The sequence below is a fragment of the Eriocheir sinensis genome, chromosome 24 (genome assembly GCF_024679095.1).
Source record: "Eriocheir sinensis breed Jianghai 21 chromosome 24, ASM2467909v1, whole genome shotgun sequence".
Taxonomy (NCBI): domain Eukaryota; kingdom Metazoa; phylum Arthropoda; class Malacostraca; order Decapoda; family Varunidae; genus Eriocheir; species Eriocheir sinensis.
In genome coordinates, this window is record NC_066532.1 from 12,809,484 (window position 1) to 12,953,662 (window position 144,179).

A 144,179-nucleotide genomic window follows, 5' to 3' on the forward strand; every position below is an offset into this window, starting at 1 on the left:
TTTTTACAGTAAAGGAAGCAGCTCAAGGGCAAAAAAAAATAATAATGAGAAAAAAAGCCTGCTAATCAGTTCCCATATAAAAAAAATAAAAAAAGAGTTCAGAAGAGTGGCCAAGAGAGAGGTCACTTTCGGGAGAACTGTCACGATACTCTCATCCTGAAAGAGTTCAAGTCGTAGGCAGGAGGAAATAAAGACGAAGGAAGATTGTTCTAGAGTTTACCAGCGAAAGGGATGAAACAATGAAGATGCTGGTTAACTCTTGCACAAGGGATTTAGACAGTATAGGGATGAGCTAGAGTAGATAGTCGAGTGCAACGGGGCCGCGGGAGGGTGGAGGCATGCAGTTACCGAGTTCAGAAGAGCAATCATCATGAAGTTGTCAGTAGCGTTCCGAGTCCGAAATGGGGGGCTGATGGTAGATCACCTTTATCCTTGCCACCAGTGTGAGGAACGATTGATACTCTGAGAATCAAAGAAATGCAACCACCTTTAGGTACTTACTTCATCATGGAGGAGACTGACGCCAAATACATAAATATGCATCCAGTCACAAAATGAAAGGACATCATTGACAGTTACGAAGAAAAATATCAGGAAAAATCGAAGGATAGAACTCAGTAATTTCTAGAACTTGAATCCACGAGGTTCAGGGCAGGAATCGAACACCGTCAGGAATCTCCGAACTTTCTAACCAAGGAATGATTAATTCCAACTTTTACGGATTAGCAATTGACATTTTAGGGGTTTAGCATAGTTTAGCTTCGCGAGGTAAGAGAGCATGCATGTAAAGGCCAGGTAAGTACTGATATAATGAAGATAAGGTAAGTATACTCATAATGACAATCCTGATGCTAACCCAACAAAGTATGCTATGTCACAGTGCTGTAACAAAATTCTCTCTCTCTCTCTCTCTTGCACACTTCATCTGGGTGCCCTCACATGTTGGGCTGCCCCATAATGAAAAGGCAGACAGACTTGCTCGTGCTGCCTCTGATGATCTTTATGTACACCCAGGTGTTGAATACACCTATAATTATGTTAAGAGTAGACTTAAATCCCTTGTTAGTGAGTCTGTTACCAGTCAGCTTGCCTTGAGGTGTCAGGATGGTAGTCCCTCCAGCATTCACTATGCCCAGGTATCAAGTATCTGCACCCACACTTATGGTAGGCTTAGTGCATCCTATGATCTGGTGGTGATGCGGCTGAGGCTGGGCTACAGATATTACTGGGAGGTCAGTGGGGCTGACCCTGTACCTTGCCGCTTGTGTGCCAGACCAGGGGGTCACACGCTCAAACACTATGTCCTGCAATGTTCTGCTATTAGTGCATACCGCCCACAGGGCCACTGGGACCTGCCTGAGCTGGTGGCCTGGTTCATTAACAATAATGTTCTTTCAGCTGTGCTTAGTGAATATCCTGCATTTGCCTCTAGATTGTAGCTCATAATTATGTTCAGTCCCTTATGTCTGCTCCCTTGACTAAATCAAGGCCTTTATTTTTTTTTAGCACATGTCCCCTACCATTGTATCTTTTTAGTTTCCTGGTGCTACTTACACATGTATCCTTAGTTGTATAATCACACTCTGTACTGCCTGGGGTTGGGATGATATGCTCCTCCCTTCTCCTTTGTTGTTTACTTGAAACATCAAACAATAAACTATCAATCAATCAATCTCTCTCACTCTTCTTCTTCTTCTTCTTCTTCTTCTTCTTCTTCTTCTTCTTCTTCTTCTTCTCCTTTTCCTTCAGAGACACGCCAGTCCTCGTCGACCGACCGACTCTTTTAGGGTCATCCAGTGGAGCCGGTCTGTAGGCAACCAGCACCCTCTTCATGGGCCGCCCCCCAACAAAGGCCATTGGTCCCTCCGCGGAGATACAAAATCATTAAACAACTTTCCTTCTTCTTCTTCTTCTTCTTCTTCTTCTTCTTCTTCACTTTTCTTTCGGGTGGCCTCAAGAATACCTTTGACCGGCAGGATGGGCGGGACGTTTGGCAAGAGTGGGTCGTGGGTGTTGGACCACACTATGGACGACATTCCCTTGACCCCCTACAACGGAAACGTCAAGCATGGATCCATCATCACCGGGTTCGAGTGAGTAAGACCAAAGCGCGACAAAGGAACAGTTAAAAGAAAGAGTGAACGATATACTACATATTTAATCACCTTTGCTTTCCTTCTATCCCATCCCTGTACTACTGTTACAAGTTGGACAGATTGCCACCCGGTATCTGGTGTGGTATCTTGATTTGATCTTTGTCTTTCGTCAGAGATCCTCCTCCATATGCGGTAGATCATTTAGAGGAAGAAACGGAGGGGGAAAAGAGAAGCAGGAAACGGTCGCACTGGGTCGCATACACTACAATGTTCGTTATGTCTATCGGCTTCTCCATAGTCTTAACCGGTGTGTGGCCGTACCTACATGACGTAAGTGTGTGTGTGTGTGTGTGTGTGTGTGTGTGTGTGTGTGTGTGTGTGTGTGTGCTTGTGAGAGAGAGAGAGAGAGAGAGAGAGAGAGAGAGAGGGGGGGGGGGAGGACTTGTTTTCATCCATGCGTCCCTTGAGCCATGGTCCTTATGCTTCGCATCCCAAGATGGTGCACCTGTAAACACTTGCCTGCGCCCGGGCTGGGGCTGAACACCAGGCCCTCTCCAAGAAAGCCTACCGGCGAAACGGAAAATAAAAAAAATCATCTTCATTTCCATCCACCATTCTAATATTTTCATTTTATCCATCACAGCTCAACCCTAGCCTCCCAAAGGAGTCCATAAGCTTCGTGGTGGCGGCAAATCCCTTTGGACAGATGGTGGCTTCGCCCCTGCTCGGAATATGGGGGAACAAAGCCGGCAAAATCAGGTAGTGTAGCCATGATATATATATTTTATTCTATTCCACCTTTTTTCGATTTTTTCCTCTGCACATACCGACATAGCGTAGTGTAACTTTTTTCGGTTTAGGTCCATTGAACACGTCAAGAAATCTGAAAAAAAAAAAAATATTGTTATCAAATACCTTCTGCGCATGGTGGAAAATTTGAAGAAAGAGGTTATGAAATAATTTGGTCAAGAAAAAAAAATTGAGACAGTTTAACATTCTACTCCGTTCCAAAAAACATGTTTCATGCGACAATTTAACTTTTTTTTCCTCGGTGTTCCCTGCTTGGTCGTTCTGCTCCTGGTTGGTGTGCGTTGACAGAGGGGCGTGCCTCACCACCGTGTTTTTCTTCGCCTTTGGCAACATTATGTACTCCTTGCTCGCCCTCTTCGAGGACATGGGAGACATGGGGACTTACTACGCCATGATCATCGCCAGGTTCATCGTCGGAGTCAGTTCCGGTGAGGTCAAATCATTACTATTATTCCGTTGTAGAATATTGATATTGAATATTGAATACTATTTCATTTACTATCTTTCAGGTGTCTGACATTTTGGACGAGGCACCTGTAACCGGTACACCATATCAGCTAAAGCCCCGTTCACACTGTGCCGACTCTGGGCCACGACTACCCACGACTCTAGGTTACCCGAGGTCTTGGGTGTTGGTGTGAAAGGGTCGGGCATGTCTTGAAAGAGGTCTTGAGACTGTTGCTGAATGCTGCGCCGACGTCGTGACGGGAGTCTGGAGTCGTGAGGGTTAGCACGACATGCTGGCAACTAGTTGGTCGAATGTCCCAGACAGTCGGCAAGACATCAAGACCCCAATAAAACCTCCCTCCCCCTCTTCTTGGAGCGTGGGAACCAACTTGTCAAATGGAAAAGTCGCTGGGTTGTCGTGGCCCAGAGTCAGCACAGTGTGAATGGGGCTTAAGTGTCTCTAAAGTGTTCAGCAAAAAGGTCTGTGTTGCTCTTTGCAGCCAACGTGACGCTGTGCAGGTCCTACCTCGCCCAGTCCACCACCGTCAAGGAGCGAACAGCCGGCATCGCTATCATCTCCGCCGCACAAGCCCTTGGGTTCGTTGTTGGACCAGGTCAGTCACTGTCCGTAAAAGAGCTTGGACCATAACTGTGTAGAGCCCGTGAAATGTGTGTCTATTGTCACCAAAATTTTAAATAACTCTTAACTTCCTTGGACAGAGGGGTGACTTAGCTATTTTTCAACGCCAATTTGCAAAGAGAATTTGACATTGATGGGTATAGCAATGTAAGATGAATTATAGATAAAAACCCTCATAACGTAACTGATTATTCTGCAAGTAGGAATGAGCAGTATTGCAAGGGACCTGCGATATTATCGTCAACTTAGACTTAAAAAATAAAAATACCGCAGGCCCATTGCTATACTGTCCACATTCACTAGCAGAATTATCTTTATTTGCGTAATGAGGGTTTGTATCTTTAACCTGATAGAAATAGCATCATAATGTCCAAATATGTACAGTTCCGGATACAAGTGAAGACACAGATTTCAGTAACTTTCGTTCGCAGACATTATTGAGTTTTCTCCTTTATTTGATTCACAAGCAATAAGTATGTCAAATAGCTACTCATAACATTTTTTAGAGAGTAGAAGGAAACGTTGCTTCGTTGGGGATGAAATTTTTCACTTAATGTTAAAGCGACTGGCATGTAAATAATCTGACTTTGCTTTCTGACAATTACCAGTGCCGAATCTTTGCGCTATTTTCATTATTATGATATCAAACTCTTTTAATGAAATAGTAGTATAAAACCAGTATTCGACTTTAATACTTGCTTATAATTTTAACTCTTAAGATAAAATCATACCATTTGAGTGTGGGGGAAAATGGACGTAAATTTATGAAACGTTATCGATCAGTGTAGGGAGAACACCTTGCGATGATAGGCTACATATAGATCTTGCAATGGTTACATTATTAGCCTGATACTTAAATACATAAGAACATAGGAATATAAGAAGTCTGCAGAAGGCCAGTAGGGTTATGCGAGGAGACTCCTGTGCACCAAACACCACCTAACATCACTATCCATGCATATATCCAATCTTTTCTTAAATGTGTCTACCGTATTGGCACTCGCAACATGACTGCCAAGCCTTCCATTCATCCACCACTCTGTTGGTGAACCACTTCTTGCCAATGTCCTTGTTGAATCTGAATTTATCCAGTTTAAACCCATTACTACGTGTCCTACCCGTCTCACCATCAGGACCTTATTGATATCTCCTTTATCAGGCCCTTCATCCATTTATGAACCATATTTATTTATAAGACCAAGTCTCCTTGCACCCAACGCCTTTCTAGAGAATCCAAGTTTAATTATATAAGCCTTTCCTCATATGGCAAGTTTCTTAGCCCGTGAATCATCCTAATCATCCTCCTCTATACCGATTCTAACAATTTGATATTTATTCTATAGCAAGGTGACCAGAACTATACCGCATAATTGAGATGAGGTTTCACTAATGCTAAATATAGCTTGAGGATGATATCAGCGCTTCTGTTGCTCACGCTCCTTGAAATGAATCCTAGTACCCCGTTTGCACGATTTCTAGCCTGAATGCATTGTGCCCTTGGACGGAGATCAGAGCTCACTAAGACCCTTAAACCCTTCTCACACCTAGATCTGCTCAGAGGAGTGTCATTTAAGCAAAACATATGTGAAGGCTTATTTCTGACTATACTCAGAATATTGCATTTTCCGACACAACTCCATCTGCCACCTCCTCGCCCACTCATACAATCTGTCTAGTTCATCCTGGAGAACACTAGTGTCCTGATCCGACTCAATTACTCTGCCGATCTTTGTGTCATCTGCGAACTTACTGACTTTATTACTAATTCCTGTGTCTAAATCATTGATATATATATATATATATATATATATATATATATATATATATATATATATATATATATATATATATATATATATATATATATATATATATATATATATATATATATATATATATATATATATATATATATATATATATATATATATATATATATATATATATATATATATATATATATATATATATATATATATATATATATATATATATATATATATATATATATATATATATATATATATATATATATATATATATGTATATATATATATATATATATATATATATATATATATATATATATATATATATATATATATATATATATATATATATATATATATATATATATATATATATATACAGAACTCAATACTGACCCCTGTGGGACCCCACTCGTAACGCAGCCCCTGTCAGATTTTTTATCACTGATTTGCACTCTTTGACTCTTATTGCTAAGCCATGCCCTGATCCAATTCAAACCTTTCCCATACACTCCATGGACCTGTAATTTAAGCAACAGTAAGGAACTTTGTCGAAAACTTTACTAAAATCAAAATGTAATATGCCATAGTTTTCAACTCTATCTACCGCCTTAAATACTTTATTGTAGAAGGACAACAGATTTGTGAGGCACGACCTTTCGTGAACCGATGTGAGAGATACGACCCTTCGTGAGCCATGTTACGAGTCATGAATTAAGCTGTTTTTCTAGATGATCCCGAATGCTTCTGGCTATTATCGACTCTAGCATCTTACCTACAATCGATGTTAAGCTTTATGGACGATAATAATTAGAAGTAACTGACCTGTCTCCCTTTTTGAAAATCGGTGTCACATTAGCTACTTTCCATAGGCTAGGCACATAACCAGAATATATTGACATCATAAAGATATCGGTTAGTGGGACACTGAGAACCTCCTTGCATTCCTTCATAACTCGTGGAAATATTTTGTCAAGGCCTGGCGATTTATTTTGTGGATGGTGACGATTATATCCCTCAACTTGTCGCCCTTATATACCTGATCCCTCTCCGGAATTATTGTTAGATCCTCTTGTGCTAAGACTGGGAGGAAGTAGTTGTTCAACGCTGTACTCATATTTTCGCTATTTTCCAAAATTTCGCCTCTGTTTGCTTGCAGCGGTCCAATTATCTCCCTCGTTTTTTGTCCGATATATCTTAAAGAAGCCCTTGGGATTACTTTTCGCCTCTTTTGCTATAGTCTCATAGTTCCTTTTGCTACGCGGGTGTTTTTCTTTACCAATCTGGCTAGTTCAACATACCTACCCCTAAAGAGTGTTTCACCATTATTTATTTTCTTACAAATTCCCCTCTTTAAGCCTATCTCATGCTTTAGTCTACGGGTCATCCATTTCGGGTCATTGTTTTCCTTCCTAAGTGTTCGCTGAGGTATCTGCTGCCCATGCCCCTCTACTATTACTTTAACTAAATTAATATAGATTATTTCTACTTGGTTCTCCTGGAAATCAGATTCCAATCGACAGTTATGGCTCACATCTAGCCCTAAGGCTTTCCAATTTACTTCCATATCTTTTAACCGCTGTATCTCAAAAACTATTCATCACAGCTAAAAAAACAAAACCACCATTGAAAGGAGGAGGTCCAAATCTATAGGATTCGGTTATGTATGCCTCTCCTGCGAACGTACAGGCACGTTCAGGGGGTGCTGCCTGTGAGTGTGACTGGCGCTCGCAGCGAGCTTTTAGCACCACCAGCAAGTGACGCTAGTGATCGCTCTTTAACCTCTGTATCTCAAAAACTATTTATCACAGCTAAAAAACAACAAAAACATCATTGGAAAGAGGAGACCAAGATCTATAAGATTCGGATATGTAAGCCTCTCCTGCAAACGTACAGGCACGTTTAGGGGGTGTTGCCTGTGAAGACTCACAGAGCCCTGGGGTTCCTGCGTAGGAACCTTAGCAGGTGTAACACAAACATCAAAATTCTTGCATAAAGACACTCGTTCGGCCACACATAGAATATTGTGACACTGTCTGGGACCCACACACTAATAATAACATAAATAAATTAGAGGCCATACAAAACAAAGCTGCAAGATGGGCCAGACGTGATTACAGACACACCACATCAGTCACTTTGCTTAAACAAGACATAATACTAGACCCATTAGCAACACGAAGACAAATACACAGACAACAAATGCTATATAAGATCACAAACAAGTTAGTAGACATAAACAAAGACACTTATTTACACCCGACAACTACACGATCCGCTAGAGGCAGCCACAACCTTGAATACCACACATACCAGACTAACACTAGTATATTCAAATATTCATTCTTTCCTCGCAGCATCCAAGAGTGGAATCATCTCCCATCTCATGTAGTTAATAGTCCCACTCTTGACACATTTAGGAATAGGATCATCAATCATTATCTCCCTAATCCTGGTCCTTTACCATATTCCAGTACCTTTCCTCATCCTAACCCTTATCTTAATCCTGTCCTGGTCCCCTGAACCCGCGCATATCATGCCACGCGAGAGTGGCCCTCTGCGGGTGCCCTAAAATGAAATGAAATGAAGACTTACATCTGTGCGTGCGCGACGGTCAGCCATATTGAGGAATGAGGCAACTGACTAGATCTCATGAAGTCATGATAGGGTGCTGGCAGGGTAGTATTGCCAACTGCAAAATTTACAACTATTTGGTAAAAAAAAATCAGTCAGGTGATAGGTGAAGCTATACAAATATGCCGCTATTTTGGACAACAACATTCACCAGTTACTCTTCATGCTGGGTTCACACATTCACGATTTGTGGTCCACGATGGCCCCCCGGAGAGCAGGTGGTAAAACCGTGACCTCTGGCCACGATCTGACTGCCAGATTACCCATGTGGCGGCTGTACAACGGTGTACAAGGGTAGTACGCCGGAGCGAGAGCGACGTTCCCGGATCAGTCCCGATCCCACCCCGGAAGCCCTCCCGACCCACCTAAGACGGCCATGGAAAATGTCAATATATCACCACGGTTCCAGCCGGTAACCGTGAACCGACGACCACGATGAAGTTACGGAGTTGCCTAGGTACCTTCCCGGTGTTTCACGGACATCGGCGCCTAACCGTTGTAGCATCTTGGTATTTCTGCCGATGTATAAAAAGGGGGCATTGCCTTGAACTGGCACGTGTGTGTGTGTGTGTGTGTGTGTGAGATATCCTGAGTGTCATGTTTATCTTTCCATTGCCTCCTTCCAGGCATTCAGACACTCCTCATTTTCTTGGTGCCCGAGGAGGTGGATACCGGCATTTGGTGGCTCAAGTGGAACAAGTTCACTGCACCGGGTTGGGTGGCTGCTGCGCTGGGCTTCATTAATCTAGTGGTTCTCATGCCTTGCATCTTTACGGTAAGACCTTATTCAAAAATTAATTCTGTTTCGAATAGCAAACCACGTTTGTAAAATGTTCTAATGACATTTTCGCCTACAGGAATACAATATCGCAGAGAGGGAGAGGAAACTCTTAAATCAGAACGCGAAGGACGATGAGTTATTGAAGCTACCCAAGCCGGACACCTTAGGTATCATCGTAACCCTGTATGGCTTCTTCGTTACTGCCTTCGTCTACGTACTCCTAGAAACCCTCGCTGTGCCCTTCGTCAGCGATCAGTATGCGTGGGATGACGACAAAGCCATGTCGATAGTTGGCTTAGCCCTGATGGGGGCTGGAATACTCGCTACCTTCCTCTTTCCTCTCAGCGGCAAGTTGGGACGTATTTTTGACGAAAGATTGGTGCTATTGTTCCTCGGTTTCGTTCCGATACTCATTGGCACCTTCCTCTTCCTGCCATACCCAGGTCAAACAATACCAATGCAAAATTGCGAAAATACCACCACTAGCTTCACTGAAATAACTTCACCCTTCACAACCGTCTTGGACTCCTGGGACACCATTCCTACCAGCGAACCTACTTTCGATGAAATCCCCCTGTTCGACTATCTTTCCGTTTTTCGGCAATGGTCACCTTTGTCTGCCGTTGTGGAAGAGAGCGACGAAGACTGCTCTCCTGGCTGTCCTGATCGCCAGGACTGGTGTTACTCAGTGCCGCAGCTGCCACTCGCGCAGTTGAGTGTGGCTTTCATCATCGTCATGGCTGGTTATCCTATGGCACAGTCTATCGCCCAAGGCATCTTTTCCAAGATGCTGGGCCCCAAGCCACAGGGTTTATGGATGGGTGTCCTCACAGGTGTGGGTAGCCTATCCCGTATAACGGGTCCCATTTTTGTCTCCTTCATATACGCTAAATATGGTACATACGCATGTTTTGGTGGCTTATTAGCGATGATGATCATCGCGTTCATTGCACTTGTATTAATGTTCAAGCGTCTCGTACCCATGGAAATCCCCCAGTCTAGCACGCAGCACGCATATGATGGCCCGGCCGAAAAACTCTAACTCTGCAGTTACATACAAGAGCAGCAGCCCACAGGGATGCAGACAGTGCAGTCCGAGATGTGTCTTCCAAGAAGACACCGTGCCAAGGGAAGAACCACCACGCCGTCGTCCAATAAGTCGCACTGAGAAACCCTCTCATCCTTGCCCACTCATAATACATCATTATTGTGTCATTACCTCTAAAAGTACATCATGTGTCTTTCTGTCAATATGTTTGGTTACACTGAGTATATGAATGTGCTTTACTTATGTATGTGTGTAAGGTGTGTACATGTTTGTGCTATGCATGCGGTTCATCCCACTAACGTTATGTTACTTTAACCAAATTTGTCACAGCAACATTAATTAACAGGCATCGCCATCCAGCACCAATATTTGCATCGCAATGGAAAATTCTGCAACTAATTTGTTAAAAATTAATTAATAAATAATACAGAAGTTAGCCTTATATTTGAAATAACCCCTGAAATATTGATACTCTCTCTCTCTCTCTCTCTCTCTCTCTCTCTCTCTCTCTCTCTCTCTCTCTCTCTCTCTCTCTCTCTCTCTCTCTCTCTCTCTCTCTCTCTCTCTCTCTCTCTCTCTCTCTCTCTCTCTCTCTCTCTCTCTCTGTCTCTCTCTCTCTCTCTCTCTCTCTCTCTCTCTCTCTCTCGCTTTCGCCAGCAGGTACCCTCACGACGTGAGCAAGTGCTCATTATTGTCGATCTCTGGGTACTGCCAGGACCTCACACACCACACACCCCATCCCCCATGTTCAAGGGGGGACAGTAATCACTCCTAGTCAACGGAAAGAATCCGGCCTGAGTGGGGCTCGAACCGCCGCCTGTTTGGCCATGAAGCCTTGCAGCGCGGCGCTCTAACCCATTGAGCTACCGGAGCGGTGTGTGTGTGTGTGTGGGGGGGGGGGGGGGAGCCAAACTTTCCAGCTTTTTCTTCATCAACTGCAGCAATCGCGGTCTTCGCTCTAATTTCCATTTCGTGGAACACCTTCTCTCCTCCTCTAAACTTTCACCTTCTCTTCCTATAGGCAAAACACAGGTTTCTAAGGTTAATGGCAGTAACCTCTACTCTGTACCCTCCTTCTATATCTGTCCTAGATTTCAATCCAAAGCTGAATGTTGAATATACGTACGCAATAACATCATTTGCTCTCCTGCCCACGATCTTGATTCTTCAGAATTTTCCACCATGTGGCTAAGACTTAATTGTCATTCTATTACTAAATACATAGGTGTTATTTATTTCTCACCTAACTCTACTAACTATGTAAAATTCTATGATTTTGAACTCTAAAGTGGAGCACATCCTGACACACGCTCCGTTTGCTGAAATCTCCATCTTTAGAGATTTCAGTGTTCATCACCAGTTTTAGATTTTATCCTCTTTCAGTGACACCCTGGTGAACAAGCCAACAGCTTTGCTCTCCTCAGTGGTCTTAAGCAGTTGGTTCAGCATCCTACACGTATTCCTGACCGCCTTTGAGATACGACCAACATTCTAGACCTGTTCCAAACCTCTAATAATCCTTCATCATCAAACTGTTCTCTCCGTCGGGTTCCTCCGATCACAATTTTATTTCCGCATTCTGTTCTATCACTCCTGTACAACCTCTAAATGGAATTCTCTAGATTTAGATGTAGTCTCATATATATACACATAAGAGATGAAAGCGTGAGTCATTTGTAGCTTAGAGTTAAAGTCAAGTCAGAATTCAGCTGCGAGAAGAGTATAGTTAACATTCTGTCAAGGTGTTTAACTTTCCCCATCTGCCTCCACGGAATTTTCTCCCCTTACTGCCGCCCTTGCTGCCTCTCCCACCCACCCAGAGGCGTCAAAAAAAAAAAAAAAAAAAAGAGTTCATAGTGACGCCATGAGGCTCCAACTGCACCAGCTGAGGCTCCCATGATCCGAGTGTCTTGGCCAAAGATCAAGTCTTCAGTCGCAGTATTATATTTACCATAGAAATTAATTTGTAATCATGTAGTGATTTTCAGTGTTTCTAGCAACTTTTTCTGTCACTCCTTCAGTATTAAATTTTCTTGCAGTAACTTCTTATTGGGTGAAATTTAGTAAAAGTTATGCTGTTATTGATTATTGTAGATTTGTTATATTTTTATTGCAACTATTTTTCTTTATTTTCCAAAAAATAGGTGGATTTCACCTGGGGTTCGTGATAGCGTAACTCGGACATGCTATTTATAGGGTTTGTGTTCAAGGGCTAAACAACAACGGCATCTCCTGACGACGACGCAATAGCAGAACCCTTTCTGAGTAACATATTAAAATTTAACCTGTCATTTAGTAACTGTTCTCTGTAAAGATTTGAGCACCTAGATTTTGCAACTAATGCTCATCACCACAGGTTAACCGACACGAGCCGCCTTGCTGCTGCTGCTGCTGCTACATTCACAGTTTTCCTGCAACACACAGCATTAAATAAATTTAAACCCTCAGTTTCCCGTAATGTGAAGCACAAAACAACATATGTGTATAGAGTATTTCTTTACTGAGAATGGCTTAAATTATATTATCAAATCCCGAAGTATGTAACTCAACTCATGGGACACCCTATATATATATATATATATATATATATATATATATATATATATATATATATATATATATATATATATATATATATATATATATATATATATATATATATATATATATATATATATATATTATTTTGTGTTTTCATTACGGGAAACTGAGGGTTTAAATTTATTTAATGCTGTGTGTTGCAGGAAAACTGTGAACCATGTAACTACAACTTTTCTCTCTCCCGGCAATAGTGCTGAGAGATGGCACGGCCTTGGTCACCCCAGCCACCCCCGAGACCGGATAAGGTGATTATAGACTCGTAAATGCATATCCTGCTGCCTTGATGTTGAAACGTCACTGTGAACTTTTAGATATAGCGCCGGTAGGCTTTCTTCAGGAGCCTGGTGGTCGGGCCAAGCCCGTCATGGCGCAGGCAATTTTTATAATGGCGCCATTTATGCTTGGCTCATGCTGCTCCCCGGAACTCATTCTTGATTCACTTGGGCGGTTTCTTCTTGAGTCCGGGTTGATGGGTGGTCTTCAGGACAGCATGTGGGTAGTCTTAGGTCACTCGGCTGTGACTGAAAAATCCTAGGTGGTAGCAGGCGAATTCGAACCGACGTCGTCCATGACGCGGTGAATGCGAGGCCCGCACGCTAACCACTCAGCCACCACCTACCCTATTTTGTTCATAAACTACTGTTTTATGGACTTCTTGGCCGTCTGTAAAATATTCATTTTTGCATTTACTTTTAATATGACTCAAATAGATCGTTAAGTTGCCTCACCAGTGAAGACGTGGTCACAAGTGTGGCTATCACCTGTGGCGCTGTCCGGCCACCTGTCTCGGCCACGTAGCCCCAATCTTTAACTGCTTTCAATACTACATAGACGCTTCTCCAGACATCTTTATATAATAATATATACTGAATTATCCTAGAACATAATCCTTTCGTCTTATTCAGAGGGCTTTGTGAATGAGCCAATGAACGTTTCTGTAAAACGAATGCTCTAGGTCAGAGGTTCTCAAACTTTTTGACCTGCGACCGCTTCAACTCACTTCGAAAGACTTGCAGAACCCTCCCCCAAAGAAAGTATCCGAATATTATCTGACACACAAATGCTCTCTCTCTCTCTCTCTCTCTCTCTCTCTCTCTCTCTCTCTCTCTCTCTCTCTCTCTCTCTCTCTCTCTCTCTCTCTCTCTCTCTCTCTCTCTCTCTCTCTCTCTCTCTCTCTCTCTCTCTCTCTCTCTCTCTCTCTCTCTCTCTCTCTCTCTCTCTCTCTCTCTCTCAGAAGTGGAATTGGACCCCTAACAAACAGCGATGGTGCACTAGTGACTGACAGCCAACACGTTGCAAACCTATTAAACAATTACTTTTCCTCGGTGTTTAATACTAACAATCCTCCCACCATTACCACCAACACCAGTAATAATGTAAATCCCGAGCATGCATTGCCTAACTTTGAAATAACAACCGATGAAGTCCTTAAAGCCCTCAAATCACTTAAAACAAATAAAAGTCCTGGACCTGACAAAGTATATCTTACTCTGCTCAAAGAAACAAAAAGCGAAATAGTCTCCTCCCTCACAACCGTATTCAATATGTTCTTGCGACAAGGCATCGTCCCTTCGGATTGGAAAAAGGCTAACGTGACACCGATTTTTAAGAAAGGAGACAAAAAAATACCAGGTAATTACAGGCCCATTAGTCTAACTTCGGTTGTAGGTAAGCTATTTGAGAGCATAATTAGAGACAAAATTGAGATTTACCTCGAAAGCCACTCATTAATTGGGGACTCACAACACGGCTTCCGTAACAAAAGATATTGCCTATCAAACCTATTAACCTTTAATAACGACCTCTTCACGATTTATGACGTAACCAAATCACTGGACGTAGTCTATCTTGATTTCCAGAAAGCGTTTGATAAAGTCCCACGTCATAAATTACTTTACAAATTAAAGCAAATAGGTATTGACGGTCAAGTACACCAATGGATCGCGAATTGGTTGAGCAACAGACAACAAAGAGGGGTGATTGACGGATTTAACTCAGAGTGGGCGCCGGTCACTAGTGGCGACCCTCAGGGCTCGGTTCTTGGCCCAGTGCTCTTCATTATTTACATCAACGATGTGGATGTCGGACCCAATAATCGCATTAGTAAATTTGCAGACGACACAAAGATTGGTAACTCGGCTCACACTGACGAAGACAGGCAAAGCCTCCAAGAGGATTTGCACAAAATTTCAGCTTGGTCTGATGGATGGGAGATGCCCTCTAACGTAGACAAGTGCCAGGTCCTTCAAGTTGGAACAAGGAATAAGAAGTTCGATTACGAAATGCGCGGCGTTAAACTCAAAAGCGTTCAATCCGTTAAGGACTTGGGGGTCAAAATCGCGTCAAACCTCAAATTCTCACAGCAATTCATCGATGCAGCAATTAAAGCGAACAGAATGTTGGGCTTCATTAAAAGAAACTTTTTATTCAAGAATAAAGATGTAATACTTCCACTCTACAATAGTTTAGACAGACCCCACTTAGAATATGCGGTACAGTTTTGGTCTCCCCACCATGCAAAGGACATTGGTAAATCAGAAGGTGTTCAGCGTCGGGCAACAAAAATGATCCCTTCCTTGCACAACAAATCTTACGAAGAAAGGCTTTCCACCCTTAACATGTTCTCTCTTGAGAAACGTCGCTTCCGAGGAAAACTGATCGAATGTTTTAAAATACTTAATGGTTTCACGAATGTAGACAGATCAACATTGTTTATGATCGATGACACTTTGCGTACGAGGAACAATGGCATAAAACTCAAATGTAGACAAGTAAATTCAGACTGCACCAAATTTTTCTTCACTAACGTTGTAGCGCGAGAATGGAATAAGCTCCCACCATCAGTGGTCCAGTGTAACACGATTGACTCCTTCAAAAACAAGCTCGACCGTCACTTCCATCAACTTAATATCAACTAGAGTTGAAATGCATCGTTTTGGAGCCTTCTGATTAATGTAGAATCACTTAGGTTTAAGGACAGACTACCTAGTCTGGACCATGAGGTCTGTGTGGTCTGATTTTCTATGTAAATCTATGTAAATCTCTCTCTCTCTCTCTCTCTCTCTCTCTCTCTCTCTCTCTCTCTCTCTCTCTCTCTCTCTCTCTCTCTCTCTCTCTCTCTCTCTCTCTCTCTCACACACACACACACACACACACACACACACACACACACTGATAGCTCAGTCGATTAAAGCTCTGCGGTGCCAGGCTCCGCGGCCTGACGGACGAAGGTTTGAGCCCCGCTCAGGCCGGGTTACTGTCCTCCCTTGAGCAAGGGGGATGGGGTGTGTGATGTGTGGGGGTCCCAACACCACTCAGAGAGCTTGCTCTTGTCGGGACGGTAGAGTATTTCTTTACTGAGAATGCCTTAAATTATATTATCAAATCTGGAGATTGTTTGTCCAATTCGTGATCAAGCCATGGGTGAATTATTACACACCATGGAGAAGCCCTGCTCGCCCCGCGCACTTCACCAGTAAGTGAGGCCTGACAGTCAGTCCGGTGCCCCACCCAGGACTGGCAAAAGCCCGCTTGTCACACTGTGCTGTGTGGTCTTTCCATGCACGGAATTTGGATGGGTATTACACACATGTATTATATTATCTTTAACTTTAATGAAGACATATACACTAAGAAGTAAATTATAGATACTTAAAAAATAATATTTAAAACGGCCAAACAGGCGGCGCGCGGTTCGAGCCCCGCTCAGGCCGGATTCTTTCGGTTGACTAGGAGTGGTTACTGTCCCCAAGGCAAGTATAGAGAGGTATCGTCACTCTCATAGAACGTGAAAAACCAAATTTTGAAATGAGCTTTTTTATTAGGACCTCTCGGATGTTTTTTAGGTTATAAACTACTACAATAACATAAAATAAGATGTGGATTTTTTGTTATATACCCTATGAAGCAATTGTCGGTGAATAAAAAATATAAATAGAAATGTTCACGGCATCTCATCCTGGACGATGATTGGCTGGCGTCTCGATAAGCTCCGCCCCTTCCTCGAGCCTAATTAAGCCCCGCCCCATCCTCGTTGTCTGCCCAAACCGACGACTTCACACACCTCACTCCCACCCTGTTTCCTGACCCCAACATTCATTTTTACGAAAAACTGAGACCACCATCATCTTCCTGAGAAAATTCTGCATCACACTAGCATAAATTTGTAACAATAATGTAAAATTACACATACGAAAATCAGAGTTAAGTGAACTATGGAGTAAACATGTTCTTGCACTTATTTCCCTTCAACTCCTTAGTACTCAGCTGGTTTTCGTCGCATCACTTATATAAGCCCAGATCCTGAATCTGCATGCTTTTCCGCTTCTGATGGTTTAGGGTACGTCCCGAGGTAAAAATATGCATAGGGTCAAAAACGCCTCCAAACATAAGCCACGCCGTGACGGTGTTCATTAGCTTCGGCATTTGTTTACTCAAGTCAGACTCGCCGCTCACCTCACGCCCCATCTGTGTGTGAGCGGCGAGTCTGACTTGAGTAAACAAATGCCGAAGCGAATGAAAGCGTCACGGCTCGGCTTATGTTCGGAGGCGATTTTGACCCTATGTATATTTTTACCTCGGGAGATACCACACACCATCAGAAGCAGAAAAGCATGCAGATTCAGGATCTGCATGGGCTTATAAAAGTGATGCGACGAAAACCAGCTGAATACTAAGGAGTTGAAGTTGAAATAAGTGCAAGAACATGTTTACTCCATAGTTCACTTAACTCTGATTTTCGTATGTGTAATTTTACATTATTGTTACAAATTTATGCTAGTGTGATGCAGAATTTTCTCAAGAAGATGATGGTGGTCTTAGCTTTTCGTAAAAATGAATGTTGGGGTCAGGAAACAGGGTGGGAGTGAGGTGTGTGGAGTCGTCGGTTTGGGCAGACAACGAAGATGGGGCGGGGCCGAGCGTGAAGGCTATAGGAGTTGCCAACGAGTGATTTCCTCCCGCCTGCATGTATGACGGTATACCTTCTCTATACTTGCCATGGATGGGGCGGGGCCGAGCGTGAAGGCTATAGGAGTTGCCAACGAGTGATTTCCTCCCGCCTGTATGACGATACCTTCTCTATACTTGCCTTGGATGGGGCGGGGCCGAGCGTGAAGGCTATAGGAGTTGCCAACGAGTGATTTCCTCCCGCCTGTATGACGATACCTTCTCTATACTTGCCTTGGATGGGGCGGGGCCGAGCGTGAAGGCTATAGGAGTTGCCAACGAGTGATTTCCTCCCGCCTGTATGACGATACCTTCTCTATACTTGCCTTGGATGGGGCGGGGCCGTGAAGGCTATAGGAGTTGCCAACGAGTGATTTCCTCCCGCCTGTATGACGATACCTTCTCTATACTTGCCTTGGATGGGGCGGGGCCGAGCGTGAAGGCTATAGGAGTTGCCAACGAGTGATTTCCTCCCGCCTGTATGACGATACCTTCTCTATACTTGCCTTGGATGGGGCGGGGCCGAGCGTGAAGGCTATAGGAGTTGCCAACGAGCGATTTCCTCCCGCCTGTATGACGATACCTTCTCTATACTTGCCTTGCATATACCACCTCCTCCCCTAACAATTAGCTATAAATGTTTCTCACACTCAGTTAATTTTGTTGCTTGATCGCCTCAGTTTGCTTGGTACGTGTTATAAATTTTATTTATCTTCTTTCTACTTTATTACCATTAATCTTCTAATTTATTCCTTTTATCCTCCTAATTTATCCCCTTTATCCTCAACCATGCCATAAGGTGTCGGGTTTAACAATATGTATACCTCAAGTATTTAATTGTACTCCGGCTCTAACTAGTGCACATTCTTAGCAATAAAGACAACAGTACTATCACTATGAATAGTAATGATAGTAATAATAATGCTGATTGATAATAAAAATTGTGGCAAGAATAATGTGCAAGCATCTTCTGGCAACACTTGGGCAACGTCACGAAGGACACGTTTGTAAACACCTCGCCGCCGCCGCCGGGCCGAACGTCACGTCAGTTGTCAAGACTCCGCGATGAGGGCTGGGGAGGATGGCATTTTCCTGCTCCTTCTCTGCTTTACTTTATTGTTTGAGTTAAATTCGGCGTCACTTTATAATTCAACGGACGAAGTAGTGATACTAGACCACGGGAACTTTTCCTCTACGGTTCACGGCACGGACAATGCGTGGGTAGTGGAGTTCTACAACACCTGGTGCGGCCACTGCGTCCAGTTTGCCCCCATCTGGAAGCGGTTTGGCAAGGACGTTAAAGGTGAGGCTCAGGATAACTTGGAGCGGGATTCCGTGCGTGTTTGCACAGCTCCTCGACTAATGTTCCTGAGATGATTAATTGATTGATAGTTTATTGTTGCAAGTAAACAACTTAGGAGATGGACATATTTTCATATAGTAACAGGTTTTTTTTTTTTATACTATTTCACAGCACTTATTATACTGCTTCTTGACTAATGCTTCAGAGGTATTGGACAAATTTATTGTCATGTAATAATAGCTACCTAGGATTCATTCTAAGAAGTCCGCCACTCCAGCCCCCCCTACCCCACAAGACAAGCCTGGGGAACTGTGGGGAACCGGGGTTTGGGGGGGAAGCCAAAATCACTGAAAAATGGGCTTCCAAAATTTCCCAAGAAAAATCCCTCAATTAAGGAAAATGCCCTAGTCTCGAAAGTAAGTAAAGTCCCTAACTTTATAACCTAACAGCCCCCCTTGCCCCCCTGCTAACCAAGGCTGGGCCCCCCTCTGGACCCCCCCACATGTATGATGCGCCGGAATTTTTTTTCTTTTTTTTTTCTTTTTGGTGGGGGAGCATGTTTAAACTACTCCAACCGAACTTTACGACCTGCACGGGGGCCGAGGTTAGGTTATGTAAAGTTCAGTTACAGTAGTTTAAATACGCGGTAAAACTGAGGAACAACTACTTCTCCCCCTCCACCACCCCAGCCCCCCCTACTCCCCAAGACAAGCCTGGGGAACTGTGGGGAACCGGGGTTTGGGGGGGAAGCCAAAATCACTGAAAAATGGGCTTCCAAAATATCCCTAGAAAAATCCCTAAATTAGGGAAAATTCCCTGTTCTCGAAAGCAAGGAAAATCTCTACCGTATACTCTCACATGCGTGGGCTAATCGCTAACCAAGCATACCATCGCTAACCCCGCCAAAACAGCCCCGAGCCATGACTCAAGGTCATCCGGGACTCGGGCTGAACAGGCCCGGGCTATACCCAGCCCTCAGCACAGCAGCCGTTGGGCTGCGTGTACTAAAAAAAAATAACCACGCGTGGTGGACCTGATCTCACATGCGTGGACTAATTGCTAACCAAGCATATCATCGCTAACCAAGCGTACCATCGCTAACCAAGCATACCGTCGCTAACCAAGCGTACCATCGCTAACCAAGCATACTGTTGATAACCAAGCGTACTGTCGCTAACCAAACGTTTGTAGAAAAAATATATGAAGACCTAGTGATGTTTCATAAGGTAGGTAATGAATGCAAGCTATTTTGCAGCAGCGGCGTTAGCTCGATCAATCCCTTTAGGGAACTGTGGTTTTGGTGGTTGTTAGCTCGATTAATCCCTGTAGGGAACAGTGGTTTTGGTGGTAGAAGGCCAGATCACTGAAAAATGGGCTTTCAAAATGTCCCTACAAAAATCCCCCAAAATTGGGAAAAATCCCTAGTCTCTAAAGAAAGGAAATTCCCTAACGTATACTCTTGTAATCTATTCCAATATAACGTAGCAGCCGCCGCAGCGGGTCTGTTGACGAGTGTCGGGCGTGTAATTGGATGGTCAGCGTAGTTGAGCCCCCACCCCACCACCCCCGGCGACCCAATCCGTAGTCGAGCAACTCTTGGGAAATGTCATGTTTCATAATTACATATGGTACAATACTGACAGTTAACCCATCCACTTCTTGTAAGTTGATGCTAGATCATTTTTACCGAGTAGTTTAGGGTACAAAATAAAACAAATTTGTGACAGCTGTCATCCAGAACTGACGTTCCTGCTGTTAACTGACCCGGGAGTGACCTACTGACTGCTACGTATGACCCTGGCCTCCATTTTACTCAAACTCCACTTTAAGTATCGCGCATTGAACAATATCCGTTTGTTTTCTGATACGTGCTTGTCACACCATGTGACACGTGACACGCCCGTGTCTTTGTTGGACCCGGTATTGGGATAGTAATCGGTCCTTTTGTTAACCTACATGCACACCAATAAAGAGGTTAAATACTCAGTTAACACTTACCGAGAGGTAAAGTAGACTGATATTTTGAGGGAGTGAGTGTCGGGCCTTCCATCCATTATGGCGGCTTGAAAACAACTGGCTTCAGGAACCCGCCGTTAGGTGCCGCCACTGAAACACCCTCGCGTAGTAAAATTTTACGAATGTATTCCTTTAAAATTAGAAAATACAAATAGCTGCGGCATTAGTTGCTTTAATATATAGAAAAAAATAACGTAAAACTCTTAGAAGACCGTTTTTTTTGTCCGAAATCGTTATAATTCATGCGCGTTTTGGATATTACTGACTTAGGAACTAGTTTCTGTGGTGTAGTATAAGGCATCTAAGAGGCTCAGTCTGCCCACAGAGCCCTCGTGTCATACAGCAACACTGTACTTAGAAATTTTCAAGGCACCCCCACATAATCAAGCCGTTTATGCAGTAAATTGGTACGAACAGGAACTAAAACCTTCACAAATGTGAAACAAAAGAAGTATCCTATGCAGTACCCATGCTATTTTTTCGGTATATTAGAAGCAGTTGTTAGCTAGATTAACCAAATACGCTCCCCCACCAAAAAAAAAAGTGGTGGAAGGCAGCATTGAGGAGTTCGCAGCTTTCAAGGTTTGTGGTGGTCGCAGTGCCATTCTCATCTTTGAGCCTGGCCACCTCCTCATTGATAGTGGTTTTGCTCCTGCAGTAGGAGTAGGAAACCTTGGGATTGGTCTTTATTTCCTGTGCCAGTGTGCGCTCAAACTGCCTCTTTGCACCTTTGACAGCGGATGTTGCCTCGTTCCGTGCCTGGCAGTACTGCTCGTACCTAAGTCTTGTTTTTCTCCTCTTGTACCTTTCCCAGGCCTTCTCTTTCAACATGATTTTATGTTTGGCATTCTGGGTCATCCATTTGGGCTTCGTGTTCTTGCCTCTTGGGGTTGTAGGTCTCTTGGGGACACATTTTTCTACCACCTGGTTGTATTTGTCAGTGATTTTTTTCCACATTTCATTTACTGGTAGACCTTGAAGCTCATCATTCCAGTTAATGGTAGAGAGTTGATTGTTTGCCTCAGTGTAGTCTCCCTTGTGGAACATGTATTTGTACGTTATATTAGAGTCTATGTGGACGGTTCCTTCTAAGTAGAAATTAAAAGCTAGTAGCACATGGTCGCTTGTACCAATCGGTGACTTATATTGTAGGTTGTCTAATTCTAAGGGGCTTTTGGTTAAGATGAGATCAAGTAGGGAGGGACTGTCATTTCCTCGGGCTCGCGTGAATTCGTGGACGTGCTGGTGAAGGAAGGTGTCTTGGCATGTGTCGTAGAACTTAACCTGATCGCTGTCCCTTCCACCAGCATCAACATGATTTTTCCAATCATTGTCCTTATAGTTATAATCCCTTATAGTTATAAAGGTACAAGAGGAGAAAAACAAGACTTAGGTACGAGCAGTACTGCCAGGCACGGAACGAGGCAACATCCACTGTCAAAGGTGCAAAGAGGCAGTTTGAGCGCACACTGGCACAGGAAATAAAGACCAATCCCAAAGTTTGCTTGGGAGTCAGTTCCACCATTCGGGTTATAGCTGTATGTATGTTGTCGTTGTATGTACTTGCGTGGGGCCGCAGGTGGTCTGTACACACTCGCAAGCAGAACTTGCTGGTTTCCTACCATGAGTACACTTGCCGTAGCTTCTACCTCACTCCAAGCTTCATCCTCCAGAGGTGTTGACGTAAGGTCTTTCCGTACCAGAATGGCCACTCCTCCTCCTTCGGTCACTCTGTCCTCTCTATATACTATACAAGCATTGGTGTCAAAGATTTGTGACGACGACTTCTCAGGTTTAAGTTTAGTTTCAGTTAGAAATGAAATGTGGGAATCGTGTTCCTTAACTACTACATCTAGGAGACTCCTTTTACGTACATTATTTACACCGTCGATGTTAGTGTATGTATTACAGTAAACTCTCTCGTATCCGGGTTAATAGAGCCACGGGGAGGCCAGCCACAAGAAGTAAGCACAATTTACGGCCAGCCCGCACCTCCAGATTGGGCTGGCCCATGGGACTCCCAAACCCCTGCGGGCCCCTTTACTTGCCTGTCGGACCGAGGGCGGTACTTTTCTGCATTTCTTATTCTGCCCTCACTCCCGCAGGAGTGCTAGCGGACCCACACGCCTTCTCCACGGGGACGGAGCCTTACTCACCTAATCCAGTCTGGATTTAGGCAGTCATCTAGGGTTCACACTGTGTGTTTCATTTAATAGTCCTTTAACACTCCCACCATTTAAACCTGCACTGCCTTGACTCTCGTCACTTCGATATGGTCTGCAGCGCTCGACAAGAAAGTTTACTTGCCAGTTGTACTGCGAAGCACACAGCTTTCCTGAGAACCTTCGCACCAGGACGTCAATATCATTGCTACATGCAAGCTGGGGCGCACCTTACGGGTGTGGCATGCCGCCCGGTTAGAGCTTAAAGGCATTGCGCGGGCAATTTGAACGACTTTTGGTGGCGTGCAACAATTTTTTTTTATTTTTTGGAAAAAATATAATATTTTTTTAAAACTCGAATACGGGCGAGGTCAGATACGGTGCACCCGGATAACTGAGGGTTTACTGTATGTTGTTACCCAAAAAAGCATGAGGTGTCTTTTTACCCCAATGAGATCCAATGTTACCCCAATGAATATGAATTTTTTTTGTACCCCAGTGATCTCTTAAATCTACCTTACTGTTAATTGAGGTAAAAAGATGTCTTTTTTACCCAAATGATACTCCATTTTGCTTGTGTTCATTAAAGAAAAAAGACTTCTTTTATCTTTAAGATACCCCACGTTACAATGATGTTCATTGGGGTCAAATGTAGTCTTTTAATTTTAACCCCAATGATGCCCCACTGCCTTTTTATACCAATGTTCCATGAAATTACTAATTATTTAACAATAATATCGTGTTCATTCATTGTTTTGACTTTGCCAATACTCTAGTAAATGTCTTTTAACCCCCATGATCCCCTTCTATACCAGAATGTAGACATCTTTTTACCCCAGTAAGACCCCACAGTATGCCAATGTAGACGTCTTTTTACCCCAATGAGACCCAATGGACCATATTGGCTATACAGGCAGCGCCACACGTGGCCACTCAGTGAACTGTCAAAGCAGTACTTTCCATAGAACTCAAGTTATGTACTAGAGTGCGTCAGAGGCTTCCTCCAGGATACAAGGCCTTGGTGCCGCCACCGCTCCAAGCCAACGACTGCACACACTTTACTCCTACCCGATTTCCTGACTCTACTATTTGACATGGAGGAGAACTGAAATCGGGTAGGAGTGAAGTGTGTGCAATCATCGGCTTGGGGCGACAGCGGCATCATGGCCGTGTATCCCTGAGACAGCCTCAGACGCACTCTAGTCTATAACTTGAACTCTATGGAAAATATAGCTTAGAATTGAGTGGCCACATGTGGCGTTGCCTGTATAGCCAATACGGTCCATTATATGCCAGTGTAGAACTCTTATTTACCCCAATGAGACCCCACTGTACACCAATGTAGACATCTTTTTACAGTAAAACCTCACCATTTGTGCCCTCGCCATATGCGCAGCCTTAATTTGCGGCCATCATCCCACCATTTGCGCAGGTAGTCTTGCCACTTGTGCACCTTGCCGCTATGGTAACGGCGTCTCACTGGCAGCAAAATGGCGTCCGCTGATCTTGAGGACGTTTACTTGCTGTTCTGTCAGCAAAATAGCGTCCGCTGATCTTGAGGATGTTTACTAGCTGTTCTGGCAGCAAAATGGTGTCCGCTGATCTTGAGGACGTTTACTAGCTGTTCTGGCAGCAAAATGGTGTCCGCTGATCTTGAGGACGTTTACTAGCTGTTCTGGCAGCAAAATGGTGTCCGCTGATCTTGAGGACGTTTACTAGCTGTTCTGGCAGCAAAATAGCGTCCGCTGATCTTGAGGATGTTTACTAGCTGTTCTGGCAGCAAAATAGCGTCCGCTGATCTTGAGGACGTTTACTAGCTGTTCTGGCAGCAAAGTAGCGTCTGCTGATCTTGAGGATGTTTACTAGCTGTTCTGGCAGCAAAATGACGTCCGCTGATCTTGAGGATGTTTACTAGCTGTTCTGGCAGCAAAATGACGTCCGCTGATCTTGAGGATGTTTACTAGCTGTTCTGGCAGCAAAATGACGTCCGCTGATCTTGAGGATGTTTACTAGCTGTTCTGGCAGCAAAGTAGCGTCTGCTGATCTTGAGGATGTTTACTAGCTGTTCTGGCAGCAAAATAGCGTCCGCTGATCTTGAGGACGTTTACTAGCTGTTCTGTCAGCCAAATAGCGTCCGCTGATCTTGAGGACGTTTACTAGCTGTTCTGGCAGCAAAATGACGTCCGCTGATCTTGAGGACGTTTACTAGCTGTTCTGGCAGCAAAATGACGTCCGCTGATCTTGAGGACGTTTACTAGCTGTTCTGGCAGCAAAATGACGTCCGCTGATCTTGAGGACGTTTACTAGCTGTTCTGGCAGCAAAATGGCGTCCGCTGATCTTGAGGACGTTTACTAGCTGTTCTGGCAGCAAAATGACGTCCGCTGATCTTGAGGACGTTTACTAGCTGTTCTGGCAGCAAAATGACGTCCGCTGATCTTGAGGACGTTTACTAGCTGTTCTGGCAGCAAAATGGCGTCCGCTGATCTTGAGGACGTTTACTAGCTGTTCTGGCAGCCAAATAGCGTCCGCTGATCTTGAGGACGTTTACTAGCTGTTCTGGCAGCCAAATAGCGTCCGCTGATCTTGAGGACGTTTACTAGCTGTTCTGGCAGCAAAATAGCGTCCGCTGATCTTGAGGACGTTTACTAGCTGTTCTGGCAGCCAAATAGCGTCCGCTGATCTTGAGGACGTTTACTAGCTGTTCTGTCAGCAAAGTAGCGTCCGCTGATCTTGAGGATGTTTACTAGCTGTTCTGGCAGCAAAATAGCGTCCGCTGATCTTGAGGACGTTTACTAGCTGTTCTGGCAGCAAAATAGCGTCCGCTGATCTTGAGGATGTTTACTAGCTGTTCTGGCAGCAAAATAGCGTCTGCTGATCTTGAGGACGTTTACTAGCTGTTCTGGCAGCAAAATAGCGTCCGCTGATCTTGAGGACGTTTACTAGCTGTTCTGGCAGCAAAATAGCGTCCGCTGATCTTGAGGATGTTTACTAGCTGTTCTGGCAGCAAAATAGCGTCCGCTGATCTTGAGGACGTTTACTAGCTGTTCTGGCAGCAAAATAGCGTCTGCTGATCTTGAGGACGTTTACTAGCTGTTCTGGCAGCAAAATAGCATTCGCTGATTTTGAGGATGTTTACTAGCTGTTCTGGCAGCAAAATGGCATCCGCTGATTTTGAGGACGTTTACTAGCTGTTCTGGCAGCAAAATGGCATCCGCTGATCTTCTGAGGACGTTTACTAGCTGTTCTGGCAGCAAAATGGCGTCCACTGATCTTCTGAGGACGTTTACTAGCTGTTCTGGCAGCAAAATGGCATCCGCTGATCTTCTGAGGACGTTTACTCATAGCTGGGCACGATAACAGAAAACCTTATTCTCGATAACTGATAATGAAAAACCATATCGGTGATAACCGATATTCGTTAACTGGAGACACAAATACAGGCGATAACCGATACCCGATATAAATCCACAATTCCGATACTAGCTAGCGATAAGTCTGATAGGCGAAAGCGATACTATATTGATATTTTAGATAAAAAAACCTTGCTGAATTCAGATTTTCATTATCTGTATTTTAGAAAACTTACAAAACCTGAAAACCACACCTTTACACATACATATGGACGGTAATACTAGAAATGCCGGAACCGAGGTTGTGTTATTTGGCTTCCCCACCGTGAAAAGCTGGCGCTTTTGTTTACAAACACTGGTCTCTCTGCGCATGCTCAGACCAGCAAGTGATACTTGTACAGTCTCACAAAGCTTTTTAACCGTAATTAAGAGTTGCTGGAAGGCTGAATCAGACATACAGTACCACTACCACCATCCTCGCTGTTTCTAGAACGACACTCTGTACGAGTTGTATTTATATGTACAGTGTGTCCTTCTAGAAACAGCGAGGATGGTGGTACTGTATGTCTGATTCAGCTTTCCAGCAACTCTTAATGTGTGAAAAAGCTTTGTGAGACTGTACAGGTCTACGCTTACTGGTCTGGGCATGCGCAGTTCATGAGAGACCAGTGTTTGACAATGGGACACCAAATAACAAAACATCAGGCACCTTCAATACCATGGCATGCTCACAAATGGATATGGAATATCAAATTTAAGGCAGTGAATAATCATTTTTTGGGAAAATTAAATGATTTTTCTCTTTGATATATTGATTTTTGAGCAACATAAAAAAATAACCTAGTGTTTTAATGTTGATGATCTAAGTATGAAATCTCTTCACCAAAGATATTTCATACCCCGAAGTTTTTTCATACAACACTGGGCCACGCATGCGCAGCAGGGAGATAACGTTAGTGATTATCGCTAGTTTGGTTACAAAAGTAACGAAGATACCAATATATATTTAAATAAGTAGCGGATGACCGATAAGCCGATTTTGTTATCAGCGATAAAGTATCGCGATAACGCCCAGCTATGCATTTACTAGCTGTTTTGGCAGCAAAATAGCGTCTGTTGATCTTCTGAGGACGTTTACTAGCCTAAACCCTGGAAGAACCCGATGATGACCATAGCACAGGTGGAAGTGATTAAGAAGGTGGACAGTGGAAGGAAAAAGCGAGAGATTGGCCAGAAGTATGAAGTGTTTCCTGCCAGCAGACCTTTTTTTTTTTTTTTTTTTTTTCTTTTTTTCTGGTAGGGGGGTTTTGGTCCATGACCTCCCATATGTATTTTTCCCCATAGATTATTAAGTTCGCCATTTGTGCACCTTCGGACCGCCCACATGTGCACAAATGGTGAGGTTTGACTGTACTTCAATGAGACCCAATTATAGGCCAGTGTAGAAGTCTATTTATCCCAATGAGACCCCACTGTACACCAATGTAGACATCTTTTTACCTCAATGAGACCCAATTATAGGCCAGTGTTACCCCAATGAGACCACACTGTACACTAATGTAGACATCTTTTTACCTCAATGAGACCCTAATGTACACCAATGTAGATGTCTTTTTACCCCATTGAAACCCTATTGTATGCCAGTGTAGGCTAGATGTCATTTTACTATATTGATACCACACTGTATGCCATTGTAAGTGTCTTTTTACTCCAATGACACCCCACTGTATGCCAGTGTGGCAGTGTAGACTTCTTTTTATAACAATAATACCCTTGTGTATCCCACTGTAGATGGCTTGTTACCTATATCAATGATACATCATTGTACCCCACTGTTGATGTAGAGGCAGTAGATGAAAGGCTTAGAAAACAAATTTGTGACGCGAAGGTAGTAAGAGGAATGTTTCGATGGATCTGGTCATCTTGCAGTGCTGGCAAAGTTAAAGCTGAAAGAAAAGTGGGTGTTTGAAAAGAAAGGTGAAATAAAAAAAGGAAATACTGAAGATAGAAAAGTTACAAGAAAAAGAAAAAAAGATGAGTATAACTGTGAAATGGCAGAGGCCTTAAGTGAAAAATGGGAAAGTTTTTTTAACATTTAAAGAAATAATGGTAACTACAACAAAAAAAGTGTTTGGGATGAAAGTGGTGAGAGATGGAAAAAGAAAAGGAAATTCATGGTGGACAGAAGAGATAAGGAGGATAGTAAAAAGAAAAAAGGGAACTTTTAAGAAAACTCAAGAAAGAAATGTGGCTGAGCAAGTAAAAAGGGAAAGGAAAAAGAAATATAAATGCAAAATTAGATTAAAACAAGCAATTAAAGAAAGTAAGAAGAGAGTTGATGAAGACTTTGGAAAAAAGACTAAGTGAAAAATATAAAGGGAACAGGAAATCCTATTGGAAAGAAGTAAAAAACAAAATAAATGCAGAAAATATCTCCAAGTAAAATAAATGAAGTTATGGATGAGAATCAAAAGATGTTGAAAGACAGGGAAGCTGTGAAAGAGAGATGGAGAGAATATTTCAAAAACTTAATGAATTTTGAGGATGGACGTCCAGCAGCTGTAACAGCTGCAGTTTTGAGTAGAGGTAGAGGAGGAGTATATAAAGAAAGAAGTAAATCAGGCAATAAAAAGATTAAAAAATGGATAGGCAGCAGGAATTGATGGAATCACAGCAGAAATGTTGAAGTGTGGAGATGTAGTTGTTAAATGGATGGTCAAGATATGTGAAGTAGCATGGGAAGGGGGGGGGAGTGCCAGCAGACTGGACGAAAGTCATCATTGTCCCAGTTTACAAGGGGAAGGGCAGGAGAGGGGAATGTGGGAGCTATAGAGGTATAAGTCTCCTGAGTATACTCAGAAAGGTATATGGAAAAGTCATAATAGAGAGGGTGCAAAGACTTACAGAAGAGAAAATCAGTGAAGAGCAAGGAGGCTTCAGGAAGGGAAGGGGATGTGTGGATCAGATATTTTCCTTCAGGATGGTAGTAGAAAAAATAATAGCAAAAGGAAAGAAACTATACGCTGCCTTCATGGATTTGGAAAAAGCTTATGACAGAGTCGATTGGATTGCATTGTGGGATGTTTTAAAGATTTATGGTGTGGGAGGAAAACTGCTTAGTGCAATAAAGTCTTTCTATGAGGATGTATCTGCATGTTTCAAAATTACTGGAAAAACAAGTGAACATTTTGAGATAAAAGTGGGCTTAAGACAAGGGTGTGTCATGTCACCATGTCTATTCAATATTTATATGGATGGTGTTATTAGAGAAATGAAGGGCAAAGTTAGAGAAGTTGGAGTAAGAATGTTCGATGAGGGAAGGAAGTGGGTACTGAATTCAATACTGCTTGCTGATGACACGGTGCTCATTGCAGAAAATGAAAGTGACCTACAAAATTTGGTCAGTATTTTTGATAGTGTCTGTAACAGGAGAAAGCTGAAAGTAAATGTCAACAAAAGTAAAGTGATGGTTTGTGAGTGAAGTAGAAGTGAGGTTGTAGATTTTGTATGCCCATATAGAGTGGGAATTGAATGTGAAGCAAGCAGGCAGTTCCCCATATGGAATGTCTGTAACATTTAGTATTGATTAATTACATTTGGTTATACTAATGGTTAACTCTAATGGATGTAACATTTTGATGAACTATAAACTAATGTATGTAACATTTTAATGAACTATAAACAATTTATTATAATTTAAAAGTGGTTATTAAATTTCTCCAGACTGGGAGCACACTGTGAAGGTTGGGGTGCTGGACTGTGCAGAGGATGAAAATGTACCAATTTGCCGAGAACACGATATCATGGCATACCCCACTATAAGACTTTTTGCCGCATACGCTAGTAAGGTGAGTATTTTAGGGACTTCACTGTGTGCTGTTTCATAGAGAGAGAGAGAGAGAGAGAGAGAGAGAGAGAGAGAGAAACTGTTTATTGAAGCTATTAGATATTGCATATAAATTGTTTAACATTTTAGACAGAAGTGAAGAAAAATGCTTCAAAGCCTTCTTTTAATTATATTTTAAGGGGATAGTGTAACTTGCTGAGAAATTTTACTTCTCAGGGAGATACTGGCTCTGACATGCCCCACCTGACATCAGTGAGGGAACTGGAGGAGGCCACCATTAACTTCCTAGTGGAGAAACAGAAAGCAAACAATGGCTCCAAGTCCTGGGTAAATTTGCAACCATACAAGTAAGTAAGGAGCCTCACTTTTATGTATTTATCTATTTTTCTGTCTCTTCATAGGCCTACTTTTCAAACTGTGTTAGTAGGGGGCAGCACCATGCCATCCAGTCTCTTGGCATAACAGAGACAGAAATGCAATACCTCTCACTTGCTTTGCTTAACCCCTGAAGGACAGGTGACAGGTTTTTCTGGTCTGCCTTTCCTAGACTTAAATGAACTTGTCGTGGGGAATTTGTAACAGCGGTCCGCCTAGGCTAGTACGTACTCTACTCATCCCCTCAGTCACCACAGTTCACCACAGCAACACCAATGAGCCTAGAGATTTCTACTTTAATGCAGAGTAAAAGGAAAGGATGGATAAGTGTAATGCTATTAAAATAAAAGCTATTGGTCCTGGCAGAGCTGAAAAATTGATAATGGAAGATGAGCAATTTCCCAGAAATTATCGAAACATCCCCATCCTTTAGGGTTTGAAGGGCTGTGAGGTTAAGTACTACAATGTTTAATTCAAATAATTTCATATAAAACTGTAGTAGCTATGGAAGGATTGCTCCCCTGCTTTATTTCTTCTCATTGTCCTGACTGAGGAAGTATCTGCAGGCTTGAAAGCATGCAAGTGTCCCCTTTCAGCTTCTAAATAAAATAAGCATCATCAGCTGCTCTCGCTTGATGGATGGTGCCATGAGATATTATGTCAAACTTTGCTCTATGCAGTAGACCCTCTGCTTAACATGTTTCTTGTTAAGGAATTTTCTATGACCCAAAATGTAAATTTAGGACACATTTTCTATATAACACAGTTACCTGCCACATAAAGCAAATTAAATTAGGAGCATGATATAAAAAACACTCCTTGCAGTAGTGAGGCCAGTCATTTAAATAGAAACACAGAAACAACCAATGAAAATGTAGAATAAATACAATAACATGTGGAAGGCCACTGGCAAGCATATGTCTGCTCATTGGTTGATTATATTTTTTTATCCTGTAGACACACGGAGAATAATTTCCAGGAATAATCCAGAATTAGTTTTGAAATACCGTGATATTTTAAATTTGTGTGCACCTGATGCAACCCATAACATACTCACCTGAAACTAGCTTTCCGAGCACCCATGGGCGGACTTCATACTCTGTTTACACCTCTACAAACACACCACCACCTCACCCTTGCCACAATACTATACAGTGGAACCTCGATTCTCAAACTTGTTCCCCCATGAAGCTTCACTTCCTTCTGTTGACCAGTTTTCCCATGACACTTCCTTACAATTAAAATCTCCCATTATTAGAATCTTATCCTTCTCCTCCAGCAATCTCCTTAGGCAATCCAATTTGTCTTCCAGCTTCTTCTTGTACAATTCTTCTGTCCATTAATCCTTTCCTTGCTGAGCGCTCGCAACGAGACTATTCCCCCAGGCGCCCTCAGGCACTCCAGCGGGGGAAGGGGATCAGTTTTAACCGCTGTATCTCAAAAACTATTCATCGCAGCTACAAACCAAAAACACCATTGGAAAAAGGAGGCCAAGATCTATAAGATTCAGTTATGTAAGCCTCTCCTGTGAACGTACAGGCATGTTCTGGGGGTGCTTTTTGCTGTGAGTGCGACTGGCGCTCGCAACGAGCTTTTAGCACCACCAGCAAGTGACGCTAGTGCTCGCTCTTTTAACCTCTGTATCTCAAAAACTATTCATCACAGTAAAAAACACAAACACCATTGGAAAGAAGAGGCCAAGGTCTATAAGATTCGGTAATGTAAGCCTCTCCTGCGAATCCACAGGCACGTTCAGGGGATGTTGCCTGTGAAGACGTACATTTAGGCGTGCGCGACAGTCAGCCGTAAGGCAACTACTGAGTAGATCTCTTGATGATGGGGTGCTGGCAGGGCAATATTGCCAACTGCAAAATTTACAACTATTTGGTCAAAATATCAGTCAGGTGATAGGTGAAGCTATGCAAAAATGCTACTATATTGGACAACAACATCCACCGGTTGCTCGTCCGTAGACTTTCCGCACTAGGCCGACATGATTTTCCACCAAATTTTGTGGAAAACCCATTGAATTGGCAATGCTGTGGGTTGAGAAATAGTGTTGGAACACTCTCATACGTGGGAAATTTGAGTGTGACTGGAGCTCGCAGCGAGCGTTTAGCACCACCAGCAAGTTACGCTAATGCTCGCTGCAAGCGTTTAGCAATGAAAGGGTTAATTGGTTTTTGGAGGGACATACACCACTACGATATTTCTGCATCCTCCCCTTTGCAGTCTTATTCCCACACTCAAGACCTCCGCTTCCCCTTCGCCATAGGTGACACCCTCCACTGTCCATTCTTTTTTCAACAATAGCATCACTCCTCCTCCTTGTTTATTTTCTCTATTTCTCATCCATACATTATATTTACCATCCCCTAAGTTAAATGCATCTATACTACCAGTCAGTTTGGTTTCCATAATCCCCATAACATCTGGTTTTTCCTTACTCAGGTAATCTCCTATTTCCAACACACGATATTAACCTGTTCACATTAGTGTATGCCACCTTCAAGCTGTCTCCTCTTCCCTTCTGTACCACTTCCTTAGGTCCATGTCTGTCACTCTCCAGAAAAACTTCTTTTTTTCCTCTTCTGACCTTGCTTCATTCTTTTCATTGGCTTGATTCTTCAATTCTCTTATCGTGTTCCTTTCCTCCACACTTCTGTCCTTTCTTACCCAGACTTTTTTGTAGGTCTCTGTTCTTGCTAACTTCCATGACTTTCCCACCACTTCTTCTGCAGCAGCTTGAGACCTAAATCTAATTTTTACTGGTCGTTGGGCTCCTTCTTCATACTTTCCAAGCCTGAATACTTCTTCGATCTCTCCTACCAGCTCATGACCTTCTTCCTGAATTGCTTCAATTACTTGTTCCACTTCCTTCCTTTCTTTCTTTTCCCTTGTATGTTTAATCGGCATGTGCTCTTCATTAATGCCCACCACTACTACAGACTTCTTTTTTTCAACCGTGTCCCTCACTATTTCTGTTTTTTCTTTTATCACCTTGATCACTTTTTCAGTTATAGCTTCATCCTTAGCCTTGACTTGCTCCTCCACAATTTTCTTAAAGCTGACATTCTCCTTTTCTTGTTCCTCCTTCCAGACTTTATGCATTTCCTTTAATTCCTTGACTTTAACCTCTGTATCCTCTGCCTTCTTCTCATTCAATGTTACCTGCTTGTGCAGGTCATTGTATGCATTTTTCCATACATTTTTCTCCATCTTTAGGATGTCAATCTCTCTCCAACGTCCCCATTCTGTCCTTCATTTCCTTCATCTCTCTTTCCAAGTCAATAAGTCTCCTCAACATAATGCCTCAGTCTCTGTGCCTCTCCACGTCTTCCAAGAAACCTTCAAAATAATTGTCCCTTTTCCTGGTTACCGGTGTAAACAAACCCGGTGGTGGCGACGGCATTATTCAGTGTTATTTGCTGTTGTCAGCCTTCAATACTTCGGGACAGCACGATTACCACCTAGCACGGCTCCCACCTTAATTTCCACGTCTAGGGTTTAGTTCCCGCACAGCTTGATGACATTATGAAGACGCGTCAGGAGTTCAACTGTGTCCGTCTGCCATCTTGGTGTGTGTGTGTGTGTGTGTGTGTATGAGAGAGAGAGAGAGAGATTTACATAGATTTACATAGAAAATCAGACCACACAGACCCCATGGTCCAGACTTGGTGGTCTGTCCTTAAACCTAAGTGATTTTACATTAATCAGAAGACTCCAAAACGTTGCATTTCTACTCTAGTTGATATTAAGTTGAAGGAAGTGACGGTCGAGCTTATTTTTGAAGGAGTCAATCGTGTTACACTGGACCACTGACGGTGGAAGCTTATTCCATTCTCGCACTACAACGTTGGTGAAGAAAAATTTGGTGCAGTCTGAATTTACTTGTCTACATCTGAGTTTTACGCCATTGTTCCTCGTGCGCAAAGTGTCATCGATCATAAACAATGTTGATCTGTCTACATTCGTGAAACCATTAAGTATTTTAAAACATTCGATCAGTTTTCCTCGGAGGCGACGTTTCTCAAGAGAGAACATGTTAAGGGTAGAAAGCCTTTCTTCGTAGGATTTGTTGCGCAAGGAAGGGATCATTTTCGTTGCCTGACGCTGAACACCTTCTAATTTAGCAATATCCTTTGCATGGTGGGGAGACCAAAACTGTACCGCATATTCCAAGTGGGGTCTGACTAAACTGTTGTAGAGCGGGAGTATTACATCTTTATTCTTGAATACAAAGTTTCTTTTAATGAAGCCCAACATTCTGTTCGCTTTATTTGCTGCATCGATGCATTGCTGTGAGAATTTGAGGTTTGACGCGATTTTGACCCCCAAGTCTTTGACGCATTGAACGCTTTTGAGTTTAACGCGCATTTCGTATTCGAACTTCTTATTCCTCGTTCCAACTTGAAGGACCTGGCACTTGTCTACGTTAAAGGGCATCTCCCATCTATCCGACCAAGCTGAAATTTTGTGCAAATCCTCTTGAAGGCTTTGCCTGTCTTCGTCAGTGAGAACCGAGTTGCCAATCTTTGTGTCGTCTGCAAATTTACTAATGCAGTTATTGAGTCCAACATCCACGTCGTTGATGTAAATAATGAAGAGCACTGGGCCAAGGACCGAGCCCTGAGGGACGCCACTAGTGACAGGCGCCCACTCTGAGTTAAATCCGTCGATCACTACTCTTTGTTGTCTGTTGCTCAACCAATTCGCGATCCATTGGTTTACTTGACCGTCAATACCTATTTGCTTTAATTTGTAAAGTAATTTATGATGCTGGACTTTATCAAACGCTTTCTGGAAATCAAGATAGACTACGTCCAGTGATTTGGTTACGTCATAAATAGTGAAGAGGTCGTTATAAAAGGTTAATAGGTTTGATAGGCAGGATCTTTTGTTTCGGAAGCCATGTTGTGAGTCCCCAATCAATGAGTGGCTTTCAAGGTAATTCACAATTTTGTCTCTAATTATGCCCTCAAGTAGCTTACCTACAACCGAAGTTAGACTAATGGGCCTGTAATTACCTGGTACTTTTTTGTCTCCTTTCTTGAAAATCGGTGTCACGTTAGCCTTTTTCCAATCTGAAGGGACGATGCCTTGTCGCAAGGACATATTGAATACGGTTGTGAGGGAGGAGAGTATTTAGCTCTTTGTTTCTTTCAGCAGAGTTGGATATACTTTGTCAGGTCCAGGACTTTTATTTGATTTAAGTGAATGGAGAGCTTTAAGGACTTCATCGGTTGTTATTTCAAAATTAGGCAATGCATGCTCGAGATTTACAATAGTACTGGTGTTGGTGGTAGCGAGAGGAAGACTGTTAGTATTAAACACCGAGGAAAAGTAATTGTTTAAGAGGTTTGCAATGTGTTGGCTGTCAGTCACTAGTGCACCGTCGCTGTTTGTTAAAGGTCCAATACCACTTTTGATCGCCTTTCTGTTGTTTATGTAACTGAAGAAAGATTTCTGATTATTTTTACAGTTGGCTGCAATATTTTCTTCATATCTACGCTTTGCCTGACCTACTAGTCTTTTTACTCGCCTGGCATCATTATAAAGTCTAATGTTTTCGGGCGTGCTTTGTTCTTTCTTTAACCTGTAAAACAATTTTCTCTCATTGACTGATTGTTTAATTTCGCTATTAAACCACGGTGGGCTTTTATTAGTGTTAATTCGCTTCTCGCACAAGGGGACGAATGTGTTCTGCTGAGTGAGTAAGTGATTTTAAGGCTTAGCCAGGCTTCATCTACGTTGCCGTCATCTGATAGTTGTATTTCTGTTAGTTTTGTCGGATTTCTACGAAGTTAGCTCTTTTGAAATTGGGCACCTTTACTTTATTTTCAGTCACTGATGATTGAGCTTTAATGTCGACGCGCACTAATTTATGATCGCAAGAACCGAGGTGTTCTCCTACCGTGACACTACTGACTAGGTTATCTTGGGTTGTTATAACAAGGTCGAGTATATTATTTTGTCGAGTTGGCTCAGAAACCATTTGGCTTAGATAATTTTCTTCTAGAAATTCGATCATTCTATGTGACTCGCCTTCTGTACCTGACAGTGTCGCCCAGTCGATATGGGGGAGGTTAAAGTCTCCTAATATCAGTGAGTTGCTGTTATTAAGTGACTGCCTTAAGACGCTGTACATTTCAAGGTCGTCATCGAGTGATTGCCCGGGAGGTCTGTAGGTGACAGATATATTTAAGTTGACTTTGGCAATGTTTACTACACGCACAAATGTTCAACGTTACTGTTTCCGGTGTTTTGTCAGTGGGTTGCAAATAGCTTTTGACATAAAGGGCGACGCCACCGCCTCTACGGTTTACACGATCTTTGTTGAAGAGTCTGTAGCCATCTATGTTGTATTCGGAACTTAAATCAATATTTGTGGTGTCGATAAATGTTACGTTATAGCAATTATGTCAAAATTTTCTGTTAAAGCAAGACATCTCAGTTCATCAAATTTGTTTCTTAGGCTACGCGCATTGAAACTAAGGATTTTAAGTTATCTAGAGGCTTGGTAATAGAGGTGGTGGTACTTGCGGGATCACGGTTACGGGTTTGTTGTGATGCACGGCGTCTATTTACACGGGCGGGGTGGAGGGACGTGGCCGTGACTCGTTTTGTTCGGATGACACGCACTGCTTCGTTGAGGAGCCTTCCGAGTCTGGCTGCCCTGATGGGAGAAAGGTTCAATCCGTCAATGTGAAAGAGCTCATTTTGTCAATAGAAATTGTAACATGCTATTAGGAAATCCACGTCAAGCTCCCTACAAAGAGTCTGTAAGCGGTTTTTTAGTCTTAAGGACTTACTGAAAAGTCGCTCTCCGCCCAAGTCCGTGGTAGAACTCCTGAAATCAAAATGTTAGGGATTTAGTCTTATACTGCTGGATGAGCCTACGGTACTTCTCCAGGAGTTCCTCAGACCGGTCGTGGTGACGCTGCTCGTACCTGTGTGAATAACAAACAGTGAATCATTAGTAGCCTGGGGGGAGATCTCCTCAAGAGCAGCAGTTATGTCGTCGATCCCAGCACCAGGATAGCAATAGTTCCGTCTTCGACGAGGAACTCTGCCGCAGAACTCAACGACCTGCTGGCGAATCTTGGAGTCACCCACCAGGAAGGTGCTCTCCTGCTCGTCCTCCTCCTCCAGAATGGCAAACCTGTTGAAGCAATGAACAGGATAAATCGCTTGTCTGGCTGGCTTGGCTCCTCCATTCACGACGGTGAAGCCATCATGGTCGGTGCCACTAGCATCCTCCCGTTGCGTGGTGTTGTCCGCTGGTGTCGACGGTACCGCTGAGGGCAAGGGGGCGGTTGGAGAAGGGTTTGGCACCACAGCAACGTTAGCCTGGATGAATTCCTGCAAGGAGGCAACAGTGCGAGAAAGCTCTATTAGAGAGAGAGAGAGAGAGAGAGAGAGAGAGAGAGAGAGAGAGACATTAACAAGTTACAGCTTGACTCCACTGGCACTGACCAAAGTGCTTATCTCCCCCTCCTTGTATCTCGATCCCACCCATCTGTGTTTGTGTGTGTGTGTGTGTGTGAGAGAGAGAGAGATAGGCTGCTCTCTCTCTCTCTCTCTCTCTCATACACACACACACAAGGCCCATCTCCAGGAGAACGGCCTTTCAACATTTTACTCTAGGAAATCTGTGCGTTGCGCCAGTGAATCAGTGGGATATTTTCCATGATCTTACGTCTGTGTCCTTCCCTTCCCTCTCCTCCATTTCCCTCCACAAAATGCATTTACATGTGTTGGCAATATTTAGTTGACAATATATATCTGGTTGACAATATTTGAGTAATCTGGCCACAGGGCACAACATAAACCCATAAAAATGTTAAAAAAATATGAGGATTTCTGGGCCTGGAATGGATTATTATTATTAGTAGTAGTAGTAGTAGTATTTATTTATTTTATTTTTTATTTATTTATTTATTTATTTATTTATTTTTTTTACATTAATTTCAATGGGATAAATTACTTCCTAATTCGAACATCCTCAATTCGAACAGCCCAGATGAACCAATTAAGTTTGAATCACGAGGTACCACTGTATATACCACTCTATATACAGTGTTACTTCTCTTTTTATTTTCTATTAATATTTTCTTGGCAATTATTCCTCAGGACTTGCTGACTGCATGCCATCCTCACTCCATTCATACTATGCATGACTTTCCCAATATTACTCTTGCTACTCATGCTTGTCCTTATGCTGCCTAAATTCCTAATGCAAATGATAACCAGTATCTTCATTCTTTCTTTCCTTTCACTGGTAAACTGTGGAACAACCTTCCTTTGTCAATATTTCCTACTTCCAGTAACTTGAGTGATCATAAGTGGGAAAAGTATCAAGACACTTTTCCAACCAAATTAAACCTACTTTTTCAAATTTCTTCTCTTCCTGTCTCTGTATGTGGGAGCCATGCAGAGCAGGCTTTTTTATATAAGTTTTACCTGTGAGTTCCCTGCTATGCTGTAAAAAAAAAAATATTTGTCAGTGTTTGTACACCGTGAGAAACACACAGTTCCATCTTGCACACCATCCCATCTTCCATCATAATTTTGCTCTCTGGAATGTGTCACATTTTTCCCATGAATAGCTTGCTCCTTCAACCTTCTTCCTCTCATTATTTATGTTTTCCTTTGGATATAGTGTAAGATGTAATCATTTACCCCTTACAGTATTTGTGTATAAGCAGTCTTTTTTTATTTTTTTATTTTTTTATTTTTTTTAGGGGTGCTGCAGGAGCCTTGTTTGAACAAGGACCCAAAGGAGCTGAGTGGGCAGTAATGGTGGTGGACAAAGTCAGTTCCCATGCTGCAAGGGCAGTACTTCTGGACCTTGCTGGCTATCCATCAGTAAGTACTCAACAGCTCAGGAATTCTTTATTTGTACCCCTTTAAATTATTCAAGTGACTTTTTGGTCCATATTTGTTTGATACTCAACATACCCTGAGAAAATCATTGAGTTTGAGCACATGGAAAGGACAACATAGGAGAGCAATTTGAGCAGATAAGAAGAGGAAAATAGAACACTAGAAGTGTATGGGTCTGAAACGTAGAAGTGTAAGATTAAAAGGAAAACCAAGTGAAGTTCCCAGGGGGTCTGTGACAGAATGTATTCAATAGCATCTAGTCAGAGTCATTATGAATCATTATGTTCAAGGAGGTGTAGGACAAAGAGCTGAGTTGGTTACACTCTCCCCATCTACAAAAGGGAAGGACATGCCTTATCCTGTAGCAAATATCAAGGAGTGAGATTGCTGGAGCATGGAATGAATGGAAGGGGAGATTGAGGAAGCTTGTTACAATTGATGAATGTCAGTTTGAATTCCAGAAAGGAAAGTCAACAACAGATGCGATATTATTATGAGGCAACTACAGGAGAGATGTGCTGAGAAGAGTAGGCTTTTTCACTTTTTTGTTGATCTGAAGACGTTTGACTCAATCCCGAGAAAGGCCATTAGATGGGCATTAACCCCCAGGCTCTGGGTATTTTCTCATGTGCCTCCTGTGCCATACGGGCTATTTTAGTAGGCACCGAGCACTAAAATTATTTTTTATGAGGTCAATTACTTAAATACTATCACCCAGATCAGGTTTATTTTAGGCTCATTAGATTTGGCTTACCTTGAACTTGACCATGATTGATGTTGAAAACATTAACTTGAGTTTTAGTGGAGGCAGGAGAGGCAGGAATGTGGGTGAGGGGGCATTAGCTGTGTGTTTCTGAATATTTCTGGATATGCAGGTATTTCCAGATGCTGAAAAATACATTGATCAACAAAAATGTCCCATTTCAGTGTAGTACAGCTTGTTTAGTTACGTTTAGTAGTTCCTGAGATAAAAATGTTAAAATTTGCTGTGATGTATTTTTTCTCCATTGATTATTTTCACAAAACTTTTGTATCTCTCAATAGCTGTCATAGGGCTGGCTGATTGGAGGTCACCAACTGCTGAGATTCACCCTAAGAATAGTAGAAGCTCATATGACCCATTTTCACTACATTCACTGAAATGTTCCAGCAGGAAATGGCTTTTGTTGCACAGCTACACCCATAGCCATGGCCAAGGCTGCTGATGTATTATATAACTACACCATAGTCTAAGGGTGAAAGGGACCCTCCACCTGTTCCTCCTGAATGCGAACTTTTGGGGGGGCTCCTTTAAACGTTTTTTTGTATGCCTATTATTGTTATAATGTAATTTTTTTTTAAATCTTGAAGATTGATGAAATTTGGACAAATAGTTTTTACATCTTGATTCTATGCAACATTCCTCCTTTAATTTCAGTAATATGTCTTTGACTGCTGGCCCACAAAATATTTATACCCAATGCTACCATTTGACCATAAAACATTGGGACTGTGTATCATCATTTTTATGAAAAATAAAATGTACTCTAAGATTTATTTTTTTGCCTCGTTAGAGAAAATGAAATTATAAAATCACGACTAAAAGAGATATGGAAAATGTGTTATGGGCAAAAAATGTCATCTTTTCTTTAGCTTTCATATGATACCATCACTTTTATCATAGGTTAGAAACTAAGGGAGGAGTGTTGGAAACTAAGGGAGGAGTGTTGCTTCAAATACCAAAAACTAACATTTTGAGAAAACAGTTGTTTTCTCAGACACTGTCCTAGCGGGGGAGCACCACACAAGCTAAATGCTTTCATCAAGGGATGATACCATATCAGGAGCAGCGATATATTTTTCCTGAAATATCACAAAAATGAAGCAAACAAAAGCCTATATTGTGTGTAATGGTATAAACCAGTGGTTCCCAAACTGGGGGGCACGCTCCCCTGGGGGGGGCGTGATTCCATCTGCCAAAAATTGCCGTTTTCAAGAAATAAACACAAACACACACACACACAAACACACACACACACACACACACACACACACACACACACACACACACGCATAGACAGAGCCAAGACACCGAGAGAGGCACACACACCGGCATATAGCTCCCACTGATCAACTGATCGGCGCCGCTCCAACGGGGCCTAGAGTAGTGTTTACAAGAGACCTGGGTGATGTACACTGTGGTTGTCTCCTATTATTGAATGGTTGTAAGATGAGTGGGAGGGAGGATGATTTGGGGTGGAATACACCGAAGGGAAGAGGAGGTGGAGCATGAAGGAGGGTAAAACAGACCAATATGGAGATGCTGATGATGACAGTGATGATGGAATGTATGATTCTGCAACTTTTGGGGATTTGCGAGTAAAGAGTCGGCTATTTACAAGAGAATTTTGCTTATGGAGATGAAATTGGATAAGTGGATCAGAATAGTGGAAAGCCGAAATGAGGAGAAGGTGCTGAACAGAGAACGACAAAGGGACCTCAGATCTCGGGTTCGAAATTTAGAGGAGAGTGAAAAGAATCAGATTCGAGAAAATGAAGAGCTGAAGGAAAAATTGGCAAAATATGAAAAATCAATGAAGGAACGACTAGGAACGGCAAGAAAGGAAAATGAAAATCTGAAAGAAATAGTGAGCACAGCAGAACAAAGGGTCAGGGAGGAAGTGCTGGGGGGAATGAAGACCTGGAAGGTTGAAAATGAAAAAGCAAATATAGTCCCAAAAGAAGTGATTGAAGAGCAGCTGAAAGAAGACAAGGAAAATGTAGAGAAAGAGGTGGTTAACCCTTTTCATCCGTGACGCAGATGTCGGCGTCACAATACGGAAAGGGTCAAGAGGAAATGGAAGAGGATTAATCCTCTTCTAAACCTCTCAATCCTCCTCTAAATTCCTCTTAATCCTCTTCCATTTCCTCTTAAGAGGTTTAGAAGAGGATTAAGAAGTTTAGAAGAGGACTAACCCTTTCCGTATGGTGACACCGTCGGACGCCCGTCGGACGCCGATGTCGGCATTGCCGGAGTGAAGGGGCTTTGAAGAAAAACAAAGAATTAGTAAGAGATGTGTCAGATAAGAAGAAAAGTGTAGTAATATTTGGCATGAAGGAAAAGAACATAACATACAAACCTAAAAGGGAAAAGGAAGAACTGAAATTGGTAAAAGACTTACTTAAGAACTTAAGTGATGAGGAACTGCAAAATCTTGAGGAGGAGGTGGAGGAAATCTATAGTATGGGCCCCTACATAGAAGGAAAACTAGGCCAGTTAAATTGAGATTAAGAAGAAGGCAACAGAGGAAATATTGTACAGAACAACTAAGTTAAGGGAAATAGAAGGATGTAAGGAAATACAGTACCCTCTCGAGTTTCGCGATCCTCGAGTTTAGCGCTTAGTCCTAAATTCTTACTGTCACGACTTTCGCGCATTACCGCCACGAGTTTCGCTCTCCTTTGACATGTACGGGTCACGTCTACCTACCGTCAGCGTCATGCGTGCTGCTTTAAAAGGCGGTGTCCATCCACTGGGGCTATGGGCAACCGCAGTTGCCCATATGCCCAACTGGGAGTGAGTTGTTGGTTGTCCGTATGAATGGAAAACGGTTGTATGTACGTGGGTACCTCACGGCTGCATGTAAACAAACAGATGACGGCAGTGGCTAAGGAGTGAGGAGCAGTGGAAGATGGCACACCAAGAGACTCGTAAAATGGACTGGCAGAGCTGCTTTGCTTACTACTTGGGTAACAAGATAAGAGAACACCCCGTGCTGGGGAACCACAGTCCAAAAAACTTTTTTCTCAAGTCTATGAAAATTGTAGATCTCCCAGTGATGTTTTCCTCTTCTTCTTCTTTTGACCTGTAATGCATGGCAGCGACAGTGAAAAGTAACAGTGGAAAATAGCAAAAGGGCATAGAAAAGCAAAATCAGGGAAAGAAAAGAACAGAAAAACACCTAAGTTCAGGGTGAAGTGTATAAGTGCGCACTGTGAAGTAAATAAGGGCCGCTTTCACAGTCACTGTTTGTTTTGATCGTTACCAATGGTGGCGATCAACGCTATAGTTTTTCATGTGAAATTAGCCTATGGGGTAGTGGTGGCTGCAGAGGAAGCGAGAGGTGTTGAGAGTGTGTGGTAAGGTGCGGGGGGAGGCTAACCCCACAGCCGCCACGAGGTGCCGTTGTAAAGGCAATACCTCCGACACCATCACATCACATCACTACCCATCGGCCAGTTTCACGTGGAAATACTAGAGTGGCGATCGCCGCCATTGGTAACGATCAACACAAACAAAATGACTGTGAAAGCGGCCCTAAGTGCATGTTGTGAAGTATAAATGTGTGGAGAAGGAGGACCTAAGAAGCGATACAAAGCATTACAGGTCAAAAGAAGAAGGTCCACTGTACACTGGCCGGTGTTGCAAGAAATATCTCCCCGCTGAAATTAATCATTCTGCTGTCCACCACGCATGTGCACTGTGGGAATACACAGCATTAAAAGTATTAATTTGCCTGGATTTGTTCTTTTTTGTCCGCTTGTGATCTTTGTGAGCGGTGAGGGGAATATGAAAGCAGTAAGCAAGTTGAACCTCTCTGTGAGCTAATTTGCGATTGCGGCGGCAGTTTACGTTCACTAGGCATTGAAAAGTCAATCATGATGTTAGTGATTTGATGATTTATAACAGAAAGAGTTAGCAGATTATACCATAACACACAGAAAACTACCAGAAGATATAGGTTTGTCCAACTGTACCACGGGTCACCGCGAGCAACCACCCTTACATTAGCAGACGACACCACGTGGATCACAAGCGTGTATTCAGACCTGCCGGCCAATTGTAAGGCAGCCGCCTGCAACTGCGGCTTCAGAACGACCTCTTCTCACTTCCTATTTTCTGCCTATTACCAAGGTACATATTTTGATATAACAAGAGAGTAAAGTCGAAAAAAAATTGTGATAACAAGGGAGTCAAGTAAAAAAAAAAAGTAATTTTTTTCCACGGGCTGGAACCAATAAGCACTTTTTTATGTATTTCAGTACCTCGAGTTTCGCAATCCTCGAGTTTAGCGCTATACCTTCGGAATGAAGCAAGCGCGAAACTCGAGAGGGTACTGTATATATAAATATAAATTAAAATGAAGAAGACAGGAAGAAATGGAATGAACTTCTAGAAGAGGTAAAAGTAAGGAATAATGCACAATCTGAAGAGGAAAAAGAGGTATTTTTTTGGAGAGTTCTGGGAGATCGAGTCAAGAAATGGTACATAAGGGAAAAGCCAAAAGAGAGCAGAAGCTAGACGAGTGAAATTAATAAGGGATTAAGTGTGATGTATATGAATGTAGACGGGATAATATCTAGTAAGCTGGAATTACAAAACTACTTACAGGAAAAGGAGCCCAAGATAGTATGCTTAACAGAAACTAAACTAAATGAGGTCATCCAAATATTGTCTGATAATAACTACAATGTAAGGAGGAAAGATAGAAAGACAGAGGTGGTGGAGGAGTGATGATAATGATGAGAAAGGAGTTATTAGTAAAATCAGTAGTATATGGAGAAGGAAAGGTGGAAATAGTGAGTGTAAATCTGGAGAACAAAAACAGAGAAAGGATGATGATTATAGCAACGAATGTACCACCAAGAACTAGCTCATGGAGTAAAGATGAATATGAGGCCATGATTGAAGATACCATCCAGAGTTTAAGTAGACTACTCAAGACAAACAAAAGAGTTCTATTAGTTGGTGATTTTAATTGTAAGGAGGTAAATTGGGAGATGTTTGAAAGTGGAGTCAGTGGTACAGCATGGGGGGAAAGGTTTTTAAGATTGACGATGAAAAACTTGATGATGCAATGGGTGAAAGAAAACACAAGATATAGAAGTGACGATGAACCAGCGAGACTGGACCTGGTGAACAAAGGAAATGCACTTGATGAATGAATTTAGGTATGGATGCCCCCTGGGTAAGAGTGACCACATGATAATAGAGATGGTAACAGAGGAGGAAAGAAGTGAAGGGGATGAATCATATAAAAGAAACAGGTTAAACTATAGGAAGGCAGATGGGGAAAACCTCAGGAAATACTATGGAGAGCTGGACTGGGATGAGTTAAAGAGAACAAGTGAATTGCAAGAAAAGTACGGTATTTTCATGGAGGCGTATAAATCAGGAGTTACGAAATTTGTACCAGAATACAAACCCTTAAGGAAAAGGAAAAAGGACTGGTTTAATGCAAAATGTGCTAAGGCAAAAGAGAAAAAGAGACAAAGCGTGGAAAAGATTGAAAAGAAGTAAAAACCGAAGGAATAAAGAAGATTTTAAGGTAGTGAGAAATGAATATGTGAAAATAAGGAGGGAAGAAGAGAAGGGCTATGAAAAGGATATTGTAGAAAAGTGCAAGGAACAACCTAAACTGTTTTATAGATTCATAAATGGAAAGATCAAACCAAGGGAAACAATAGAAAGATTGAGTGATGGGAATATGATAATCGAAGATCCTAAAGACATGATTGACCTACTTAACAAAAAGTTCCAGCAAGTTTTTACAAAAGAATCAAAATTCAACGAACCACAAGAAAACAAGATAAATGTTCATATGAAAGAAGTCATAGTAACTAAAGGAAAGATATATAAAATGATGGGGGAACTGGAAGAGAGGAAAGCAGTAGGACCAGATGGAGTCTCAGGTTATATATTGAAAGAATGTAGAATTGAGCTGGTTGGACCGGTATACGATATCATTAAATGCTCAATAACAACTGGCGAAGTGCCAAAGGAGTGGCGGAGGGTCGAAGTGGTCCCCATATACAAAAGTGGAAAGAAGGAAGAACCCCAGAACTACAGACCTGTATCATTGACCAGTGTAGTATGTAAAATATGTGAGAAAGTGATAAAGAAAGAATGGACAAGATTTCTAGAAGAGCATAATATAATCACAAGTAAACAATATGGCTTCAGAAAAGGGCGCTCATGTGTAACAAACTTACTGAGCTTTTACTCAAGAGTGACAGACAAAATACAGGAAAGGGACGGATGGGTTGATTGCGTTTACGTGGACCTGAAGAAGGCGTTCGACAAAGTTCCACATACAAGACTGCTATGGGAGCTGGAAAATAGAGGAGGATTGAAAGGGAAGATGATAAACTGGATGGAAAGCAGAAAGCTTCTTAAGGGGAAGAGAGGTGAGAACAGTGGTAAAGGACATAAAATCGAAATGGAGAATTGTAGAGAGTGGAGTGCCTCAGGGATTGGTATTGGCACCTGTACTTTTCCTAGTATATGTAAATAGTATGACAGAGGGAGTAAACATTTATATGAGCCTGTTTGCAGATGATGCAAAACTGCTAAGACATATAAGAAACAGTAAAGACTGAAATTCTGCAAAATGACCTGAACAAGATTTGGCAATGGAGTATTGAATGGGAGATGGAATTAAATGTGAAGAAATGTCATGTTATGGAAATGGGAAAGAGTGAAGCGAGACCAAAATGGACATATAAAATGGGAAATAGAGAAATATTAAAGAAGGTTCAAGAAGAGAGAGATCTGGGAGTGACAATACAAGATAATCTACAGCCTGAGAGTCATGTTAATCGGATATTTGGTGATACGTATAATGTGGTGAGAAATATAGGAATAGCATTCTACTACATGGATAAGGATATGATGAAAAAGTTAATTACCACTATGATCAGACCAAAGTTGGAATATGCGGAGGCGGTGTGGTCTTCCCATAAGAAGAAACACATAAAGAAGCTAGAAAGAATACAAAGGATGGCAACAAAAATGGTTCCAGAGCTGGAGGGATTGACATGTGAAGAAAGATTAAAGGAAATGGACCTACCATCACTAGAACAAAGAAGAGAAAGGGGAGACCTAATACAAATTTATAAATTATTGAGCAAAATGGAAGAAGTAGATACAGTAAACCCTCAGTTATCCGGGTGCACCGTATCTGACCTCGCCCGTATCCATTCAAATTGACCGCGCAATGCCTCTAATCTCATGCCGGGCGCATATTTACGAAAGGTTGTTAGGTTTTTGTCCCGCAGAGGCTAGCCCCATCCCCTGCAGTGACGTCACGCGTGATATCTACTGATTGGCTGCTGCCTCCCTCCTTCCCCTTTCTGCCCCCACTGCCTCGCTCTCTCCCTCCCTCCCCCAGCATATATTGTGTCATTTGTGTCGTGTTTTTCGTTACTCGACGAGTAGCTCCTCTTCGTCTTTTTCCTTTTCCTGTGATCAATATATCTCTCTCTCTCTCTCTCTCTCTCTCTCTCTCTCTCTCTCTCTCTCTCTCTCTCTCTCTCTCTCTCTCTCTCTCTCTCTCTCTCTCTCTCTCTCTCTCTCTCTCTCTCTCTCTCTCTCTCTCTCTCTCTCTCTCTCTCTCTCTCTCTTTTTTGTGAATACCCAAAGTCCACTCCAGGAGGCAACATGAAATATTTTTTTCATTAATATTTCACTCATGCCTATTTTGCTTTCTAGCACCTCTAGTATAATTTCATTTGATGTTAGATGGGTACTGTTTCTGAAGTGTGTTTATTTTGACCTCTCATATTATATTAGATGGTTTACATACATGTTGTGGTAGGGAACACCAAAACTGTAAAAAAGGTCGGTGAACGAAGGGTAAAGTGACGCCATCACCATGGTGACACACACGAGGGGCCTCAAGTGGCTAAGAGGCGAACTGATAGCCTTTTCGGTCTATTGGAGGCTGTAACAAAGTAGCGCTGGTAGCATGATTTGCATAATAGTTTTTTACACATGTATCAAGAACTTTGTAGAAATTATTTGGACATATTTATACTCAAATTTTTACATGCAGAACACATTTATAATGAGAATCTGGTGTATTTTTAACAGATTGTGGTTCGGTACAAAGAGGCAGAGGCAGAGGATGTGAGACGTTTTGGCAGTGCTGGACTCCCTGCTGTCATAATAACCAGCAGAGATCGGAAGGAGGATGTTCTGAGCAATATTGGCCAGTCAAGGGATGAGGTGAGGGAAGCCATCATAAAGAAGCTGGGACTGAATCCAAGAATGCTTGCATCAGGTGAGTTTTTGGAATTACATAGTATTACATAGAAAATCAGACCACACAGACCCCATGGTCCAGACTAGGTGGTCTGTCCTTAAACCTAAGTGAATCTACACTAATCAGATGGCTCCAAAACGTTGCTTTTCTACTCTAGTTAATATTAAGTTCAAGGAAGCGACGGTCGAGCTTGTTTTTAAAGAAGTCAGTCATGTTACACTGGACCACTGACGGTGGGAGCTTATTCCATTCTCGCACTACAATGTTGGTGAAGAAAAATTTGGTGCAGTCTGAATTTACTTGTCTGCATTTAAGTTTTATGCCATTGTTCCTCGTTTTGTAAAGTGTCATCAATCATAAACAATTTTGTTCTGTCTACATTCGTGAAACCATTAAATATTTTAAAACATTCGATCAGTTTTCCTTGGAGGCGACGTTTCTCAAGAGAGAACATGTTAAGGGTGGAAAGCCTTTCTTCGTAGGATTTGTTGCACAAGGAAGGGATCATTTTTGTTGCCCAACGCTGAACACCTTCTAATTTAGCAATGTCCTTTGCATTGTGAGGAGACCAAAACTGTACTGCATATTCCAAGTGGGGTCTGACTAAACTGTTGTAGAGCGGAAGTATTACATCTTTATTCTTGAATAAAAAGTTTATTTTAATGAAGCCCAACATTCTGTTCGCTTTATTTGTTGCATTGATGTGAGAATTTGAGGTTTGACGCGATTTTGACCCCCAGGTCCTTAACACATTGAACGCATGTGAGTTTAACGCCGCACATTTCGTAGTCGAACTTCTTATTTCTTGTTCCAACTTGAAGGACCTGGCACTTGTCTACGTTAAAGGGCATCTCCCATCTATCCGACCAATCTGAAATTTTGTGCAAATCCTCTTGGAGGCTTTGCCTGTCTTCATTAGTGAGAACTGAGTTACCAATCTTTGTGTCGTCTGCAAATTTACTAATGCGATTATTGAGTCCAACATCCATGTCGTTGATGTCAATAATGAAGAGCACTGGGCCAAAAACCGAGCCCTGAGGGACGCCGCTAGTGACTGGCACCCACTCTGAGTTAAATCCGTCAATCACCACTCTTTGTTGTCTGTTGCTCAACCAATTCACGATCCATTGGTTTACTTGACCGTCAATACCTATTTGCTTTAATTTATGAAGTAATTTATGGTGCGGGACTTTATCAGACGCTTTCTGGAAATCAAGATAGACTACGTCCAATGATTTGGTTACGTCATAAACTGAGAAGAGGTCGTTATAAAAGGTCAATAGGTTTGATAGGCAGGATCTTTTGTTATGGAAGCCATGTTGTGAATCCCCAATTAATGAGTGGCTTTCGAGGTAACTCACAATTTTGTCTCTAATTATGCTCTCAAATAGGTTACCTTCAATTGAAGTTAGACTAATGGGTCGGTAGTTACCTGGTATTTTTTTGTCTCCTTTCTTAAAAATCGGTGTCACATTAGCCTTTTTCCAATCCGACGGGACGATGCCTTGTCGCAAGGACATATTGAATACGGTTGTGAGGGAGGAGACTATTTCACTCTTTGTTTCTTTAAGCAGTATAGGATATACTTTATCGGGTCTGGGACTTTTATTTGTTTTAAGTGAATGGAGAGCTTTAACCTCTTCAGTACCATGACGCAGTATATGAGTCATTTCATCTCCATGGTCATTGGACTATTCTACGTAGTCTGTAAAACCAGGATATGGCATGGAGGTTATGTTTTGTCTGCTTGTATTGAAGGGGTTAAGGATTTGATTGGTTGTTATTTCAAAATTAGGCAATGCATGCTCGAGATTTACATTAGTACTGGTGTTGGTGGTAGCGAGAGGAAGACTGTTAGTATTAAACACCGAGGAAAAGTAACTGTTTAAGAGGTTTGCAATGTGTTGGCTGTCAGTCACTAGTGCACCGTCGCTGTTTGTTAACCCTTTCAGTGCTATGAGCGTCTGTGGACGCTTCCCAGGTTCTCTGCTATGAGCGTCCGGGGACATTTTTATATTTGGGCAGCTAGTTGGCACCTTGTTGGTCACAATGGGGCGTGGTCACACTCGACCGCCAATTATCAGATTAGCACCCACTACCTACCTACCCATCCACAACCCAGGGGAGGGACCTAAGGGGACACAGGGGGGGGGGGGGCTAAGGGGACACACACACACACACACACACACACACACACACACACCACGACCACCACCACCACAGAGAGAGAGAGAGAGAGAGAGAGAGAGAGAGAGAGAGAGAGAGAGAGAGAGAGAGAGAGAGAGAGACAGAGACAGAGAGAGGCAGAGGGAGACAAAGACTGAGAGACAGACAGAGACAGAGACAGAGAGAGGTAGAGAGAGACAGAGACTGAGAGACAGACAGAGACAGAGAGGCAGAGATAGACAGAGACTGAGAGACAGACAGAGACTGAGGGAGAGACAGAGACAGAGAGAGACAGACACAGAGACAGACAGAGAGAGAGAGAGAGAGAGAGAGAGAGAGAGAGAGAGAGAGAGAGAGAGAGAGAGAGAGAGAGAGAGAGCAATCCTTTCCCTAATGATCTCCCCTCCTCCTCTTCCTCCAGTCCTCCTCCTTCTTCTCCTTCCCCATCTATCCCCATCCTCCTCTCCTCCCTTCCTCCTCAAAATATCCTGCGTATATGAAGAAGAATGGAAGGAAGAAAGAAAAAATAAAGAAAGTGAAAAAGACAAAGCAAGAAAGAAATAAGGAAATAAAGAAAGAGAGAAGAAGAATGAAAGAGAAAGAAAGGGAAGAGAGAAAAAGAGAAATCAAGAATGAAATAAAGAGAGAAAAAGCAAACAAAGAGAGAAGGAAGGAGAAAGAAAAAAAGAATGAGAGAACAAGAATGGGAGAAAGAAAGAAAACAAGCAAAATAAAGAGAGAAAGAAATATAGAAGAAAAAAAATGAAAGAGAAATAAGTAAATAAAGGAGAAATAGAGAAGAAAAAAGGGAAAGAAAGAGAGGAAGAAAAAGTAAAAATGAAAGAGAGAAAAGGTTGAAAAATAAAAAGAAGAATGAAAGGGTGAAAAAGAAAGAGAAAAAGGAGAAAGAGAAAGAAAGAGAAACAAAGAAAGTAAAGAGAAAGAAAGATAGAGAAAGAAAAAAGAAAGAGGAAGAAAAGAGAAGGAGAAAGAAAGAAACAAGAATGAAGGAGAAAGAGAGAGGAAGAATGAAAGAGAAAGAAAGGAGAAAGAGAAGCAAGTAAGAAAGGAAAGAAGAAAGAAAGAAAGAAAGAGAGGAAGACAGGAAGAGAGTAAGAAAGGAAGGAATAGAGAAAGAGGAAGATAATTATCTCTGCTAATCCTCCCCCAACGGAGAACACCTGCGTTTTCCCCCTCTTCATTCATTACTTCCTCCCTCCCAAATCACACCGCTACTTCTGAGATGCTAACGTGTGAATTTTGTCTTCACTTCTCCCCGGCTCCTGCAGTACGGGATTCTGTCCATGCCCGGCCATAGCACTTAAAGGGTTAAAGGTCCAATTCCACTTCTGATCGCCTTTGTGTTGTTTATGTAACTGAAGAAAGATTTCAGATTATTTTTACAGTTGGCTGCAATATTTTCTTCATATCTACGCTTTGCCTGACATACTAATCTTTTTACTCGTCGCCTGGCATCGTTATAAAGTCTAAAGTTTTCGGGCGTGCTTTGTTCTTTCTTTAACCTGTTAAACAATTTTCTCTCCTTGACTGAGTGTTTAATTTCGCTATTAAACCAAGGTGGGCTTTTATTAGTGTTAATTCGCTTCTCACACAAGGGGACGAATGTGTTCTGCTGAGTGAGTAAGTGATTTGTAAAGCTTAGCCAGGCTTCCTCTACATTGCGGTCATCTGATAGTTGTATTTCTGTTAGTTTTTGTCGGATTTCTACGAAGTTAGCTCTTTTGAAATTGGGCACCTTTACTTTATTTTCAGTTACTGATGTTTGAGCTCTAATGTCAACGCGCACTAATTTATGATCGCAAGAACCGAGGTGTTCTCCTTCCGTGACATTACTGACTAGGTTATCTTGGGTCGTTATAACAAGGTTGAGTATATTATTTTGTCGAGTTGGTTCAGAAACCATTTGGCATAGATAATTTTCTTTCTAGAAATTCGATCATTCTATGTGACTCGCCTTCTGTACCTGACAGTGTTGCCCAGTCGATATGGGAGAGGTTAAAGTCTCCTAATATCAGTGAGTCATTGTTATTAAGTGACTGCCTTAAAACACTGTACATTTCAAGGTCGTCATCGAGTGATTGCCCAGGAGGTCTGTAGGTGACATATTTAAATTGACTTTTGCAGTGTTTACTCGCACGCACAAATGTTCAACGTTACTGTCTCTTGGTGTTTTGTCGGTGGGTTGCAAATAGCTTTTGACAAAAAGGGCGATGCCACCGCCTCTACGGTTTACACGATCTTTGTTGAAGAGTCTGTAGCCATCTATGTTGTATTCAGAACTTAAATCAATATTTGTGGTGTCGATAAATGTTTCGGTTATAGCAATTACATCAAAATTTTCTGTTAGAGCAAGACATCTCAGTTCATCAAATTTGTTTCTTAGGCTACGCGCATTGAAACTAAGTATTTTTAAGTTATCTAGAGGCTTGGTAATAGAGGTGGTGGTACTTGTGGGATCACGGTTACAGGTTTGTTGTGATGCACGGCGTCTATTTACACAGGCGGGGTGGAGGGACGTGGCTGTGGGTCTTTTTTTGATCTGGTGTCACGTACTGTGTCGTTGAGGAGCCTTCCGAATGTGGCTGCCCCAATGGGTGACAGGTGTATTCCATCCCTGTGGAAGAGCTCACTTTGTCCGTAGAAATTGTCCCAGGCGTTGAAGAACTCCACGTCAAGCTCTCTGCAAAGAGTCTGTAAGCGGTTGTTTAGGCTGAAGGCCTTACTGAAGAAGTCACTTTCCACCGACGTCCGTGGTAGAACTCCTGAAATCAAAATGTTAGGGGATTTAGACTTATACTGCTGGATGAGCCTACGGTACTTGTCCAGAAGTTCCTCAGACCAGGTCGTGGTGACGTCGTTCGTACCTGTGTGAATAACAAACAGTGAATCATTAGTAACCTGGGGGGAGATCTCAAGAGCAGCAGTTACATCGTCGATCCCAGCACCAGGATAGCAATAGTTCCGTCTTTGAAGAGGAACTCTGCCGCAGAACTCAACGACCTGCTGGCGAATCATGGAGTCACCCACCAGGAAGGTGCTCTCCTGCTCGTCCTCCTCCTCCAGAATGGCAAACCTGTTGAAGCAATGAACAGGATAAATTGCCTGTCTGGCTGGTTTGGCTCCTCCATTCACGACGGTGAAGCCATCATGGGCGGTGCCACTACCACCCTCCAGCTGCGTGGTGTTGTCCGCTGGTGTCGATGGTACCGCTGAGGGCAAGGGGGCGGTGGGAGAAGGATTTGGCATCACAGCAACGTTAACCTGGATGAATTCCTGTAAGGAGGCAACAGTGCGAGAAAGCTCTATTATTTTATTCTGACCTGCTTCCATCTTCTCTTCTTGCTCCTGCAGTCTTGTCTCGAGATGCTGCCTGGTGAGAGAAAGCTCTATTATTTTATTCTGACCTGCTTCCATCTTCTCTTCTTGCTCCTGCAGTCTTGTATCGAGATGCTGCCTGGAGAGACACAGTCGACAGACAACAGAACGCCCTGTAAAAAAGTGAGCTGGGAAGCTACTGTTACAAGTACTGCACATCTTAGGCGCCATCTTAGCTGAAAGTGATTAATGATTGCCTGAAATGAAAGAAATAAAAACACAGAGTGAAGGGGATTAGGAAAGGAGGTGAGGTGAGTGAGAGGGGTTTAGGAAAGGAGGTAAAGTGAGAGAGAGGAGGAGTAGGAAGGGATGTGAGGTGAGTGAAGAGGGGGAAAGAGAGGGGGTGAGTGAGGTGTGTGAGATCAAGGAGGGTTAGGAAAGAGGTGAGGTGAGCGAGGGGGGGAGGGGGGGATGGCTTAGAAATATGTGGAGGTGAGGGAGGGGTAGGAAGGGCTAATCCTTTAGGGGATTTGTAGTGAGGAGGAGCAGAGAGGAGGTGAGGTGAGCGAGGGTGGGGGGGGGCTTAGGTGAGGTGAGGGAAAAGGGGGTAGGAAGGGTTAATCCTCTAGGGGATTTAAAGAGGGTGTAGTGAGGAGGAGCAAATTGAATCCTTGGGAATTCAAAGGGTGAGGTGTCGGCCAGCACAACCCCAAAAAACACTCAAGAAACACACGAGAAACTCACGGAACCCGACACACCCAAATCACATATGAAAACACTCGGGATCACAACAACACACGAGAAACAGTCAGAAACTCAAGCATAAGCACGATTCAACACCCCCAAGTCACTCGCAAAAACACACTCAAAACACTCTGATACCCACGTAGAACACTCGGAAACAGCCAAATCACACGCAAAAACACCGGAAACACAACACACTTGAAACACTCGGAAACAGCCAAATCACACGCAAAAACACCGGAAACACAACACACTTGAAACACTCGGAAACCCACGTAGAACACTCGGAAACAGCCAAATCACACGCAAAAACACCGGAAACACAACACACTCAAAACACACTGAAACCCACGTAGAACACTCGGAAACAGCCAAATCACATGCAAAAACACCGGAAACACAAATCACAGAGTCAACCACAGGCAGACACATTCACGGAAACCACAAACGAACACAGATGAAATACACATCAGGAAGTCACAGGCAACACACAAGGTTCACAAGCAAGAACACACAAACACACGTGAAAGCAAACGCAAACCCAAGAGCACGATGAAAACACAGGGTTGACAAGGCAGGTCACGTGGGTAAGCGAGGCTGTGACGATCGCAGCGGGGTGAGGTCATGTCCGTCTCTCAGGAGAGGTGGGGGAGGAGGGTGTCATTAGAATTTTAAATTTCAGGAAAGTGGGATCCTGACACAAGTGTAGACATGTAAATAGGTTGAGAGAGATTGATGGATAGATAAATAAGCACAGTAAAACCTCTTAACCCTTTCTTTGTGCATGGGACGGGACTCGACTATCCCCTCAGGCACAGTCAGGCAGCCCAATGGGGGGTCTCTTTTAACCTCTGTATCTCAAAAACTATTCATCACAACTAAAAACCAAAAACACCATTGGAAAGAGAAGGCCCAGATCTACAGGAGTCCGTTATGTATGCCTCTCCTGCGCATGTACATGCACGTTCAGGGAGTGATGAATGTGAACACTTACGTCAGTGTGTGCGGGATGATCAGCCATATTGAGGGAACTGGGGACATCTTTCCTTGGGATTCTGGCAAGGTTGTATTGCCAACAGCAATATTTACAATTATTTGGTCAAAGAATCAGTCAGGTGATAGGTGAAGCTATGCAAAAATGCCGCTTTATTGGACAAGAACATCCACCAGTTACTCGTCCGTAGATTTGCCGTGCTGGGCTGAAATGATTTTCTACCAAATTTAGTGAAGAATCCACTCAATTGTCAATCTTGTGTTGTGAAAAATAGTGTTGGAACACTCATACGTGGGAGATTTGAGTGCGGCTGGAGCTCACAGCGAGCGTTGAGCACCACCAGCAAATACGCCTAACGCTCACTGCGAGCATTTAGTGATGAAAGGGTTAAGTCGGAACAATTGGGGCAGAGGCCTTGCTGACTTGTGGAACTAGGCTCTAGCACATTCATCGTCAATTGGTTAGCACACCCAGCCATGAATCCTTAGGCCTGGGGTAGAATTCTGACCTGGGCAATCAGCGCAGAGCCCACCCAACTCTTCATCACCCATTTCAGTTGATAAACATGAGGAAGGATTTTACGTCCCATTGGGGGCAGTAACAGTAAGGTAGGAATAAGACCCGTATTGTTGACTTGCTAATATATTTGGTCTAATCCTGTTACCATGAACCCACCATCAAAATCACAGAATCAAGAATACAAAACTCAGTCACTACATCACATCAAAGAGTAAAAAAATCATTGTTGAATCATTCAGCTCATACGTCAGAATATGACAATGGTAAGATATATCATTCAGAAAGACACAATTATAACTGGCTAAACTGCACTATTCAACTCACATGTCAGGGTCTATTGATCACTTGTAAGTTCTTTGTTGTTCAACCATAAACCACACTGTTCCTGCAAGGATATAGTTCTTCACCTCTCCACTGCAAGCTCTCCTCTGCCCTTCAACCCAGCCAATGCAGCCAGAGGAGGACCTCGGAGCCCCCGAGTCAGCAGTCTCTATCTCTCCCTTTGCCTTGATGCCTCAGGTGGCCATCTGGCCTCACATTACCACCCCACACCATCGCTTCGCATTATTCACCATCTTCACTCCTACAATTAGCTGATTCCTCCCTCTACATCTCCCTTTCTTTTGCCATCATGCTAATCTTTCTTCATCTATCTCTCTTTTACATTTCTCTTTTCCCTTTTTTTTCTGCCGTACTGACTGATTTACTGACTGACTGACTGATTTCTTAATGACTAATGACTTGAGTGATTAACTTACTGTCTTGCTACTGCCTGAATAAATAGTTAACTTTCTGACTGACTGACTGACTCGCTTATTTACTAACTGATTGACTGACTGACTAAATAAATGACTGACTGATTTCCCAGTGAACTGACTCAATAAATTTTAGACTGAATTCTAGATGTAGGCTGACGCTTACTAACTAATGACTGACTAACTGAAGAAAAAGCTCTGAGTGACTAACATTTTAACTTTATATTTGAGTGACTGACTAGCTGACAGACTGGCTGACTGACTGAAAAACTGATTGACTGACTGAATGATTGACTCACTAAAGGTATATATAGCTGAACAATAAGATAACTAAATTTTTAGGTTATTCTCAAACTCACTGAATGACTTACTGACCGGATGACTGAATGAGTATCAGAAAGTCTACTTAAATAAGCGAAAAGAAAAGATTCTGACTTATTTCCTGACTGAACCATTGACTAACCAATTGACTGAATAGTTAACTGACTGACTGACAGACTGACTGACCAACCGACCGACTAACTGTCTGGCTTGGTGTGGTCTTTGGTGGTACAGAACTTATTTATTTTTCTTTATCCTACAAAAAGGGTTTCGAAAAAAGAAAAAAAAACATAATTAAGAGGCCAAATTTAGCTGAATACTGGAAAGTTTTCACATAGGATAAATGTAATTTTGAAAAAAAAAATTCTGTGCTTAAACTGAATAACACTAAATGTTTTGTTGGTCATAATTTCATTCCATCCTATGTTAACATGAATCGAATGATATATAATAAAACAAAAGAAAAAAGGTTTAAAAATACTTAGATTTTTTTTGTGTGTGTTTGCAAACAAATGAACCATGGGTGACGCAACACGCAACAGTGGAAAATGCATGATGTACCACCAGTGGTACACATCGCGGGGAAAGTGTTAAGTGAATAAGTAAATAACAATGTTCATTTCTTGTCGGGTGGAAAATATTGAATTCTTGTTATTAAATCCCGAGTTCAAAGAGTCGGAAATGGAAGATGCATTACCCTAAAATACCAAAAAAGTTTCCAATTACCTTACTTTAGGGTGTAATTTACCCAAAAGTGGAAGCCCTGGAATTATTGGACCATGTGGCTCAACTGGTGCTGTGTCTGCCCACAATGGACAAGAACAAACCTGTATGAACTTTTAATGGACTTAAGTTAACGGAGGAGGAACTATGTTTAGCGGAAGCTAATTGGTCTGCTAACTGTTTCCAAAGTTAGCAAAAATGCTAATCAGCTAACGAAAAAGTTAGCTTCGCTAATTAGTGATCAGCGGAACCGTGCCCACCACTGCATATACCACATTACACCTCTTGTAATCAGTCATAATCAGCCTAAGTGCACCAATAACAATTGCACTTTTTATTCATTTATTTATTATTATTTATTTATTTATGTATTGATTTCTTTTTTACAGTAATGGCAGCAGCTTAAGGGCAAAAATAAATCCCACCAAGTGCTGCTCTTGTAAAATTAGATAATATTGAGTGGCCAAACGAGAGGGTCAGTTTCAAATGGTGGGTGTTATGATACTCCCCTCATCAAAGAGTTAAAGTCGTAGACAGGAGGAAATGCAGACAAAGGAAGGCTGTTCCAGAGTTCACCAGCAAAAGGGATGAAAGAATAAAGATGCCTTACAATTGGCTGGCAGTTCTAAATACACGCTTGTGATCCACGTGGTGTCGTCTGCTAAAGTAAGGGTGGTCGCTCGCTGTCACCGGCCGTGGGACAGTTGGACAAACCTATATTTTTCTGGTGGTTTTCTGTGTGTTATGAAATAATCTGCTAACTCTTTCTGTTAAATCACTAATATCATGATTGACTTTTCAATGCCTATTGAAGGTAAACCGCTACCGCCACCGCAAAATAGCTCTCAGAGAGGTTCAACTTGCTTGCTGTTTCCATATTTCCCTCACTGCTCACAAAGATCACAAGCGGACAGACTAGAACAAAACCAGGCAAATTAATACTTTTAATGCTGTGTATTCCCACAGCACGCATGCGTGGTGGACAACAGAATGACTAGTTTCAGCGGGGAGATATTTCTCGCAACACCGGCCAGTGTATAGTGGACCTTCTTCTTCTTCTTTTGACCTGTAATGCTTTGTATCGCTTCTTAGGTCCTCCTTCTCCACGCTTTTATACTTCACAACATGCACTTAGGGCCGCTTTCACAGTCATTTTGTTTGTTTTGATTGTTACCAATGGCGGCGATCGCCGCTCTAGTATTTCCACGTGAAACTGGCTGATGGGGTAGTGGCGGCTGCGGGGTTAGCCTAGCCCCGCACCTTGCCACACACTCCCAACACCTCTCGCTTCCTCTTCAGCCGCCACTACCCCACAGGCCAGTTTCACGTGAAATACTAAGCGGCGATCGCCACCATTGGTAACGATCAAAACAAAGTGACTGTGAAAGCGGCCCTTATACTTAACAGTGCGCACTTATACACTTCACCCTGAACTTAGGTGTTTTTCTGTTCTTTTCTTTCCCAGATTTTGCTTTTGTATGCCCTTTTGCTATATTCCACTGTTACTTTTCACCATCGCTGCCATGCATTACAGGTCGAAAGAAGAAGAAGGAGAAAAGGAAAACAACACCAGGAGATCTACAATTTTCATAGACTTGAGAAAAAGATTTTTGGACTGTGGTTCCCCAGCACGGGGTGTTCTCTTATCTTGTTAATCAAGTAGTAAGCAAAGCAGCTCTGCCAGTCCGCTTTATGAATCTCTTGGTGGGCCATCTTCCACTGCTCCTCACTCCTCAGCCACTGCTGTCGTCTGTTTGTTTACATACAGCCATTCAGTACCCACATACCCACGCTCGTACTCACAACCATTTTCCATTCATAAGGACAACCAACAACCCGCTCCTGGTTGGGCATACGGGCAACTGCGGTTGCCCATAGCCCCAATGGTTGGACACCACCTTTTAAGGCAGCACGCATGACGCCGACGGTAGGTTGACGTGACCCGTACATGTCAAAGCAACGCGAAACTCGTGATGGTAAGAATTTAGGACTAAGCGCTAAACTCAAGGATCACGAAACTTGGATAGCGCAAAACTCGAGAGGGTACTGTACATGGCAGCTGGAAAAACCCGTCACCCGCCCTTTAGGGGTTAAATGTATCATAGTACTATGGGTGACGTATTATTTCATATAAAAATCTGGTAATGAAAATTTCAAATAGGTAATGAAAATCAGAACACAATTAGAAGCATTAGGCCAACAGGTAGGATAAGCAGCATGAGTGGCAGTGATGCAGCATCAGCCATTTCTTCCATCACCCCGCACGTACCCCATAACCACAGGGTGTGGCGTACGGATTACACAGTGTATGTTAAGTAATGCATGACTGTATACATATACACTTAGTATAAACCAACCAGAGCCAACTGACCATTGGGAGACAACTTTAGATAATGTCATGTCATTCACAGCAAATTTGTGTCCACAGCACTGCACTCAATGGAATGTACCTCATTGTGCTGCTCATGGCAGGTGCCTAAAATTGATGCATCTGAAAGGAGGCTTTGGGTCCTATAGACAGTGCATTGCTAACTAAAGGCTGCATTTTCTGCCATACCAAGTTTGGGTTTCCAGTAGAACATTGTCGACTTAGGTGTAATTTTTTGCGACTTTTTCCAGCAGTTGCTTAAAACTCAAAAACTTCTTAACCCCTTCACTACGGGCAGGCCAAAATAGCGCCTTGCGCTGTACAGGTAACTCTCAATTTACGCGAGTTTGGTTTACGCGTTTTTTTTAAATAACGCGGGTCTAAAATCCAAATAAATGTTTAATTCACACGTTTTTTCACTTGTACGCGATATTTTATGGAGTGGCCACCAGATGTCTCACGCAACTGGACTCACAAGGTGCCGCAGCCACACAGCTGAGCTCAGTTCTTCCCGAGCGCCACTTGAACAACAATACAGTACCCACGCTGCCAAGCTACTCAAAAATAGGGGTGGGCAGTTACCGGTACCAATATCGATACCAACGGTATCAGCTATACGGTACGGTACTGGTACCAGACCGCTCGGTACCGGTACCATTACTATCCACTCGCTAATGGTGTCCCTCATTTCTTCCTCACACGAGTTAGGCTGAGACTGAGTGCCTGAGTGGATATCTCGGTGATATGGATATTCTCTCTCTCTCTCTCTCTCTCTCTCTCTCTCTCTCTCTCTCTCTCTCTCTCTCTCTCTCTCTCTCTCTCCACTGAATGAAGTGAATATTTATTTTTTGATTGAAACCTACCTCTTGTTTGATTTACATTGTTTTTGATTTGCGCGACCTCTTCAAGGACAAAATACTCACATAAATTGAAAGCAGGCCCGGATTTAGGGGGGGGCACAAGGGGCCAGTGCCCAGGGCCCCTTTTTTTAGGGGCCCTGAAAGTTTTTTTTTTTTTTTTTTTTTTTTTTTTTTTTTGGGGTACCTAGGAGGTAGGGGTCGATGGACAACCCACAACATGACCAATCCCAATACGTAGAGAACTTTTAGATTTTTTTTTTTTAATTTATTTACTTTTTATATTAATATTTAAGATGTGCTTCAATCTCACTCTCCACCCTCTCTCCCTGGGGGCCCCGCAAAGCTCCCTTGCCAATCCCCCCTGATTGAAAGTTACCTGTATCCGGGATCGCCGCGCACGCCAAATTTCAAATGTCGCTATTGAATATAACAAGTTTTCAGCCATAAACTCAACATAATCATCATGTATTATATATGAAAACATGCAGAATTAAATGGAGCACACAAAGAAACATAAATTAATTGATAATTTTGAGATGTAAGCATATATATAGAGATAAAATAACTCATATACAGTCGTCCCTCAAATAGTACGGTTTCCAATTGTACGGTTTCGGTTTTATACGGATTGTCATGGAATATTTTTTTTAGGATTTTTAAATTTACCGCTCGTCGCACCAGGTAGCCCTGGCATGAGTGGCAACACTGTTCTACCAAAACACCTGCTGCAAGCAGCCCCAAAGTGTTCGAGATAGGTGTTCACCTTGCAGAAGAATTCAGATTTAGAAGTTACGTTTTGGGATGGGTTACGTTGCTGTAGGGAGAGCATACCACGTGAATGAGAGCAGTGTTCGCTGTATCTATGATCTTGATCTTGGTCTTGATGTCACAGGTGGCCTGGGATTTCTCCCTTGGTCTTGGTCTTGGTTCGGGAGGTAGTTGTCCCTTTCGGTCCCAACTACAGCCTTTGAAACAGCTTACTCCCTCAGGGCCAACACCCTGAAAATCATAGTGTAAAAGAAATTCTTGTCGCAGTAACTGCCAGTGCTCCAAGAGTGCTGCAGGAGTGGAGATAAAGGCCGTCTCACTCGCAGCAAAATGGCGTACGCTGATCTTCCTGGCGACGTTTAACATGCATTACAAGCTGTCCTGGCTGCCGAACTCCTTACAACAGAAGTTGAAAAGGAAGCTGTAGTGGATATGGTGGCACAGAGAGGCGAAATGCAATGGAAACACTCATATGTGTTTGTTTGGGCCGCCATATTTGCTGATGACGTCATCAGCCGGGAGCCAGCAGACGTGCCGAGTTGGCAACTCGTGCTGCCGTGTCACGCATTTGAGAGCACTCGGGATGTTCCGAGAGTCCTAATTACCTCTCTCAAACACAGTCCAGGAGTGTTTCTAAGGGGGGCACTGATTTTATACGGATTTTCGAATAGTACGGGGATCCTGGGTCCCTAACCCCCGTACTATTTGAGGGACGACTGTATTGGCTAAAGCGAGCCAATACACAGTATGCGCGTCCTAGGATATGGTACGGGGCACGCAAGGACACAGTATACGCGTCCTCGCGTTGAAGGTGTTAATTGATATTTTACAGTGCTGTCATCCATAATTTTGACTTAAAGACTGCCAACTGAATTCGCTTACTGTTTTTTTTGCCATTTGTGGTACATTGTGCATTCTTTATTTTTACTTGTTGCATCACTGGTGGTACAAATATATTTAATTTTTATCTTTTACAATATTTTTCTTGTATTCAAGAGTAATTTATTTTTTGCACCCAGGGGTGCATCGCTTCACTCATTCGCTGCCTCCACTACCGATGGTCTCCACAATCAAGCCCCCACACAGCTACCCTATTAATCCTAAGGCCATTCTAGCAGGATTGATCGAGTTGCCCCAGCCATGAGTTACGTGGGTGTCCCCTTTGTCTCCTCCACTCAGGGTTTTCTTGTTCAGAAACTACCCTGTGAGTAGGATTGACATCAGGGGAGCATGCCACATGCCCATATAGCTGGGGTGTTCATGGACTAAACTGATAACAGGCCTTAGTTCAGTTTCATCAAGTAGTCGCTGGTTCAACACAAAGTCATTATAGCAATACCCCATGATCCTGCAAAGGCACTTGGTACCAAAGGCATCTACACACCTCTCCAAGTCACTGTTCAGTGTCCATGTCTCAAAGCCATACATTAAGACACTATATATTAAGACAGGGAGCACGAGTGACTTAAAGATTAGAATCTTTGTCCACCTTTATTGTTTCCTTTTTTTTGTGCCCTTGAGCTGTCTCCTCTGTTGTAAAAAAGAAAGAAAGAAAAAGCACCTACAGAGGTACTGACGATGCCATATACTCGTGTTGAGCAAGACCAAAACACCTTGGGCCAGGGCAATCCGTCGAGTGACTTCTTGGTAAGACCTGCCATAATCTTCTGCACGACACTACCAAGGTATGTGAAACCTTAATGACCTCAACATCCTCACCATATGGATGAACAGATTAAACTGTCATCCATCAAGCCTCCAAAGGACTGGACCTTAGATTTGGCCCAGGAGACCTTCAGTTCCAGTGACTTCGCCTTCTCATACAGCACTTTGAGAGCCATCACCAGGACCTCCAGCGATTCCAGAAGATGTACAGCATCATCAGAAAAAACAAGGTCAGTGACCTTAAAGGCACCAACAGATGCACCACAATAACTTTGATCAACAATTTTGCATAAAATTCAGTCCTTGCAGTTATTGAAAAGTGATGGAGCAGGGACACATGCCTGCCATGCTTCTTAATTAAAAATGAAGAAGCTGGAAATGACTCCCCCAAACTTAACAGAACTCTTAGTCCCAAAGTAAAGGCCAGTCATCAGGTCAGTAATTCTTGTAGATTGTCCCAGAGTTCCTCACAATGCAATGAGTTAAATTCCCTCATGAGATTGACTTAGGCTCCAAGTAGCCCCTGTGTAAACTTGCATCAGCATTCCAAAAGAATACTAAGTGCTAGGATCCAGTCAATTGCCGACTTGCCGGGCGTGAACCCAGATTGCTCAGGTCTCTGAAACTTTAGCAGATGAGACTGAATTCGCATCAGCAGCAGATGAGCAACCACTTTGCCTGGCACACTAAGCAGTGTAATACCACAATATTGCAGTCCTATCAGTCCCCTTTCCCTATCCAGATAGGGACAACCAACCCCCTTTTCCAGTTAAGAGAAATGGCACCAGACTGCCACATGGCAGACAGCATGACATGCTGCCCATGGATCATAGCTTCACCCCCAACTTTCTCTATTTCCACACCGATATTACAGACCCCAGCTGCCTTTCCATTCTTCAGCTTCCTCACAGCCTCTCTCAACCTCCGCCAAAGAGGATGGAGTTTCATCTCTTGGTGGGTCAGCAGGTGCCATTTGGAAACCAGCCAGAAGGAGCTGTCTGCTTGGGGGCTTTACCATGTACAGCTGCCCAATGAGCCCAATACCCATACACATCTGATACCATTTGCCCATCTGCCCTTCAGACACTACTCATCTGAGATGTGGATTTGAAGCAGAGGTTCTTCAGAGTTTGGAAGTCAGGTACAGAAAATCTGAGTTATGATGGGGTTCATGACCGACAGGCCAGTCGCAAGTTGAATCAGACATAAGTGGAAATGTACATTAAAAAATTAAATATTATTCAAATGTTCTGCCGTGGATAGAGACATGTTCCCCCTCATCCTACCCTCTCCCCATAGCCTGCTTATATCCTCATGCGCTCACTTCACCCCAACCCTTCAGGTGACCCCTCAGCCATGCACATAGCTGGGCACGATAACAGAAAACCTTATTCCCGATAACCGATAACTGATAATGGAAAACCTTATCGGTGATAACCGATATTCGTTAACTGGAGACACAAATATAGGCGATAACCAATAACCGATACCCGATATAAATCCACAATTCCGATACTAGCTAGCGATAAGTCCGAAAAGCGAAAACGATACTATATCGATATTTCAGATAGAAAAACATAGATGAATTCAAATTTTCATTATCTGTATTTTAGAAAACTTACAAAACCTGAAAACCACATGTTGACATGTACATATGGACGGTAATACTAGAAATGCCTGAACCAGTGTTGTGTTATTTGGCTTCCCAACCGTCAAAACTGGCGCTTTTGTTGACAAACACTGGTCTCTCGTGAACTGCACATGCTCAGACCAGCAAGCATAGACCTGTACAGTCTCACAAAGCTTTTTAACCGTAATTAAGAGTTGGTGGACCGTGGAAGGCTGAATCAGACATACAGTACCACTACCACCATCCTCGCTGTTTCTAGAACGACACTCTGTACAAGTTGTATATATATGTACAGAGTGTCGTTCTCGAAACAGCGAGGATGGTGGTACTGTATGTCTGATTCAGCCTTCCAGCAACTCTTAATGTGTTAAAAAGCTTTGTGAGACTGTACAGGGCTACACTTACCGGTCTGAACATGCGCAGTTCACGAGAGACCAGTGTTTGCAACCAAAGCGACAGCTTTTGATGATGGGACACCAAATATCACAACACCAGGTGCCTTCAATACCATGGCATGCTCACAAATGAATATGGAATACCAAATTTGAGACAGTGAATAATCATTTTGGGGGCAAAGTTAAAAGATTTTTCTCTTTGATATATTGATTTTTGAGTCTAACATAAAAAAAAATTACCTAGTGTTTTGATGTTGATGATCTAAGTATGAAATCTCTTCACCGAAGATATTTCATACCTCAAAGTTTTTTCATACAACACCGGGCGCCCGGGCCACGCATGCGCAGTAGGGAGGAGACAACGTTTTTTTTTTTTTTTCTTTTTTTTTCTTAGAGGCGGAAAAAAGTAGCGATTATCGCTAGTTTGGTTACAAAAGTAACGAAGATACTGATATATATTTAAATAAGTAGCGGATGACCGATAAACCGATTTTGTTATCAGCGATAAAGTATCACGATAACGCCCAACTATGGCCATGCAATGTTACGGAATGGATCTACCAAGTTTTGCCAAGATAGCACCAGTAGCCAAACGCCCACCAAGTCATTGTGCGGGGGTTGTGTTGGGGGAAGGGAGGGGGGCAGTGTCTGTAGATAAAGGTCTCATCATAGTTATATGAGGGGCCAGGATCACCTCTGCTGTATCTTCTTACCTTCTATGAATGCTTCCTTCAACTGTGCTGTTACCAGTAAACGGTCGCCTGTAAGGGCTGCTGCGGAAACATTGTGAAGGACCTGTTGTTGCAGAATGCCATTTTGGTTGCAATCAACTGATCGACTGACCCAGTCTGGCTTCCCCCTCTCCCCCAACCTGCAGGGAGTGCTGTTTGCATTAACATAGCCTGGTGTCTTGCTTTCTGCTAATGGGTGAACCAAATGCTGCTGAGACTTATAAACAGTGGAGATAAATGTGTAGACTCACTCCACCCTCACTCAGCATCTGCTAGATCAGGCAGTATGCTTGTAGCAGATCGTAGGTCTATAAACTGATAGAGTAGTAGCTACTGAAGCATGAGTAGTACTTACAGCTTGAATTCCAAGGGCAACTGAGGGGGGAAGCATGGATGGCCTAGCCCAGCCCACCCACCCTTCCTCCCCCTGCCATACCCCAGCCCGGCTTGGGCTGGGGCAGAGCGCATGAGAACTGAGGACAGCGGTAGAGTGGGGGTGGGAGGGGAGGCAGTGGAGCGCCATGTAAACAAACAGTTGCTACCTGCGGTGAGATATTTGAAGTGTCGACTCATTAATTAACCAAGTACATCAGGCTCACCCACTACACATCTTCACACTATATGAAATGCCTACTACCTGAGAACCTGAAAATATAACCCACAACCTCAAGGTACACGAGTTGAACCATAGTGCGTGAGGTGGAGGCAAGGGCGTAGGTAGGAAGACGCCTGTGAACACAGGCATAAGCCACTCCTGGTGAGGTATATACAGAAGGCGAGAGGGTTCTGCAAGCCTACCAAATACCCTCTCGTATCCTCACTATCCATTTTCCTGTTGTCTCATCAACACCAGAGAGTAGTAGTTCAGCATACTCTGTAAAGACAAATTCTCTTACTTACCACACCACACTCACACATGCAACACACACACTGTTTCCTAAAAATTTATCAAAATTTGTGATGGCTCACAAATGAATAGCCTCGGAGTCCCTATCTGGGGGGTGGGGACCATAAATGCCCCCAGATCAGACTCCTCTTTTGGACTTAGACCAGGGGGGTGTCTTGATAACTCTTCAAGCTCTTCTTCATCAACTTCTGCAACATTTATGGTCTTTGCTCTAATTTCTATTCTGTGGAATACCATCTCTCCTCTAAACCTCACTTTCTCTTCCTCACTGAAACACAGGTCTCAGAGGCTACTGACAGTGATCTTTACTCTGTTCACTCCTACTATCTCTATCCTGAATTTCAATCCAAAATCAGTTGTTGCGTCTACGTATGCAACGCTTGATCTCGTGCCCATGACCTTGACTTTTCTGAATTTTCCACCATCTGGCTAAGACTTGCTTGTCACTCTATTACTAAATACATCTGTGTTGTTTATGTTTACCTCTCACCTAACTCTACCAGCTATGTAAAATTCTTTGACTATTTGAATTCCTAAGTGGAGCACACCTTGACTTATTCTCCCTTCACTGAAATCTCCATCTTAGAAAATTTGAATGTCCACTGCCAGCTTTGGTTTTCATATTCTTTAACTGACCAGCTTGAAGAACAAGCCTACAACTTTGTGCTCCTCAGTGATCTTGAGCAGTTGGTTCTGCACCCTACACATATTCCCAACCGTCTAGGAGATACACCCAATATTCTAGACCTTTTCCTAACCTCTAATCCCTCAGCTTATTCTATTAAATTGCTCTCCTACGATCACAACCTTATTTCAGCATTCTGTGTTATCGCTCCTGTACAGCCTCTGGACCCACCAAAGAGGTGGTGCTTCTGGCATTTTGCTTCAACTCAGCAGAACGACCTGAGGATGTACTTTTCTGATTTCCCTTGGAATGATTACTGCTTCCAGGACAGAGACCCCTCTTTGTGCACCCAGTGCATCACTGAGCTGATTGTTTCTGGAAAGGAGCCTTACACTCCACATACTTTCTCTACTCCTCATGCTAAAAAGCCTTGGTTCAATCATGCTTGTTCTTGTGCTATCAAAAAAGATAGAGGCAGCTCACAAAAGGTACCAGAGCCTTCGCACTCCTGCTAACCACAATCTTTACATTTCTGCCTAGAACCATGCCAAATCTATTCTTCAACTTACCAAAAACTCTTTCATTAATAGAAAATGCCAACACCTTGCTTTCTGTAATTCTTCCAGGGACCTCTGGCATCTAGCCAAAAACATCTCTAACAATTTTACTTCATCTTTCCTACCTCTCCTTAATCCTGATGGCAGCACAGCTGTCTCATCTATCTAGAAAGCTGAACTCTCCACTCAAACTTTCTCTAAAAACTCCACTCTGGATGATTCAGGGTATATTCCTCCAATTCATCCCCCCCTGACTCCACTATGCCTGTTATAAAGATTCTTAATAATGATGTTTTGTATGCCTTCAATCCTCAGAATGCTTATAAACCTGATGGAGTGCCTCCTATTGTCCTTAAAAACTGTGCTTCCGTGCTGACACCCTGCCTGATCAAACTCTCTTGTCTCTGCCTTTCAACATCTACCTTTTCTTCCTGCTGGAAGTACTGCTACATACAGCCTGTGTCTAAGAGGGATGACCACTAATCCTTCAGCTACCATCCTATAGATTTAACTTATTGTCTTTCTAAACTTTTTGAAACAATTCCTAACAGGAAAGTTCTGAAGCATCTATCTACTTCTGACCTTTCTGCAAGGGGCATTCTACTGGTGACTTCTTGCTTTCCTAACTGATTCGTGGTCATCCTCTCTGAACCATTTCGGTGAAACTTTTGCTGTTCCCTTAGACATCTTGAAAGCTTTTGACAGAGTTTGACACAAATCTTTGCTTTCCAAACTACCCCCCTATGGTTTCTATCCCTTTCTCAGTACTTTTTTCTCCAGCTTCCTTTCCAGCCAATCTGTCTCTGCTGTGGTAGACGGCCAATGCTCTTTTCTTAAACCTATCAACAGTGGTGTGCCATAGGGCTCTGCCCCATCTCACACTCTTTTTCTGTTGTTCATTGATGATCTTTCCAAAACAAACTGTCGTATCCACTCATATGCTGATAACTCCACTCTATATTACTCAACATCTTTTGATAGAAGACCCTCCCAACAGGAATTACATGATTCTAGGCTGGAGGCTGCAAAGCGCCTAACCTCAGACCTTGCTATCATTTCCGATTGGGGCAAAAAGAAACTGGTGTCCTTCAATGCCTCAAAAATTAAATTTCTTCACCTGTCATCTCAACACAATCTTTCAAACACTTATCCCCTAATCTTCGATAACACTCAGCTGTCACCTTCTACACTAAACATCCTCAGTCCATCCTTAACTAAAAATCTCAACTGAAAAACTCCTATCTCCTCTCTTACTTAATCATCTTTGAAGTTGGGTGTTCTGTATCGTCTCTGCCAGTTCTTTTCCCCCTCCCAGATGCTATCCATATACGAGGGCCTTGTCCGCCCTCATACAGAGTTTGCTCATCTCATGTGTTGGGGGGATCCACACACACAGCTCTCTTGGACAGCTCCCCACTTTGCTATCCAGTGAGGAGTGTGACTAAACACCCACCAGGATGAACTATAAGACATGTTAAAGGGTGGATGAACTTGCTAGCCAACAGCCATCTAGTTCTAAAGTGTGGATTCAGACTCACAGCCATAGCCATGCACCTGGTCTTCCTGGGCATCCTTACTCTCCCTTCCCTGGAGGGTGAAAAACCAAGCCCTTCACTCTGTTTCTTGATTTTTTTGCTTCCCCACACTCTCCTCACCCTCTTTCTCCTTCTGCCTCATCACTTTCACTCATTTTCTTTTTCTCACCATCTCAAGTGTTTATGGGCTGTTGAGCAGGCAGTTTATAGTGTTTGGACTCCTCCCTGTCAACCTGTTTTTTTCTCTTAGAATAATGATAATGAGAAAAGTATTATCATAAATATAAGACATACGCAACATTTTTAATAATTAACTGACTCCGTTGGAATTCTAACTTCTCTTCTACGCCATAAGGTTAAATAGATCCCAGTAAACGTACTGAGAATAGCTGTGCTCTAGGACTTTATTACAAAGTATGGCTACATCAGCTTCTAATAAATTTCATACCTTAGCCCATTATGACACAGTTAGTTTTTTTATAGTGGTGCCATCTTGTTTGACTCATGCTGTCCCCCAAAGCTCACTTTTTATCCTCATTAGAGAGTTAATCTAGAGTCAGGGTTAAGAGGTAGTCTTCAGGACAGCATATGGGTAGTCTTAGGCCACTCAGGGATGACTGAAAATTGTCAGCTTGTAGTGGCGAGCAGGACTCAAACCTGGGCCCTCTAGGATACCATACCCGCCTGCTGACCACCCAGCCACCACCTACCCCTGCTGCCATGTTTTTGCTCAAACAAAAGCCAGTTTGATTTGATTCATGTGATCCATTTTTGCCAAAGTCCATAAGCTATTTCCTTGAAATTAGTAGTATCAAGAAAGCATTATGTGAATAGCCCAGCTTTACTGAAAAATTTTCACAAATGGTGTAGAAATTTATGAATAATAGTAATAACAAAAGAAATAACTGCAAGTGTCTCTTACAGGAAAGAAGAACAGCTCTGTAAAAGAAGAAAGAGAAGGTGCAGGTGATGGACAACCTGAAGAAATTAATAAAGATAAATTGAATTACGGAGATGACCTCCCAGATGCAGCATTTACAGGCATGGAGAGAAGTGATCAGGTGTTCATGGTGGACATTGAAAATGCTATTTCTTATGCACTCAATCATGAAGTAGCTCAGCATAAAGCAATCAGAGGAGATGCTTTGTTAGCTCTGCAAGAATTGTTAGACATTTTGGTGAGATATCTTCCTGCCAGACCACAAGTTCACTCTTTTCTTTCTAAGTTTCAAGCGTACATACTTAACCATGGTGACAGTATTGAAGGAAGTAAAGTGAGTGAAATCATCAGCTCATTACAAAGCACAGAATCTGTACTGCCAAGCCAGCAGCCCTGGATAGGGTGTGCTGGCAGTGAATCTAAGTATAGAGGATATCCATGTGGTCTTTGGACAACTTTTCATGTGCTCACAGTAAATGCAGTGCTCCAAGATGGATCAAAAAAATTTTACAACCCATTGAAAACAATTAAAGCCATTCATGGTTATGTCAAACATTTCTTTGGCTGCAGTTACTGCTCTCAACACTTTCAAGCCATGTATGCTGAGGATGCAGAGTCATCCATCAGAGCAGCAGATGACTCAATTATGTGGCTTTGGCAAGGCCACAACAAAGTGAATAAACGGCTTAAGGGGGATGCTAGTGAGGACCCCCATCATCCAAAGCAACAGTTTCCACCTCCTGTGTATTGTCCATCCTGCTGGCAGGGGGAAAAATTTATTGAGGAGGAGGTGTTGAAATACCTCAAAACCATCTATGCAAAGGGATCACTCTCCTTTAGGGGAACTGAGATAAAATCAGCTCCTCCAAGGAATAAACAAGAAAAGGTTCAACAGCAGCTTGATAGTTACAGAAAAGAAAAGAAACATTCAGAGGTTTTGACATCTGATCAGGATAAGAAGTCAGACAAAGACCACAGTCCTCAGAACATTGGCATTTGGGGCTTCACCAACACTGACATCAGCCTGTGTGTGTTCCTGTATGGTGCCTCCACCATCATCATCATGGCTGTCTACTGCTCTGTTGTCATCAGGAGGAAAATGAGACGGAAGAGGTTCCTGGAGGCTTACAAACTTCCGTAAGTTATTTAGGTTGTTGTGATGAGGCAGATTTTATATTGAAATTAATATATGATATTTCCATTTAATGCAGCAGTTTTTTGTGTATATGTGTTGCCAAACACATGATACATAATAATTATTTTACAAAAAAAAAATGTAGGACCAACTAGCTCAAAGATTAATGACAAAAAGATTTGATTTTTTTTTTTTTTTATAATTAAAGCTTATTTTTTTTATTATTGCTGAATTTGAATAAATACTATTATTATACATTAATATATTATGGATTGCCTTTTCCAGATATTTGAGTAAAGTATATCTTCTTTGTATGAAATCTAATCAATTAGGTTTTGCTTATAAGACAGACTCTCTTAATGACCTGGGCTAAAAGCATTGAACATGTTACCATTAAATAGGTTTTAAAAATTTGTGAAAATATGATGCATATTGTGGAGATTTAAAAGGCAATGAATACAGTGCATTACAATGAGATATGTACAGTCTCAGACGTGAGTGAAGCTGCAGATTTCAGAGCAGTTTAGTCTGCTGCCAAGAATTGGCAACTGGTGGGGCTGATACCTTTTACATTTCATCCAGCCCCATAAAATGGTGAAAAAGAGAGATAAAGAGATTATTTATTTGCATTATAACTGTTGTAAGATCTGTGTGTAGCCTAACATCGCAGGGTGTTCTCCCCACAGAGTTATATGTAGAGTATATAACTCTGTTTTTTCCTCACAGAGTGATAATATTTCATAAAGTTTCAAACATTTTTTTCCCACACTCAGATGGTATTATTTTCTCTTACTAGATAAAATTATGTGCAAGTATTAACAGCAAATATTGATTTTATGTTGATATTTCATTAAATTATTTTGATCTCAAAGTAATATAAAAGTGCAAATATACACCATTGGTAGTTGCCATAAAGCAGAGGTCAAATTAATTACATGCCCTTTTTTTTTAACATGAAATGAATATCTTCATCTTCATCAAAGTAATGTTACCCTCTTCTATTTATAAACAAATGCTTCGAGGAGCTATTTTGCATATTTATTGTTTGTGAATTAGATGAAAAGGGGAAACTATAGTCTCATGAATGAAAGATTATGTAATCTGTGACTTCACTCCTGTCCCCAAATGTACATACAACTCCAAATATATATCCTTAGACACATGACAGCCATGTAGCAAAGTTATAATAGAGCAGTGTTCTATTAACTTAGCACTTATATAGTGTTAACCCTTTCACACACCGTAGGTTTCCAATAAATTTCTGTTCCACTCACCATGAATTTCTCAGGCCCGGCCGGCCTTTTTTTTGCCGCCACGATACTGTACATTCCCGGACGTATTTTACCCTCACAGATATATCGTACCCCAATAAATTTGGTATCAATGGCTTCATAAAGACTTGTACTAGAACATCCGCAAATAAAAATAGAGGAAAATAAACGATACAAACTCGTTTCAAAGTCTCCGTCTAGAGTATTGGAGACAATAAATCCTAAGTACCAACACTTCCCCACTCGCTAGTTCGAAATTTTGTGGGTCAATTTTTTAGCCGAATATATGTTTCAAAGCGGAATTTAGTGAGGATTCTTATGGTATCCTCGAAATCCTCATACGCCTATTAGTTCTTGAGTTACACCAAGAAAACTATATTTTTTTCATCTCCCGTCAGAGTAGGCTAACAACTAAAAACACTCCACGCTCCTCATCTACACTCCTTAGAAAGGTTGCCATTTGTCACCATTAAGAAACTTATCCTAACAAATGACGCTTCCAAATTTGACGCACTTTCACCAAAAACTTAATTTTTAATTCAATTTTTAAACTTTTATGACGCGTTTCGCGTCATCATGGGCCAGGACCTTTTTACCCTTGATGACGCGAAACGTGTCATTGTGCGCGAGAGGGTTAAGTACCTGTTGCAAGTTGTTACTTTATCTTGACCTGGTTTAACAAACTGGAGTAGTTTCAGCAGACCATGTGCAATACATTAGGCCTGTTTGGGGCCACCATCCTACTATGGATGGATCACTACTCACAGTAACTGTAGCCAAAAAAAAAAAAAAAAAAGATGGTACTAGTACGGCAGTTTTCCCAACATTTTGCACACAAACACAGCTTAGCATATGTCTCCAGCTTTACCTTTCCATCCACTCAGAGGACTTTAAAATGATAGTTTATGATCTGTACTATAGTCCATTCACTTTAGCTTGATTCCTCCTAGTATTGGCTGGTAAGTAAGGAAGTTGCTGAGTGGCATTTGATGTGTGTGGGCCATCTGACATCTTTATCACCCCCACACAATTGCGCAGATTCAGAAAATATTTATATTTCTTTTACTTAGCTCATATGTTACACAGGATAGAAAATTATTTTTTGGCATGATTGGATTAAACAGTGATTGTATAACTATAAAATGATTTTCAAAACTCGATTGGTAAAAAAATAAAGCAATCATGGTGAGTAGAAGTCCGAGGAAATGTGAAATATTTAAACCATTTTTTATAAATCCTTCCTTGTCTATCTAAAATCTGAAACTAAACATCATACTTAGGAGGATTCTATAATTGCTACAAATGTCAATAAAAAGTAAAAAGTGTTATAAACAATAAATGTTATTCCCTGACTTCTACTCACAATAATTACTTCTTTTACGCTATTGAGTTTTGAAAATCATGTTGCAGTAATACATACAATCACTGTTTAATCCAATGATGGTCACAAAACTTGGATATCTTGTGTAATAGATAAGCTAAGTAAAGAAATATTAATACTTACTGAACCTAGGGTAGTGTGTTGGGCAACAGGGACATCAAACATCCTGCCCATCAACAGTCAGTCAACAGCATCCTTAGCAACAGTCATTATTAACTCGGCCTCTCTATTAGTATGCAGCATCATTTATTTGTGCACACCTCACAACCCCAAAATAAATCTTCACTCATGACAAAATTATAGACATAAATTAGAGGTGCCCTGGAACTTGGCTCAAGCCATTTACTTCCGGCCGGAACCTTCATTTTTATGAAGTTCCGGTTCTGGCCGAAACTATCATAGAAAAATTTGCTGGAACCACAACTTTTATTTTACGTCTAAGCAGTTATCATAATCCTTATAATTCTAAAATCTTGCATTCCCTCATTACCTTTATATTTCCAAATTCTTCATTTCTATTTATTTCTCCACTTTTGGATTCACTAAGTTCCATGTTAATAATTTTAAATCAGTGGAAAGTGAAACCTCTTTATTTGGAAAAACTTCAGCCCTGAATTAAGAGAGTCTTGTCTCATATAGGTAAAGGTTAAAAGTTTTGTTACATATCTTTTGACTTTTATGGTGTTATTGATGAACCTCTAAGTGTTGTCCTGGGTCATGCATAGTGAAGCTTACATTGCATAATACTCCATATCTATCCACTGCACATTGCTACTACAACCCTTGACTCTGCATGTCTTCAGATTTGTACTATGCAGTCCCTTGCTGTTATACAGGTATGGTTATGACTCTAGAATGCATATGAAGGTCAGAGATCTGAAATGATTATCAAAAGACTATTAACATGAGCTATGTGATTGTGCAACTTGCAGTGAAATGAAATTATGCAACATTGTTGGGAACTGCTGCTGTAAATCACATGTGTAGTCATACTATTTCTATAAGAACATTTCAAATGACACCGATTTCCATCAAGACTTTTATAACTGAAATGGTATCACTCATGTGATTATAGCAGAATTGTAATGCTAGTGATAAGATGTATGATTACTCTGCATGTGGACATGTAGCTACTTGTTATTATCATTATAAATGTTCAAGTTTTCTTAAAATGACGTGTGTGTGTGTGTTTTTTTTTTTTTTTTTTTTTTTTTGTGTGTGTGTGTGTGTGTGTGTGTGTGTGTGTGTGTGTGTGTGTATTTACCTATTTGTAGTCTACCGGGCCCGAGCTAAGCTCTAACAGTCCCATCTCCATATCTACATTCATCCATCCTTTCCTTCATTTGTTGGACACTGCTCGCCTCCACCACCACTTCCCACAAGCTGTTCCATGTGTTAACACTTCTATGTGGAAAACTATACTTTTTCAAGTCACTCAAGCAGGTTCCTTAATTAAGTTTCTCTCCATGTTCTCTCAGCCCTTGTGCTCTCGCAGTTGAGAAGAGATCATCTCTATTCACCTCATCAAACTTATTTACCAACTTATACAACGTGATCAGATCTCCTCTCTCCCTTCTTTGTTCCAGTGTTGTCAATTTCATCTCCTTCAATCTGTCTTCATACATTATATTTGAGAGTTCTGGGAACATTTTAGTTGCAATTCTCTGCATCCTTTCCAACTTTCTGATGTTCTTTTGTGAGGTGACTGTACAACTGCAGCATATTCAAGTTTTGGTCTTATCAATGTTGTTATTATTTTCTTCAACATTTCTTTGTCCATAAAATGGAATGATACCCTTATATTTTGCATCATCCTGTAGGTTTCTCCAAACAGCTTGTTTATGTGCTTTTCTGGGCATAGTGTGTCTTGCATCGTTACTCCCTAATCTTATTCTTCATTAACCACCTTTAAGTTTTCTTCTCCCATCCTGTATGTTTTCCTTGGTCTTTTTATTACTTTTCCCCATCTCCATAACATGGCATTTGTTTGCATTAAATTCCATCTCCCATAACTGGCTCCATCTATACACTCTATCCAGGTCTTTTTTTCAGTTTTTCACAGTCTTTCTCTGTCCTCACTTTTCTTATTAACTTTGCATCGTCTGCAAAAACGTCTGCATGTGTGTGTTTGTTTGTGTGTGTGTGTGTGTGTGTGTGTGTGTGTGTGTGTGTGTGTGTGTGTGTGTGTAATTCACCACGGCCTGATCACGTGTTGGACTTGTAATCGCCAGCAGGTACCCTCCCGACATGAGCAAGTGCTCTTTATCGTCGATCTATGGGTACTGCCAGGACCTCACACACAACACACTCCATCTCCCTTGCTCCAGGGGGGACAGTAACCACTCCTAGTCAACGGAAAGAATCCGGCCTTAGGGGGCTCAAACTGCCGCCCTGTCGGCAGTGCAGCGCTCTAACCAGTTGCGCCATGGAGTGGTGTGTGTGTGTGTGTGTGTGTGTGTGTGTGTGTGTGTGTGTGTGTGTGTGTGTGTGTGTGTGTATTTACCTATTTGTTGTCTACCGGGCCCGAGCTAAGCTCTAATAGTCCTGTCTCCATTTCTACATTCATCCAGCCTTTCCTTCATTTGTTGGACACTGCTCGCCTCCACCACCTCTTCCCAAAAGCTGTTCCATGTGTTAACAGTTCTATGTGGAAAACTATACTTTTTCAAGTCACTCAAACAGGTTCCTTTCTTAACCCTTTCACTCCGGGGGACATATATTCACATCCTGGTCGCCAACTTTGGCCAACCGCTCCCATCCGGTGGACGTGTCTATACGTCCTACTTGCTACGCGCCACATACGGGAGATGTGTATATAAGTCCTGTTTAATCTTAGTTTGCCATAGCATGGATACGTTTTGTAGGACGTGGATGGTTTTAGAGAAAACAATATGGGTAACAAAATTATACGGTAACGAAGAAGAAATTCTACTGTGAGAACTTATGCAGTCTTTCTCAGACATATCTTTATCTCACACACACACACACACACACACACACACACACACACACACACACACACACACACACTCAAAGGGAGGAGGGGGGTTGATAAGTTAGGCCTATGTATATCTTATGCGCATGGAGTTCCTCTTCCTTTGAGTTGAGTAGCCATTACTCACCACCCCTTCGCCTCAAGGACGCGGCCTCCCCTCCCTGCCTCTCATACTGTCTCTATTCTCTTTCTTTCTTCCTTCCTTCCTCCCTTCAGTGTGTGTGTGTGTGAGAGAGAGAGAGAGAGAGAGAAACAACAAGTTAGAACCCAAAACCGCAACGTCACCAAAGCGCTTATCTCCCTCTCGCTTGTATTTTGATCCTTTGCATCTAATCTGTGTGTGTGTGTGTGTGTGTGTGTCTGTGTGTGTGTGAGAGAGAGAGAAATGCACACTCTACTTCTCTCTCTCTCTCTCTCTCTCTCTCTCTCTCCCTTCGTATCCCTTTGTGTGTGTGTGGGTGAGAGAGAGAGAGAGAGAGAGAGAGAGAGAAATATGCGCGCTCTCTCCCTCTCCCTTCGTATCAGTGAGGTGTCAGTCTTTTGACCCCCCCTCTCTCTCTCCCCCCCCCCCTCCATCTCTCTCTTACACTAACATAAAAAAATATAATTCAGTAGACACACGTCATCTACAAATAACGCAAATTTATCTGTATATTTATGCATACATCTCAAAATTATCAATTAATTTATGGTTCTTTATGTGCACCATTCAATTTTTCATATTTTTATATATAACACATGATGATTATGTTGAGTTTATGGCTGAAAACTTGTCATAATTAGAAGCAACATTTGAAATTTGGCGCGTGCGGCCATCCTGGATACGGGGCGGGGCGTGTTTTCGCCTGGCCGGAGTGAAGGGGTTAAACTCTGAATGGTATCTTCAATCATGATTTCATGTTCTTCTTTACTCCATGAGGTTGTTCTAGGTGGTACATGCGCTGTTGTGATCGTCATCCTTTCTCCGTTTTTGTTCTTTAAATTTACACTCACTATTTGTGCTTTTCCTTCTCCATATACTTCTGATTTTACTAATAACTCCTACTTTGTCATTATCATCACTCCTCCACCACCTTTGCCCACTCTATCTTTCCTCCATACAGTGTGTGTGTGTGTGTGTGTGTGTGTGTGTGTGTGTGTGTGTGTGTGTGTGTGTGTGTGTATTTACCTATTTGTAGTATACAGGGCCTGAGCTCTAGCTCGATTAGTCCTGTATGCCAATCTATATTTGTCTAACTTTTCATTCATCCATTTCATGTATCCACACTCCTGTATGAAAAAAATTAACTTCTTTTATGTCTTTCAAACAAGTCCCCTTTCTCAGTTTCTTGCTGTTTCCTTTTAATTGCCTCCTCCCTTCTGTCTCTATTAAATAATTTCTATCCAACATGTCAATTTTACTTGTGTTCCTGTACAACGCTATCAGGTCTCCTCTTTCTCTTCTTTCTTTGAGTGTTGGTTGGCCCTCATATAGGTGTGTGTGTGTGTGTGTGTGTGTGTGTGTGTGTGTGTGTGTGTGTGTGTGTGTGTGTGTGTGTGTGTGTGTGTTAGCCTAAACGAAATCAGCAGGATATGAGTCATACCTGTGTAGTCCTGTCTTCATGTAGATACCATGTTATCCAGCCTTTTCTTAAAATTAGTCAGCACACACTAGTTCTGGCTTCAAAATATTTCATAGGTTGTTGTGTCTGTGTGTTGCTATACCTTTTCACACCTTTTAAGCTTCTTTATTATCTTCTTGCCTTGCATACATGTTCTACCTTTTAACCCCAAGTCTTGTTTCAGACCCATTAGTCTTTACAACTGCAGTGAGAACATTTCTTCCTCCTCTCCTGTAGACTGGACAGTCTCAGGCCTACTTAAGAATTGTGAAGGTAGAACATTTTGAGTATGGCACTGAGACACGAGTTGTGTTGTGTGCCTGTGATGAAATTGAACAAAGGGCAGAAGTGAAAGCTAAGCTACCCCCACTTCTTTGTTTCTACTCTTGATAATAAGTTACAGGAAACTTTTAATAATCAAATAAAATATAATGTTATATTCTAGCAGGAATTCATAAACTGGCAATAAAAGACTCATTTCTGTAAAATGTGTCCTCCATTCTCCATTTTGTGAGACTAATGTTAAACGAGGACACGTGGCTTCAAGTTACTGACCTATTAGGTTTGCTGTATTTTGTTTGAAAGTCCTCACTCTTGAAGATGATCTGTAATATATTTTCAAGTTGTAGTGAATCTAAATTTTCATCAGTTTATGTTTATCAACAGAATCAGCTTTTTATCTTTCGTATTTTTCATTAGTACTCCACATTCTAGAGTGTGATTGTACATGTATCCTTGCAGTCTCCTTGCCAATGATTCTGATGCTTTTCCCCCACCCCAGATTTATATTTTGAGTTACAACCAATGAACCTAAGAGCTCCTATTTGTGACAAAATTTGTTTTGGAGACACAGCAAACATTCACAAATACCCGAACCAACCACCATGCCATCCAAGGCAGAGAAATCATTTATATCTTAACTCAGTCAGTTTGATGATGATAGTGTGTAATTGTTTTACCTATTTGTAGTACACAAGGCCTGAGCTCAAGCTCAGTCAGTCCTGTCTCCTGATCTATATTTGTCCAGCTTTTCCTTCATTTTATGGACATTTCCTGCTTCAACAATGTCTTTGCTAAGTCCATTCCATGTATCCACACTCCTGTATGGAAAACTGTACTTCTTTATGTCTTTCAAATTAAGTCCTCTTTCTAAGTTTCTTATTTTGTCCTCTTTTAGTTGCCTCCTCCCTTCCATCTCGATTAAATAATTTCTATCCAACATGTCCATTCCACTTGTATTCCTGTAAAATGCTATCAGGTCTCCTCTTTCTCTTCTTTCTTTGAATGTTGGTAGGCCCAGCTCCTCCAATCGTCTCGTATGACAGACTTGATAGTTCTTGTACCATCTTAGTTGCAATCCTTTGGATCCTTTCAAGTTTCCTTATATTCTTTTTCTTGTGTGGTGACAAGGCAACTGCTGCATACTCGAACCTTGGTCTAATCAGTGTTGCTATTACTTTCTTCATCAAGTTCCCATTTAAGTAGTGAAATGCCATGTTAATATTTTGCAGCAAACTATGTTTCTCGAAATATCTTATTTATGTGCTTCTCAGGTGTCAGTGTATCTTGATTCCTAAGTCTTTTTCTTCATTCATTGTGTCGATGATTGTCCCTCCCATCCTATACACTCCACATGATCTATTCTTACTTTTTCCATTTTCATTGTGTTACACTTCATTAAACTCCATGTCCCATTTTTTACTCCATGTATTTTTACTCCATGTATCTCATTTAAATCTTCATGCAGTTTATACAATCGTCATCTCTTACTTTTCTAAGCAGTTTGGCATCATCATACTGTGTGTGTGTGTGTATTTACCTAGTTGTGACATACAGGAAAAGAGCTACGCTCGCGCTGTCCCATCCCCATATCCGCTCTTATCCAACTTTTCCTTAAAATCATGAATGTTTCTTGCACAAACCACCTCCTCCCCCAGTCCATTCCACAGCTCAATGCGTCTGTTTGGGAAGCTAAACCTTTTCACATCTTGCTTACACGTGGTCGCCCTCAACTTCTTTCCATGTCCTCTTGTTTCTCTCTCGCTCCACACACACAGGTCCTCTCTGTCCAGATTCTCCACCCCACTCGCCACCCTGTACTCCGCTATCAGATCTCCTCTTTCTCTTCTTTTCCCCAGGGTTGTGAGCCCCATGCTATTAAGTCTCTCCTCATAAGTCCGATCCCTAAATTCCGGTACCATCTGAGTTTCCATTCTCTGTACTCTTTCCAGCTTTCTTATATTTTTCTTTTCGTGAGGAGACCAGACCACTGCTGCATACTCCAACCTTGGCCTTATCATTGTAACTATTATTTTCTTCATCATCTCTTCGTCCAAATACACAAATGCCGTCCTTATGTTCCTCAGCAAATTCATAGTTTGTCCCGTTATCCTGTTGATGTGTTTGTCCAGTGACATGTTCTCTGAGATAGTCACTCCCAAATCTTTTTATTCCATTCCTCTGCATATTATCTCACTTCCCATCTTATAATCATATTCACATCTTCTACCACTCCTACCAAACTCTATTTTTTTACATTTCCCAAGGTTGAATTCCATCTGCCATGTGCCATGTATGCTGTGTGTGTGTGTGTGTGTTTACCTAATTATATTTAGTTGTATACAGGGCCTGAACTACACTCCTTTGGTCCTGTCTCCATATCTATATTCATCTAATTTTTCCTTAAATTCTATACTTTTTGCCTCCACCACATCCTCATTTGATTCATTCCATGTGCCTATGCTTCTGTGAGAAAAGCCGTACTTCTTTGTGTTCGATGGACATGTTCCCTTCCGCAACTTTTTCTTATGACCTCTTAATTCTTCCCCTTTTCAGTATTAGGTCATTATTATCAATGTGTGTGTGTGTGTGTGTGTGTGTGTGTGTGTGTGTGTGTGAGTATGTGCATGCGTGCAAGTGTGCTTGTGTGTGTGTGTGTGTGAGAGAGAGAGAGAGAGAGAGAGAGAGAGAGAGAGAGAGAGAGAATATCAACAACCCTTGAATCTCAGGTTGGACAGAGAATTGAAATGCTGTGTTCAACTTAATGTTACGACAGGTAAATATTTACATTCCATGATTGTTTCTAGTGGTCAAATTTACAACATTCCTTCTCTGATCACTGTTACATCCTCTTCCTGTGCTGTATCCCTTTTACATATCAGAAAAAATCTTTGAAACAATTTCCACAAAAATATTTTTTCTGACAAATTTTTATAAAAGAATTTATTATTTCATTCTTTTATTACCCTGACGCTTGGATACCTTTCTCTATTTTCAATGATAGTTTTCAGCTTTATACACCTATTTGCATATATATAGAATCTTTACAGACTTTGCAATATGATTCTTTAAATGTGGGCTCCACACTACTGCTGGGAATTTTAGTGTTGGTCCTGCATGGATGATTATAACCAGTGACATCTCAAGTAATGTATGGCGGACTTTTGATTTTGCGGCGCCTTTGACATTAAGCCGCGAATTTTGGAAAATCAACCGCTTTGGTGCGAATCGTCATAACTCCCTTATTTCTGGGGGTACAGAAACGTTTTTGGTATCAATCGACGGCAAAATGAAAGGGCTATATTTTGTAATAAGCGACCGGGCTCAAAGACTCAAATTCGCAAAAAACGACTGAAAAAAAACATTTTAAATTCCCAACCTTGAAACCCACTCATTTTTTTGAGAATTTAAAAAAATTATTCAACATATAATTTAGCCCTGCCAATGTGCTTTCCAATATGATGCATAACATTTCTCTACTTCCAGTAGTTTCGTCGCTAGAGCTCGAAACGTAAACCCTTTTGAGAGCGATTTTGACGAAATCCAAACTGCCGTTTTTGTCTAGTGTGGCATTGCTATTGCCTTTAGAGGGCTGTAATTTGTCATGTAGCCCCTCTTGGTAATGAAGTGTGACCAGCTCGAAGGATTTTTTATAGCTCGATTCCAAGTTTGTCGTCGAGCCGTCACTAAATAGCCTGTTTTTCAGCCCTTTTGCCGCGATTTGGACACGTTCTAGTGTCCTTTCCAATTTTTTTCTGATTATTAATCTGTATTAATAGAGCTTTAATTTGCCACCAAGCACGCCTTCCTAGCTTCAGTAGTTTGTGCTCGAGCTTGACCAGAAATCGCGACGAAGATTCACCGAATGTGACTCATTTCACGCACCGCGACGAAATACCTTCCTGACGCCACAAAAATTATTATATCTGCATAAAAAGTCATATATGAACACTTCAGTATGTTGACTATCTTCTATTAAAACCCCTCCCCCAACCAGCCCAGATCAGGGGCTGGACTGACTGCTCACCAGAGGGCAGGGCTGCAGGACCCCTGGCAGGATTAATCCCCCGGTTACCCAAATTATTATAATAATGAAATATACATTAATTATCATAATTATACACATGATGCCTGCACTACACTTAGCATGATAACCCTTTCCATTTGAAATTTTTTCAAATGAAATCCATACAGGATCTTTTTCCTAGCAACTGCAGACATGATTATTGCCAGCACCAATACTTACAAGTCAGAGGATGTCTGCCACCCACTCAGTTAGGATTTGTTCCGGAGCACATGCCAAAGTTGCCAACTAGTAATTTTAAATACTGCTATTAAAAAACAATGGAAAAGGTATTTTTGGTAACAAATGCAGATTGAGCATAGTGTCTTTTTGGGGGGTAAGCCCAGAAAAAATTTCAGGATGACAAATATAGTTCCAGTAGAACCCTTTAGTAAATTTACCTCCCTGACATTCTTTCCTGCTCTGGCCTCTGGGACAGGTTCTGTACAAGTCATGCCTCAACAGCCAGGAATATGACCTCAAATCTCCAGTCATCCAAAGTGATGGAATTTCAACTATCTGGAATTTTTAAGTCATGCATACAATAAACACATTATATTTGAGTGAACACTTATGAACACATGGTAATTTAAAAAAAATAAAATCCCAAGGCCTATTGCATCATTAGGCTTGTATAACATTACAATGAACACACTATCCTTTAATTTTGAATATGATGTGAATTGTATACAGTGCATACAATGCTCACTGTATTTAAGATTAGAGGATTTTGATTTTAATCAGTGATTTTTTTCTGTGATTATAATCAATTCTAATCACATGATCAAAATCATTTGATTTTCATCATGCCAACCCTGATAGACCGGTTTCTCTAGTAAGTGTTACGTGCAAATTGTGCGAGATGGTAATTAAAAGACAGTGGGTGGACCATCTGCAAAGAGGAAAAGTAAACTGGATTCAGACAAGGTAAATCTTGTGTCACAAATCTATGTTTTTATTCAAGAGTAATACAGGGGCTCCTCGACTTACTACAGAGTACTGTTCCTACAACACGTTGTAACCCAGTTTTGTAATTAATCAAAACAAACCCTTTAACAGAAGGAAATATCAGCCCCAACCCTTATATCAAAGTGCCACAAGCACCTAAATGACTCACCTATGCTAGCACAGTGGTAAAGTCATAATTAGACACTAAACATTTGTATGAAAAAAAAGGTAAATGAAAAAAGAACACAAACCAAAGAGAGTGAATGTACAACAAGCCAAAATGGTGTACAGCAGGAGATGCACTTGCCTTCTTCCTCGGTCAAGCACCACGTAACGACGTATTCTTACACCGAGGTTGTAAATAGTTCATACGGGAAGTTTATAATTACTACACACAAATGTAATAAGTGAAAACAAGGATATTATAATAATTTATGGGGGTTGTATCGTAACCTCTAGACATCGCAGGTCCAGGACATCATTACCCAAGGTCCCCCTGTAGATATAGTACAGGAGAGAAATGGATGGCCAGACTGCATATTTTTGGACCTAAAAAAGGCATTCAGTAAAGTTCCACATAAAAGATTGCTGTGGAAACTAGAACATAGAGGAGGGTTAGGGAGAAAAATGACAGAATGGATAAAATCATTACCTGACAAACAAAGAAATAGGAACCATGTTGAAAGATGAAAAATTGGATTGGAGAAAGGTCACAAGTGGAGTGCCATAGGGATCAGTGTTAGTGCCAATAATGTTTTGATATATATGAATGATATTCCAGAAAAAGTAAAGCTATATGAGCATGTTTGCAGATGACCCAAAACTGCTCAGAAGAATGAGAGATGAAGACCATCATCATTTCATGGACGCCTGCTCCTAGGAGCTCCCACCAGGGGATGGCCACGGCAGAAGAGCTTCCAACTAGAGATGAAGATGATTGTAATAAGCTGCAGGAAGATTAATAATATATGAGTGTAGTAAAGAATGGAAATAGAGTTCAACAATAAGAAGCATCACACAATGAAAATGGGAAAAGTAAAAATAGACCATGAGGAGTATATAAGATGGGAGGGACATTCATCGACATAGTGAATGAAGAAAAAGATTTGAGAGTCATAATACAAGATACACTGACGCCTGAGAAGCACATAAATGAGATGTTCGAGAAACATATAGTTTGCTGCAAAATATTAGCGCAGTATTTCACTACTTGGATGGGAACATGATGAAGAAAATAATGACCACATTGGTTAGACCAAGGCTAGAGCATGCAGCGGCTGTTTGGTTACCACGCAGGAAAATGGATCTAAGGAAACTCGAAAGGATTCAAAGGATTGTAACTAAGATGGTACCAGAACTATCAAGCTTGTCACACGAGACTAGATTGTAGGAACTGGGTCGAATAACACTCGAAGAAAGAAGAGAAAGAGGAGACCTGATAGCATTGTACAGAAATACAAGTTGAATGGACGTGTTGGATAGAAATGACTAAATCAAGATGGAAAGGAGGAGGCAACTAAGAGGACACAGCAAGAAATTGAGAAGGGGGAGTTTTGAAAGACATTAAAAAGTAGTTTTCCATACAGGAGTTTGGATTCAAGGAATAGGCTAAACAAAAACATTGTTGAAGTGGACAGTATTAAAAAATGAAGGAAAAGTTGGAAAAATATAGTTTGGGAGACAGGACTGTCCGAGACTGAGCTCAGGCCCTGTATGCTGCAAATAGGTAAATACACACACACAACCTGCCCCGGATTCCCCATCTGGGCTATGTTTTCTGTTTTCTATGCAAGTCACTGCCGACCTCCACCACCTACTCTCTCCCACATACAGCAGCACAGCACAACACCTCAGAGGTGAATCTTCACGTGTCTGAGGTGAATCTTCACGTGTCTGGCAATCTCACCTCTGGTCATAAAGCGCTTCCCACAAACATCACACTTGAACCCTTTGTGGCCAGTGTGTCTTATGCTGTGTGTCTTCAGGTAGGACTTTGAAAGGAATCTTTTCCCACACACTTCACATTCATGATTTCTTTCACCGGTGTGTGTGAGGATGTGTGTCTTGAGGTGACTCTTCTGATTAAATCTTTCCCCACACACTTCACATTCATGATTTCTTTCACCAGTGTGTGTAAGGATGTGTCTGTTGAGGTGACTCTTCTGATTAAATCTTTTCCCACACACTTCACATTCATGATTTCTTTCACCAGTGTGTGTAAGGATGTGTGTGTTGAGGGTACTCTTATGATTAAATCTTTTCCCACACACTTCACATTCATGATTTCTTTCACCAGTGTGTGTAAGGATGTGTGTTGAGGGTACTCTTCTGATTAAATCTTTTCCCACAAACTTCACATTCATGATTTCTTTCACCAGTGTGTATAAGGATGTGTCTGTTGAGGTGACTCTTATGATTAAATCTTTTCCCACACACTTCACATTCATGATTTCTTTCACCAGTGTGTGTAAGGATGTGTGTGTTGAGGGTACTCTTCTGATTAAATCTTTTCTCACACACTTCACATTCATGATTTCTTTCATCAGTGTGTGTAAGGATGTGTCTGTTGAGGTGACTCTTATGATTAAATCTTTTCCCACAAACTTCACATTCATGACATTTTTTGCCAGTGTGTGTAAGGATGTGTGTCTTGAGTTTACCCTTCTTACTGAAACTTTCCCCACAGACTTGACAACCATGATTTCTTTCAGCAGAGTGAGTGAGTGTGTTAGTTACCGCCACCCTTGTCAGGGAGGCTTTTCTCACACTCTTGGCTCTCATGGTTCCCTTGACCAGTGTGTGCAAAGCTGCATCTCATGAACTTCCTCTCAACTATCAAATTGTGCTACAGTCCTGACACTCAACCTTTCCCTTTCCTCTATGGCTGGAAAAGGCAGCAGCAAGGTGGTGGTGGTCCTTCTGATCAGCCCTTGGTCCCCACACCCGTGACAGTCTGCTCTGCTGCTCCTGGCCACTCAGGCTGCAGGCCAGCCTTGTGGGTGAGGGGGCAGAAAGTCTTCCTCAATGCTACACTCAAGAACCAAGCAAGCAGGTTAGGGAAGGATCCACCAAGGAACAAGGACTCTGAGGGCTGAGCACAGCATGTGTCTCACACCCTCACTTCAGCACCAGCGGTGCACGTCAGGAGACAGTTGTGTGCTGTGTCCTGGCCCTGTGCTGCCTGCCTCAGACCCTCACTTCAGCACCAGCAGTGGATGTCAGGACACACAGAGTTGGTGCTGTGTCCTGGCCCTGTGCTGCCTGCCTCAGACCCTCACTTCAACACCAGCAGTGCATGTCAGGACACAGAGTTGTGTGCTGTGTCCTGGCCCTGTGCTGCCTGCCTCAGACCCTCACTTCAACACCAGCAGTGGATGTCAGGACACACAGAGTTGGTGCTGTGTCCTGGCCCTGTGCTGCCTGCCTCAGACCCTCACTTCAGCACCAGCAGTGGATGTCAGGACACACAGAGTTGGTGCTGTGTCCTGGCCCTGTGCTGCCTGCCTCAGACCCTCACTTCAGCACCAGCAGTGGATGTCAGGACACAGAGTTGTGTGCTGTGTCCTGGCCCTGTGCTGCCTGCCTCAGACCCTCACTTCAGCACCAGCAGTGGATGTCAGGACACAGAGTTGTGTGCTGTGTCCTGGCCCTGTGCTGCCTGCCTCAGACCCTCACTTCAACACCAGCAGTGGATGTCAGGACACAGAGTTGTGTGCTGTGTCCTGGCCCTGTGCTGCCTGCCTCAGACCCTCACTTCAACACCAGCAGTGCATGTCAGGACACAGAGTTGTGTGCTGTGTCCTGGCCCTGTGCTGCCTGCCTCAGACCCTCACTTCAACACCAGCAGTGCATGTCAGGACACAGAGTTGGTGCTGTGTCCTGGCCCTGTGCTGCCTGCCTCAGACCCTCACTTCAGCACCAGCAGTGGATGTCAGGACACACAGAGTTGGTGTTGTGTCCTGGCCCTGTGCTGCCTGCCTCAGACCCTCACTTCAGCACCAGCAGTGGATGTCAGGACACAGAGTTGGTGCTGTGTCCTGGCCCTGTGCTGCCAGCCTCAGACCCTCACTTCAGCACCAGCAGTGGATGTCAGGACACAGAGTTGGTGCTGTGTCCTGGCCCTGTGCTGCCTGCCTCAGACCCTCACTTCAGCACCAGCAGTGGATGTCAGGACACAGAGTTGTGTGCTGTGTCCTGGCCCTGTGCTGCCTGCCTCAGACCCTCACTTCAGCACCAGCAGTGGATGTCAGGACACACAGAGTTGTGTGCTGTGTCCTGGCCCTGTGCTGCCTGCCTCAGACCCTCACTTCAACACCAGCAGTGGATGTCAGGACACACAGAGTTGGTGTTGTGTCCTGGCCCTGTGCTGCCTGCCTCAGACCCTCACTTCAACACCAGCAGTGGATGTCAGGACACACAGAGTTGGTGCTGTCACTTGGCGCTGTCCTCCTCCCAGCACGGCCGGTACCACTTCCTGGTAAGAGATGTGTTAGGTCAATGACTTGTTCTATCAAGGTACAGGCAAGCCCCCTTAACAAACAGTTTGTATTGCTGAAAAGCTATTCACTAAGCAAAGTTTTGTTGTGCCAGCCCATTATAACACGGGTTAAATGGAGTGTGGTTACAGAACCCCAACTTTTCCCCTTTCACTCTTACTGACCATTTACTTGCTCAGTAAGAAGCCGTACCTACCTGTGCACTTGATGACTCCTCAACGACACACCTGGTGCATCTGCCTCTAGGATCTAACAATCAGCTGGCTGATGGACAGGATTTACAGGTGCTCTGGCGCAGCTCCTGAACACCACCGAGTCTACGGGTCATGGCTCACCGTGCCGCGGCACCAAACCTGCAGACCACGTTACTGGACTGAATACTGTGGGCTAGGTTGGCGTGCATGGCCATGGTGTGTGTGAATCACTTCATATGCGAGGGGGTCATCATCATCATCATCATCTGTAGTACTGCAGGACATTGGCCTTTACCAACACCCTCCACCACTCACTGTTAAGTGTCAGTGTACTCTAATTTGAATGGGTTTTATTAACCTGTACAGCCCCGCTGACGGCTCTGAGCCATTGCTTATATGTGTAATGCTTAGCCCACTGGTCACCACTTCTCAACCCTATACCTCCCTACATGATGGTTGTGTGGCTGTTACATTCACACACAATATGGGTCAGGATGCTCTGGGCCATTGCTTATATGTGTAATGCTTAGCCCACTGGTCACCACTTCTCAACCCTATACCTCCCTACATGATGGTTGTGTGGCTGTAACATTCACAAACATTATGGGTCAGGATGCTCTGAGCCATTGCTTATATGTGTAATGCTTAGCCCACTGGTCACCACTTCTCAACCCTATACCTCCCTACATGATGGTTGTGTGGCTGTAACATTCACAAACATTATGGGTCAGGATGCTCTGGGCCATTGCTTATATGTGTAATGCTTAGCATACTGGTCACCACTTCTCAACCCTATACCTCCCTACATGATGGTTGTGTGGCTGTAACATTCACAAACATTATGGGTCAGGATGCTCTGGGCCATTGCTTATATGTGTAATGCTTAGCCCACTGGTCACCACTTCAACCCTATACCTCCCTACATGATGGTTGTGTGGCTGTAACATTCACACACATTATGGGTCAGGATGCTCTGGGCCATTGCTTATATGTGTAATGCTTAGCCCACTGGTCACCACTTCTCAACCCTATACCTCCTTATATGATGGTTGTGTGGCTGTAACATTCACAAACATTATGGGTCAGGATGCTCTGGGCCATTGCTTATATGTGTAATGCTTAGCCCACTGGTCACCACTTCTCAACCCTATACCTCCTTATATGATGGTTGTGTGGCTGTTACATTCACAAACATTATGGGTCAGGATGCTCTGGGCCATTGCTTATATGTGTAATGCTTAGCCCACTGGTCACCACTTCTCAACCCTATACCTCCCTACATGATGGTTGTGTGGCTGTTACATTCACAAACATTATGGGTCAGGATGCTCTGGGCCATTGCTTATATGTGTAATGCTTAGCCCACTGGTCACCACTTCTCAACCCTATACCTCCCTACATGATGGTCATGTGGCTGTAACATTCACACACGTTATGAGTCAGGATGCACAGCAAGTATACACTACATGCTTGGCAATTCACCTCCATGCTTTATGCAGTGAGTGTGCAAACACGTCTGACCGCACTCTCCGCCCCCGACAGGGAAAGGTCGTTCCCTCTCTGGCCGAGGCTTTAGAAATGGTATTGGGGTCTGATGAGCACATGGACAGTGCCACTGATGACTTCTGTGGAAGAACATGTCCCTACACCAGAGGATTTGGAGGAAATGGAGCCTCCAATTTTACCCACGTCCCCGCGTGGTTCCAGCGCGAGTGCACGTTCACACCCTCCATCTCCACCACCACCTCATCCACCCCAAGATGATTATGATGGCAGTGGCAGTGACAAAGATGAGGATGACTCACTATTTTCTTGTTTTTTCTGCACCTTTTCTCATGTTTTGGGAGTCAGGTACAAACTCTAAGTGTCACAGCTGGGTGGCAGAGGCGCAACAAGGCTGCCCGTCACCATGACAACCAGCACGCGGCTCAGCCGCTGTGCCAGAGCTTCACAGAGGAGCTGGAACTGTACTCGGAAACACTATATAAAGGCATCATGTTGTGACTCCTACGTGTCACACACAACTCTCATGTAATGTACGAGTAAACCACCTGACGTCTGATGCTGGCGGACGCCTGGCACCGCCACGCCTCCCTCCCTGCCACGACCTATCGCTGATGAGCTGCACTGCCACGACTGCGGAGAGGATGGTACTCAGTGGCGTAGTAAGGGGGGAGCTGGGGGGGGGCGGTCCGCCCCAGGTGACAGCTTGAGGGGGGTGCCATAATACAGGCTCAATTCTAATGGTTAAATTCAGTGACATAGCTAAGGGAAGGGGTGTTGGGGGCCCCCGCAGGCCCCCAACAAAGGGTCCCCCCAAACGGTCCAATTGGGAGCCTCCATTTGTTGCCATTCTCAATTGTAGAAGTGTGTGGGGGGAACCCCACAAGTAGACAAGACCCCCGGGCACCCGCCCCCCAGATCTCCACCCATGCCGGCATATATAATGCTGTTGTGATACTGAACCTTGAGTGACGGTGCCTTGTGCTTCATATGGCTGTAGCAGATGAATTGCTATGCTTGTAGCAGAGATTTTATTTACTATAAAGAACATGTTTTTTGCATAATGTTGAAGCAAAAGAACTGTACTTTATCATGTGATGTTAAAAACTTGAAGGGGGTAGCGGGGGGCCTCCCATGGTCTAGTGGTAGAGTCTCCGCCTTGTGCTCTGGCATGGTGCTGGAGCGTATAGGTTTGAGTCCTACCCGGTGGCACTGGGAGTGGAAAGGTTGGGCTCTTTCCGACACCCCCAGCCCCGTTGTTGGGCCTCATCCACTTGAAAGAATTGTGCATCTCTCTACCCGAAGTTTGGGTGGTTGCGCGGCATGCACCGCCTTCCTCCCTTGGGGTATATCCCCATGAAATACAAAAAAAAAAAAATGAATGAGCATGAATCTCGCTGAACGATATCATAGGTAGCTGAGAGGGGAGACACCTAAGTGCATGACGGGAACAAAACAAGTTCGTAATAGAAACATCTTCATCGCATGCTTTTGTATTATTATCACTATAATAATAATAATTTTTACTGTCAATACCTCCACCAACGAAGTTGGAAGGAGGTTATATTTTCGGTCCGGACAGTATGTTTATTTATTTCTTTGTCTGTTTGTTAGTTCGTGAACAGTCTCCTGTGCACAATTTTGCGAATATTTCAACCAATTTTTCAGGAAAGCCTTGTGTCCATCCAAAAAAGAACCCATTATTTTTTTAGGTCAAGGGTCAATGGTCAAGGTCAAGGTCACACAAAACGTCATTTTGGCCATAACTTCGGATCTCGTCATCGTAGAGACTTCAGGCTTGGTTCATAGTTTAGCTGTTGTCAAGACGCACCTTTCATGCCTTGACTTTGACCTTTGACCATGATCTCGAAAAGTTCGCCCAAGGTCAAAATTTCCAAAAAAATAGAATTTCATCAAATTTCGAAACAAATGCTTCCATATGATGCACCTTGCATCCAGAATAGAACCCATTATTTTTTTTTATGTCAGAAGTCAAAGGTCAAGTTCAAGGTCCCACAAAACATCATTTTGGCCATAACTTCGGTTCTCGTCATCGTAGAAACTTCAGACTTGGTTCATATTTTAGCTCATGGAAAGACACACCATGCATGGCCTTGGCCTTGACCTTAACATTTGACCTTGACCTTGAAAAGTTTTACCAAGGTCAAAGTTTTAAAAATTAAAATTTCATCAAATTTCGAAACAAATGCTTCCATATGATGCACCTTGCATGGCCTTGATCTTTGACCTTGACCTGGAAAAGTTCGCCCAAGGTCAAAGTTTCAAAAAATATATATATATATATATATATATATATATATATATATATATATATATATATATATATATATATATATATATATATATATATATATATATATATATATATATATATATATATATATATATATATATATATATATATATATATATATATATATATATATATATATATATATATATATATATATATATATATATATATATATATATATATATATATATATATATATATATATATATATATATATATAGGTAACTCTCGATTTACGCGAGTTTGGTTTACGCGTTTTTTAAATAACGCGGGGTCCAAAAAAAAAAAAATTTATTTACACGTTTTTTCCACTTATACGCGATATTTTATGAAGTGGCCACCAGATGTCTCACGCAACTGGACTCAACTAGCGCCCCGGCCACACAGCAGAGCTCAGTTCTTCCGCGCGCCACTTGAACAACAATACAGTACCCACGCTGCCACGCTACTCAACAAGAGGGGTGGGCAGGTACCGGTACTAACGGTACTAGCTATATGGTACAGTACCGGTACCAGACTGCTCGGTACCGGTACCAATACTAGCTAGCCACTCATGGTGTCCCTCATTTCTTCCTCACACGAGTGAGGCTGAGACTGAGTGCCTGAGTGGATATCTCGGTGATATGGATATTCTCTCTCTCTCTCTCTCTCTCTCTCTCTCTCTCTCTCTCTCTCTCTCTCCACTGAATGAAGTGAATAAGCATATTATTCCCACCATCACTCGTTGGTTATGACAGAGAACTAGGCAAGACACAATTCACACGTTTCTGGTGACACACGCCATGCAGCTGTTTGTTGTATGGGTGTGGTTGTGTGGTTTGTAAACAATGCAAATGGCGGCCTGGCTGGTATTGCGCGAAATATCTCCTCGTACAAGACTCATGATGTACAGTTTCTGATATCATATTTACCCATTATTCTCACTAAAAGTAATAATTAATAATGAACACATGGATATTTTTTCCAATATGATTTTTATGAAGCTTGTACTGCTCTTAGTCATACAATCAAGCCACCTGTGACATCAAGATCAAGATCATACAAATGGCGCCTGACGGAAAACGGGATAACAACAAGGCATGGGCAATCCTCCATCGATTTCAATTTTGTATAGTAGTTATTAGATCACCCTGTATTCTATGGTAACATATTATGAGACAGCTACGGACTATGAAGGATTATATACAATGATAAAGGAAAGTTTGCCGTTGTTATTGGATAAGACAAAAAAGACCCTTAAAAACACCCCAAAGAAGAAAAAAATCATTAAAAATTTGTACATTCGGCGTACAAGGCGCAGGGCTAAACTTTCAGGCATTTTTTATGTGAAAAAGGTGCGCGCTATACGCTGAAAAATACGGCAGTTAGTTTGCGACCGAAACCTACCTCTTGTTTGATTTACATTGTTTTGATTTACGCGACCTCTCCAAGAACGCAATACTCGCGTAAATCGAGAGTTACCTGTATATATATATATATATATATATATATATATATATATATATATATATATATATATATATATATATATATATAGATAGATAGATAGATAGATAGATAGATAGATAGATAGATAGATAGATAGATAGATAGATATAGATAGATAGATAGATAGATAGATAGATAGATAGATAGATAGATAGATAGATAGATATACACAGGTAACTCGATTTACGCGAGTATTGCGTCCTTGAAGAGGTCGCGTAAATCAAAAACAATGTAAATCAAACAAGAGGTAGGTTTCTGTCAAAAAATAAATACCGTATGTTGCGGTGTATAACGCGCACCGGCGTATAACGCGCACCCCAAACTTTATGACAACAATTTTGAAAAAAAAAGTTCTTAAAATAGTCAGAAATATGTACAGGTTAAAGAACATTGACAATGTACAGTTTCCCGAAATTTATATATTTTTGGTATAATCTTTACTGCTTGAATTGACAAGTGTCCTTGAGTAAAGCAATGAAAATGGCGGCCGGGCTGGTGTTGTGAGAAATACATCCTCGTACATACTGATGATGCACAGCTTCTGAGATCATAATAAGCACATTATTCTCACCATCACTCGTAGGTTATGACAGACAACTAGGCAAGACACAATTCACACGGTTCTGGTGACATGTGGCATGCAGCTGTTTCTTGTACGGGTGTGGTTGCGTGGTTTTCAAACAATGCAAATGGCAGCCGGGCTGGTGTTGCGAGAAATATCTCCTCGTACATACTGATTATGTACAGCTTCCGAGATCATAATAAGCATATTATTCTCACAGTCACTCGTAGGTTATGACAGACAACTAGGCAAGACACAATTCACGCGGTTCTGGTGACACGCAGCATGCAGCTGTTTGTTGTATGGGTGTGGTTGTGTGGTTTGTAAACAATGCAAATGGCGGCCGGGTGTGAAATAACTCCTCGTACAAAACTCATGATGTACAGTTTCTGATATCATATTTACCCCATTGTTCTCACTAATATTAATAATTAATAATGAACACTTGGATATTTTTTTCCAATATGATTCTTTTATGTAGCTTGTACTGCTCCTTAGTCATACAATCAAGCCACCTGTGACATCAAGATCAAGATCATACAAATGGCGCCCGATGGGAAAACGGGATAACAGCAGGGCATGGACGTGTAGCAGTCACCGCTCAAATTCCGTTTTCGTTCGTGCTCCCGTCTCGCTGTTTCTTGTGCGTCTAATTGTTTATCTCTTGTTACTTGTTTATCTTCTACTGTCCGTCCATGTCCTCTTGTCGTCCATTCGTACACATTGTTCTACACATACACCCACACTTAAATGTTAGCCTACACAAACAACATTCACACAAACGCATGCACAAACAAACACCTACCCTATGTGTTGTCCTTGTCGTAATGACCTTTGTGATTTTTGTCCAATAAAGTAACCCTGGAGGATATGACTTTCTCTATCCGTGAACCGATTAGCATTTAGAACACTCGCTACCACCAACAGACGATCCTCCACCGATTTAATTTTTGTATAGTAGTTATTTGATCGCCCTGTATTCTATGTTAACATATTACAAGACAGCTATGGACTATGAAGGATCATTAACCATAATAAAGGTAAGTTTACAGTTGTTAATGGATAAGACGAAACACAGACCCTTAAAAACACTCCAAAGAAGAAGAAAATCATTGAAAATTTGTACATTCGGCATATAACGCGCAGGGCTAAACTTTCAGGCATTTTTTTTTATGGAAAAAAGGTGCACGTTATACATTCAGTGGAGAGAGAGAGAGAGAGAGAGAGAGAGAGAGAGAGAGAGAGAGAGAGAGAGAGAGAGAGAGAGAGAGAGAGAGAGAGAGAGATTCCATATCACCGAGATATCCAATCAGGCACTCAGTCTCAGCCTCACTCGTCTGAGAAAGAAATGAGGGACAGCATAAGCGGCTGGACAGTATTGGTACCGGTACCGAGCAGTCTGGCACCGGTACCGTACCGTATAGCTGGTACCGTTAGCACTGGTACTGGTACCGTTACCTGCCCACCATTATCGTTGAGTAGCGTGGCTGCGTGGGTACTGTACTGTTGTTCAAGTGGCACGTGGGAAAAACTGAGCCCAGCTGTTTGGCCGCGGTGCCGTGTGAGTCCCAGTTGCGTGAGACATCTGGTGGCCACTCCATAAAATATCGCGTATAAGCGGAAAAAACGTGTAAATTAAACATTTATTTGGATTTTGGACCCCGCGTTATTTCAAAAACAGGTAAAACAAACTCGCGTAAATTGATTTACTTGTAAAAAATATATATATATATATATATATATATATATATATATATATATATATATATATATATATATATATATATATATATATATATATATATATATATATATATATATATATATATATATATATATATATATATATATATATATACTAGACATATAGCAAGTCAGTATGGCCGCCATGCCATGGAGGCCTGAGTGCTGCACCGTGCACACTGGTGACTGGAGGCTGTTATTGTGAACGCCAGCTGTTGTAAGCTATGAATCGTTTTTTGGCAACCTTTTAGTACATAAGATCTTAAGATACAGGACTGCTGGGGGCTGTGTGCACTGGGGCCCACAGGATGGAAGCAAGGGCTGCATGGGGGCTGTGCGTTGTGACAGTGTGTGTGTGTGCCGTGTGCTTGGTTATGGCGGTGACGTGTGGGGCAAAATGTGTACATAACACACCAGAACAAGACAGTAGAGGGTCAGGACAAACATGACTCGCGGCACCACACTGGTACTATGACGCACAGTAGGGAGAAAGAACCTTAAAATTTGTTAGTATGAGGCTGTGAGCTGTGACGCTGCCAAGCGTGGCTGTCTGGCTGCTTGTAACGTGTGTACGTATTGATTAAGCCCCGTTCACACTGTCGACTCTGGGCCACGACAACCCAGCGATTTCTGCATTTGACAAGTCGGCTCCAACGCTCCAATAATTTTTTTGCGTCTTGGTGTTGGCTACCATGACTGCCGACTGTATGGGCCATTCGGCCAACTAGTTGGCAGCATGTCGCAAACATGCTGCCAACTAGTCTCAAGACGAGTCTCAACAGTCAATTTTTGAAATGTAGCCATGTCTACGACAACCACGAATCTGCCCACCGATTGGCCGACAGTCGCAGACGGTCTTGACGATAGTCTTCCAGATTGTCTGTCAACTGGTTGGCCGACTAGCTGGCCGACGGTTGCCAAGGAGTTGGCCGACGGTCTTGCCGACGGTTTTCGCGACTTTCTTGGCGTCAGCCTTGCCATTCCTTAAAATACGGAATTGCTCTTTAATCGAGAATGAAATGCATCGTTCCGTTTTGAACCAATATGGAACGGCATTTGTTCCATACGGTATTTTGTTATCTGAATGGTCAAGCTGAAAAAATTCAGTATCTTAAATTGTAGTGAGCGCATTTTTCGGTTAATCACAAAACCAGCCCATAAAATTTGTCAAAGGTTCGTCCTAAAATACGTGGAAAATACGTGCCGTAACGTCCCTCCCCCTCCCTCTTGCCTCCACCAGCAGCGTGCTGCGGCTGTCACTCATTGCATGCTCGAGAAATTTTAGGGTCAGAGGCATGTGTGGTGAAAATAGGAGTGCTGCAAGGGTCAGTGTTGGGCCCTCTCCTCTTCTTAGTACGCCTGGGAGACATAACCACCACCCTAGACAGAGCTGTTATCTCCTCCTTTGCTGACGACACCAACATCAGCCAGAGCATCAGCACTCCAGAGGACGTGAACAGCCTTCAACAAGACCTCAATAACGTGTACACATGGGCCACACAAAACAACATGAATTTCAATCAAGAAAAATTCAAGCTACTGAGGTGTGGCCCAAACCAGAACATCAAAAATGCAACCAAGCTGTACACAGAGGGAGGACACCAAACTGTCCTGCAGCCACATGTCAAATGCCTTGGAGTGCACCTCAGCAGTGACACCACCTTCATGCATCACATCACGACCACGGTGAAGAAAGCTAAGGCCATGGCAGGCTGGGTCCTCAGAATGTTCAGCTCCAGAGAACCACTGGTCATGCTCACACTCTGGAAGTCACTGGTGCAGCCCATCCTGGACTACTGCAGCCAGCTGTGGTCTCCCCACAAGAAAGGAGACATCCAGCTATCGGAAGCAGTACAGAGATTGTACACCAGGCAGATTAGTGGCATGAAGGAGCTGAACTACTGGCACCGGCTTCACAAGCTAGGCTTGCTCTCCCAGCAAAGGAGGAGGGACAGATACCGGGCCATTTACACATGGAAAATCCTGGAGGGTACTGTCCCTGACCCTACACTGGGAATGCTGACAGCCCACATCTCCGGAAGAGCTGGCCGAATGTGTTCAAGATACGCCCTGCCGACAAGAGCGTCAGGGAAAATTAGAACACAGCTGGCGGCCAGCCTAGCCCACGACGGTCCAAAAATCTTCAACGCACTACCAAAAGAGGTACGGGAAGTTACAGGCTGCTCAGTGGACAGGTTCAAAGCTGCACTGGACAGGTTCCTTAGGGCAGTGCCCGATGAACTACCAGTGCCAGGCTACACAGCAGTCTGCAGAGCAGCCTCAAATTCCATACCGGACCAAGTACGGCTGAAGAAGCAAGACGCCAGCAATTTCCAAAACAGCGGTGGACCACCACGACTGTGAGGCACAAGACCTCTAGACACAACTAAGTAAACTAAGTAAGGGCACTCAGGAAAACGCCCAAAGAATCATGACAATAATACACAACTCCTTCACATGGCAGCAGGTCCATCCGCCCCAGTGACGATGCGCCCCAAGTCCATTTGCCCCGTAAGTTGGGGCACATCTACTCGTGGGGAAGTTGATGCGCCCCACAACCAAGTCGTTGCGCCCCAGCTCTCATGCAAATACTATATAAGTATACTTCGGATCAATGGCTGAACGAATAATTTCAAACAATTCGAACCAACCAAATGAGGTTACTTTCGAGTACAAATATTGCTTATAGCCACACTTCCATCATGGCGACTGCCCTGCCAACATACCCGTGCATTGTCTGTTTTTGCGAAGTAAGGCCAAGGCAGCAAGCACTCCAGTGTGAAAACTGCTATAAATGGCAACACCGTACCTGCAACTCGGGTGTAGGTCAGCTGGATTATTGGAGGATGAACCGTGGGGAGCTGGCTGACGTACAACGGAACTGCAATAATTGCCAACAAAACACAGGTACTGTGTCGGTATTTTGACCAATTATTCGATATTGATTGATATTTTGTCAATTACGACATCCTTTTCAAATGTCGACACTGGTTTATAGATTCAACATTCAAAGTGGTGCGAAAGCCGTTTTACCAACTTTTTTCCATTCACGGGTTTGTAAAATCTGGAGACTCTGTTAAACAGGTCCCTCTCCTATTATGTCTTATGTCTTCCCGTAAGAAAAGAGACTATAAGCATGTGCTGCAAAGTATTGTGGATTTAGCAGATACTGTTGCTGTGGAGCGTGTCACTGTCGGTTATGAGCATGCGATATGGCAAGCCATACCAAAGGTGTTTCCCACAGTGACCATTCACGGCTGCGGATTTCACTGGGCCCAGGCAGTGTGGCGACAAGTGCAGGCCCATGGCTTGCAAATTGCTTATCGCCAAGACTGTGGTACACACAGGTTCATCAGGAAGTTGCTTGCTCTTCCATACCTGCCATGTGAGGATATCACTACAGCATTTGACGAGCTAATTTCAAGCACAGCCCTTACCCCTAACTTAATTACTCTTGTTGCGTACATTCGCAACCAGTGGATCACATCCACTATCTTTCCCCCGGCTAGCTGGAGTGTTTACAAGCGAAATGTAAGGACAAACAATGATGTGGAAGGGTGGCACAACCGCCTCAACAGTCATGCGGGAAAGAGCCAATTACCATTCTATGTCCTAACTACCCTTCTAAAAGAAGGAGCAGAAGATATTGATAGGACACTTAAAGTTAGTATATGACAGGAAAATCAAGTGCATCCAGAGAAAATCATATGGGACACTCCAGGCCCTTTTGCATAATTGCTGGGATAGGTACAGTAATGGAGATCTGTCGCCAATGCAACTACTTGCCTAATGTTCCTATTTTGTACCGTGCTAATCTTTCATCCTGCTTTGTTTCCTTTTATTTAGAGGTTTTCTTATTGCATCAAATGCGTAATATTCTTTTTTAATTGCGAGTTCTTTCATCATGATGACTAAAAGTTTTCAAACTTTGAAAAAAGGAGTTGGGGCGCAACAACTCAATATTGAGCAGTTGGGACGCATCAACTATCGATGAAGTAGATTCGCCCCAACCTCGGGGGCGAATGGACTTGGGGCACATCGTCACTGGGGCGGATGGACTGTAAACCCTTCACACACAACGGTACCAGACTCTTTAACTGCTTGCCAAGAAGCTTGAGGGACCTAACAGGGTTACCAGTAGGGTCCTTCAAATATAAACTGGACAAGTGGCTCAGCAAGCTACCAGATGAACCACCCATACCAGGCTGCCACCACAACACCCTGCCTCAAGTCATCCAGAGAGCAGGGGAAGGGGAAGTGCCTGGAATCAGTGGAGGCCCTCCTCAGCTGTGCCAGTAACAGGCAAAATCGACCAAAGTAACCGAAGTAAGTATTGGACACAACAAACTAAGGCACAGTCAACAATGGAAGGAGCACTCACTTGTGAGAAATTACGCCCTCCTCTTCTTCTTCCGTAGCCCCGTGACGCTTTGCACCGCTTCTTGGGTCTTCTTCTTCTTCTTGGGTTTTTTATGGGGCTAGTTAGGCTATGGGACCACAGCCGCTTCTAGGGTCTTCATACCTTGCCCTTCCTTCCCCTCCAGTTATTTTTCTCTCCGTTTGCAGAAGGCGGCGACTACGCGTACGTTGAGTTTAGTTGAGTTGTCGGCGCAGGAGTCTTGCCTTTGTAACGGCACTCTTCTTCTTCTTCTTCTTCTTTTGACCTGTAACGCTTTGTATCGCTTCTTAGGTCCTCCTCTCCTTCCTCCCTTCCTCTTATTCACACAACTTTCTAGTAGGTGTTCTACTGTTTCTATCTGCCCTGCCCTACAGCTACAGTTCTGTTTCCCCGTCCCTGTTCCTGCCGTTTACCTGATACGTAGCTTTTTCTGGTGGTAGTAGTAGTAGTAGTAGTAGTAGTAGTAGTAGTAATACTGGACGTAATAGATGATAGGTGATTTAGTGGTAGGTAGTATTAGTGATATGGTTAGATGCCACAGTCATTAGCGAACAGAGTTGGGGCTAATGACCTCCAAGCTATGGAGCCCTCCATGATTATGTGCCGGGAAAATAAACATGCGTGAAGGTATCATTTATGTAGAAAAAAATAGTAGTAGTAGTAGTAGTCGTTCGGGAGTTTTGCCTTTGTAACGGCACTCCCCGATGTGTCTCTACTGTCTGGGTCTATTATCTTCCTCTTTTTCTTTCATTCCTTTTTCTCTTATTGTCCAAAACTTGTGTGCTGTTTCTTTTGTTTCTTCCGTGTGTTCATTTTCAAATAAAAAATTTCCAATGGTGTCGTCCTCTTCTTCCTCCTAAGGCTGCTGCAGCCTCACACACTTTATTCTTTCCTCTGCATTGGCCGGTCACCAGAGCAGGAAGTGTCGCAGGTCTTCGTTTTCAGCTTCGCACATGTCACACTTGGTTTCCTCTTGCCGGTGTCTGTTTCTGTCTTTTAGTTGCATGTTGTTTGTCCTGCATCTGAATAGCACTTCTGAGGCTTGGTTGTTGGTGTATACCTCCTCTTGCCCTCCCAACTCTTGTCTCCATTTTCTATATAATATCTTAAGGCTTGCTTTCTCATCCATTTGCCTCTTCCACTCTCTTGTATCCACTTCTCTCATTCTCTGCTTTATACTCTCCTTTGTCTCATTCCTCACACTCACACTCAGTCCCTCTGTTGCTCTCAGTTCATTCAACAAATTTCACCCACCTACTTTGTCTCTTCTCTATCATCTCCTCTCCCACCCTTCTCACCAAATCGTTTCCTTCCACAAGAACATACGTAAGGTACTTCCACTGTCCCTCCCTTATCCTGTTTTTAACACTGGAGCTTCCTATTTCCCCCCGGAGTGCTGCTTCCTGTGCATACATTGGTGCCCTCAAAATCTTCCTGTACACCCCATTCTCTATCCTCTGCAACTTTTTTATGTCTGTCTTTGTGATGTTTATTATATTTACCCCGTACAGGATGGATGGAAGTGCAATATTTTTCCAATACGTCTTTCCTATTAACATTCTTGAACAGCTTTTTTCAATTACATTGTATGTCATATTTGCTAGCCTTCTCGCTTTCCTGAACATTTCTTCCTTTTGCATTTGAAAACAGTTTCTTTTGTCATTAACTATTATTCCTAAATGTTTAATTGTATCCCCAACACTAATTAATGCCCCCTATATTTTCTGGTTTGTTTTCCATATTAAAAATGATAATGTTGCTTTTCTGCTTATTTACTTCTAGTCCATATTCTTTAGCTATAGTCTCCATCTTCTCTGTCATCTGTACTGCTTCCCCTACAATATTTGCCAAAACCTTGCCATCATCTGCAAAGAAGAGTGAGGTAATCCTGAACGCCTCATCTTTATACCCACACTCTAGCTCCTTAACTCCTGAATTATTTTAAATGTTATCATCTTAAACAGTGTAGTTGAGGCAGTACATCCCTGTCTGATCCCACTGGTCACTTCTATTTCTATCTCCTCTTCTTTATCTATCTCTACCTTAGTTCTATCTCCTACATACACTCCTGCTATGAAGTTTATTATATCTGGGTTTACCTTGCTATCCTTTAAAACTTCTATTAACTTATCTCTTCTTACACTGTCATAGGCCTTTGCAAAATCTATCGAGATTACTATCATTGGTTTTCTCATCTTATATGCTCCTTCTACACAATATCTTAGAATAAATAGGTTGTTTTCTATCCTGCTTCCCTCTGTAAATCCTGCCTGTGTATCCTTACCTATACCATTTATCCTAATGTGTTCCTCCAAGCTAGTTCTAATCACAGCCATCATTAGCTTGTACCCTACATTCGTCAGAGCTATTGCCAATAGCTCTGACGAATGTAGGGTAACCAAAGGTTACAGAACTAAGGCCAATAGCCTATTGGCCTTAGTTCTGTAACCTTTGGTTTACACTTCTTTGGCAACATGACTGTCCTAGAGTCCCTCCATCCCTCTGGTATATATATATATATATATATATATATATATATATATATATATATATATATATATATATATATATATATATATATATATATATATACCGAACAGTACAGTCTAGAACGTAACATAATATATTCGATTATACAAGAACATGTAGCAAAAATAAGAGCGACTTGGCAACACTTCCCGCCTGTCGCCTGGCTCAGGCACTGCAGCGAGCGGAGCCTTGCTCCCCGCCCCCCTGCTCGCTCCTCCCAGAGTCTTCCAGAGGCCCATAGACCCCGGGGGAAGCTTCCAGCACAACAGTACACTCCACTCCAAAAACCTTTTACTTCCTCCCCAACCTTTCCTCTCTCCAGCTCCACTCCGTCCTCCCCATATATCCTTAAAGTGTCTTTATCCTTAACCTTTTCCCCTTTAAGTATTCTTATATACTCCCACATCTTTTTCCCTCCATCTTTCTTATCCTTAACTTCCTTTGTTATCTTCTCCTCTTGTTTATACATTTCCTTCCTTATCTTTAATTGTACCTTTGTTCTTTGTTCTACATATAATTTTTCCACCTTTCTTCCTCTTTTTTGCATCTTGCATTTCTCCTATTCCTGTTTAACCTCTTCCTTTCTTTTATTTATTTCCATATTTCCTCGTTTATCCATGCTGGTTCCTCGCCGTCCCCTGGCTTTTTCTCTCTTCTTTCCTGTGCAAGTCGAGCATTTCTTTAGCGCCATCTTGGTAAGGAGGAGGGAGCAAATTAGTGAGTTGTGTTTATCTATTTATTTCTTTTCCTTTTTCTTTTTCGTAGGGCAGTGGGACGCGCGCGTGCTTAAGTGAGAGAGAGAGAGAGAGAGAGAGAGAGAGAGAGAGAGAGAGAGAGAGAGAGAGAGAGAGAGAGAGAGAGAGAGAGAGAGAGAGAGAGAGAGAGAGAGAGAGAGAGAGAGAGAGAGAGATGAAACGGGAAGGCGTGGGAGAGATGGAGGGAGGGATGGAGGGAGGAAGAGGGCGAAGGATCGAGGGGGAGGGAAAGAGAGAGGGTGGGAACGAGATGGGGGAGGGAGAGAGAGAGGGGGGAGCGAGAGAGCGAGTGTGGAAGAGGGAGTCGCAGGCAGGGGGGGCATGGAGTCTCGCGGTTTGAAGCCACTAAACTGTTTGTCGGCCATATTGTTCAAGCCAGGGAGGAGTGGCCACATGGATGTACTTCCATGAGCAGCCGGCCAGACCACGTGTCCGCGTGTGACATTTCATGAGTGTTCGTGTGGCAGACTGGCAGTACATGCTTGCCGCTTACAATTTTCTAACTTGTATTTGTAAAGAAGACCGCACATCTTGGTGATGAATTGTCCTCACCGCATTTCTTGGTGATGATGAATACATTGCTGAGCTTCTTGGATATCATGTACAGTATTTTCTTACCTGTTGCAGTATATTTACAGTAATAAATTACGAAGCTGATTCACAGACAGGTGTACGAAGAGATAATGAAATTACTGTTCATGTCTCCTACTGAGGTTAAGATCTATCTTACAGCAGCCATTGCCATCACCTTGCCTGACCTTACGTCACCAGCAATCTGACCAAACACTTGAAAGTAATGTATTAATGCATGATGTGCATAAGGGTGGAGGCTCATTGCTCCAGCCTTTTCACAAATCAGACACTAACCAGTAATGGCAAGGGCTTGGTGGGAGGGTGTGTAAGACGAGGTCAGGTGAGATCACTAACCCCTTAATGTGGAAGATTTCATCAGGGTGTGCCAGGTGTAAGCGTGTGTCAGGTATAAGAACGGGAGTAATTTTGTCCAGTGTAGCACAAGCAGCAGTCAGAGCCAGGTTGTACTCTTGTTCCAGCCTAGAAGTACTAAATGAAATGTTAATTGTTCATTCGGAGCCACTGCTGAAGTGTCTACTACTTATAAGATGAGCCAAGACCACGTTGAGTTATAATTTGGCAAAGGCAAAGGTTAAGAGTGAAAAATTATTTATATTTCATACGCCTGCATGTTCAAGTGCTGGAAAACAGTAAGAAGAGAAAATAAAAACATTACGGTACTCCATGGATGTGGTACTCTAAGGGCAAGCGCCCTCCATGTTAGGCGCGCACCACCCTCGTATTCGTACCTCACGGCTTGATCAATATGGCGGCCGATTTGACAGCTGAGACCACGAAAACTGGCTTCACTCACCAGTACAGCGCGCTCGGGGCTGTGGGCCTCTCCACCCTTAATACCTCCATGGTGGCAGGAGAGAGAGAGAGAGAGAGAGAGAGAGAGAGAGAGAGAGAGAGAGAGAGAGAGAGAGAGAGAGAGAGAGAGAGAATTTACATAGATTTACATAGAAAATCAGACCACACAGACCCTATGGTCCAGACTTGGTGGTCTGTCCTTAAACCTACTAAAAAAAATAAGTGATTTTACATTAATCAGAAGGCTCCAAAACGTTGCATTTCTACTCTAGTTGATATTAAGTTGAAGGAAGTGACGGTTGGGCTTATTTTTGAAGGAGTCAATCGTGTTACACTGGACCACTGATGGTGGAAGCTTATTCCATTCTCGCACTACAACGTTGGTGAAGAAAAATTTGGTGCAGTCTGAATTTACTTGTCTACATCTGAGTTTTACGCCATTGTTCCTCGTGCGCAAAGTGTCATCGATCATAAACAATGTTGATCTGTCTACATTCGTGAAACCATTAAGTATTTTAAAACATTCGATCAGTTTTCCTCGGAGGCGACGTTTCTCAAGAGAACATGTTAAGGGTAGAAAGCCTTTCTCCGTAGGATTTGTTGCGCAAGGAAGGGATCATTATCGTTGCCCGACGCTGAACACCTTCTAATTTAGCAATATCCTTTGCATGGTGGGGAGACCAAAACTGTACCGCATATTCTAAGTGGGGTCTGACTAAACTGTTGTAGAGCGGGAGTATTACATCTTTATTCTTGAATAAAAAGTTTCTTTTAATGAAGCCCAACATTCTGTTCGCTTTATTTGCTGCATCGATGCATTGCTGTGAGAATTTGAGGTTTGACGTGATTTTGACCCCCAAGTCCTTGACGCATTGAACGCTTTTGAGTTTAACGCCGCGCATTTCGTAATCGAACTTCTTATTCCTCGTTCCAACTTGAAGGACCTGACACTTGTCTACGTTAAAGGGCATCTCCCATCTATCCGACCAAGCTGAAATTGTGTGCAAATCCTCTTGGAGGCTTTGCCTGTCTTCGTCAGTGAGAACCGAGTTACTAATCTTTGTGTCGTCTGCAAATTTACTAATGCGGTTATTGAGTCCAACATCCACGTCGTTGATGTAAATAATGAAGAGCACTGTGCCAAGAACCGAGCCCTGAGGGACGCCACTAGTGACCGGCGCCCACTCTGAGTTAAATCCGTCAATCACTACTCTTTGTTGTCTGTTGCTCAACCAATTCGCGATCCATTGGTTTACTTGACCGTCAATACCTATTTGCTTTAATTTGTAAAGTAATTTATGATGCGGGACTTTATCAAACGCTTTCTGGAAATCAAGATAGACTACGTCCACTGATTTGGTTACGTCATAAACAGTGAAGAGGTCGTTATAAAAGGTTAATAGGTTTGATAGGCAGGATCTTTTGTTTCGGAAGCCATGTTGTGAGTCCCCAATTAATGAGTGGCTTTCAAGGTAACTCACAATTTTGTCTTTAATTATGCCCTCAAGTAGCTTACCTACAACCGAAGTTAGACTAATGGGCCTGTAACTACCTGGTACTTTTTTGTCTCCTTTCTTAAAAATCGGTGTCACGTTAGCCTTTTTCCAATCTGAAGGGACGATGCCTTGTCGCAAGGACATATTGAATACGGTTGTGAGGGAGGAGAGTATTTCGCTCTTTGTTTCTTTCAGCAGAGTTGGATAAACTTTGTTAGGTCCAGGACTTTTATTTGTTTTAAGTGATTTGAGGGCTTTAAGGACTTCGTCGGGTTTTATTTCAAAGTTAGGCAATGCATGCTCGGGATTTACATTAGTACTGGTGTTGGTGGTAGTGGTGGGAGGACTGTTAGTATTAAACACCGAGGAAAAGTAATTGTTTAATAGGTTTGCAACGTGTTGGCTGTCAGTCACTAGTGCACCGTCGCTGTTTGTTAAGGGTCCAATTCCACTTCTGATCGCCTTTCTGTTGTTTATGTAACTGAAGAAGGATTTCGGATTATTTTTACAGTTGGCTGCAATATTTTCTTCATATCTACGCTTTGCCTGACGCACTAATCTGTTTACTCGTCGCCTGGCATCATTGGAGAGAGAGAGAGAGAGAGAGAGAGAGAGAGAGAGAGAGCGAGGCGGAGGAACCATGTGAGGCGCGGTGGGGGAGAGGGAGAGAGAGGAGGGTTGGAAGGAGAAAGGGAGAGGGAGAGAGGAAGGGATGGAAAGAAAAGAGGGTGGGAGGGGAAGAGAGAGAGAGAGAGAGAGAGAGAGAGAGAGAGAGAGAGAGAGAGAGAGAGAGAGAGAGAGAGAGAGAGAGAGAGAGAGAGAGAGAGAGAGAGAGAGAGAGAGAGAGAGAGAGAGAGAGAGAGAGAGAGAGAGAGGGAACGGCGAGAGAGGGAGAGGTGGGGATCAAGGAAACGGAGGGGCGAGAAAGGGGAGGGGCGGAGGAGCGACACGCGAGGAACGAGAGACGCAGGTGAGGGGGTAATTAGGAGAATTAGTGTGTCTCAGGGGAATCGTGGGTCAGGTCAAGGCGGGTCACGCCCCACACCTGTGAGGGAGTGGTGTTGGCGTGGAATCTGGAAATATATAATAAATATGGCGGAAAGAATGTAACAATGGGTTTTGTGTATGCGCGTATATATGTTTTACAGAGAGAGAGAGAGAGAGAGAGAGAGAGAGAGAGAGAGAGAGAGAGAGAGAGAGAGAGAGAGAGAGAGAGAGAGAGAGAGAGAGAGAGAGAGAGAGAGATGGAAGGGGAAGGCGTGAGAGGAAGGGGGAGAGAGAGGGAGGGATGGAGGGAGAGGGCGAGGGAGGGAGAGAGAGAGGGTGGGAACGAGATAGGGGGAGGGAGAGAGAGAGAGGGGGGAGCGAAGAAGGAGGAGCGAGAGAGGAAGGACACAAAGAAAGAACAAACAACAGCAGACCTGCTGGTCCTTACGAGGCTGTTTGTGACAAGCTACACTAACTTTCTAATCAAAGGTGGAAGATGAAGGACAGCAAAGGCGAAGGCTCCTCCCCACCCCCCATCCCTCCAGCCAAAGATGGCAGGGAAGGAAAAAGAACCATGCAGCATGGAAAAACTGCATGGAAATTATGAAGGAAAGAGGAAAGAACTATCATTACTGCTACCACTAACCGGGCGATAAAAGCGGACAAGGACACCAGTATTCGAAAGAACTATAACGTTATTATAACAATGAGTAATATCTTAGTTGCTGGTTGGATTCAAAATACTTGTCTAATCTATTCTTGAAGGCCGTAACTGTTGTACTGTCAACGACATCACAGGGTAGAGAGTTCCAAACATTAACAACTCGATTGAAGAAGAAGTGTTTAGCTTCGTGCGACGAGAATCTTTTACCACTTATCTTCAAATTGTGATTTCTTCTTGTTTTCTTTGATCGATCAATTGAAAAGTAATCTTCCGCATTAATATCACTGAATCCTTTAAACATTTTAAACACTTCTATTAGATCGCCTCGCATTCTTCGTTTTGATAGGCTGAATAAATTTACTTCTTTAAGCCTTTGTTCATATGATAAATTTCTCAACCTAGGAATCATCTTTGTAACTCTTCGTTGAACCCGTTCCAACTTTTCTATGTCTTTTCTGTAATAGGGAGACCAAAACTGTACGCAGTACTCTAGACGGGGTCGAACCAACGAATTATACAGTTTTAATATTACTTTTTTTCCGATTTATTGTTAAAGACTCGTCCGATGAAGCCAACCAATTTGTTAGCAGTTTTAACTACCTCTGAACAATGCTGACCGGGCTTTAAATCGCTTGATATAGTGATTCCAAGATCTTTTTCTTTACTTACTACATAAATTTGTTGGCCATTCATTACGTACCGAACGCGATTGTCATTTTTTCCGATGTGCAACACTTTACATTTGTCAACGTTAAATTTCATTTGCCATTGATTGGCCCAACGTGCAAGTCGATCTAGATCTGATTGTAAAGTTTCTTCGTCGAGTGTTGCAGTTACTTTACTTGCAATTTTTGTGTCATCAGCAAATTTTGATACTTTGCAAGTGAGCCCATCATCGATATCATTAACATAAATTAAGAAGAGCATGGGGCCAAGCACTGATCCTTGAGGTACGCTGCTTCTGACATCGAGCCAGTTAGATGTAACACCGTTTAGAACTACTCTCTGTTTCCGCTCAGAAAGCCAGTCCACAAGCCAATTGTGAATGTTACCCGAGATACCGTGCGCCAATAGTTTGCTGAGCAATCGTTGGTGGGGGACCTTATCAAATGTCGTTTGAAAATCCAGATATATAATATTTACTGATCTGCTTTCATCGAACACCTCAAAAATATAATGAAAAAAATCAAGTAAGTTAGTTAAACACGAACGTTTACTACGGAAGCCATGTTGCGAATTATTTATTATATTATTATCTTCGAAGAATTTCACCATATTGATAGTCTCCATTAACTTACAAACAATCGATGTCAGGCTAATTGGTCGATAGTTTCCTGAATGAGACTTGTCCCCCTTTTTGAAAGTTGGTGTGACATTTGCAAGTTTCCAATCCGACGGAACTTTTCCAGCTGTTAAAGATTTATTGAATATGATGGAGAGCGGTTTACAAATTTGATGTTTGATTTCTTTTAAGACCCTAGGGGTAATTTTGTCTGGACCAGGAGCTTTGCTTACTTTAATCTTTTCAATTGTGCGTAAAATGTCACTTTCTACGAAGAGCACGCCACTTAACATCTTTTCGGTCCTTCTAACCTCCGGCGGTTGAGGTCATAAACAATCTTCGTCGGTAAATACTGATGCGAAAAAGTTATTTAGGATTGTACCCATTTCATTTTCATCGTTCGTGTGGTTACCATTATCATTAGCAAGCGGTCCGATACCACAAGTGAGTGACTTTTTATTATTTACATAGCTAAAAAATTCTTAAGGATTAGATTTACTCGTTTCTGCTATATATTCTTCAAGATTTTTCTTGTTTCGTTTTATTAATTTCTTGGTTTCGCGGCGAATTCTGTCCAACTCTAGTTTGTCAGCCTCACTCTGAGTTGATATGTATCTACTGTATATGCGTTTTTTTAAGAGATAGGCTATTTTGAATTTCGTTTTTTCCACCATTTGGGTATCCTTTTAAAATCTGAACGTCTGTTACGATAGGGTACGCATATGCTTATGGCATTGTTCAATATTGTGGTGAAGGCCCCCCCAGATTTATCAATATCTGTTTCCGCCGAGATTTCAATCCAGCCAGAATTATTTAAAATTGATCGGAGTCTTACCATATTCGCTCTCTGATAATCAGGCACCTTTTCTTTACTAGGAGTTACTTTACTTTCTTTCATATTGATGCTGAATGTGATTGTTCGGTGATCGATAGAACTAAAAATTGGACCAACATTTACTTCGTTAACTAGATCAGCTGTCGTTGAAAAGATAAGGTTAAGTATATTATTTTCCCGAGTCGGTTCTTGAACGTGTTGATGTAAATCACTTTCTAGTAAATTTGTGTACAGGTCGAGCCCTGTATGATAGTTCAACGGTTCACCCCATCTTTTCACTGGCAAGTTAAAGTCCCCAACAATTACTGCCTCGCAACTGCTACTTGTTTCTAATAATAATTCACTGAATGCGTGGTCGATATCAAGAGTCTGCCTTGGCGGTCTGTAGATAAGTCCAATTACTATTTTACGAGATTTATTTTTAATTTCAATGAAGACCGTGTCTACATTGGTTATAATATCTGTTTTCACGGATACTGGATGGAGAGAGTTGTGGATATAAAAGATAACGCCTCCACCCTGTCTATTCTCTCTTTCATGACTAAAGATGGTATAACCCGGTAATCTAGGTATATTGCGCAATGAAATCTCTATTTGAAGTGTCTATCCAAGATTCTGTGACTCCGATGATGTGATAATGATTTGCAGCTGCGAAGACTTCTAAGTCTTCAAATTTGTTACGTAGGCTGCGAGCGTTTACATAGCAAGCTTTAATGTGATTCGAGTCGGGGTTTCGCGGGTTGAGTGCTCCTTACGGTGGAGCTGCTGGTGTTCTCGCCTCCGCGTTTTTGGCTTGCGAAGAGCCACTTGGTCTGAGCAGCCTCCCGAAATGGGCTGCTCAACAGGGTTTAAGTGGATGCCATCAGCAAGGAATAAGTCTGAATCGTAGTAAAAACTGTTCCACAAGTTAACGAACTGGACGTTTTCTTGTGAGCAAAGGGACTGAAGTCTGTTGTTTGTGCTGAAGGCCTTACTGTAAAAGTTAGATTCGGCACCGACCCTCGGGAGGATTCATGAGATTATGATGTTACTGGCATCCGTTTTACGTTTATACTGCTTGATCATGCAACGGTATTTCTCAAGCAGTTCCTCAGAACGGGTTGTCATTACGTCATTTGTCCCCGCGTGAATGACAAAGAGGGTGTTTCGGTCGCACGCTGCGGTGATGTCGTCCAGTCTGGCACCTGGATAGCAGTAACGTTTTCTGCAGCCGTTTGATGAACGACCACATAACTCAACCAGCTGGCCACGCACCATGGAGTCCCCAACTAGGCGAGTCTCAAACTCATCCTCCATGATGTCTGCCAGCACCTGGAACCTATTGAAGGTAGTGGGGGTCAGTAAATCCTTGGTTGCCTGCTTCGGTTTGGCTCCAATCCTTACAGGTTGGAACCCGACATCCTGTGAAGCAGGAAGAGAAGCGTTAAGTGGGGCAGGCTGGAAGTTGTCCTGTGAGGCAGGCTGGGAGTTAGCCTGTGAAGCAGGCTGGGGGTTAGCCTGTGAGGCAGGCTGGGGTCAGCCTGTGAGGCAGGCTGGGGTCAGCCTGTGAGGCAGGCTGGGGGTTAGCCTGTAAGGCAGGCTGGGGGTCAGCCTGTGAGGCAGACTGGCGGTTGTCCTGTGAGGCAGGCTGGGGGTTAGCCTGTGAGGCAGGCTGGGTGTTAGCCTGTGAGACAGGCTGGGGGTTAGCCTGTGAGGCAGGCTGGGGGTCAGGCCTCGCTGGGAGTCAACCTGTGAGGCAGGTAACACGTCCGCCCGTAAAGCTGGCGCCACACTGGACCCAAATCTGGCGAGCACGAGCTCTTGCTGGCAGCTTTTGCTCGCGAGCAAGTCACTGTTGTCGTCACACTGACGAGCGACGAGGGGCGAGCGACGAGCAACATTGTAAACAAAGCCTCAACCATGGCGCATACTACACCTACGCTTCGCATTACGGCTAAGTGTGCAGCTGTGACGGCATTACTTGCCGTTATTCAACAAGCTCAGAAGAAGAAAAGACGAGTCTGGGTTCGGTCATGGCTGAAGAGAAGGGAGGGAGACCCATGGTGTGTATAACATCATAACATAATAACTTTCTTCACCGTAGACTTAAATAAATGTGGATGGCTGTGGTACCACAACTCGGGATGGTCCCTGACTCTAAATATTAAAGAATGCATAATACCGGAGGACCAATGAACTCTAGAACTAGGAGCGAAGGTGGTCATGGCGAGTGTTTACTTCAGCTGGGCGGTCTTGGTCTTGGTCAGGGATCCAGAAATCAAAATAAAAACCAACACTAGTTTTCACAATATTATAAATTATTACAAACACCATCAAACATCAAACGAGTATGTGAATAAGTTCTCTAATATCATGGGTATACGGATCCAATACACTAGGCAATATATGTTATTGTTATGCCGGACGTGTTACTTGGGTTCCGTGTCGCCGTCAGGAGACTCCGTGGGAGGGAAATATGTAAACACTTCGCACAGCTTCTGTAGTTTAATATTCTTCCTTAGTAGTACACTTCACTTTGACTCTTCACTTACCACTAGCTTACTATGACTGGGACTGGCCCTCTCTCGCCTTCTTCTCCTATATATATCCAGAACAGTTCAGTCTAGAATGTTACAGTATATTTTAGATCATACAAGAACATGTAGCAAAAATATATGCGAGTTGGCAACACTTCCCGCCTGGCGCCTGGCCGCGCCCGCGATGGACGCTCGCCTTGCTCCCGCCCCTTGCTCGTTTCTCCGGGAGCCTTCTAGAGGCCTATGGTCGCTGGGGGAAGCTTCCAGCACAACACTATCCCCCCCTCTTAATTGTGATCGTCCCGATCACACACTTAACTATATACAAACGTAAGAGAATTAATAAAAAACATAATAATCGTCGTATCGCTGTGGACGCCTGCGTTGTCTCTGTCTTCTGCTCGGTGCCTCCTGCACGTCTGTCTCCTGGTGCGCCTCGTCGTCGTCCGCTTCTTGGGGTGTCCCTGGAACATCTGCCGAACCCGGGAGGTTATCTCCCTCGGCTGAAAGGTCCAGAAGGCTTATGTCGTCGTCGACCTCCTCTCGGTCCTGGACGTCCTTGCGTTTTCGTCGGCTGCTGGGTGTCTGTAGTTGTTCCAGGTGTAGTTTCCCGGACCGTGGTACCTCCATAGGCGGTTGACGTGGACAACTTTCGGCTTGGTCTTTTCCGTTCTCCGGATTCGGTAAGTCACGTCGGAGAGGCGTTCTAGCACAGTGTAAGGGCCTTCCCAGGGGCTCTGTAACTTCGGAGACTGTCCTTTCTTCCTCTGCGGGTTGTAAAGCCAGACTTGGTCTCCTTCCTTGAAGTCAACGTGGCTTGCTCTCATATTGTAACCGCGCTTCATGGCCTCCCCGGAGAACTTCAAGGCACCTCAGACTTGATGGTGCACCTCTTCCAGCCGTTCCTCTAGTTGACGGGCAAAACTGGAGGCGTCCCTTGGAAGGCTTTCCCCAGGAGGCCTTCCTGTCAGTAGGTCCACCGGCAATCGCAGCTCACGTCCAAACATCAGCTTTGCGGTGAATACTCCGTAGTCTCGTGGGCGGCAGACCTGTAGGCCATGAGAAGCGCAGGCAGCTTCTGATCCCATGAAGACTGATCATTGTTGCACTGCTTGGCCAACTCCTGGCCCAACGGCCAATTAAACCTCTCCACCATTCCATCTGACTGTGGGTGCAGAGGAGTGGTCCGGGTCTTCTTGATACCCAGAAGCTTGCAGCACTCAGCAAGGACTGTTGACTCAAATTCAAATTCTTCCCTGGTCGGAATGGAGCTCGTTAGGCACACCGAAGCGACAGAAGAACTCCTCCACCAATACCTTAGCGATAGTAGTGGCTTCCTGGTCAGGGATGGCGTAGGCTTCCGGCCACTTGGTGAAGTAATCCATTGTGACGCAGATGTACCTATTTCCGTTCGTCGTCAGAGGCAAGGGTCCTGCTATATCCACTGCCACCCGTTCCATGGGGGCTCCAACCTGGTATAGTTGCAATGGGGCACGGTGACGCTTCTTGGGGCTCTTCTTTGCACAGCACACCTCACACGCGTGACACCATTCTTCCACGTTCTTCCTCATGCCTCTTGTGTGACCCCACTCCTCACTGGGCACCAGTTGGAAACCTTGTCCTTGATTATTGTCCTCATTTCCCTGTTCGTTAGGAAGTCCTCCAGCCACTTAATAAGTCCATCACCCACTCCACCCCTATTTTTAATTTTCCAAATTAGTCTTCTGTGCGGTACATTGTCAAATGCCTTTTTCAAATCCAGGTACACTCCATCCCCCCAGCCTTCTCTCTCTTATATTAAATATGTCACCCTTGAGTAATAACATAACAAGTTGGTGACACAAGATCTCACTCTCCTGAATCGAAACTGACAATCCGAGATAATTTTCTCCTTTTCTAAAAACTCCGACCACCTGTTTTTAACTAGCCTCTCACATATCTTCACAACCACACTATAGTCTGTTCACTTAAGCTAGATTCTTGGCGCCTAGGCAGGTTGGTAAGCTTACAGCTGATTGGCTGCTCCGCTCTCCCGCTAACACTCATGTCAGACCACGTCTTGCATGCTTGAATGAGACATGTTTCTTTATTATATGCCATAGCTCACCTCATATACGAGCTATCCAGTTTTGGTTGACACCATCAGACTCAGCAGTGACTGGAGAATCAAGATGTATTGTAAAAACTCGACAAAACAAAAAAGAAAATGGTATTACGATGAGGTGGACCATGAAGATGTTCAAAAAATGTTTATAACATGTTTTACTTATGCTTACTATTTTTAACAGTTGCTCATTGACTGCAGAAATATATTATTACGTTACGTAGGAAAATCTCTCATGAACACGATAGTGTGATCAGAATGCAGATAAAGCTCCACATATTGAAAACACAGGGTTGTTTATAGCAACACGTAACTCGCCATAACCATCATGACGCGCGCGACACTTATTTTTTTTAACATCATCATACAGGGTGTTTTGAGCGCCGTGATGGTTGGGGCGAGTGAAATGTTGCTATAAAGTTTTCAACATACCAGTCTGTAATTTAATGGTTCCTCTCTCTTTCCTTCTTTATATATTGGTACTACGTTTGATCTCTTCCAATCTTGTGGTACCCTTCCTTCACTCAGGGAGGCGCTCATTATGGAGTGCAGTTTCTCTGCAAGTTTCTCACTACATTCTTTCAGGATCCACCTGATACTTCTTCAAGGGTGTTGAGGCTCTCTCAGACTCCCTTGAGCGAGCACTTGGTACCCTGAGGGATTTTTTAGTATAGGCGAGGGGGGGAGGAGTAATGGGAACAATGGGAGGAGTAATGGGAGGGGACATCTAGCTCATAATATAACCAGGCAGCTTAGAAGTAATTCTAGAGGAGTAACAGAGGACGGGCTAAGAATCTTCTATACTAACAGCAGGAGCCTCAGAAACAAGATAGACTTACTAAGGGGTGAAGCTTGTTCAGAAAATTTTGACATAATAGCGATCACTGAGACATGGATAGACTTTGCTAATAGAAATTTTAGGTCAGAATTTGAAATAACGGGTTATCAGATGTTTCACAAAGACAGAAGGGGCAGAAAGGGAGGTGGAGTTGCGCTATATGTTAAAGACTCACTTAAATGTTTAGTTAACAACTCAGTCAAAACTAACATGGATTCTGAATCAGTTTGGGTGGACGTTTACAAAGGGAAAGAAAAACTAACTCTAGGAGTTATATACAGGCCACCCAACCTTAACAGGCAGGACACGAGTATATTACTACAGGAGATTGGCAGGGCGAGTATGGTAGAAATGTCTGCGTAATGGGGACTTTAATTATAGGAATATAGACTGGGAAGATCTAGTGGGTGACCTGGAAGCCGAGGACTTTCTTGAAGTTATACAAGATAATTTCCTTAAGCAGGTAGTTACTGAGCCTACCAGAGGAGATAACATATTAGACTTAGTCCTAACCAATAATGGGAACTTGCTACGTGAGTTGGAGGTGGGCGGAGAGTTAGGAAATAGTGATCACAGAACGGTTCGTTTTAGGTTAGACTGGGCGGTAACCCGTGATCCAAACCCAGTGTTAGTGCCAGATTTTAGAAGAGCAAACTACGAGGGGCTTCGAAGATATCTTGAAGGGGTAAACTGGGATAATTTAGGGATTCATGAGGGCCAGAACTGCGGATTGGAGAGCCAGGAGAACCAGGTAGAAATGTCTTACAATAATTTAGTTAGAGTAATAGTAGAGGGGCAAGAACAGCATATACCACAGCGAACACTTAGAAAAGAAAACAATGATCCTAAGTGGATGACTCGTGGACTAAAACACGAGATTGGGTTAAAGAAGGGAATTTATCAGAAAATAAAGAATGGGGAAACACATCTCAGGGCCGGTACGTCGAACTATCTAGATTAGTTAAGAAAAACACCAGGATAGCAAAAAGAACTATGAGATCATAATATCAAATGAGTCGAAAAGTAATACTAAGGTCTTATTTCAGATGTATAGTGCAAAAACACGGGAGAAAATTGGACCGCTGAAATCAAACACAGGGTAGCTAGTAGAAAATTACGAAAATATGAGCACATTGTTGAACGACTACTTCCTTTCAGTATTCACACAGGAGGATCGAACGACTATACCGGAAAGAGTTCAGGTGTACGAGGGCGGGATGGCGATAGATTGAGGGATATAATCATTACCAGGCAAGTAGTTCAGGATGAGATAGATAAGCTTAAGAAGAACAAGTCGCCAGGTCCTGACGGGATATTTCGAGGGTATTAAAGAAGCTAGGTGATAAAAACAGAGACCCACAAACCAACATATTAAATATGTCGGTAAATACTAACTATGTGCCGAGCCTATGGAAAGTAGCTAATGTGACGCCGATTTTTAAAAAGGGGACAGGTCAGTTGCTTCAAACTATCGCCCAATTAAGCTTAACATCGGTTATAGGGAAGATGCTGGAGTCCATAATAGCCAGGAACATTCAGGAGCATTTAGAAACACAGCTTAATTCGACTCAGCATGGGTTCACAAAAGGTAGGTCATGCCTCACCAATCTCTTGTCCTTCTACAATAAAGTATTTGAGGCGGTTGACAGAGATGAAAATTATGATGTAATCTATCTTGATTTTAGTAAAGCGTTTGACAAAGTTCCTCACCAACGACTGCTGCTTAAATTACAGGCTCACGGAGTAGAGGGTAAAGTTTTGAACTGGGTCAAGGCGTGGCTTAGCAATAGGAAGCAAAGAGTGCAAATCAATGGTAAAAGATCTGACTGGGGATGTGTTACTAGTGGGGTCCCACAAGGTTCGGTATTAGGTCCACTTTTGTTTATTATTTATATCAATGACTTAGACACAGGAATTAGTAGTGATGTTAGTAAATTTGCAGATGATACCAAGATCGGTAGAGTAATTGAGTCGGATCAGGACGCTAGTATTCTCCAAGGTGAACTCAATAGATTATATGACTGGGCGGATAAATGGCAGATGGAGTTCAATGTAGGGAAGTGCAGTATTCTGAGTGTAGGTAGGAACAACCCCTCACATAACTATTGCTTAAATGACACTCTCATAAGTAGGTCTGGGTGCGAGAGGATTTAGGGTCTTAGTGAGCTCTGATCTCCGTCCAAGGGCACAATGCATTCAAGCTAGAAATCGAGCTAATAGGGTACTGGGATTTATTTCAAGGAGCGTAAGCAACAGAAGCCCCAGTCTTCCTCAAACTATATTTAGCATTAGTTAGACCTCATCTTGACTATGCGGTTCAGTTCTGGTCACCTTACTATAGAATGGATATCAAAATGTTAGAATCGGTGCAGAGGAGGATGACTAAGATGATTCAGGGGTTGAGAAACTTGCCATACGAGGAAAGACTCAAACAGTTAAACTTGCATTCTCTAGAAAGGCGAAGGGTGCGTGGAGACATGATCGAGGTTTATAAATGGATGAAGGGCTTTAATAAGGGAGACATTCATAAGGTTTTGTTGGTAAGAGAACCGGGTAGGACACGAAGTAACGGGTTTAAACTGGATAAATTCAGATTCAACAGGGACATAGGCAAAAATTGGTTTACTAATAGGGTGGTGGATGAGTGGAATAGGCTTAGCAGTCATGTGGTGAGTGCCAATACAATTGTCACATTCAAAAATAGACTAGATAAATTCATGGACAGCGATATTAGGTGGGGTTAGATACACGGGAGCTTAGGGTCAAAGGAGCTGCCTCGTACAGGCCTACCGGCCTCTTGCAGACTCCTGCGTTCTTATGTTCTTATGTTCTTCCGGCCCTGTCGCCTTTCTTACATCCAGCTCGTTCAAGCTTTCCTTGACCTCCTGCACCGTTAACTGTATCTCCTGCATACAGGGGCGGATCCAGAAAATCAATTTTGGGGGGGGGCCCGATGGTAAAATTTCATAAGTTAGCGACAGCCTCAAAACAGTGAAGACCAGTGGATAGGGATGGCGGTTCTCTGCTTAAAATCCGCAGCTCCCGAGAAATCAACGTATATGTGACAAACGAATTCATATATATATATATATATATATATATATATATATATATATATATATATATATATATATATATATATATATATATATATATATATATATATATATATATATATATATATATATATATATATATATATATATATATATATATATATATATATATATATATATATATATATATATATATATATATATATATCTATATATTAATAAGTTCCCCCGGCGACCATAGGCCTCTAGAAGGCTCCCGGAGGCTTGAGCAAGGGGCAGGGGAGCAAGGCAGGCCGTCCGCGCAAAGGCGCCAGGCAGGAAGTGTTGCCAACTCGCATATATTTTTGCTACATGTTCTTGTATGATCTAAAATATACTGTAACATTCTAGACTGTACTGCTCTGGATATATATAGGAGAAGAGGGCGAGAGAGCCCCAGTCCCAGTCATAGTAAGCTAGTGGTAAGTGAAGAGTCAGAGTGAAGTATACTACTAAGGAAGAACATTAAACTACAGAAACTGTGCAAAGTGTTTACATATCTCCCTCCCACGGAGTCTCCTGACGGCGACACGGAACCCAAGTAACACGTCCGGCATAACATTGGCGTCAGGAGTGTAGCCATTTGTTTTTCGCCATGGAGACTCGTTCCCAAGCTGCCCAGAGGGACATGTTGACTGAACTTTTGGAAGCCTTGAGACTACAGGGGGAGAAACAAGAAAGAGCACTCAAAGAACTCAAAGAACAACAAGAAAAAGCACACCAAGAACTCAAAGAACAACAAGAAAGAGCACAGCAACAACAAGAAGGAACACTCCAAGAACTCAAAGAACAACAAGAAAGAGCACAGCAACAACAAGAAGGAACACTCCAAGAACTCAAAGAACAGCTAGAAGATCGCTTCACGGGATTACAGCTACAGCTAAAAACAGTACAAGATGGAAGTGAATCAGTGCGAAGAGAAATGACTGATGTGACCACGAACTTGGGACAACGCCTGATAGAAGTGGAGAAAGAACACACAAATCTTCAACAAGAGATGGAGGTGGTACGGGAGACGACACACAAAGAAATACTAGAAGTAAGTGACAGAGTGAAGGCCCTTGAAGACTGCTTGGCTGGAAACGGACAGCCAGTGCCTGCAGGGGCTAGTTGTACCCAAGATGCTTCTCCTACGCAAGTCCGGGGTAGTTTGAGCCCTGTTTCGCCCGAGTTTATCCCCGCAAGAAGTTCCGCCAGCCCCATGGGTCTGCTGGGTTCGCCTGTTAGAAAGAAGCCTCAGGAGTTTGATGGCAATGTCTCCTGGGAGGCTTACCGCGCTCAGTTTGATCTGTTGGCAGCTCGGAACGGATGGGATGACCAAGAGTGCGCGGTACAGCTGGCCACTAGCCTCAAAGGGGCGGCGCTGGAGGTCCTTGCTCAGCTCGACAATGCGACAAAGGGCAGCTACAGCGGGCTGGCACAGGCGCTGGAGCAACGATATGGGACCAAGCACCAGAACGAGCTCTTCAGGGTTAGGTTCAGAACCCGCAACAGGAGGCGCGAGTCTCTTCAGGAACTCGCTCAGGACCTTGAGAGCATGGCGCACAAGGCATACCCAGGTGCCACCCCTGACCTGCTGACGGTTTTGCTGCGTGATCAATTCATCGATGCCCTGGACAGCCCTCAGCTGAAGATACAAGTGAACAAAGCTAAGCCAACATCAATGCAGGAAGCTCTGGCATGTGCCATGGAGTTTGAGTCCTTTGTTAGGTCTAGCTTGTCAAGCTTCAGGACGACTCGACTTCTGGCTTTAGGGCACGAAAGGGCGCTGTCAGCGACACAGACAGGTTCAAGAAACGTGCTGGTACTGCGAGAAGGTTGGGCACAAGGAGAACGAATGGTATAAGAGGAAGAAGGAATATGAAGGTGGCGCTAAGAAGAAGCCCAGGAAGGACCCAAGTGCTGGACCTGTGGAGAAAAGGGCACTGGAAGAATGAGTGTCGGAAAAATGTGCCCCAACGAGGGACCACCACTCCGGAAACTAAGAAGGACTGGTTCACGGGGCAACGACCAGTCTGTCCTGTACATGCCCCGAAGATATCAGTGCAGGAGAACCACCATGACAAGCTGCCAAGTGGAGGGCAAGGTTGACGGAGTGTTGTGGCCTGTGGTCGTCGACACAGGCTCGGAACGCATATTGGTGCGGCCTGACGTGGTGAGTCATCGTCGGCTTCCTAAGACACCGCATCGACTGTGCGGAGTCACAGGACACTACGCAGAGCTCAGAGGCCCAGTGGACGTGAAGTTTGAGCTCGGAGGAAAGGAAGAGTTCCTCTCTGAGTACGTGGCCGACATGGATGACCCCTGCATCCTAGGTATGGATCATCTTGTCTCCCACAGGTGCGAGCTGGACTTCCGAGCTAAGCAGCTGACTGTAGGAGGAAAGAGGGTGCCACTGACGACTGTGAACAAGGAAGACCTGCCAGTGACGGTCAAGCGCACCACCATTATTCCTCCGAGGTCGGAGATGCTGTTACCGTGTCAAATTACGGGTGCCCCCCCGGCTAGCCTGTGTGTGGTAGAGTGGAAGTCGATGCCCGGTAGAAAACGGGGTGATTGTAGGCAGTACTTTGGTAGACCCTGCTGCAGCGGAAGTGCCTGTCGTCGTGGCCAATGTCTCCTTCAGCCCAAAGAAAATAAAACAAGGGACGATGGTGGGGTTGTGCCAAGAGATCAACCAGAAACCAGAACCTGTGTCTGCAGGAGAACCTGACGAAGCCCCAGGAGGAGCTGCCTGGCTACCTGCGCGACCTGTTTGACAGGAGCTCCAAGTGTCTAGAGGAGCCACAAGTGGAACAGCTCAGGAGCTTCTCGTGAGAATGCAGATGTGTTTTCAGGAGACCTGGACTTGGGGTGTACGGACCTGGTAGAGCACCACATCGACACAGGTAGCCACCGCCCAGTGAAGCAAGCTCCTCGAAGGATGGCACCAGTCCGTCGCAAGGAGATGGATGAGGTGATGGATGATCTCCGGCAACAGGGGTTAATCAGGCGGTCCAGCAGCCCGTGGGCGTCTGCTGTAGTGCTCGTCAAGAAAAAGGACAGTTCCCTCAGGTGCTGTGTGGACTACCGAGCCCTCAACGATCTCACCATCAAGTTCATACCCACTCCACGGATCGACGACACGCTCGACGCCTTGGTGGGCTCTAAGTGGTTTTCAACACTGGATATGAAGTCTGGGTATCACCAAGTCAAAATGGCGGAACAGGACAAAGAGAAAACAGCCTTCTCCTACGGTCAAGGCCTGTGGCAGTTTAAGGTCATGCCCTTTGGCCTGTGCAACGCGCCGGCCACGTTCGAGCGGCTGATGGAGAGGTGCTGGAGGACTTCACTGGAAGACGGCACTCATCTACCTCGACGACGTGATTGTCTTTGGCCAGACCTTCGAGCAGGAGATGGAAAGGCTATCAGAGGTTTTCGCCCGGTTTAGAGCTGCACACCTTAAGCTCAGCCCGAAGAAATGCTGTCTGTTCCAAAGGAAGGTCCAATACTTGGGACACATCGTGAGCGAGGCTGGAGTACGCACTGATCCTGAGAAGGTGGCTGCGGTAAGGGACTGGCCGACACCCACCAACGTGAAGGAGCTGCGGAGCTTCCTCGGGTTGTGCTCATACTACCGCAGGTTTGTGAAAGGCTTCACTACGATTGCTGCACCACTGCACCTCCTGACGAAGAAGGGGCGCAAGTTTGAGTGGACAGCGGAAACTTAGGTTGCCTTTGAGAAGCTCAAGGAGGCCCTCATCAGCTCGCCCGTACTCACCTACCCAGACCCATCTCAGCCTTTTATACTGGATTGTGATGCCAGTGATGAGGGGATTGGTGGAGTGCTGTCCCAGGCATGTGCCGACAGGGAACGGGTTGTGGCCTACTTCAGCAAGAAGCTCACCCCAGCCGAGATAAATTATTGCGTGACCCGGAAAGAACTCCTGGCAGTAGTCAAGAGCCTTGACTTTTTCCATGCTTACCTGTACGGTGCAACTTTCACCATCCGCACGGATCACGCTGCATTGCGGTGGTTGAAGTCACTGAAAAACCCTGAGGGCCAGCTTGCTCGCTGGATAGGTAAACTAGAGCAACATCACTACACTATTGTGCATCGATCTGGACTAACACACGGTAACGCGGACAGCCTGAGCCGACGCCCCTGCCAACCTGAGTGTCAACATTGCCTCCAGAGGGAAAGCGTCCAGAATATGTGCCGCCGCACTACAGTGGAACAGACAGCGGAGGTGCCATGGGAAGACTTGGGAAAACTGCAGCGGGAGGACCGAGATTTGAGACCAATTATGGAGTGGCTGAGTCAATCGTCAACGCGACCTGGGTGGGAAGTAATCTCGAGAAAGCCCTACCACCAAGAATTACTGGACTCAGTGGGACACTCTTCGGATGGACAACGGGGTGTTGCAGCGACGCTGGGTCTCTCATGATGGTCTTGACCACTACTGGTCCACGGTGCTACCTGTGAAGTCCCGGGAAGGCGTCTTGAAAGAAATGCACGACAGCATCACCAGCGGACACCTTGGGGTAAAGAAGACACTGAGTCGCCTGCGCCAAAGGTTCTATTGGGTTGGTATGAGGAAGGACATGGAAGAATGGTGTCACGCGTGTGAGGTGTGCTGTGCAAAGAAGGGCCCCAAGAAGCGTCACCGTGCCCCATTGCAACTATACCAGGTTGGAGCCCCCATGGAACGGGTGGCAGTGGATATAGCAGGACCCTTGCCTCTGACGACGAACGGAAATAGGTACATCTGCGTCACAATAGATTACTTCACCAAGTGGCCGGAAGCCTACGCCATCCCTGACCAGGAAGCCATCGCCAAGGTTTTGGTGGAGGAGTTCTTCTGTCGCTTCGGTGTGCCTAACGAGCTCCCTTCCGACCAGGGAAGGAATTTTGAGTCAACAGTCCTTGCTGAGTGCTGCAAGCTCCTGGGTATCAAGAAGACCCGGACCACCCCTCTGCACCCACAGTCAGATGGAATGGTGGAGAGGTTTAATTGGACGTTGGGCCAGGAGTTGGCCAAGCATTGAAACAATGATCAGTCTTTATGGGATCAGAAGCTGCCTGCGCTTCTCATGGCCTACAGGTCTGCCGCCCACGAGACTACGGGGTATTCACCGGTAAAGCTGATGTTTGGACGTGAGCTGCGATTGCCGGTGGACCTACTGACAGGAAGGCCTCCTGGGGAAAGCCTTCCAAGGGACGCCTCCAGTTTTGCCCGTCAACCAGAGGAACGGCTGGAAGAGGTGCACCATCAAGTCCGAGGTGCCTTGAAGTTCTCCGGGGAGGCCATGAAGCGCGGTTACAATGTGAGGGCAAGCCACGTTGGCTTCAAGGAAGGAGACCAAGTCTGGCTTTACAACCCGCAGAGGAAGAAAGGACAGTCTCCGAAGTTACAGAGCCCCTGGGAAGGCCCTTACACTGTGCTAGAACGCCTCTCCGACGTGACTTACCGAAACCGGAGAACGGAAAAGACCAAGCCGAAAGTTGTCCACGTCAACCGCCTATGAAGGTACCACGGTCCGGGAAACTACACCTGGAACAACTACAGCCACCCAGTAGCCGACAAAACGCAAGGGACGTCCAGGACCGAGAGGAGGTCGACGACGACATAAGCCTTCTGGACCTTTCAGCCGAGGGAGATAACCTCCGGCTTCGGCAGATGTTCAGGGAAACCCCAAGAAGCGGACGACGACAAGGCGCACCAGGAGACAGACGTGCAGGAGGCACCGAGCAGAAGACAGAGACAACGCAGGCGTCCACAGCGATACGACGATTATTATGTTTTTGATTAATTCTCTTACGTTTGTATATAGTTAAGTGTGTGATCAGGACGATCACAATTAAGAAGGGGATAGTGTTGTGCTGGAAGTTTCCCCGGCGACCATAGGCCTCTAGAAGGCTCCCGGAGAAACGACCAAGGGGCGGGGAGCAAGGCAGGCGTCCGCGCCCAGAACGGCCAGGCACTCAGGAAGTGTTGCCAACTCGCATATATTTTTGCTACATGTTCTTGTATGATCTAAAATATACTGTAACATTCTAGACTGTACTGTTCTGGATATATATAGGAAAAGAGGGAGAGAGCCCCAGTCCCAGTCAGAGTAAGCTAGTGGTAAGTGATGAGTCAGAGTGAAGTGTACTACTAAGGAAGAACATTAAACTACAGAAACTGTGCAAAGTGTTTACATATCTCCCTCCCACGAGTCTCCTGACGGCGACACGGAACCCAAGTAACACGTCAGCATAACAATATATATATATATATATATATATATATATATATATATATATATATATATATATATATATATATATATATATATATATATATATATATATATATGTGTGTGTGTGTGTGTGTGTGTGTGATCGTTTGTCACATATACGCTGATTTCTCGGGAGCTGCGGATTTTAAGCAGAGAATCGCCATCCCTATCCATTGGTCTTCACTGTTTTGAGCCTGTCGCTAACATGAAATTTTACCATCGGGCCACCCCAAATTGATTTTCTGGATCCGTCCTGTATGCATATATATATTTATATATATTTATATATATATATATATATATATATATATATATATATATATATATATATATTTTTACGTCTTGGCCTATTGCGCCGGTAGGGTTCTTCCCGGTGGATCCTGATGGTCGGTCCAAGGCTTCTTCCCGGTGGGGCCTGATGGTCGGCCCAGCCCGTTCTGGCGCAGGCGAGTGTTTATAGTGGCACCATCTTGCATTGGCTCATGCTGCCCTCCCGGAGCTCATCTTTAATCCTAGAATCTAGAGTCCGGGTTGATAGGTGGTCTTCTGGACAGCATGTGGGTAGTTTTAAGCCACTCGGCGGCGGCTGAAAAATCCTAGCTTGGTGGCACTGGTCGGGGATTGAACTCGCGTCCTCCTGAATGCAGGGCCGTCTCGCTATCCATTCAGCCACCGCCTCCCGTTTTATATATATATATATATATATATATATATATATATATATATATATATATATATATATATATAAATATATATATATATACTGTATACAGTACCCTCGCGAGTTTCGCGCTTACTTTGTTCCCGAGACATAGCGCGAAACTCGCGGATCGCGAAACTCGAACATTAAAAACAATGTAAAACAGCTTATACGTTCCGACCCGCGAGTGAAATCGACTATATTTTAAATATTACTCCTTTATCTCGAAATACATACGTTAAAATTGATGTTTTTCTTGCAGTTAATGGGCAAAGTGTTCTTGCAAAGACAAAGAATAATGGGGAGAGATACACTTTATTGAAAAAATGAAAACGAGAAAAGAAATGACAATAAACATTCCCTGCCCTCTTGTCGCCAGTCACTCGATCACTCCTGGTCGGCTAGTACGAAGCCTTCAAAGTCGTCACCCAAATTCTCTGGGGCTACTTCATTGTCCACAAGCAGATCATTATCCTCTCCATCATCATGTTCAGCAACAACAGCAGGTGGCATATCTTCTCGCTTGTCACGGTTACGTAAGTAGCGTGTGATCAAGGCTTGTTGAAGGTTGTTGACTCGGGTTTCGTACATCAGTTTGTATTCATTTAATCCCTTTTGAATTGTGTGGATGCATGTCTCACGTCGGTCCGAATTTGAATCAAATTTGTAAATGGCCTCCTTCAATTTTTCTGTTATTGCAAATATTTCTGTTAACTGCTGAACTGTTGGCTCATCTTTCTTCTCTTTTTCTTCCTCCTCCTCATCATCAGCCTCCTCATCATCAATCATGTCTTCTGCACTACGTTCAGCGACTCCTCCATCAATGAGAACTTCCATATCAGCAACACTGACATTCTCATACCCCGTGATGGGTAACGTTTTAGCCACCTGAAGCAACGTGTCCATAGCGGCCGCTACGCGCTGCCTGTCACCGCCGCTCATTTCTGTCTTCACCCACGGGAGAACCTTCCTCCATCCATGCTTCACCGTTGCAATATTGACAAAGTGCCAGCATTCTACCATTAAGTCCACTGCTTTCTTGATATTAAAATTACAAAAGAAAGTCTGTGCAGTCATAATCTGCTTGGGTCTGCCTGGCGGCGCTGCTTGGAATGTTGTATCAGGTGTGTGCTGCACTGTCTGTGAGTGGTGTGGGGCCCCAACCTCTGCAGTGGTCAGTGGCATGGCTGACTGAAATACATGAAAAATAAACTCTGATGGGTCAACCTAAACAACAAGAAGTGTTAAAAAAAAAAAAACGTACGATGTCATAGGTTGTAATGAAGGGGGCATGAGTAGCGTTGCCAGACGTACGCACAAACATACATACCTCTGCTTGTGGATGAACACCTGTCTGGCCGTATGGCTCATCACTCACGTGCACATCATCCACCTGCAGCTGTCTCTGTAAAATTGTGATATCAATAATGTCAATGATAATGTTTATAATGATAATTATGATCATTGTGTTAGCCATCACAAGGAAACGTTTCAAGGACGCTGCATGTGTAGCCTGCGCGTCTCTCTCTCTCTCTCTCTCTCTCTGTGTGTGTGTGTGTGTGTGTGTGTGTGTGTTCAGAGCAACGTTAAGTTGTAGGCTACATGTGCAATTCTCTCTCTCTCTCTCTCTCTCTCTCTCTCTCTCTCTCTCTCTCTCTCTCTCTCTCTCTCTCTCTGAGCAATTAAAGCACCCAAGAGTCCAAATCATATCATTCATTGTACAAACCTCTGCTGAAGGGTCGCCTGTCTGCTTGTCTGGCTCGTCAATCTCCTCCTCCACTTGCAGCTGTAGAGTAAAAACAATAATGATGTTGATAATATAATTTGTCAGGTTTGTAATAAACACTCTCTCTCTCTCTCTCTCTCTCTCTCTCTCTCTCTCTCTCTCTCTCTCTCTCTCTCTGAGCAAATTAAAGCACCCAGGAGTCCAAATCATCATTCATCGTACAAACCTCTGCTGAAGGGTCGCCTGTCTGCTGGTCTGGCTCGTCAATCTCCTCCTCCACTTGCAGAAGGATCTGTAGAGTAAAAACAATAATGATGTTGATAATAATATTTGTCAGGTTTGTAATAAACACTTGAATCCTCTCTCTCTCTCTCTCTCTCTCTCTCTCTCTCTCTCTCTCTCTCTCTCTCTCTCTCTCTCTCTCTCTCTCTCTCTCTCTCTCTCTGTCTCTGTGTGTGTGTGTGTGTGTGTTCAGAGCAACGTCAAGTTGTAGCCTCCATGTGCAATTCTCTCTCTCTCTCTCTCTCTCTCTCTCTCTCTCTCTCTCTCTCTCTCTCTCTCTCTCTCTCTCTCTCTCTCTCTCTCTCTCTGTGTGTGTGTGTGTGTGTGTGTGTGTGTGTGTGTGTGTGTTCAGAGCAACGTCAAGTTGTAGGCTACATGTGCAATTCTCTCTCTCTCTCTCTCTCTCTCTCTCTCTCTCTCTCTCTCTCTCTCTCTCTCTCTCTCTCTCTCTCTCTCTCTCTCAAATGTGTGCAGGTTCTACTTACATCATCAGTGTCCAGTGCTTCTTCAAGCTTCTTCCAAGTTCTCCTGTAGAATTCTAGCTTGACATTGGCGATTATTTCTTGATCCAAGGGCTGTATTATGGAGGTTGTGTTAGGGGGAAGGAACACGACCTCGCAGTTAGGATGACGGCCTCTCAGAAACGTTGGATGCCCGGGTGCGTTGTCCAGCAGAAGCATGAGCTTGAAGGCTAGATTGTTCCTCTCGCAGTATTCCTTTCCTTCGGGTATGAAGTGGTTATCGAACCAATCTAAGAAGGTAACAGTTGTCATGTACCCTTTCTTGTTGGAGACCCAGTGCACATTTAGATTTTTCATGTCCTTGTGACGATAAGGTCGAGGGCGAACAGCGGTGTAGAGAACAAGTGGCTTCAGTTTACAGTCACCAGTTGCATTGACCGTAAAGAGAACACTGAAACGCTGTTTACTTTCCTTGTGCCCTCTAGGTTCTTTTGTTTGGCGATTATGGTTGATCTTGGCTGCTGTTTCCAGTGAAAACCAGTTTCATCTGCATTGAATATTTGACGAAGATCGTAACCGCCGCCCTCGATCAGCTGTTTCAAGACATCAGTGAAGCTTTCCACCTCATGTGTAGGTGCGTCTGCTGCTTCACCCAGACATCGTGCCCTTTTGAGCGAGTGTCTTTTCTTAAACCTTGAGAACCAACCACTGCTAGCAGAAAGGTGGAGGATTATCAATGGTTAACTTACGTGCTACTGCCGCATATATTTCTCTTGCCTTCTCTCTTGCCTTAGCAGAAGATATGCAGACATTTCGATCATTTTTGTCTTCAATATATTTCTTCAGATAGTGTTCTGTTGTCACCATCAACTTGCTTGTAGGATGCGTGATGTGAGCAACTTCAATCACAGAGCTCCCCCGGGCATCTTTCAGGAAACGTTGTATTTCAATACGTTTTGCTCTTATTCCTCTTACAGTAGATTCACTAATGTTGAAAAAGTTCCCAACGGCAACAGGTCCCATTCCAGTATCAAGCTTTTTCAACACTTCCCCCTTTTCTTTCATGCTTAACAGTCTCTTCTTTTTACCTTGCCTCTCTGGCCTGCTTCCTTTTACCGAAATTGGTTTCTTTGAGCCACATGCTGCAGTGCCTCCTCTGTCCTCAGACATCACAGCAAACTCGCGGAGAAATATCAAGAGGCTAGTGGAAGAGGGCAAGGACACGTATGCACGTAGTCAACACCGCCAGCCAACTGAGGGAGTCGAGGCATCATGCGTGACGCCACACGTAAACGCGTTTGATACTTGTCGAAACAGCGCGAAACTCGGGAAAATAATGCGCTAAACTCGAGATGGTAAGAATTTAGGACTGAGCGCGAAACTCGCGGATCGCTAAACTCGAACACCGCGAAACTCGCGAGGGTACTGTATATATATATATATATATATATATATATATATATATATATATATATATATATATATATATATATATATATATATATTGTTGTGCTGGAAGCTTCCCCCGGCATCTATGGGCCTCTAGAAAGCTCCGGGAGGAGCGGGCAGGGGGGCGGGGAGCAAGGGCCTGCCCGCTCCCAGGGCCAGGCGCCAGGCAGGAAGTGTTGCCAACTCGCACATATTTTTGCTACATGTTCTTGTATGATCTAAAATATACTGTAACGTTCTAGACTGTACTGTTCTAGATATATATAGGAGAAGAGGGAGAGAGGAGACAGTCCCAGTCATAGTAAACTAGTGGTAAGTGAAGAGTCAGAGTGAAGTGTACTACTAAGGAAGAATATTAAACTACAGAAGCTGTGCAAAGTGTTTACATATCTCCCTCCTACGGAGTCTCCTGACAGCGACACGGAACCCAAGTAACACGTCCGGCATAACATTGGTGTCAGGAGTGTAGGCATTTGTTTTTTCGCCATGGAGACTCGTTCCCAAGCTGCCCAGAGGGAGGACATGTTGACTGAACTCTTGGAAGCTTTGAGACTACAGGGGGAGAAACAAGAAAGAGCACACCAAGAACTCAAAGAACAACAAGAAAGAACACAGCAACAACAAGAAGGAACACTCCAAGAACTCAAAGAACAACAAGAAAGAGCACAGCAACAACAAGAAGGAACACTCCAAGAACTCAAAGAACAGCTAGAAGATCGCTTCATGGGATTACAGCAACAGCTACAAGCAGTACAAGATGGAAGTGAGTCAGTACGAAGAGAAATGACTGATGTGACCACGAAGTTAGGACAACGCCTGATAGAAGTGGAGAAAGAACACACAAATCTTCAACAAGAGATGGAGGTGGTACGGGAGACGACACACAAAGAAATATTAGAAGTGCAGGGAAAGGTGAACCGTACTGAACAGGCAGTTTGTGACGTAAGTGACAGAGTGAAGGATCTTGAAGACTGCTTGGCTGGAAATGGATAGCCAGTGCCTGCAGGGGCTAGTTGTACCCAAGATGCTTCTCTTACGCAAGTCCGGGGTAGTTTGAGCCTTGTTTCGCTTGAGTTTATCTCCGCAAGAAGTTTCGCCAGCCCCATGAGTCTGCTGGTTTCGCCTGTTAGAAAGAAGCCTCAGGAGTTTGATGGCAAGGTCTCCTGGGAGGCTCACCGCGCTCAGTTTGAGCTGTTGGCAGCCCGGAACGGATGGGATGACCAAGAGTGCGCGATACAGCTGGCCACTAGCCTCAAAGGGGCGGCGCTGGAGGTCCTTGCTCAGCTCGACAATGCGACAAAGGGCAGCTACAGCGGGCTGGTGCAGGCGCTGGAGCAACGATATGGGACCAAGCACCAGAACGAGCTCTTCAGGGTTAGGTTCAAAACCCGCAACAGGAGGCGCGGCGAGTCTCTTCAGGAACTCGCTCAGGACCTTGAGAGCATGACGCACAAGGCATACCCAGGTGCCACCCCTGACCTGCTGACGGTTTTGCTGCGTGATCAATTCATCGATGCCCTGGACAGCCCTCAGCTGAAGATACAAGTGAACAAAGCTAAGCCAACATCAATGCAGGAAGCTCTGGCACGTGCCATGGAGTTTAAGTCCTCTGTTAGCTCTAGCTTGTTAAGCTTCAGGGACGACTCGACTTCTGGCTTTAGAGCACGAAAGGGCGCTGTCAGCGACACAGACAGGTTCAAGAAACGTGCTGGTACTGCGAGAAGGTTGGGCACAAGGAGAACGAATGCTATAAGAGGAAGAAGGAATATGAAGGTGGCGCTAAGAAGAAGCCCAGGGAAGGACCCAAGTGCTGGACCTGTGGAAAGGGGCACTGGAAGAATGAGTGTCGGAAAATGTGCCCCAACGAGGGACCACCACTCCAGGAAACTAAGAAGGACTGGTTCACGGGGCAACGACCAGTCTGTCCTGTACATGCCCCGAAGATATCAGAGTGCACGAGAACCACCATGACAAGCTGCCAAGTGGAGGGCAAGGTTGACGGTGTGCTGTGGCCTGTGGTCGTCGACACAGGCTCGGACCGCACATTGGTTCGGCCTGACGTGATTAGTCATCATCGGCTTCCTAAGACGCCGCATCGACTGTGCGGAGTCACAGGACACTACGCAGAGCTCAGAGGCCCAGTGGACGTGAAGTTTGAGCTCAGAGGAAAGGAAGAGTTCCTCTCTGTCTACGTGGCTGACATGGACGACCCCTGCATGGATTATCTTGTCTCCACAGGTGCGAGCTGGACTTCCGCGCTAAGCAGCTGACTGTAGGAGGAAGGAGGGTGCCACTGACGACTGTGAACAAGGAAGACCTGCCAGTGACGGTTAAGCGCACCACCATTATTCCTCCGAGGTCGGAGATGCTGTTACCCTGTCAAATTACGGGTGCCCCCGGCTAGCCTGTGTGTGTGGTAGAGTGGAAGTCGATGCCCAGTAGAAAATGGGGTGATTGTAGGCAGTACTTTGGTAGACCCTGCTGCAGCGGAATTGCCTGTCGTTGTGGCCAATGTCTCCTTCAGCCCAAAGAAAATAGAACAAGGGACCATGGTGGGGTTGTGCCAAGAGATCGACCAGAACCGAGAACCTGTGTCTGCAGGAGAACCTGACGAAGCCCCAAGAGGAGCTGCCTGACTACCTGCGCGACCTGTTTGACAGGAGCTCCAAGTGTCTAGAGGGGCCCCAAGTGGAACAGCTCAGGAGCTTCTCGTGAGGAATGCAGATGTGTTTTCCACAGGAGACCTGGACTTGGGGTGTACGGACCTAGTAGAGCACCACATCGACACAGGTAGCCACCGCCCAGTGAAGCAAGCTCCTCGAAGGATGGCACCAGCCGTCGCAAGGAGATGGATGAGGTAATGGATGATCTCCGGCAACAGGGGCTAATCAGGCGGTCCAGCAGCCCGTGGGCGTCTGCTGTAGTGCTCGTCAGGAAAGGACGGTTCCCTCAGGTGCTGAGTGGACTACCAAGTCCTCAACGATCTCACCATCAAGGTTTCATAGCCACTCCCACGGACTGACAACACGCTCGACGCTTTGGTGGGCTCCAAGTGGTTTTCAACACTGGATATGAAGTCTGGGTATCACCAAGTCAAAATGGCGGAGCAGGACAAAGAGAAAACAGCCTTCTCCTACGGGCAAGGCCTGTGACAGTTTAAGGTCATGCCCTTTGGCCTGTGCAACGTGCCGGCCACGTTCGAGCGGCTGATGGAGAGGGTGCTGGAGGGACTTCACTGGAAGACGTCACTCATCTACCTCGACGACGTGATTGTCTTTGGCCAGACCTTCGAGCAGGAGATGGAAAGGCTATCAGAGGTTTTCGCCCGGTTTAGAGCTGTACACCTTAAGCTTAGCCTGAAGAAATGCTGCCTATTCCAAAGGGGAGGTCCAATACTTGGGACACATCGTGAGCGAGGCTGGAGTACGCACTGATCCTGAGAAGGTGGCTGCGGTAAGGGATTGGCCGACACCCACCAACGTGAAGGAGCTGCGGAGCTTCCTCGGGTTGTGCTCATACTACCGCAGGTTTGTAAAAGGCTTCGCTACGATTGCTGCACCACTGCACCTCCTGACGAAGAAGGGGCGCAAGTTTGAGTGGACAGCGGAAACTCAGGTTGCCTTTGAGAAGCTCAAGGAGGCCCTCATCAGCTCGCCCGTACTCACCTACCCAGACCCCTCTAAGCCTTTTATACTGGATTGTGATGCCAGTGATGAGGGGATTGGTGGTGTTGTCCCAGGCATGTGCCGACATGGAACGGGTTGTGGCCTACTTCAGCAAGCAGCTCACCCCAGCCGAGAAAAACTATTGCGTGACACGGAAAGAACTCCTGGCAGTAGTCAAGAGCCTTGACTTTTCCCATGCTTACCTGTACGGTGCAACTTTCACCATCCGCACGGATCACGCTGCATTGCGGTGGTTGAAGTCACTGAAAAACCCTGAGGGCCAGCTTGCTCGCTGGAGAGGTAAACTAGAGCAGCATCACTACACTATTGTGCACCGATCTGGGCTAACACACGGTAACGCGGATAGCAGGCCGGCGCCCTTGCCTACCTGAGTGTCAACATTGCCTCCAGAGGGAAAGCGTCCAGAATATGTGCCGCCGAACGACAGTGGAACAGACAGCGGAGGTGCCATGGGAAGACTTGGGAAAACTGCAGCAGGAGGACCGAGATCTGAGACCAATTATGGAGTGGCTGAGTCAGTCGTCAACGCGACCTGGGTGGGAAGTAATCTCGAGAGAAAGCCCTACCACCAAGAATTACTGGACTCAGTGGGACACTCTTCGGATGGACAACAGGGTGTTGCAGCGACGCTGGGTCTCTCATGATGGTCTTGACCACTACTGGTCCACGGTGCTACCTGTGAAGTCCCGGGAAGGCGTCCTGAAAGAAATGCACGACAGCATCACCAGCGGACACCTTGGGGTAAAGAAGACACTCAGTCGCCTGCGCCAAAGGTTCTACTGGGTTGGCATGAGGAAGGACTTGGAAGAATGGTGTTGCGTGTGAGGTGTGCTGTGCAAAGAAGGGCCCCAAGAAGCGTCACCGTGCCCCATTGCAACTATACCAGGTTGGAGCCCCCATGGAACGGGTGACAGTGGATATAGCAGGACCCTTGCCTCTGACGACGAACGGAAATAGGTACATCTGCGTCACAATGGATTACTTCACCAAGTGGCCGGAAGCCTACGCCATCCCTGACCAGGAAGCCACTATCATCGCTAAGGTATTGGTGGAGGAGTTCTTCTGTCACTTCGGTGTGCCTAATGAGCTCCATTCCGACCAGGGAAGGAATTTTGAGTCAACAGTCCTTGCTGAGTGCTGCAAGCTTCTGGGTATCAAGAAGACCTGGACCACCTCTCTGCACCCACAGTCAGATGGAATGGTGGAGAGGTTTAATTGGACGTTGGGCCAGGAGTTGGCCAAGCAGTGCAACAATGATCAGTCTTCATGGGATCAAAAGCTGCCTGCTCCTCATGGCCTTCAGGTCTGCCGCCCATGAGACTACGGGGTATTCGCCGGCAAAGCTGATGTTTGGACGTGAGCTGCGATTGCCGGTGGACCTACTGACAGGAAGGCCTCCTGGGGAAGGCCTACTAAGGGACGCCTCCAGTTTTGCCCGTCAGCTTGAGGAACGGCTGGAAGAGGTGCACCATCAAGTCTGTGGTTCCTTGAAGTTCTCCGAGGAGGCCATGAAGCGCGGTTACAATATGAGGGCAAGCCACGTTGACTTCAAGCAAGGAGACCAAGTCTGGCTTTACAACCCGCAGAGGAAAAAACGACAGCCTCCGAAGTTACAAAGCCCCTGGGAAGGCCCTATTACTGTGCTAGAACGCCTCTCCGACGTAACTTACCGAATCCGGAGAACGGAAAGGACCAAGCCGAAAGTTGTCCACGTCAACCGGCTATGGAGGTACCACGGTCCGGGAAACTACACCTGGGACAACTACAGACACCCAGCAGCCGACGAAAACGAAAGGGACGTCCAGGACCGAAAGGAGGTCGGCGACGACATAGGTCTTCTGGACCTTTCAGCCGGGGGAGATAACCTCCCAGCTTCAGCAGATATTCCAGGGACACCCCAAGAAGCGGGCGACAACGAGGCGCACCAGGAGACAGACGCGCAGGAGGCGGAGAACAGAAGACAGAGACAACGCAGGCGTCCACGGCGATACGACGATTATTATGTTTTTGATTAATTTTCTTATGTTTGTATATAGTTAAGTGTGTGATCGGGACGATCACAATTAAGAGGGGATAGTGTTGTGCTGGAAGCTTCCCAGCATCTATGGGCCTCTAGAAGGCTCCGGGAGGAGCAAGCAGGGGTGGGGAGCAAAGGCCGTCCGCGCCCGCAGGGCTAACAGCCAGGCGCCAGGCAGGAAGTGTTGCCAACTTGCACATATTTTTGCTACATGTTCTTGTATGATCTAAAATATATGCTGTAACGTTCTAGACTGTACTGTTCTAGATATATATAGGAGAAGAGGTGAGAGGCCAGTCCCAGTCATGGTAAGCTAGTGGTAAGTGAAGAATCAAAGTGAAGTGTACTACTAAGGAAGAATATTAAACTACAGAAGCTTTTTTTTTTTTTTTTTACGTTGATTGCCTATTGCGCCAGTAGGCATCTTCCCAGTGGGGCCTGATGGTCGGCCCAAGGCTTCTTCCGGTGGGGCTGATGGTCGGCCCAGCCGTTCTGGCGCAGGCAGTGTTTATGAAGTGGCGCCATCTTGCATTGGCTCATGCCTTTGGACTCGTTCTTGATTCGCTTGGACGGCTTCCTCTAGAGTCCGGGTTGATGGGTGGTCTTCAGGACAGCATGTGGGTAGTTTTAAGCCACTCGGCGGTGACTGAAAAATCCGAGTGGTAACGTGGGGATTCGAACCCGCGTCGTCCATCACGCGGTGAATGTGGGCCCAGTACGCTACCACCTACGCTGTGCGAAGTGTTTACATATCTCCCTCCCACGGAGTCTCCTGACGGCGACACGGATCCCAAGTAACACGTCCGGCATAACAATACTTTACTAAACCTACTTTTCCTTTCGGCCACACAATTCTTGATCCCTTCCAACCATAGAGAGGGAATGAAGGCTTCTTTTTCAGAAGACCTTCTCAGCAGAATTACATGACTCAAGGCTGGAGGCTGGCAAAGCCCTTAACCTCAGACGCCTCTCATTCCGATTGGAGTAAAAGACCTTGTGTCCTTCAATGCCTCAAAGCAATTTCTCCACCTATCCACTCGACACAATCTTCCAGACACCTATCCCCTAGTCTTTGACAACACTCAGTTGTCACCTTCTTCAACACTAAACATCCTCGGTCTATCCTTAACTCAAAATCTCAAGTGTAAACTCCACATCTCATCTCTTACTAAATTAGCTTCCTTGAGGTTGGGCGTTCTGTATCGTCTCCACCAATTTCTTCTCCCCGCACAGATTGCTATCCATATACAGGGTCTTGTCTTGCCCTCATTATGGAGTATGCATCTCACGTGTGGGGCTCCACTACACAGCTCTATTGGACAGAGTGGAGTCTAAGGCTTTCGTCTCATCAGCTCTCCTCCTCCTACTGATAGTCTTCTACCTCTTAAATTCCTCCCATGATGTTGCCTCTCTTTCTATCTTCTATCGTTATTTTCACTGACTGCTCTTCTGAACTTGCTAACTGCATGCCTCCTCCCCTTCACAGGCCCGCATTTACTGCGACTTTCTTCTCTAGCTCATCCTAGCCTGTCCAAATCACCTTACCTTTGAGTTAACCCGCATCTTCACTTTTTATCCTCCTCTAAGTAAACTCTGGAACAATCTTCCTTCATCTTTATTTGCTCCTGCCTACGACTTGAATTCTTTCAAGAGGAAGGTGTCAGGACACCTCTCCTCCCGAAATTGACCCCTCTTTCGGCCACCTCTTTTGATTCTTTTTTTTGGGAGAAGCGAGTAGCGGGCTTTTTTTTATTATGGTTTTCTTTTTTGTGTGCCCTTGAGATGTCTCCTTTGTTGTAAAAATAAAATAAAATAAATAATCAGTCACACCATGCCACACTTTCAGACATCACAATAGCACATCCTTCCTTACTCCTGCCTCTTTGCTTCTCAATATCCTGGTCCATACAACACCCCTGACAGCACCTCCCACGTACCCTCTCTACCATCACTTTCCCACACCAGTTCCTCGAATATGTGTTTCACTCACTCCCCAACACATCCACTTCTACCATTTACAAAATTTTCAGTCATCACTCTCCTCTTTTTCCTCACCACCTAAACCATTCACATTCTTGAGTTTAATCACGCTTGTTCTCATTTCCATCAGCCAATGATGAGAGGTAGCTCACAAGATACCAGAGCCTTCAAACTAATGCTAATTATGAACTTTACATTTCTGCTCGAAATCATTGCTTCAAATCTATTCTCCGACTAACCAAAAATTCTTTCATTAATGAAAATGTCAAAACCTTGCTTTCTCTAACTCTTCCGAGCTTCTGGCATCTAGCCAAAAACATCTCCTCCAACTTCACTTCTTCATCTTTCCCTCCACTCCTCAGTCCTGACAGCAACACTGCCGTCTCATCTATCTCTAAGGCTGAACTAACTTCTCTCAAACTTTCTAAAACTCCTCTGGACGATTCTGGGCATATTCCTCCCTACTCATCCCCCTCTGACTCCTTTTTTTTATGCCTGTTATAAAGATTCTTCAAAAATTGTATTTCTATGCCTCTCTGGCCTCAATCCTCAGAAGCTTATGGACCTGATGGAGTGCCTCCCTATTGTCCTTAAAGAAATTGTGCCTCCGTGCTGTCACCCTGCCTGGTCAAACTCTTTCGCCTCTGCCTGTCATCTACCTTTCCTTCTTGCTGGAGGTAACTGCGCTTCATACAGCCTGTACCTAAGAGAAGGGTGACCGCTCAATCCCTCAAACTACCGTCCTATTGCTTTACTTTCTTGTCTATCTAAAGCTTTTGAATCAATCCTTAACCGGAAGATTCAAAAGCACCTTCCCCACTTCTGACCTTCTATCTGATCCTTGGAGTTATGGAGTTTCCCACCGCAAAGGGCGTTCCTCACTGGTCATCTCTAGCCTTCTTAACGACTCTTGGTCACATCCTCTCTTAGCCGTTTCGGTGAAACTTTTGCTATTGCCGCTGGACATATCAAAGCTTTTTGATAGGGTCTGGCACTAATCTTGCTTTCTAAACTACCCTCCCTACGGTTTCTATCCTTCTCTCTGTACCTTTATCTCAGTTTCCTTTCTGACCGATTTCTATCTTCTGCGTGGTAATGAACGGTCACTGTTCTTCCCTAAATCTGTGCTATTAACAGTGGTGTCCCACGAGTTCTGTCCTATCTCCCACTCTTTTCTGTTGTTCATTGATGATCTTCTTTCCAAAACGAACTGTCCTAATCATTCCTACGCCGATGATTCCTCTGCATTATTCAACTTCTTTTTAATAGAGACCACCCTTCAGGGAACTTAACGACTCAAGGCTGGAGGCTGCAGAACCTTAGCCTCCAGACCTTACTATTATTTCGATTGGGGCAAGAAGAACCTGGGTGTCCTTCAACGCCTCAAAAAGCACAGTTTCTCCACCCTATCCACTCGTACACATCTTCAAACAACTAATCCCCTATTCTTTGACAACACCCAGCTATCACCTTCCTCAACACTAAACATCCTCGGTCTATCCTTAACTCAAAATCTCAACTGGAAACTTCACTCTGACTCTTCACTTACCACTAGCTTACTATGACTGGGACTGGACTCCTCTCGCCCTCTTCTCCTATATATATCCAGAACAGTACAGTCTAGAATGTTACAGTATATTTTAGATCATACAAGAACATGTAGCAAAAGTATGTGCGAGTTGGCAACACTTCCCGCCTGGCGCCTGGCCGCGCCCCGCGGGGCGCGGACGAGGCTTTGCTCCCCGCCCCCCTGCTCGCTTTTCCCGGAGCCTTCTAGTCTAAGTTCTAGAGCCCCATGGACGCCGGGGGAAGCTTCCAGCACAACACTATCCCCCCCTCTTAATTGTGATCGTCCCGATCACACACTTAACTATATACAAACATAAGAGAATTAATCAAAAACATAATAATCGTCGTATCGCTGTGGACGCCTGCGTTGTCTCTGTCTTCTGCTCGGTGTCTCCTGCGCGTCTATCTCCTGGTGCGCCTCGTCGTCGTCCGCTTCTTGGGGTGTCCCTGGAACATCTGCTGAAGCCGGGAGGTTATCTCCCTCGGCTGAAAGGTCCAGAAAGCCTATGTCGTCGTCGACCTCCTCTCGGTCCTGGACGTCCCTTGCGTTTTCGTCGGCTGCTGGTTGTCTGTAGTTGTTCCATGTGTAGTTTCCCGGACCGTGGTACCTCCATAGGCGGTTGACGTGGACAACTTCCGGCTTGGTCCTTTCCGTTCTCCGGATTCGGTAAGTCACGTCGGAGAGGCGTTCTGGCACAGTATAAGGGCCTTCCCAGGGGCTCTGTAACTTCGGAGACTGTTCTTTCTTCCTCTGCGGGTTGGAAAGCCAGACTTGGTCTCCTTCCTTGAAGTCAACGTGGCTTGCCCTTATATTGTAACCGCGCTTCATGGCCTTCCCGGAGAACTTCAAGGCACCACGGACTTGATGGTGCACCTCCTCCAGCCGTTCCTCTAGTTGACGGGCAAAACTGGAGGCGTCCCTTGGAAGGCTTTCCCCAGGAGGCCTTCCTGTCAGTAGGTCCACCGGCAATCGCAGCTCACGTCCAAACATCAGCTTTGCCGGTGAATACCCCGTAGTCTCGTGGGCGGCAGACCTGTAGGCCATGAGAAGCGCAGGCAGCTTCTGATCCCATGAAGACTGATCATTGTTGCACTGCTTGGCCAACTCCTGGCCCAACGTCCAATTAAATCTCTCCACCATTCCATCTGACTGTGGGTGCAGAGGGGTGGTCCGGGTCTTCTTGATACCCAGGAGCTTGCAGCACTCAGCAAGGACTGTTGACTCAAAATTCCTTCCCTGGTCGGAATGGAGCTCGTTAGGCACACCGAAGCGACAGAAGAACTCCTCCACCAAAACCTTGGCGATGGTAGTGGCTTCCTGGTCAGGGATGGCGTAGGCTTCCGGCCACTTGGTGAAGTAATCCATTGTGACGCAGATGTACCTATTTCCGTTCGTCGTCAGAGGCAAGGGTCCTGCTATATCCACTGCCACCCGTTCCATGGGGGCTCCAACCTGGTATAGTTACAATGGGGCACGGTGACGCTTCTTGGGGCCCTTCTTTGCACAGCACACCTCACACGCGTGTCACCATTCTTCCACGTCCTTCCTCATGCCAACCCAGTAGAACCTTTGGCGCAGGCGACTCAGTGTCTTCTTTACCCCAAGGTGTCCGCTGGTGATGCTGACGTGCATTTCTTTCAAGACGCCTTCCCGGGACTTCATAGGTAGCACCGTGGACCAGTAGTGGTCAAGACCATCATGAGAGACCCAGCGTCGCTGCAACACCCCGTCGTCTATCCGAAGAGTGTCCCACTGAGTCCAGTAATTCTTGGTGGTAGGGCTTTCTCTCGAGATTACTTCCCACCCAGGTCGCGTTGACGACTGACTCAGCCACTCCATAATTGGTCTCAGATCTCAGTCCTCCCGCTGCAGTTTTCCCAAGTCTTCCCATGGCACCTCCGCTGTCTGTTCCACTGTAGTGCGGCGGCACATATTCTGGACGCTTTCCCTCTGGAGGCAATGTTGACACTCAGGTAGGCAGGGGCGCCGGCTCAAGCTGTCCGCGTTACCGTGTATTAGCCCAGATCGGTGCACATTAGTGTAGTGATGCTGCTCTAGTTTACCTATCCAGCGAACAAGCTGGCCCTCAGGGTTTTTCAGTGACTTCAACCACCGCAATGCAGCGTGATCCGTTCGGATGGTGAAAGTTACACCGTACAGGTAAGCATGGAAAAAGTCAAGGCTCTTGACTACTGCCAGGAGTTCTTTCCGGGTCACGCAATAGTTTTTCTCGGCTGGGGTGAGCTTCTTGCTGAAGTAGGCCACAACCCGTTCCATGTCGGCACATGCCTGGGACAGCACTCCACCAATCCCCTCATCACTGGCATCACAATCTAGTATAAAAGGCTTAGAGGGGTCTGGGTAGGTGAGTACGGGCGAGCTGATGAGGGCCTCCTTGAGCTTCTCAAAGGCAACCTGAGTTTCCGCTGTCCACTCAAACTTGCGCCCCTTCTTCGTCAGGAGGTGCAGTGGTGCAGCAATCGTAGCGAAGCCTTTCACAAACCTGCGATAGTATGAGTACAATTCGAGGAAGCTCCGCAGCTCCTTCACGTTGGTGGGTGTCGGCCAGTCCCTTACCACAGCCACCTTCTCAGGATCAGTGCGTACTCCAGCCTCGCTCACGATGTGTCCCAAGTATTGGAGCTCCCTTTGGAATAGGCAGCATTTCTTCGGGCTGAGCTTAAGGTGTGCAGCTCTAAACCGGGCGAAAACCTCTGATAGCCTTTCCATCTCCTGCTCGAAGGTCTGGCCAAAGACAATCACGTCGTCGAGGTAGATGAGTGCCGTCTTCCAGTGAAGTCCCTCCAGCACCCTCTCCATCAGCCGCTCGAACGTGGCCGGCGCGTTGCAGAGGCCAGAGGGCATAACCTTAAACTGCCACAGGCCTTGACCGTAGGAGAAGGCTGTTTTCTCTTTGTCCTGCTCCGACATTTTGACTTGGTGATACCCAGACTTCATATCCAGTGTTGAAAACCACTCGGAGCCCACCAAAGCGTCGAGCGTGTCGTCGATTAGTGGGAGTGGGTATGAATCCTTGATGGTGAGATCGTTGAGGGCTCGATAGTCCACGCAGCACCTGAGGGAACCGTCCTTTTTCCTGACGAGCACTACAGCAGACGCCCACGGGCTGCTGGACCGCTCAATTAACCCCTGTTGCCGGAGATCATCCATTACCTCATCCATCTCCTTGCGACGGGCTGGTGCCATCCTTCGAGGAGCTTGCTTCACTGGGCGGTGGCTACCTGTGTCGATGTGGTGCACTACCAGGTCCGTACACCCCAAGTCCAGGTCTCCTGTGGAAAACACATCTGCATTCCTCACGAGAAGCTCCCTGAGCTGTTCCACTTGGGGCTCCTCTAGACACTTGGAGCTCCTGTTAAACAGGTCGTGCAGGTAGTCGGGCAGCTCCTCCTGGGGCTTCGTCAGGGTTCTCCTGCAGACACAGGTTCTTGGTTCCTGGTCGATCTCTTGGCACAACCCCACCATGGTCCCTTGTTCTATTTTCTTTGGACTGAAGGAGACATTGGCCACGACGACAGGTACTTCCGCTGCAGCAGGGTCTACCAAAGTACTGCCTACAATCACCCCGTTTTCTACCGGGCATCGACTTCCACTCTCTACCACACACAGGCTAGCCGGGGGGACACCCGTAATTTGACAGGGTAACAGCATCTCCGACCTCGGAGGAATAATGGTGGTGCGCTTGACCGTCACTGGCACGTCTTCCTTGTTCACAGTCGTCAGTGGCACCCTCCTTCCTCCTACAGTCAGCTGCTTAGCGCGGAAGTCCAGCTCGCACCTGTGGGAGACAAGATAATCCATACCTAGGATGCAGGGGTCGTCCATGTCAGCCACGTAGACAGAGAGGAACTCTTCCTTTCCTCCGAGCTCAAACTTCACGTCCACTGGG

The 144,179-nt window shown here is 44.0% G+C and overlaps 3 protein-coding genes across 9 annotated transcripts; 2 read left to right on the top strand and 1 right to left on the bottom strand.

Annotated features, from left to right (window-relative positions):
- The first annotated feature begins 1,933 nt into the window (after positions 1 to 1,933).
- On the top strand, positions 1,934 to 10,661 carry LOC127002858 (major facilitator superfamily domain-containing protein 8-like). The gene is made up of 7 exons (XM_050869083.1): positions 1,934 to 2,093; positions 2,270 to 2,426; positions 2,740 to 2,855; positions 3,195 to 3,334; positions 3,854 to 3,967; positions 9,023 to 9,171; positions 9,254 to 10,661. The coding sequence occupies exons 1-7, from the start codon at positions 1,978 to 1,980 to the stop codon at positions 10,217 to 10,219; spliced, it is 1,758 nt and encodes a 585-aa protein (XP_050725040.1). The 5' UTR covers positions 1,934 to 1,977; the 3' UTR covers positions 10,220 to 10,661.
- Positions 10,662 to 18,770: 8,109 nt separating this feature from the next.
- Positions 18,771 to 78,431, top strand: LOC127002859 (sulfhydryl oxidase 2-like). 6 transcript variants are annotated; one of them, XM_050869085.1, is made up of 7 exons: positions 18,771 to 19,076; positions 30,329 to 30,453; positions 30,669 to 30,799; positions 39,572 to 39,695; positions 48,565 to 48,754; positions 71,260 to 72,412; positions 77,294 to 78,424. In XM_050869085.1, the coding sequence occupies exons 1-7, from the start codon at positions 18,839 to 18,841 to the stop codon at positions 77,409 to 77,411; spliced, it is 2,079 nt and encodes a 692-aa protein (XP_050725042.1). In that variant the 5' UTR covers positions 18,771 to 18,838; the 3' UTR covers positions 77,412 to 78,424. The 6 variants fall into 6 exon arrangements, with proteins under 6 accessions (XP_050725042.1, XP_050725043.1, XP_050725044.1 ...); XM_050869086.1 differs by having other exon boundaries at positions 77,297 to 78,424; XM_050869087.1 differs by having other exon boundaries at positions 18,772 to 19,076; positions 75,866 to 78,431.
- Positions 78,432 to 127,399: 48,968 nt separating this feature from the next.
- Positions 127,400 to 129,946, bottom strand: LOC127002860 (uncharacterized). Of its 2 annotated transcripts, XM_050869091.1 has the most exons (5): positions 129,592 to 129,946; positions 129,051 to 129,116; positions 128,825 to 128,884; positions 128,429 to 128,503; positions 127,400 to 128,289 (listed from the first exon to the last, which is right to left on the bottom strand). In XM_050869091.1, exons 1-5 carry the CDS (start codon positions 129,922 to 129,924, stop codon positions 127,486 to 127,488), a joined length of 1,338 nt encoding a protein of 445 aa, XP_050725048.1. In that variant the 5' UTR covers positions 129,925 to 129,946; the 3' UTR covers positions 127,400 to 127,485. The 2 variants fall into 2 exon arrangements, with proteins under 2 accessions (XP_050725048.1, XP_050725049.1); XM_050869092.1 differs by lacking the exon at positions 128,825 to 128,884.
- Between the last annotated feature and the right edge of the window lie 14,233 nt (positions 129,947 to 144,179).

Bases quoted from the DNA above. Each gene is read 5' to 3' on its own strand.
- LOC127002858 (XM_050869083.1), top strand. From the start codon at position 1,978: ATGGGCGGGACGTTTGGCAAGAGTGGGTCGTGGGTGTTGGACCACACT. The intron at 2,094-2,269 runs GTGAGTAAGACC...GTCTTTCGTCAG, and splicing joins TCCATCATCACCGGGTTCGA to AGATCCTCCTCCATATGCGG. The intron at 3,968-9,022 runs GTCAGTCACTGT...GCCTCCTTCCAG, and splicing joins TGGGTTCGTTGTTGGACCAG to GCATTCAGACACTCCTCATT.
- LOC127002860 (XM_050869091.1), bottom strand. From the start codon at position 129,924: ATGAAAAATCTAAATGTGCACTGGGTCTCCAACAAGAAAGGGTACATG. The intron at 128,885-129,050 runs GTTTGTACGATG...TTTACTCTACAG, and splicing joins CAGGCGACCCTTCAGCAGAG to CTGCAAGTGGAGGAGGAGAT. The intron at 128,504-128,824 runs GTTTGTACAATG...ACAATTTTACAG, and splicing joins CAGGCGACCCTTCAGCAGAG to AGACAGCTGCAGGTGGATGA.
- LOC127002859 (XM_050869085.1), top strand. From the start codon at position 18,839: ATGAGGGCTGGGGAGGATGGCATTTTCCTGCTCCTTCTCTGCTTTACT. The intron at 39,696-48,564 runs GTAAGTACTCAA...TATTTTTAACAG, and splicing joins ACCTTGCTGGCTATCCATCA to ATTGTGGTTCGGTACAAAGA. The intron at 48,755-71,259 runs GTGAGTTTTTGG...TGTCTCTTACAG, and splicing joins TCCAAGAATGCTTGCATCAG to GAAAGAAGAACAGCTCTGTA.